Source organism: Diabrotica virgifera, chromosome 3 (genome assembly GCF_917563875.1).
Source record: "Diabrotica virgifera virgifera chromosome 3, PGI_DIABVI_V3a".
Classification (NCBI taxonomy): Eukaryota; Metazoa; Arthropoda; class Insecta; order Coleoptera; family Chrysomelidae; genus Diabrotica; species Diabrotica virgifera.
The window spans coordinates 251,911,446-252,029,004 of record NC_065445.1 but is presented as its reverse complement, the minus strand read 5'-3'; the positions used below and the strand labels follow the sequence as shown (position 1 = coordinate 252,029,004).

The following is a 117,559-nucleotide window of genomic DNA, read 5'->3' as shown; positions in this document are numbered from 1 at the left end:
TTCATTTGTTTATAACTATGTATATCACCAAAATCGGCTGCAAGAAACATATAGGTTATTATTATAGATGTCCATACTACTCAAAAAATTGGGTTTCGGCCTGGAGGTGGTTGTGTCACCAACAGGATATTTTTTTCCTTATTTCTCTGAACTAGTTGGGGACATGCGCAGAGAAACTTTCAGCTTTTATGAAATATGGAATGCCTGGCGGCCACGGGCTCTTGGGCTAGTAGCCTACAGACGCACTCGTTTTAATTTCAGTATTTTATAATTGCTAGAATATTGCAGGCTGTTGCGAATTTTGAGAAAAAAACAGTTTGATTGGTACGCCAAACATACATGGTGGTAATATATACAACGACAGTTATGTCTAACAACAATATTACAGCGATATTGTTAAAGAATAAGTCTACAACATATTTAAAAAATCGGACAACTGGTTTAGAAAATTCGAGACATCAAAAAGACTCATTTTTCCATTTTGAAGGTGGTGCGTTAATTTCTGGGAGAAGTGTACGTAGTTTAAATTTTTTTTGGTCTGCAACCTTTTTATGTCATTTTTAGTCATGTCATTGGCATGTTTTAAAACTGACAAAAACTACTGTCACATAATTATTTAAATATTTTTATTTATTTTACAATTTATCGATACGAAACAAATATTATCCAACTAAACTAACTCAAAATGTCCGACGAAAGTATTTCAAATAAGGAAGATACTGAAAACCTGTTATACATCGCCAGAAAATTACAAATTGGCGACGATTCTTATGGGGAAGGTCATCCTTATATGCGAGAGTCTGTGAACTCTGAAGGATCTGTATCTACGTCAGTAGAAAACCTCACAGCGTCTCAAGTGGAGCTATTGGACACTTTGGATCATAGTTTAGGACCACAGATATTTAATGATTCCAGAGTTATGGCCAAAACACAACCATTTGTAAATATGTTTACGTTCTTTCTTCTTATAGCCTTCTATCGTCCATGTTTGGACTCTCCCAACTCCTTCCACCGGTCTCTATCCTGAACAACATATTTCTAATAATCCATTGAAATGTTACATTTAGGGTCTTAGAGGAGTCAATTTTATTTTTTTTAATGTGTAGGGGGGTTCAGTAGAAGCTTAAGTTCAAGTTTTTGGGGTCGCCACCCTTGTGCCCCGGCCGCCATATTGGAAAAAGAGGTGCAAGGGGTTTCGCGCTGTATCTCCTAAACTAGCAATTCTACAGAAAATTTACTTACAGATAAAATGTAGCAAATTAAATTTTCTACAATTTTATATCTATTACTTTTTATCGTCAAGTGACCAGCAAAAAAGTTATAAACAAAAATAAGAGAAAATTTTGTAAGAAGTTTCCTTTTGGAGGTTATAACTTTTTTTCCGTTCATTTCACAATAAAATAACATCATAGCGATTTTGTAGAGGATTTTTCAATGAACAATTTTCACTATAAAGTTGTTTAATTTTATTTATTATCTAGGTTTTCCAGCGCTCCAAACTTGACCAGATTATTCGAGTTATTTACGATTGAAAATGTTTATTTTTTGACAAAAAATCACGTTTTCAGGCGATTTTTACAAATAACTCAAAAAGTAAGTATAAGATATAAAAAAAATTATAAAAATTGTGAACTCGTAAAGTCTATATACCCAGCAAAAGCAAAGTTGTAGCTCATGAAAAATACGTTCTTATTCATAAAATTTCAAATAAAATATTTCAACGTGAAATAACCAAGAAATGAAGAATTTTTCGGGAAAAACCAATTAAAACTGTTTTAATAAAGTTTTATTTTTATGTTTTATAAAAGTTTCTAGCATCAAAACTAAGCGAGTTATGCTCAAAATCAGGTGGCCTACTTTTTTTTATATAAAAAAAATCGTGAAAATCTCCCCCTACTTAGCACCCCAAATGAAATTATTCGTTACCGCTTTACAAACAATTTACTTTACTTATGTATTTTTTACATGATTGAAAGAGCCTGAACGAGTCACTAATCACGAGTGTATGCAAAATATGAATAGCCATATTTTAACGAATTTTTGTCTTACAGAAAAACAAAATGAATCTATCATATTTATAAAAGCAAAACCTACCTACTTTTTACTCCTTGAGATTTTTAGTATCCCTAATACTCTTTAAGTTATTTTGAAAAAAAAGGCATTTTCCAATAATTTTGGAAAATTTGTTTTTATTATAAAACCATTTTTTTTTTCAAAACTAAGCACTTTCAACCGGTGAACCTTACAGATCGTATAAACAATACACATAAAATAAATGGTAAAGCGATAACGATTAATTTTATTTACGCTGCTAAATAAGGGGAGATTTTTACGATTTTCTTTTACCAAAAGAGGAGCCAACTTTATTTTGAGCGTAACTCGCTTAGTTTTAATGCTAGAGACTTTTATATAAAACAAAATTAAAGATTTTTTAAACACTTTAAAAAATTTTAATAGGTTTTGCCCGAAAATTGCTTAATTTTTTGGTTATTTCAAGTTGAAAAATTCGATTTGGAATTTGACGAATAAGAACGAATTTTTGATGAGATACAACTTTGCTTTTACTGGTTTTATAGACTTTCTGAAGATACAATTTTTTTTTGCTTTTTAAGAGCTACATTTTTGCTAAGAATATTTTTTTCGATAAAATTACTCAAAAAGTATTAACTTAGTTTAAAGATTATATAGAACAAAAGTTTTTTAGATTTAGTCAGTTGATCCATTTTGTTACTTACTTTAAATGCGGGTTTTTTTTACTCCCAAGAAGGGATGAATGTCACCCCCAAGTAAAAGCAACCAACGGTACAAGTTCAACTTTGAAGTAGACAGTAAGAAGTAGAACCTAAAACCAGATTTTCATTCAATTCAATTCAGAGTTGACTCTGAAAATTACACTCCAACTAAACTGCCAAAACGGTCATTTACTGGGATATTGTTGTTTATTTGTCTCGATCTACAACCCTAAATCCCGATTTATTTTTGCTTATGTACCGATTAAAAACAAATCGGGCCTGGCAACATTACCCGCGAAGCTCCATTTAAGTTTAGCAAGTTTTGTTGTTATGTTTTTAATCTTACCCGCTCGTTTCTCTGTTTATCTGACAGTCGTATACCCATTGCTCTTTCTGTTGTGTCTAGTTTATTTAGTCCGTTCTTTAACGGTAAAATATTGCAAAACCTCTAAATTTTAAAGAACCGCGTGGATTGACATGAAATTTGGCATACACATAGCTAATAAGTCAAAGAAAAAAAGTGATATTGTGCCGATATGTGCTTTTGCCCTGGAGGTGGTTTTCACCCCCTTTTGGGGGTAAAAAAATATTCGTCCAAAGAAAGTCAGGAAATGGATAAACTGGCTAATTTTAAGTAACTTTTGTTCTATAGAGTTTTTTCAAGTCAATACTTTTCGAGTTATTTGGCAGTGAATATGTTCATTTTTTCAACAAAATAACCACGCTTGTAGACGGTTTTTTGCAAATAACTCAGATAGTAAGAATTTCGCCGAAAAAACATTCTTAGCAAAAATATAGCCTGTAAAAAATTTTAAAAAAATGGTGTATATATCTCGTCTCTACACCTAGTAGAAGTAGAGTTATAGCTAATGAAAAATAGGTTCATATTCGTCAAATTCCAAATGGAATACTTTAACGTGAAATAACCAAATATGAAGCACATTTCGGGGAAAACTCATTACAACTTATTTAAAGTGTTTAAAAAAAGCTTCATTTTTGTTTTATAAAAAAAATTTCTAGCATCAAAATTAAACAAGTTACGCTCAAAATAAAGTTAGTCCTTTTGGTTTTGGTAAAAAAATCGAGAAAATCACCCCCTAATTAGTATCTTAAATGAACTTAATCGTTACGACTTCACAAGTTTCTTGACTTGTGTATATATTGTTTATATGATCTGTAAGTTTCATCGGTTCAAAGTCCTTTTTATTGAAAGGGCTGTAGTTAAAAGGGGTTGAACGAGTCACTGATCACGAATGTATGCAAATTTAGAAACACCAAATCTTAATCAATTGTTGTCTAACAGAAAAACAAAAAAATACATTATGTTCAGAAAAGCAAATCTGACTTTTTTTATTTTTCGAGATTTTTGGTATCTCTAACAATTTTTAAGTTATTTTGAAAAAAAGCATATTTTTCAAAATTTAAATTTTTAAAAATTTTACTTTGAAACCAATTTTTTTCAAAAATAAGCACTTTGAATCGATGCAACTTACAAATCATATAAACACGACATAAGTAAAATAATTTGTGGAGCGGTAATGATTAATTTCATTTAAGTTGCTAATTAGGGGGTGGTCTTCCCGATTTTTTTTTGCAAAAACAAAAGGGACCAACTTTATTTTGAGCGTAACTTGCTTAAATTTAATGCTAGAAACTTTTTGTAAAAACACAAATAAAGCTTTTTTAAACAATTTAAATAAGATATAATGGGTTTTCCCCAAAAAGTGCTTACTTTTTTGGATACTTCACTTCGAATTATTCTATTTGAAATTTGGTAAATATGATTCTATTTTTCATTGGCTATAACTCTGGTTCTACGAGATCCAGAGACCTAACGCTTACACCTTTTTTTTTTACTTTGTTATAGGCTATATTTTTGCTAAGAACGTTTTTTTCGACAAAATACTTACTTTTTGAGTTATTTGCAAAAATCCGTCTAAAAATGTGGTTATTTTGTTGAAAAATGAACATATGCACTCGCAAATAACTCGAAAAGTGTTGACTTAGCGAAAAAGCTCTATAGAACAAAAGTTACTTAAAATTAGTCAGTTTATCCATTTCCGGACTTATTTTGGACATATATTTTTTCACCCCCAAGAGGGGGTGAAAGTCACCCCCAGGGCAAAAACACACATAGGCACAATATCACTTAATTTCTTTGACATGTAAGCTATAAGTATGCCAAATTTTATGTCAATCCAACCGGTTCTTTAAAATTTAGAGCAAAAACCGTGAAAGAATGGACTAATTCATATTTGCTTTGGTTAGGGTCCAGGGTTTGAAATCCATATGTCATGATAGGAAGGATGTACTGGTTGAACTCTTTGCTCCTCAAGTATTGGGGTATTTGCGGTTCTTAAGTATCCAAACCAGTTTTTCAAATTCTGCCCATGCTAGTCTTGCTCTTCTAGTAATTTCTGCACTTTGGTTCTCTTAGGTAGATATATTCCTAGACTTGTTCTGTCTCACTGCCATCATTTATAGTTATATACGTCTGGGCTCATCTGTGTTTGCCATTATTTTTGTTTTTCTCATATTCATTTTTACGCCGACATTAGGGATGGTCACAAGCTCGAGCTTAGCTCGGTTCGCCTCATTTGACGAGCCGAGCTTGGAGCCGAAACAATTTTTTTTCAAAACAAGCCGAGCTTTCCTTAACAAACTTGTTCTCGAACTCGGCTAGAAATTTCGAGCTGAGCTCAAGCTTGTCAACAGCTCGGCTCCAGTCCATTCCTTGCCGACGTATTGGGAACTGCCTGCGAGTTACTCCATCATAATTTGCAGTTCTTCGAATGCCTCTTTTTTCCTTTTTTTCTATTGCTGTTTTTATTTGTCCTTTCCACTATAATCTAAGATGTCCTCTTTTCCCCCTTCTACTTGGTTTTCATATTTTCGTTTCCAAGTTCTTAGCAGTATTCTCCTCTCATCCGTTCTCCGCATATGTCTACACCAGAATAATGTTCGTTTTTCTAGTTAATCATTTAGTATTTCCTTCACATGCATTAGTTCTCTAATTAGTTAATTTCTCACTTTTTCCATTATATTTTTAATTTGCAGCTTCTTAATCAAAACATTAAGAAGCGTTAAGAAAAGTTAAGACTTGTTCTATATAATCGAGTGTAATTGTCCAGTTACTTTTTTTTGTTGCTTATTTTCTTTTAAAATCCGTTGCTTTTTTCTCCTTCCATCCTAGCTTCATTTTTGGCGCATTTTGAAAATCTGTATCTGGTCTATTTTCTTACCACTTTTTATATAGTTTCCACGACCATGTCTTTGTATTCTCAAACTTCTTCTTGATGGTTTTTAAAGTATTTTAAAGATACCTTTAACATACCTACTCATTTTTCTACAATTTTTGTCCTCGACAGACTTTCTTCTTCACCTTTTATCACACACCATTTGATTTTTTTTTTGTTTCCCCCCGATATTATATCATTTTTCAGGAAATTATATGGTCTTTTGGAATGAACTGGAAAGTAAACATTGTTAATCTTACTAAAGAAGGCAGGAACGAAGTATTTTATAGCAGTTCCAATGTTCCAATAATATATAATTATTGTAATCAAACTTTGGTCCATTTAGGATGTCATGTAAGTATCTCTTCTTCTTAACGTGCTCTATCAAATCCCCTTGACGTTGGCGATTAGCATGGCGAAACTGTCTCTAGCTATTCTAAATAGTTGCTCGGCTTTCTTTATGCCTGTCCACTCCCTGATATTCTTCAACCAAGAGGCCTGTTTTTTACAAATTCCTCTGCGTCCTTCGATTTTACCCATCATAATAAGTTGAAGAATATTATATCGGTCTCCCCTTACTATGTGTCCAAAATAGGCTATATTTCTACGATATTAACAAGCAGCTCGCGAGCAGCATTTGCTCTCTTAAGTATTGCCACATTTGTCAGCATAGTCGTCCATGGTATTTTTAGTGTACGTCTGTGCAGCCACATTTCAAAGGCCTCCAAACGATTAATGGTGGATATTTTTAATATCCATGTCCATGCTTTGACATCGTATAAGAGGGCTGTCCAAATGTAACGTTTAATCATGCGCTTTCGAAGTTGAAGTTGCAAGTTATCATTACAGAAGAATGATCTCATTTCTAAAAATGTTTTGCGGGCTATCTCGATTCTACATTTTATCTCTTTATCTGGATCTAGTTGTTCAGTAATATGGCAATCAAGATATTTAAAAGTGGTACTCTTTGAATTATATGACCATCAACATATAACCGTGAATATTGATGTCCAAACGGCTAAACACCATGTGCTTTGTTTTTGAACAGTTTATGTTTAGGCCAAACTCTCTTCCCACTGTGTGAATGGCATTTCCCTTGGCAGCCGCTCAGTTCACCCACCCCTGGGGGCGGGCCTGATTGAGTCATCATAACAGAAAACATGCTGAAAAGCTATTATTTGCGAATCTGTTCTAAGAGTAATTTGTACTTCTAGCATAATTCAATAACGTACATATCAGCAGATGACCAAGGAAGATGGTTGGTAACAGCTGCTGCCAAAGAAGGTTTTGTGCATATCTGGGATTGGGAAAGGAAGATTGAAAATGAGAAACAGTAAGTATACATACGTCACTGCCAGGCTGGTATAAATCAACATTTATAACTTTATAAAGACACCTCTAACTTTTTTAAAGCAAAGTAAGATAAAAAAGACTAAGTTTTAAATCTAATGGCATATAAAACAACATAATGTTACTCTACCTCCCACCAGACTGAAAACAATGGGAACCTTCTCTGGTTACACCTCCGAGGCTTCTACAATTTGCAAGCCATAACGGATACTGAGGCTAAGGAAGATGAGGGAATTTGACAATTTATAATTCACGTCCCATCTGCTCAGCGCGGTAAACTTCCAACGAGAATGGTTCCCTTCGTACTCCAATCAGAGTAAACATGTAAATCAAAAATGAATAACCATTTTCAATTTAGTTGCAAAACGAAAATACAGCCGCACCATCTTCTAGTCCAATCAAAGAGTGCAGCAAGCACCTCTACCGGTTTCGAAACTTATTAGTCTCTCATCAGGAGGCACATATGCTGCTCTCTCTGATCCAACCAAAATAAACCCCGGCGTGCATTCACGGATTGCAACGAACGAAATGGCATAGATGCCCTAGCGGAAACTGCTAGCAAAAGACTAAGTTTTCAATCTAATGGCATATAAAACAACATAATGTTACTCTACATCCCACCAAACTGAAAACAATGGGAACCTTCTCTGGTTACACCTCCGAATCTTCTACAATTTGCAAGCCATAACGGATGCTGAGACTAAGGAAGATGAGAGAATTTTACAATTTATAATTCACGTGTGGGGTTCTGCTGTGAAATTATTTGATGGTGAGACGCGGCCTTTACAATTTGTACTTAGTACTTCCCACTCCACTGCGTTCGGTGAATTACTGGTTGCCTACACAGCTTAGCACAGCTAGCGCCAGAAGTTAGGCCACGGTTATATTGGACGCGTACTCTGACGACTAACGAGTCGGACGTACTCGTGCGTAGTCGGACGAATGGAACAAACACGGGCAGATAAGTAAGAACGGTTATATTGAATAAGTAATAGTCGTCAGTTAATGCACGTGTATGCACGACTAATTTTAAAATACAAACTTGTTTGTTTTTTCGTGCGGCAACGTGCGTCTGGACATTGAAAATGGTGGACATTGAAAAATTACTTTTGGGAGTATTCGAAAGACAGGCATTACGGGACCAAACAAATAAGGATTACCCAACCATTTCCTCATGAGTCTGATGCCGTACATGAAGAAAATAACCGAAGACCAAAAATTGTCAGTACAAATAAAAATACAACAATTTCTTTTGGACGCCCAGCCGCGTGCTCAGTCTGTCAGGACAAGAACTACTGCAGTGGACCAAGAAACCGATCAAAGCAGGTATCAAGTGGTACTGCCACCAGCTTCATCAGAAAACGAACTAGGATGTTCAGATGTGCGAAAAATGCAACAAGTCCTTTTGGAAGTCCAGCCACGTGCTCAGTCTGTCTGGACAAGAACTACTGCAGTGGATCAAGAAATGGATCAAAACGAAGCAGGATATTCAGGTGTTCGAGAATACTTACATAATTTTCAGTAGTGTAATGAAAGTAATTTATTAGTTTATTTTAGTTTTTATATACTTACTGCATAAAAAATTATTTCTTTTTTAAGTTTGTATAAAAAATATTTAAACTAAAAGGGAAGTTCCCTAGGTTGGCTGTATACCATATAGTTAAAAAACTCTAACAAGAAGTAAAACCACTTCTATGTAAATTAGTATATTTATTAAAACTTAAAAAATCCCAATGGATTGAATAAAATATGTCCAATTCAGAACGTTTTCAGACCTATCGGTCCATCATCAGTGAACCTACAATAAAATAAGTAATCCCACTATTAGAATTGAAAGATGGTTGAAATTTTTTAAAAAGCTAAAAAAAGTGTGGTTAGATTACTTACGTGCATACTTGCTAAATAGCCCCAGAACCAAACAATGGTTGAATTTAAAATTCAATTTACATTATTTAAAATTAATATTAAACAGGCTAAACGCCGATGTTAAAGGATATCGCATATGGGAACATGGTGAAACCCTACCAAAACCTCAATCAACCGTCTTAGGCCAACTTTGACTATAAAGTGTCACAAGTGTGTAAGGAACTGTTTGAAGTGACATTGACAGTAGAGAAAAAGGTAGTCGATTTTCAAAGTTAATTAACCAAAATTTGTTGTGGGTCATGACCTTTTGGTTAATTAACTTTGAAAATCGACTACCTTTTTCTCTACTGTCAATGTCACTTCAAACAGTTCCTTACACACTTGTGACACTTTATAGTCAAAGTTGGCCTAAGATGGTTGATTGAGGTTTTGGTAGGGTTTCACCATGTTCCCATAGGCGATATCCTTTAACATCGGCATTTAGCCTGTTTAATATTATTTTTAAATAATGTAAATTGAATTTTAAATTCAACCATTGTTTGGTTCTGGGGCTATTTAGCAAGTATGCACGTAAGTAATCTAACCACACTTTTTTTAGCTTTTTAAAAAAAATTTCAACCATCTTTCAATTCTAATAGTGGGATTACTAAATATACCAATTTACATAGAAGTGGTTTTACTTCTTGTTAGAGTTTTTTTAAAAAATATTTAGTTTAATAAATAACTTCTATAATAATAAGTAATGACTTACCTTAACGTTAATTCCAGTTTCTCTGCTGGTTGAATACACTTTCGAAAGTTCGACTGTTTTTCCAGTCTTCCGGAAATATGAGACAAAATATAATTAAACGTGTCAGGTAACATTCGAAAATATTCAAAAAACTTCTGTGGTTGGTGTAACAAATCATTTCATATTAAGTGAAACTCGCCATTTTCTTCTCTATTTCTATATAAATCATTTACCCATATTCTTGGGTTTTCTAACATCAAAAGGCGTAAAAAATTATTTTCTAATAAATATTCTTTATCTTCAGCCATGTTTTCTGAACGCAAAGTCGCAGTTATACGCATGCAATCCAACCACCTAGTCGCACTACGAAGGTCGTCCGTTTATGTCCGACTGATTGGTCTTCAGACTACGCATCCAGTATAACCGTGGCCTTAGTTACAATTCAACATTTCGGATAACTAACATCTACCAACATCTACCCACTGTTAAAAAAATCAAGTTTTTCGTCGTAAGTCGTAGAACAGTTTCTTTTACAACCATTAATAATTCTGGGTACCTATACCTTACCCGTTAAATATCACTTTCACTACAATTTTACACCAATTTAGTTCTATAATAGATATTACCCGATAACTCGAATTAAATATCGGAACATCTATTTTTGTGTTGTCCGGACAGTGACGTATCAATTTCTCCGATTGATAAAGATAAATAAAAGTAAAACCACGTAAAACCAAAGTAATGGCAGGATCACATGAACAACGGAATCTAAAGATTAAATTACAGGATGAAGAATTGGAGCAAGTGTCGCAGTATCGCTATTTGGGAGTAATTATACAAGAATCGGGCAAACATGATGTTGAAATAAATGACAGAATAGAGAAGGCGGCTCGGACATACCATGCCATGCATTAAATAAAGGATTTATAAGTAAAAGAGAAATATCAAAAGCCACAAAGATGTATGTATACAAAGTTATATTCAGACGAATTCTAACTTATATAGGTCTGAATCATGGGTCTTTAATGACAGAGAAAAAAGCAGAATACAAGCGATGGATATGAAATATTTACGTAAGGTCAAGGGAATAACTAGGAGAGATAGAATACGAAATGTAGATGTCAGAGCAGAATTAGAAATTCCGTCTGTGTTGAAGTTTGTAGAAAATAGACAATTAAGGTGGTGGGGACATTTACAGAGAATGAATAACAACCGACCAGTCAAACAAGTGTGGGAAGCAAGAATTCAACACAAACGTGGAAGAGGCCGATCAAGGAAAACATGGGATGACGTGATTGGAGACACACTTAAGAAGAGAAGAAAAATGTGGACGGAAGCAAAAATATTAGCAAGAGACAAAAAAGAGTGGGGAAAATTTGTACAAGAAATTTAATTGTAAACTCTTAGGGGTAACCCTGGGAGTAATTCTCGTACACCTTAGGGTAAAACGAGTAACTGATTATAAATAAATAAATTTCCATAAAATTCCATGAGACGACGTGCATACCGCATACCGGGCACCAGGTACCTCTTACAGCTTCGCCTACCCAATATTCGTGTTCAACAACCTCAAAAACCCTTAAGTATGAAAATTTAACTCATTAACCATGATTATTTTCCGAGTTATTATTGTTTGAATACTTTGAAATGCACTTTGGAAAATGCATTTTCCGCCTACAAGAATGCAATTTTCATTTCTGCCTCATGCCAAGTGTTCAAGAATTTTCCTGAAGCTCTCCCGAATCGAAGGCAAAAGATTTCATAACGATCCGTCTTACTTTAAAAAAGTCAGAGGTTTAGGCGATTTTAGTGCTTCATCTACAAAAACATCTAACATGAACTGAAAATATATGACAACTATAGAAAATAGTAAGTGGTTGAATGCTCGAATATATGAATTTTACTAACTAAAAGGCAGATATCGCGCAGTGAGTTTTATTTTTTAATCTTACCCAAGTACACATTCGCTCCTAGAGCATCCAAAAAAGAGCATAAAAAGTCCAATCACGTTTTAGACTTACTTCGTCAAAAAAAGAAAGGTATCCTCGAATGTCATTAATTTTTTTAACGTCTTTTTTTGACGAAGTAAGTGTAAAACGTTATTGAATTTATTATGCACATCATCTTAAATTTTTTTGTCGAAGTTTACCAACTTTTTCTTGCTTTACAATGGCGTTTTTTCTTGACTTATTTCAGATGCCCCTGAAGATGCTCTAGGAGCGAAAGTATACTTGGGCAAGATTAAATAATGCTCAGTGCTCGATATCTGCCTTTTATTTAGTAAAAAAACTAATAGAATTATAAGTTAGCTGATTATAAGTAAGTCTATTTTTATTTCTCTTACCTAAATATTAAACACCCTGTATATTTTAGAACGCCGGTATGGTCAATGTTCGCTGTCTATGGAAACCGTGGGGTAAATATGGCAAAGATAAGTCCAAGTGCCAGATATTTAATTACTATAGGGCCTATTAAAGAAGACACTTATTCGGTGGATATGTGGCTTTGGACGTTGGGGAACGATATTCCTGAAGGTAAGATAAGATACAAAAAATGTATTTTCATTAAACCTTTTGAGCTTTTTCAAAATCATCTCAAATAATAATACCAACGCAGAAAATACATAAAACTAGATTTGAAGCAAACCATGAATACAGAGCGTAGAAATAGAGAGAAATAGATGAAGATGCATGCAGTAGAATTAGGGCTGGATGAATGAAGTGGAAGGAAGCAAGTGGTGTTTTGTGTGACAGAAAAATTCCAATAAATAGAAGGGAAAACTCTATAGAACAGCCATAATACCGGCTTGATATACGGAACTGAATGTAGGGCAGTGAAAAAGAAAGAGGAACAACGAATGCATGTAGCGGAAATATTTTATGTATGAGTCCGGGTTGACATAATATCTAATTAATACAACTGGGTCAAACAGGTCAAAAATGCCACAAACTAATCTATCTTGTAGCATTGTCTCCAGGGTAGTTCCAAAACCACATGGTTTTGCCAATTTTCGCAATTCTTTTAGATAGGGGAGATATGCCTGGGATGGCATACTTTTTTTTAAATGTTTTGTAATCCATAATCGATAGAGTTAGACATGTAATAAAAATCAAAGTCAGTGCTAGGAACATTTACATAAATATAACATTATTTTTTAACAAGGTACATATTATGGTTTTTTTCTGAGAAAATAAATTGTAAAGTATTACATGTGCCATCTCACCCACATACATGTGGGTAAGATGGCATACCCTTGAAATAAAGGCACTAATCTCGACTCATAAGTCACAAATAATTTTTTTGTAGTCTTGGGTACACCGGCACATTCGGAATATGACCACCTGCCACACATTTGGCAAGGTTAGTCATTTGGCACATCTTAGTCAGGTTTTTCGAGAAAGAGATAATGAAAAGAGGCCCTTAAAAAATGCAAGCAGCATCTTCCTCGTCACTTGTATCAATATCGACGGAATCGATTTTGTCGGTTCGAATTCCTCTTAAAATGATCCATAACTGTAACGACAAACTTCAATCATATAACAAAATTAATGCAGTGTAAAAACGCATAAGGGTGAGATGGCATACCTATGCCATCTTATCCACCTGCTTACTATGCCATCTCAGGCAACATTGCAATCATACCGTTTTTTTAACCTAATTTTTCTTAAGCACATTTTTAAGATATAAATCGATACAGGCGTGATAGGCATAAGGTAAAGGAACAACACAAAATTTAAAAACTTAACTCAGGTGTAAAGACTCGCGAATTATAATGTGATACAAAAAAAGTCAATAAATATTTTGTCCTACTTAATTAACATTCCAAAGGCTACTGCTGTTAAAATAAAACTAACATGCATAAGTTCAACAATGTTGACAAATTTTAACTTGAGGAACTGAAAACTGTCACACCAGGCACCAAATTTGGAATAGTTTACGAAAAACGCGTGATATGCCATCTCAGCCAGTATGCCGTCTCAGACATACTTCCCCTATACAGAAATTGTTTCACCAGTCTGCTGATTTCGCCTATAAAATTTGAACCTGCAGACAATTTCAGACGTTTTTGGCGCAAAATGTTTTTTTTTTAACTCAGCAGTGATTTCTTCGTAGCTCGAATCACTAACTTTTGCTGGTGCAACCAAAGACCTTATAATTTCATAAGTATTTGCCCCACACAGACTCAGTAATGTGGCTCTTTTCTTCTCTGAGTCCGTAATATTATTGGTCAAAATGGCAAACAGGTGTATGTTTTCAAAAAACTTTTGATAGTGTGTAAAAAATATATTTTATATCAGCTAAGTACTTTCAACACATAACGTGCCATCATCAGAGCTTCGTCCTCTTAAAATACCTTCATAGAAGAGCAATTGCTTAACAACACATCAAAAAACATGAATACTGGGCAAAAGCCACAGATATAGGGTATAATAACCCTTTACAGTGAATAGAATCACATCTAAATTCTTTTATTCACGTGGGCTCAAAATGGTCTGACTCAGCCATGTTGTCTTTATAAATTAATAAAAGAATTTAGATGTGATTCTATTCACTGTAAAGGGTTATTATACCCTATATATGTGGCTTTTGCTCAGTATTCATGTTTTTTTTGTTGTTAAGCAATTGCTCTTCTATGAAGGTATTTTAAGAGGACGAAGCTCTGATGATGGCACGTTATGTGTTGAAAGTACTTAGCTGATATAAAATATATTTTTTACACACTATCAAAAGTTTTTTGAAAACATACACCTGTTTGCCGTTTTGACCTATTTAGAAGTGTGTACAAGTCTTACAGTCTTTTCCAATTCGTAATATTATTGGCTGAGAAGAAGAAATCCATTCGTTCCACGTAGGAATCCCAATTTTTTGGCTCACTAATATTAAATTTTTCTATGTTTTCGTCATCTTTACTAACCTTGTCTCATTATTTATCACCGGGATGAACAAAGAACAAAGCACTTAAATCCGATTTATCTTCGTCGCCAGTTTTTGAGTCCGGGTTGACATAATATCTAATTAATACAACAGTATTTTGTATATACTACTCGTTTATTTAGCTTAGGTACATAAGACGTAAAATAACTAATTACATGTTAACAATAATAGCGAGGATGGATATGCTAATCAGTGTTGCCAATCGCATTTCTCTAGATTATCCGATGATCGCTCGAAAAATATCCGATTTGTCACGAAAAGGTACGCTAGGTCAAAAATTATTCTCTTATTAAAATCAATGTTGATAATGTTATTCTTTTAGTCCCCTTAACAACCATCAAATAACAAAATCCGTTGTTCGTACGCCAATCAGTTGATTGTAATCAATTATCATTATGATAATTAACATAATTGATTGATTAATTAATTATTAATTATCAATTAACGTAACAATTATTAACATAATTGAGTAACTAATCAATTAATCTCATAATTGTAATCAATTATGTTTTCAACAACCCAATCAAAGTTGACATTGACAGTAGGTAATTAAATATTTGATAATGATCAGTTGATTCCATTTCTGATTAGCGTTAGAACAACCGGCCCTTTAATCTACTGGATTCTCTATTTGTCAGTTTAAAAATTTTTGTTTATAGATGAAAATCTCGTATCCTAGCTGATTATTACCTAATGTATGTAAATACTATTTACTTCTATTATTATATTATTCGTATTTTGTATTATCGTAAGTGTTTGATTTGGTCTAAAACAAATTTATTATTATATTTCAATATCCACACGTTAGTAAAAATTGTTACCCACCTTAACATTTTTTATTAACCATTTATCCATTATAAAAAAGTATTTTCAAAAACCAAAACTTATTTCAACAGACGAGACGTTTGCTTCAGCACTACATAAAATGAAAATAAAACTAAATCGTGCGTGGATTAGCTTTCATAAGTTTAAAGACTAAAAACTAAAAACTCATAAATAACATCGGACGGCAGACGGTTTTTGAAATTTGAATTGGATTAGTATGCCTTAAGTGGATGCACGTGTGCATTTAAATTCTAAACAAAAGAATCGGCACATGTCCCTTTTGTCAAAAGATGAAAAGTATCGGATGTCACTAACATTCATCCAGTATAGGCTATTTATAAAAATTTGGGTTGAACCAAACAAAATTAATGTGTTGTTGGTGTTGCGAATATATGGATGAGAAAGTTTAAGTCGATGGTAGATACATTGAAAAATATGTATCCGCAAATATCCGATTTATTTAAGGATACGAAGAAAATACTACAACTCTCAAAAAGGTACGCAAATCGGATAATTATCCGCTGATTGGCAACACTGAAAAGTAGTTCGCGCATGTGTGTAAATAATTCTTCGGCGCGCGCACTTCACGTTTCATCTCATGATTAATAGTCCGAGAGCTCGATACATCACAAAATAAGAATGCTTAGATGGATGAAAAAGATAAAAGAATAAAATTAAAAATGAGCATATTAGGGGAAATCTAGGTGTGGCACCAATTGATGCCAAAATGGGAGAGCATAGGTTAAGATTGTTTGGTCATGTTCAACGTCGAGACGTAATCACCCAATACGAAGAATTGCTGAAGTGACGATTCCTGGAAGGAGTAGAAAAGGAAGGGCAAAGAAAACCTGGGAGTAGATGCTTAGGCAGTACATGTTGGTAAAGGGGATTAATATTGATATGACCCGAGATAGAATTGTATGGAGAAATGCAATTAGGGAAGCCGACCCCGCATAGGGATAATGACAAAGTGAATGATGATGCTGATGATGAATACAGAGATTTTTGTATACCTAATTGGAACATATAACTCTCCCTCAATACCAAATAAAGTATAGGTAAAATATATCAATTAATCTAAAACTTTCGGAGATACGTTTACATCCTTAACTGTTGTTTTAGATTCGTATAAAGTTTCTAATGTTCATGGATCCCCCGTTCAAATTTGTTTTAATCCTAACATTGAAGAGCATATTATGGTTGTTTTTTCGAAGCAGATATTTTTATTACAGTGGGTATGTAATACACTTTTTACTAATATTCTTATCTTTATACAAAATTATATTCTTCTATCAAGTAATATTCTTAGTCTGGACTGATTATCGGAGAATAAGCCATTTTTGGGAAAAGTTATTTACCAGCAATTTTATTGCTGGAATCGAATTATAATATCTCATATATTAATAATATAGGTATGCAAAGTCCTCAGATAGTGTGCTACTTGTTTTATAAACAAAATGGCGCTCGAAAATAATGTTTTTTCAATTATTGCTCTAGAACTCCGAAGATTTTAACTTTACAACAAAAACACTCAAATAAAAATTCACCGTGATTAAATTCTGCATAGAGAAGTGTTTTTCCCGATCTGCTTTGACGAAAATTTTCCTCGGAAAATGCGGGTTTTCCCAACAAAATCTTTAATTTTCAAATAAAGTTTTAGATAAGTAATTATTTACCAATAATTAAATAATTTGGTGACTTAAAAGCCTTCTTGGTTTAGATTATAGTTCCAGAAGCTGGTGAAAATTAAACGAATATTTTAGCAACAATTCAATTGTTAATTAATAATTTACGGTCGCAATAATAACCATAATAATTATTATACACTGATCAAACTTTGAAATCTTATAAAGATGAGATGCCTATTTAATATTTTGTCGACAAAATATAAATTTTTTATTTTTTTGCATTATCTTTAAATGTTTAAAAAAATAGTTATAAACAAATTAACGTTTCTCAGAAAGTTTTTATTATATTATAATTTTAAAAAATAGCTAAAATGCGCATTTCAAATATCTTGAAAATTAATGCTTTAAATGTTTTTTGCAACTATTTGTAAAAAAGTTATGAAACAGCAAAGTAAAATTTTTTTTAATTCTTTCAAAGCGTAGAAGTGAGTTTAAAGTACAAGCTAATTATTTATAAAACAATATCGATTATCAGCTTAATGGTTATATTTTAATTAAAGATTATAAATATATTTTTTTGTAATTTACACGCGCGAAAGTAGAATAATACAGTACCTTAGCTACCCGCCCACATACACAACTCGCGCGAGTTTAAGCGTGTCAGTCGCTTCGAGTGAACATTTTATCTCCGGCTCTGTATCAAGCCTACTTTCGCGCTAAAAATTACAAAAAAAAGTATTTTTAATCTTTGATTAAAATATAACCATTGCACTAATTTTTGACATTCATTGTGAGTAATTAGATTGTACCATAGACTCACTTTTAAGCTTTGAAACAATTAAAACAAATTATAAACAGTGGAGATATCGTATATTTATTTTGCTGTTTCCTAACTTTTTTGCAAATGGTTGGAAAATTTTTTTAAAGCATTCATTTTCAAGACCTATGAAATACGCATTTTAAGTATTTTTTAAAATTAGAATATAATAAACAATTTCTAAGAAATGTTAATTTGTTTATAACAATTATTTTTAAACATTTAAAGATTATGCAAAAAAGTGAAAAATTTATATTTTGTCGACAAAATATTAAATAGGCATCACACCTTTATAATCTTTCTAAGTTTGATCAATGTCTCATGATTATTTTGGTTGTTATTGCGACTGTAAATTGTTAATTAACAATTGAATTGTTGCTAAAATATTCGTTTCATTTTAATCGGCTTCTGAATTTATAATCTATACCAAGAAAGCTTTTATTTCACCAAGCTATATAATTATTGATAAATAATTACTGGCCCAAAAAATTTATTTGAAAATTCGAGATTTTGTTGGGAAAACCCACATTTTCCGAGGAAAATTTTCGTCGGAGCAAATCGGGAAAACATGCCTCTATGCAGAATTAAATTGGGGTGAATTTTTATTTGAGTATTTTTGGTTTAAAGTTAAAATCTTCGGAGTTATAGAGCAATAATTGAAAAAATACGATGTGTCGGCGCCATTTTGTTTATAAAAAAAGTAGCACACTATCTGTGGACTTTGCATACCTATATTAATAATATATAGGATCTTATAATTCGACTAAAGCAATAAAATTGCTGGTAAATAACCTTTCTTTGTACTTTACTAATTAGACCAACGTATCATAACTATTTTTTTTTCAAAATTTAAAGATTATGCAAAAAAAAAGAAAAATTTATATTTTGTCGATAACATATTAAACAAGCATCTCATCTTTATGATCTTTATAAGTTTGATCAATGTATCATGATTATTTTGGTTAATATTGCGATCGTAAATTGTTAATTAACAATTGAATTGTTGCTAAAATATTCGTTTCATTTTCACCGGCTTCTGGAATTACAATCTATACCAAGAAATCTTTCATGTCACTAAGATATTTAATAAAATATTCACTAAATAAAATTCACTAAAATATTTAATTATTGATTAATAATTACTTACCTAAAACTTTATTTGAAAATTATAGTTTTTGTTAGGAAAACCCGCATTTTCCGAGGAAAATTTTCGTCGGAGCAAATCGTGAAAAACATATCTCTATGCAGAATTTAATTTCGGTGAATTTTTATTTGGGTGTTTTTGTTGTAAAGTTAAAATCTTCGGAGTTATAGAGCAATAATTGAAAAAAATACGATTTGTCGGCGCCATTTTGTTTATAAAAAAAGTAGCACACTATCTGCGAACTTTGCATACCTATATTATTAATATATAGGATCTTATAATTCGATTCCAGCAATAAAATTGCTGGTAAATAACTTTTCCATGAATTTTGCTAATTAGCCCAGAGTATCTGTTTAATCATTATTTTTCAATTCAAATTTTAATTTATTTTGATTCTATTCTCATGTACTTACCTATTCTTTGTTAACCCCACGTATTCATACCCCTCATATGCTAGCTTAACTATAACGACGAAGTTTATTTCTATATTGTTAGTTCTGATTTCCGTCAATCTTCCTCATGTACCGTGTCCTTTCAGAACGTTGGTTACCATCATAGCTATCTTAATTTTATTCACTGCCACCCTAAATAGCATGCTTGTATCAACATCATACCAATCTCGCAAGTTCTTCAACCATGAGGTTCTTCTTCGTCCTGGACTGAGTTTGCATGCTATTTTTCCTTGCATAATATATTGTAGCAACCTATATTTGGGACCTCTCATTGCATGTCCAAAGTATTCCAGCTTTTTCTTCTTGATGCTATTGATAATGTCAGTAGTCTTGCTGAGACGTTCTAGTATTGTGAAGTTTTGAGTCTTCTGTACGCAAGAAACTTTTAAAATTTTTGTATAGCATCACATTTCGAAAGCCTCAAAGCGATTTAGATGACTGTTATTCACAGTCCTAGACTCGACACCATAAAGTATGACTAAGAACACGTAGCAGCGAAGTAGGCGAATGCGCAATGCCAATTTTACGTCTCTGTTAAGTAATGTCTTGGACATCCTTCTAAAACTGGCTCTGGCCTGCTCAATTCTGGACTTAATTTCACCGTGACTATCTGCGTTACAATATATCTGATATCCAAGATAAACAATGTGATCAACTTGCTCAGGTTTGGTACTATTTAGATTCAGGCATCCGGGTTGACCCCTTTCTTTTGTTTGTAGGCATTTTCTGGTGTTTACTTATTAAGAGCAGTTTCGTTTTTAATTTGTACATGTACAGATCCAGACCTGCTTTTTTACAGCTCTCAACTACACTTTCAAGTAATGTTTGCAGATCTTCTTGAGTAGAAGCTAGGAGTACTTTGTCGTTCGGATATCGCAAATTATTGATGACTTCATCGTTCATAATTATTATTCCTTCTTGTCTGTAATGATTGCTTCAAAATAATAGAAAGGGGAAGTTTTTGGTATTGCTTTCATCTATTTAAAGTACAATTTTCGTTCCGAACCCCATTTCTACTGTTAAGTCTCTACTACATACTAGTGTAGAGCAAAATTAATAAAACGTCACTATAAAAGATTCGCTTTAAGGGGATGGGTACCTACGTATTTTCGGCTGCAATGCTATTCAAATGGGGATTCATTTTTTTCGAATCCTGAGAAAACTAAGTATTTAGTATTAGAAAAACAGTATTTTGAAAAATTTAAACGGAGAATAAAAGATTACGTTCTTACCGAGGGCCGAAAGTACCTGAAAACTTCTATAATATTTATTTTAATTAAAGGGGTAAAAAACTAAGAGAAAATGTAGTGTGATTTTTAATTTCAAATATCTCATTCCAGAGAAACTTTTGATTTATTATAAGGGAGTTTCGGCCCTCGATAATAATTTAGTCTTTCATTCTGCGTTAAAATTTTTTAAAAATATTTATTATTTATTTTCAGGATTCGAAAAAAATGGACACCATGTCCGTGGTGATATTTTCCAAATCGAACATTCGCTATCTTTGTCATACAACGCACTGAGTCAAATAGAATATGATGACAAGACAGTGACAGTTTTAAATATTTGACATGGCATCGGGAATATTTTGAGTTGTTGATTAAATAATAGAATAGTGTATTTGATAAATAATTGATTTAAAACGTGAAATTAATAAAAAGGTATTTATTGTTTATTATTTATGGAAGATCCAAGCAGAGAATACATCAGGATATATTCTGTCATCCAAGTATTTTTTTGTTAAAGATGTTCAAAATTAAAAGCGTTCTATAGTAACAATATATTATAAAAAAATCACTTTAACACTTTTCCTCTTTTCTCGATTGAGTATTAAGTAGTTTTTGTTGTATATATAAATTATTACAATCACTGAATACATAGTTAGTGAAAAAATTATGACATTTATTAACTGAATTAATAATTTTCAATTATACAAATAACAGTTATCCAAGAACATTCAAAAACCATCTCTTTAAAGTGAATGATGACTTTGTCAAGTAGAATGACATTCTAGTAATGTTTACATTACTAGAATTAAAGTGAATTAATGTGAATTTTACTACACGTAATTTGCCGTGTAAAGACAGAAAAAGTAGGGATACTCGTAAAATATTTGCGAATTATGTACCGAAGGCCTTAAAATAAAAGATCATTTAGTTACACTTACTACACTAAGTTATACTTACACTTTTAGGACATCGAAAAACAAAAATTCTCGTTTATAGTAACACCCACATTAATGCATAAGAATAAAATAGGATATTTGACAGGTGGAACTTATGCTGATTCTTGCCATGAATGTTATACCAGTAGTAATAAAGGCTGTATAACTATATTCCGCAATACCCTATACGCTAAACGATTCGAAGAAGGAGAATTGGACAATTCGAAGATATTCATTGGTTCCAGCAAAGTCTCTATGGTAGCACTTGAATGTTGTACGACTGTTGATGGGTAAGTCAATTGAACTAGATACTTTTATAGTTATTATATATTAAGATAGCGCGTGATAGAAGACCGATCATCATCGTCATCAGTGATATTGTAATGATATGATGCCCACAGCTGGCAATCGGCAGGTCAACCGTAGAGGATCGAAGGAGTATCCACGTTGGCGCATCCCCTCTACATACCACCACTAGGGGAAACCGAAGGAGAAATGGCATCGAGAGCGTATTTAAGACGAGTTCTTCTTGACGTACTGAATCAAGAAGAGCTCAATGGCAGAGATGTGACAGGTTGAGTCGGGACTTTGCCGAGGTGGGCTCCTCCGTATTGACGAGGCGTTTCGCCGTAACCGTATCCGCAGTGAGCGATAGAGGCCAGTGGCCACCTCCGATCGGGAGACGATGGATGGGCAACTGTGTATCGCTGTTTGGTTGTTATCGCATTGGATTGAAATGTGATAAGCTCCGAGTCTGAATGTGTAGATAGATTGATTCCGTCTAGCGTGATTGCTATTGTATATTTTGTGTTGTATTATTCTAATATTATTATTATATTGTGATGACCGTAATAAGTATAATGTTATTTATTCTTTGCAAAAGATATAATTATATTATTTGATTTATTTTGAACTGTATATAAATATCCTAAATATATTTACTTTGTTTTTAACCTGTGTTTTACTGAGTCTGTCGTCCTAAAAAGCTACCCGTCACAATATCATAGCTTATTATGAGCCAAAACTTTCTTTAGAACAATCCTCCACTCATATGTATCTCTAGCAAATCTTCTCCATGCTCTAACTCTAATAGATTTTAAATCGTTCTCTAAGTTGTCTTGATACCTAAGTCTATGTCTTTTGCTGGGCTGGTTGTCCAGCCAAGCTCTGTCCAGCCTTCGGTCAAAAACTTTTCTAACTATTTCAACTTCATTTTACCTGATCGCTTGCTCTATCCATCTAAGCCGTGATACCTTAATGAATTTTACAACGTCAAGTTCCTCAAAACGTCTATATAACTCAAATTTGCAACTCCTTGATTGTTCTTAGGATTTTTCTCTCGAAACATTTAAGCAGTTCTTGTTCCTTCTGCATTTTAATATATCTACAAGCTTTGTGTGTTGAACCTTATCAAATGCCTTTTCAAAGTCTACAAAACATAAGTACATATCCTGATCCCTAATTCATATCCATGCATCTCAGGGCCAGCACAATTTAATCCGAACAAAGCACCTCTTGTGCTCATACCATTTCTAAAGCCAAGTTGTGTGTCATTAATTTCATTTTCAAAAGTTTTAACAAGTCTGCTGTGTATTATTTTTAAAAATGTTTTAAGTGTGTGACTCATTAAAGTTATTGTTCTGTGATCTGAGCAGGTTGTTTCACTTGACGTTTTGGAAGTTGCTACAAAGATCGATCGCAGCCATTGTCTGGGGATTGTGGCAGTCTGATATATTAGATTGAAGAGTTCAACCATTACATCAATAACATCTTCATCAAATGAGTTTTAATAAATTCGATGGGAAGATCATCTGGTCCAGTAGCTTCACCCTCTTTTGGATTTTTGATGGTATATATGATTTCTTCTCTTAATATTGGTGATCCGGTATCCTGGTATCCTCTGTGATTTCTAATGGCAGTTCTTCTCTTTCATCATTAAATAGTTGTTGAGCGTAATTGGTCCAGTGACACAATCTCCCCTTCACATCAGTAATAATATACCCTTTATCATTTTTGAGGGTATTCGTTCTCGTTCTTTTTCTAGAACCTGTCATTTTTTTTATTTTATTGTGTAAATTAAATTAAATCATACCTTTTATCCAGATCTTCTATTTCTTTGCATCTGTCGGAGAGCCACTTCTCTTTTGCCTCTCGAATTTTCTTTCTGATGTATCTCTGAATTTCTTTGTATTTTTTCAGGTCTTTTGTTTATGCTTTCTTTGTTCTTCCATAAGCTCAAGATTACACAGTGTATGTAACATATCAATGATTATATTTTTAGGTTAATTGTGACTGGAAATGCAAGAGGAGAAATATATTTTTTTAATAAACGAGTCGAAATTCTGTACTGGCTGCGAGATTTCAACTTGGGAGCAATCGTTTCAATCAGCTTCAACTTGAATCCCAAATTAAAAATTCAAGATCTTAATAAATATTTTATAAGTTAGTATACTTTGCATATTTTGATACGTTTGATGTGCACAGGGCATCTATCTATTTGAAACCACATTTTTTCTTCACCTGGAGATACTTCTGCAAATCTCTGTAAAGGCACGTATCCATTTTGTAGGTGCTCCGCGCTACCTGCAACTTCTCCAATCGATACGGCATGCGCTCTTCTACATACAGGGTGTTTGGTAAAGAATGAGCCATAACTTAACCTTAGATTCCTGAGGTTAAAATAGGTAGATTTAAGCTTACTTACCTTAGTACAAAAGTTGATAATAACCGAAATACAGGGTGTCAAAGTTTAACTTTTATAATATTTATTTTTGAATATTTCCTGACAGGCATTTGACAACAACAACAACACGCAAGTTGGTAAGTGGTGCTGGTACTATATGCCCTACTAAATTATGTTAAACAAACGTTTCTGGCTACTACCAGAGGCGTACGACGGGGAAACGTGAATGGTTGACCCTTCCCAAATTCTACGCCACTGGGCGGAATTGCTATTTTAGTGCAATTTTTTGATTCTCCAATACTTTCTATGTAAATAACATACTCTTCATTCGTAACGATAAAGCCATTAGTTATCGAGATATTTGATGCTAAAAACGAAGGAGCATAATACATTAATCAAAATAAGTGTGCCTTTTCATTTTTAACTTCAAATATTTCGAAAACTAATGACTTTATCGTTACGAATGAAGAGTATATTATTTGCATAGAAAGTATTGGAGAACCTAAAAATTATGCTAAAATAGCAGTTTCATTAGTGGCGTATAATTTGGGAAGGGTCAACCATTCACTTTCCCCTGTCGTACGCCACTGGTATTAGCCAGAAACGATTATTTAACATAATTTAGTAGGATGTACAGTAGCTACACTTTCTGCCAAGTATCATAAGGATATGTCAAATAGTTTTATAGTACCGGGCACACATAGTTCTTAAAGGTTTAAATAAAGAATAAATTATTAAAAAAAAAGAATACTTTAAAATAATTTGACATATACATGTCATACTTGGCAAAAAGTGTAGGCACTGTACACGGTACTAAATTATGTTAAATACTCGTTTCTGGCTACTACCAGAGGCGTACGATAGGGGAAAGAGAATGGTTGACCCTTCCCAAATTCTACGCTACTGATGAAACTGCTATTTTAAAATAATTTTTAGATTCTCCAATAATTTATATGCAAATAATATACTCTTCATTCGTAACGATGAAGTCATTAGTTTTTGAGATATTTGAAGTTAAAAATGAAAAGGCACACTTATTTTGATTAATGTATTATGCTCCTTCGTTTTTAGCACCAAATATCTCGAAAACTAATGGCTTTATCGTTACGAATGAAGAGTATATTATACACATAGAAAGTATTGGAGAATCAAAAAATTGCACTAAAATAGCAATTCCGCCAGTGGCGTAGAATTTGGGAAGGGTCAACCATTCACGTTTCCCCGTCGTACGCCTCTGGTAGTAGCCAGAAACGTTTGTTTAACATAATTTAGTAGGGTATACAGTACCAACACCACTTACCAAATTGCGTGTTGTTGTCAAATGCCTGTCAGGAAATATTCAAAAATAAATAATATAAAAGTTTAACTTTGACACCCTGTATTTCGGTTTATCAACTTTTGTACTAAGGTAAGTTAGCTTAAATCTACCTATTTTAACCTCAGGAATCTAAGGTTAAGTTATGACTCATTCTTTACCAAACACCCTGCATAAACCGCCACCGATTGGAACGCCGAACGTATCCACTATGACACGTGGAGCAGTTGGAGGAGCGTGGAGCGCGACCATAATGGATACGTGCCTTAAAATCTCTTCTTGTAGCAAGTCCAAAAGATTTCCTGAATTTAAATTTTTCACATAGAAAATGGTTAAATATATTGTGTCTATTGGTATTGATTTCAATAATATTTTTTCAGGCTTTATTGTCGATGTGTGTGTATGTCCAGAAGATGTCTGTTTTTAATTTATTCACTTGTATGGTGTATTCTTCACTTGTATTGATTTTTATTAATATTAATTCTTTTCTCTCATTTTATTTTATTAATATACTAAAATTTATGAATATTATCTATTATTTTCCAGCACCTTCTAAAGAAGACGGTGGCATTTTTAACTGCGATTTTAACGATATGGCAGAAGAACTAGAACTTCTATTCGAACAAGAGTTACCAACAGATGCCTCCACGAAAAGGGAGCCATTTATTGTCAGAGACTTTTTTGTCGGTAAATCTATATCCCTGCTTTTTTATTAAATACATTACTTAATCCGTTCGCTACCAAGCGACACATATGTGAGCCACATCGATTTTTCCCATACACCAGCGTCTCACCTGTGAGCCGGGGATCGTACTACATATCATCATTCTCTTTTATCCCTATGCGGAGTCAACTTCCAGATCTTCTTTGGTCTTCCTCTCCTACTCTTTCCAGAACATAACCAAACCATCTTAACATAAGCTCTCTCATTTTGGCATCAATTGGTGCCACACCTAGACATCCCCTAATATAATCCTATCTAATTTTATCCTATTTTGTTACTGCACTTATCCATCTAAGCATTATCATTTCCGACACATGCATTCGTTGTTCCTCTTTCTTTTTCACTGTTTTATAGAATTTATCTGTTTTATAGAACTTTCCCTTCGGCTCCATTGAAATTTTTCTGTCACAAAACACACCACTCGCATCCTTTCACTTCATCCATCCAGCCCTAATTCTACTGCATACATATCCATCTATTTCTCCATTACTCTGTAATACCGATTCTAGGTACTTAAAACTATTGCTTTTCAGAATCATTTCACCATCCAAAAATATCATTTTATTTGTAATAATTCCATCTTTAAATGAACATTTCAAATACTCTGTTTTTGTCCTACTACGCCTTTTTCCTCTAGGGCTAGTCTCCATTGTTCCAGTTTTTGTTCTGTCTCTTTCACTATTTCCTATTAACACTACATCATCATCATTAAACACCATGGATGTTACCCTGTAGTTTCGCTGATATCTGGTCCAAAACTAATGAGAATAAATAAGGACTAAGCACCGAGAGATAAAGATAATCAAATGCAGAAAAAGAAATAGCAAGACTATAGATGGAGTATTTCACCGACTTGTTTAACCACAATGCGAATTCATTAGAAAATATTGAGAAAGAAGAAAACCCGGAACCGTTAGATGTTGATGTCTCCAACTTCAGCCGAGAGGAAATAATAGTGAGTATAAAACAACTCAAACAAGGAAAGGCAGCAGGTCCAGATGATATTGTAGGTGAGCTGTTTAAAGTAAACACTGAACAAATGACACATTTACTGTTTAAACTATTTGAAAATATTTGGAGTCAAGAGAAAATTCCAAAAGAATGGACAGAAAGCATTATAATCACTATCCCGAAAAAAGGCGACAGATGCCCTATGTTCCAGTGGGAACGAAGAGGATAAGTAACTAAGCACCGAGTCTTGGTGCAATCCTACTTTCACCTGAAATTTATCACTCTCTCCCACACCTGTCCTTACACTAGTCGTCACTTCCTCATAAATAGTCGAGGAAATGAAGCATTTTGGCTCGCAATTTTTTCGTCCAGCATGGATTTACTTGAAATTTTCACAGAAGGTAGGAAATAGTCCAAAGATCATTTTCTATATCATGCCGCTGTACGCTAAAACCTTGGGGGTGGTTGCCACCCCATCTCGGGGGCGGGAATTTTTTATTACATTCTAACCATGTAAATCCATGTAAAGAGTGGTTCTAAGAAAAAATATTTTTTACATTTTCTTCGTAAAACTAATATTTTTCGATTTATTCGCGCATGAAACTAACAGTTTTTCGATGAAAAAATCGACTTTTTTAGAGGGTTTTTTGAGAATACTCCGAAAAATGTGCATCTAATAAAAAAACTGTAGATATCAAAATTGTATCTTTTAGTAACACAAACCAAATTCTTTTTCTGTAATATCTTTAAGACCAATACAAACCGAGATACAGCATGTCAAAAGTTGGCTTTTTTTGTCAAATGCATAATTTGAAATATTCAAAGTAAAATAACGGAAAAACTTTTTCATTTTTCGAGGAAAACTTAAATAATATTTTTTCAAGTATGCAGTTAGGCCTTTCAAAAAAAATAATAAAAAGCTTTTAGCCTCAAAATTAAGCGACTTATGGTCAAAAAAACGTCGGTACCTGCTTTTTTCTATGAAAAAATTAGTGAAAACAACCCCCTAATTACTCCTAATTAAAAATTGGTTTTCACCTTTCTGCAATTCCTTTTATATTTGTATTATCAATACATCCAAGAAGTTTGACCTATTTAAAAGGCCTAATTTTAGAAAAATTGGGGTTTAAAGAAAAATTAATTTTTTGGAATTTCCCATTTTTCACCTTTTACTTCAAAACACCTTTGAAAATACTGGAGATACGAAAAAAATTATGGACTACTAAATTGTAGCTTTTTTAATAGTTAAAATTCCCTTAGGCATAAATTTTCATTACAGTGAACCGTTAGTGAGATATAGCTGTTTATAACCTCTATTTACGAGCAAACACCCCCTTATTGGAGCCCTTTAAACCCACTCTAATTAAAAACTAAGGGATCTTATGGAATTTACTTTACACAGTCTTATAACTCCTCAAAAATTCTCAAAGTCGTTTTTGAAAAAACTTTTTATCGCCAAAAATGAAGGAGCTATGTTCTATGTTTATAAAACGAATTTTTTTTTTTTCGAAAAATTCGGATAGTCCGCTTATGGATAATTTTCAATGTGTGTATAATACCACAGAACCGGTTCGTATACTAGAATATGACTAGGTTCGTAGGTTCGTATACTAGTTTTTGTAATTCTTTAATTCTACTTTTTTTTCTGTATAGATCTATTAAAATATCTACTTATAAAAACTGTAATGTTATTAAGGGTGGTTTTTAAGGGTTGAAATATTATGATATATCCTAAAGTATAAAACAATCATTATTTCACCAATCACAACCAAATTTTACCCATATTAAAGTTTACAATGTTTTTATATAATTTTTGACCATAAGGGATAATTTACACCCCTAAAAATAATCAACACCCATAAACATGATATAGAATATGAAGTAAAGGGTAAGATGATCCTAATCCCAAATTTTTAAGTAAATCGATGTAAGCCGAAATTATTCTTTTAGGATAAGTAAATTTTTTACATATAGCTCCAACAAGGGTGGTTTTAAGGGTTGAAATTTTATGGTAGTATATCTTAAAGCATAAAAGAATCATGATGTAACTAAGAAGAACCAAATGCTGACAATATTAAAGTTTAAAATGTTATTTTATAATTTTTTACAATTCGGGGTAGTTTTCACCCTTAAAAAACCAGAAGCGTACAACTTCTCAATATAGAAAATTAACTAGAGGGTGTAATGAGCCTAATCCCAAATTTTTGTACAAATCGATGCTGGACGAAAAAATTGCGAGGTTTTGCCATTTTTTCAGCTTCATTTCCTCGACTAAAATATCTCTCACAATCTTTACATATTCACCAGGGACTCCTTTCTTATTGAGTGCCCACCATATAATCTCTCGAGGATACTCTTATCATATGCTTTCTCAAGATCAATGAATATATACCATATGTTTTGTTTCTTTATTCCTATATTTTTCCATCAGCTGCCTTATAATCTGTTATTGATCTGCCCCGCAAGAAGCAAATTGATTATCGGATATTTCGGTTTCTTCACGTATCCGTCTATCAATTACTCTCTCCCAAATTTTCATGGTGTGTAAAGTAGTTTTAAAGTAGTATTATAATAGTTTTATATGTAGTCTGTACATTATTGTATATCTCCCTTGTTTTTGTAAATAGGCACTAATATACTGTTTCTCCATTCGTCTGGCATTTGTACAACTTCCATAATTGTACTTCCATAATTCCATAATTGAGATCGTACCTACTACACATAATGACAATTTAAAAAGCTGTGGTCTGTGAGGACCAAAACTTAAATACCCCCTTGGTAGCGGACGTGCTAATGTACAGTAGGCATTTACAGTATGGTTTATGATTTTACAACTTGTTAAGTAACATATGTTATTGTTAATATTAATAACATCATTTAATATTGTGTAGGGTACATTAATAGTGGTGCAACAACATATCGACATCAATCTACACGTATGTAAATAATAAGACGATATAACGAGTTCAAAATTATAACTAGGTATTTAGGGACAAACATTAATGAAACAAACGATTGTACCAAATAAATCAGAGTTAGAATAGAAAAAGCTAGAAGTGCATTCAATAATATGAAACAAATATTATGTAGTAGGGATCTCAGCGTAAATCTTAGAAAACGAGTATTAAAGTGTTGTGTATTTTCTGTTCTTTTGTATGGTGTGGAGACGTGGACTCCAAATAAACAATATCTCAATAAATTGGAAGCATTTGAAATGAGGACATATCGAAGAATGCTGAGAATCTCCTGGACAGATAGAATAATCAATGAAGAAGTGCTAAAAAGAATAGCGAACATCAGGTAGATACTGAATTCCATCAAAATAAGCAGAAAACTACAATATCCGGGTCATGTAACACTTGGTGACAGATATGAATTCCTAAAATTAGTATTAATACATAAGGCAGGAAAGGATTCAAGGAAGGCGCAGCATAGGTAGAAAAAAATGTCCTGGATGAGAAACCTCAGAGAATGGTTTGGATGCAGCTCAACTGAACTCTTTCGGGCTGTAGTATAAAAAGTTAGAATAGCAATGATAATTGCACACCTTCGTCGAGGAGATGGCACATAAAGAAATTAGCAAGGGGGAACTGGAAAAATAATGGTAGACCGATGAATAAAGAAACCAAAGACAGCATTTAATTAACAAAGAAAAAAATCAAAAACGCAAAAGCACTAAACCAGTGGAAACGTAAATGCCACGGTATGGGTATAGACTTCGGAGAGGTTTGTTTATATACCTTACAATTTGCTGATGACCAAGTCATCACAGCTAATGATAAAGACGACCTACGGTATATGGCACGAAAACTCAAGGAGGAATATGAACAGTGGGGCTTGGAAATTAATGTGGAAAAAACCAAATACCTACCCATATGAGCTGAGCTATCCAATATCGAACTAGAGGATAACGAACAAATCATATCCTGTAGTGAATACACGTACCTGGGAGTAATCTTCGATAGAACGGGAAAAGACGATGAGGAAATAAAGAAAAGGGTAACACAAGCTAGAAGAACAAGTGGCTGCCTAAATGGAATACTTTGGAGCTCCGAAATAGGAATACAGCGAAAATACAATATCTATGAAACACTTATTAAAAGCAGCCTACTTTACGGAGCAGAAACTTTGAGAATAACCGAGAACAACAGGAAAAAATTAGAAGCTGTAGAAATGGATGTGTTTAGAAGATCGTTAGGTATATCCCGTAGGGATGAGGAAGTAAGACGACGAATTGGAATACATTGTTACTTAACAACAGACATTGAGAGGAAACAGTTGATTTGGGAAACAGTCATGTTCAAAGAATGGAAGACCCAAGATTGCCTAAAAAGATCATGCAGTGGGTACCACCAAACCGCAAAAAACGAGGAAGACCCAAAAAGACATGGAAAGAAGGGGTAACCAAAGCAATGAGTACAAGGGATCTTAGAGATGGCCAATGGGATGATAGAAGGACGTGGAAGTTAGGCATCGGACAACGTCGAAAGACGTTCTAAAATCGATATATACATACAGAAAAAAATCAAAAAATGTATAAAAACTGTATTCGCAACCGCAATGCGACTAAAGTGGTAGAAGATATGTCTGTGATTAGGTATCTCGATACAGCATACAAGTATACAGTATATGGCTTATTCGCCTGTATAGATGCATATTTGCAGATGTGTTATTGTATATTATAGTAGTTATGAACTTATATAATTTTTTTTGTAGCAACGTCACAATCAAATATATATGCAATAGATGTAGTAAAACATACTTGTACTCCCATATTCCATACTGCTGGAGGATATGTAACAGCTATAGAAGTTCACGAAGAATCGTAAGTTCAAGTTTGTTTGTTTGTCAAATATACCAGAGTATGTAGAATAGAGTTTGAATACCTCATTTATTTAGTTTTTATTTTAATTTATTTACATTTATTTTACTTTAAATTTACACTAAAAATATAATTTATTACAAGTATGTATTACATTATGAATTATTACGTATTTTTTGTGGGAAATAAGCCACAATTTTACTAAAAAATGAATTTATTAACGTTTCGAAGCCCAAATCGGGTTTCGTTGTCAAAATACAAAATACTATTAAAATAAAACAAACATGTTGTTGCTAAGTAAAAAAATTCTTCTAATAATTTATTTAATCTGACTCATTTATATTGGCAATTCAGACGTATATTATACATTTTAAAGTAGAAGACTTTAAAATGATATCGCCAATATTTATGAGTTGCGTTCCTGGGACGACTTTACTAAAAGATAGTTCATTCGATTACATGAAATCAATCCCAACTCAAGAATATCCATACTGAAAGAGGAAGTCAATAGAAAGAAAATACCACGATTAGTAAGTCAATAACATATCGAGTTAGTACAAGTTTTATATTTTAGTATTACTTATTGTATATCTATGTAATATTAATATTATTTATAATTTAAACATATTAAAGTCAGAATTTGGTATTAGTTTTTTGAAGGTAGATTAAATGTAAGACCAAATACTTACGATGTCGGGATAGTATCACGAGGTTTTTTCCTGGTTTTCCCTCGTGATTTACTATGGAATCTCTAACGCGAGAATTTTACTGTCATCGTTGCATTTGGTTGTCTTTTTAAAGACAGGTCACATGCTATGATTTTTTTTTGCGACGGATATTCTTGAGTTGGGATTGATTTCATGTAATCGAATGAACTATCTTTTAGTAAAGTCGTCCCAGGAACGCAACTCATAAATATTGGCAATATCATTTTAAAGTCTTCTACTTTAAAATGTATAATATACGTCTGAATTGCCAATATAAATGAGTCAGATTAAATAAATTATTAGAAGAATTTTTTTACTTAGCAACAACATGTTTGTTTTATTTTAATAATATTTTGTATTTTGACAACGAAACCCGATTTGGGCTTCGAAACGTTAATAAATTCATTTTTTAGTAAAATTGTGGTTTATTTCCCATAAAAAATACGTAATTATAAAAATGCCACAAGGAAATAGCTTCAGAACAACATTATGAATTATCTCTTTAAATACTATGTTCCTGTCCTCTCGTCTTCACCAGAAGTTCCACGGACATTTGGAGTTACTAGTAACGATCGGCATTTGGTAGAAATTTCTCCATCCTATCCAGCAGTAAAAATTGGTTCCAAATGTATCGAGGCGAGGTTTTTTTAGGGCCTTATTAATAGACAGATAGCGTAACATTGCCCTTTCTTTAAGAGGTTGTTCCCCCTGGAACTTTGTCGGGATTGGTATTGGCACTTGGACCCTCTTTTACTCCCATCTGTGTTTGACTAAACTAATATTTTGCACTTTAAAAATCTGAACCTTTTCTGTTGTTGCTACAACGTATTGTGGAGTTTGAAGCATCAGCGACGTAAAGATATAGATGTTGGAATAGAAATATAATTTTTTATATCATCGTAATATTTTAATTTTATTCTAGAAACCACATAGTAATTGGTTATTCCACTAATAGAATACTTCTAATGGAATATGAGAAAAATATTGTCATAAGTGAATGTATACTGCCTAAATATGAAGAAGAGATCAATAGTGTTATATCGTGTATAAAATATAGTGTTAAATGTAAGTAGTTGTTCCTTTTCAATGCGCACAGTTAAAATACAAACCAAATGTCAAAAATATTCCAAGAAACAAGAAGTAATCTCAACCTTCCCAATAACATAATATACGTTTCTTAGAGACAATCAAAATTCAAACAACAACATAAAGTTTCTAATAGTTATTGGCTAAAGATAACAGCTATAGATAAAGATAGATATATATACAGAACATTTTAATTAGAATCTAGATATGTAGTTTGAAGCGTTTTAAATGTCTGCTCAGATGAGGTCAGGGATAAAACTAACTACATGGATACTGGGGTCGAAATGGGGCTAAAGAAGAAAAAGCAGACACTCAAACCTTCTTTTGCGAACGGCGCATCAGTTGGTTGTTCGGTGAGCTGGGTCATGGAATCGTTAAGCGTCGTTTAAACACAACGATAAGTCACAGCAACTAGTTGTGATGACAAGTTGAAACGCTGTTTAGACGCTGCGATTCAATGCGATACCACCTTCAACCCAACTCCAACTTTGATAAGTTGTGCGATGCACCGTTTACACACAATGATACGTTGCAACAACTCGATTGACCTTGATAAGTTGTTTGATTTATCGCTGTGTTTAAACGATCCTTTAGGGAGATGAGAGGGTTTTAAGAGGACTAACTACAAAAACAACCAATTATACATAGAATATTTCAAGGACTTCAACAAATTTTATAACAAAGAATTTCAAACGTAGCTTATACTATTTACTCAGGTGCGTACATACTACGTATAAAATAAATAGATTCGAGGAGCCATGTATACAGGGTGGGTTAACAAAATACAATGCAACGTATCAAATTTAAAATATACCAGAAATAAACTAAAATGAACTAGAACAATAGATATTTTTTGGAGATAGGATATAAATTTTATGTTGGGTTTTTTCAAACGTCACAAGTTGATATTGTAACCCTGCTTAGGATTACAAACAACTTGTTTCTTTGTCTCGAAGTGCTTACATACATAAAATATTTGCATTGTGAAATTATTGTTAGTGTTTTGAAAATGATCTAGGTTCATCGGAAGGGAAATAACCTCATAAATGAATTAAAATATGTCGTGACCAAGTTTTCGTTGGAATTATGCCACGCTGAACAGGCAGGAAGTGAGATGCAAATTATAGATCTCCCCTGGCCTTCTTTGATTTCAGCATTCGGTTGGTTTGTAAATAATAGAAACTATGAAGTGTTACCAGAAACTTGGTCGCAATGAAAGTTTTATTTTTAATACTATTTTTAATTTTATTAAAGTAAAACTTTGAATTGTTTTATTCAGATGTAGCCACGGCATCCATATCATATTATTTTGTTTTAAATCGATACTAGGAGCCGTAAACTTAGTCATTAAATTGTCTGCGCAAAAAATGGAAGCGAATCAATAAACTTAGTTTTTGTGCTCTTTTCAAATGTGCATACGGATTTTGAAAATTTCAATATACAGGGTGTTGTTTCAAGGTCAAAATTAATTTATTTTTTTTTAGTCCTGACCTGGATTTTTTTGTGATTAATAGTTGGTTGCATTGGGTTCTAAATGAGATATGAGTGTACCAAATATCAAAAATATATACAGGGTGGTTCTAAAGTTATGGGTTCAGAAATAAATGGGCAAAATTCCCTGTAACTCAGTTATAAAAATCGGTGAGGCAATGAATGTAGTATATCTAGAACCGCCTCAGGGACCTCTATTCACCATTCAAGTATTTCCGTTTCCTATTGAACCACCCTGTATAAGATAAGCTGTATTAACCCATTTTAAGTGTTTTATATTATAATGTTGATTAATGTTTCAGCATACCATTTAGTATGCGGCAAAACCAATGGTGAAGTTTGGATACTGGAGCCAATTTTGTTAACCCCTAGAGTAGTTGAACCATTTCAAGTTACAAAGAACAAAGTTGTAAAGATTAAATTCTCTGAAAATCCAATTCAGTTTGCGTATTACGTAAGCATGTTAAGATTTTTATATTATGTATTCTTCCATTGGTTCACTTTTTTAAGGAAGATAAGAGAAATATATACCTAGCTAATCTCGCTATCCCTATTTCTTGCTTTCTCCCTTTGGGAGCGTTCAAGTATTAGGTAACGCGATTTTTGAAGATTTCTGTCCCCTCCCTTCCCCCTACGTAACGCACTCTAATGGGCGCTTAACTATTGCGTAACGCAATTTTTGAAGATTTTTGACCTCCCCAACCTTACGTAATACTTTAACGGACCCTTTCTTTGAATTCGTTCTTTCTAATAGGGAACTTGCATAAAATTTTAAATTCGAAAAAATGTCATAAATCACATCAGAACATAATTAAAAACATGTATCAAAGATAAAAAAAGTTGTTTTTGTGTTCCGTTTGGCTCCTAAACACGATTCTAAATTCAAATTAAAGCAGCTAGCCCAAAACGCGTCGTGACGTCATATGATTATATGTTTACATTCTGCACCAACAAAGTAAAAAAAATTGTATTAAAAATATAAATTAGACATTATAAAATTAAATTAAATTAGACATTATAAACGTCAGTATAAAATACAGTTATGTGACGTCACAAGTGTTTTTGATCGTTTGAACTATTTTAAATACATAGAAAACTTGTACTTTTACAAAATGGCACTAAACAACACTTATAGTGTTTTCATTAGAACATTATTATGCAATAAAAAAATGTACAAGTTCCCTATTGGGTAGATAATGGATGCTTAAGCATTTTTAACCGAATCTGCGAGTTGGTTGATTGGCTCGGTCAGCGCATGCTTCGTTTATTCTGAGATTCCTTTGTCAAGAATTTTCCTTCTCTACAGGGTGATTGATTAGTGGGGTAAAGCTCAATAGCTCCGCTATAGTAATAGATAGCAATAAAAGTTAATAACAAAAATTTTAGCCACCTTTGAGATTCACATTACAAAATTAGTTAGAATGTTACAGCGTGTTTGATAAAACAGTGGCAGACCAAACTTATGTTTTTTTAAATGGAACACCCTATATTTTATTTTATATTCGAAATCCTGTTAACACATCACAAAAATATAAAGGTTTGTTATGTTATGCAGAGTATTTACAAAGTTATAAACAATTTTGTATGAAAATCGTAACAAGTTCAACTCCCTGTATAAATAAAAATAAGCAGAGCGGCAATGGTTTATTCATGCCATATTTTTTTATTTATTGTCAAAATTTTCAAGAATTGTTGACATTGCTAATTTTCTTTATATCAAATACAGGGTGAGCAAAATGCAAGTACATTATTTTCTCAGTAATGTTAAATGGAACACCCTGTATTTTGTATCATTATTGAAAAGTAACATTACCGTACTTTAATTTTTGTGTAACATTGCCTATGTCCAAATTTATTAGTTTTCGAGATATTTTCATTTTTCAGAGCAAATTGTTTTAGGTGTCTAAATTTATCTAAATTGGACTATCTTGAGACTTTGGTATTTTTTTGCGACGCCCCTCAACCCAACCCCCAATAAACTTTACCAATTTTAGTAAGTACTAGCCTAGTAACAGGTTATAGTTATAACAAACAAACTAGTTGAACATTTACATTTTTATTAGAATTTAAGAACAAAATCAAAACGTACAAAAATAAAAAGGGATATTTTTTTATCTAACTGGCTGGTTAACGTGAGGGATGTGCTTGCTTTATTGAGCACAGCTTATGAAACCGGGGCTCCAATTTTTAAATGGCCACTCTCATTTCTTTTTCTAAGTTTATGTTTAACCTGTACTTGTTTTTAATTACTGTTACTGCAGAAAATTCCATTTCGCACAAGTAAGAAGTCGCAAATGGTAATAAAATCTTTAATGTTGTAGTGCTGATGGCATTGTATTCAAGAGAAACTGAGCTCCAAAATTCAAACCGTGTGTCCTTGTCGTATTGAAACTTTAGACTGGAATCACAGGACAATTCTGTCAGTTGTTCTTCTTCCTCTGTTTAAAGTGTCGATAATGTGGATAACTGGCAAAAAGTTTTGACCAAGTCATATTACTCCAGATCTTCGGGAAAATATTTCTCAAAATGTTCGCTCAATGATAACAAGTGTTGTCATGGGCGCCCATATAAAAATTTTCAGGGGGGGGCCAAAAGTGAAGATTTTGCACATTACATTTTGTACACTATGGATAACAATATATAGTTTAAAGCACCCGAAAAGCTAGGGGGCCACGGCCCCCCTGCCCATGGGTGTGAGCGCCTATGAGTGTTGTATAAACATATTTTTTGAAGAGGGATCGAGGATTTCTATCCATTTTTGTTGTAGAATACCTTGTAAAGCAGGGAAACAGTCAATTTCTTGTTCTTCTAATTTTCTCTTCTATAAGAGCAACTTATTCTGAAACCCAGTAACTTTATCTGCCAATTGCAGGATATGAGTATTGTAATAAATATATAGGTATTTTCTGTATTAAAAGTCCGCTCTGACACGCGACGCCCCTGGGACAACTCGGCGACGCCCCTGGGTCAACTCGGCGACGCCCCAGGGCGTCGCGAGGCACAGTTTGGAAGCCCTGACATAAGGTGTTCAAAATTACCTCCTAACACATTTATGCACGCCTAAAAACGATCATTGAATGAGCTACTTACTCTACGAAGCATTTGTAAATGAACATATCGAAATACACTTAGTTTCATCTCATCCCTTGTCATGTTGTTGGAGGTATTTTATAAACTTCATTATTAACGTAACCCCAAAAAAATCAGTCCAGTTTATTATATTCTGGTGATTTGTGTGGCCACGCTACTGGTCCATTGAAAAATGAAAATATCTCGAAAACTAATAAATTTAGACATAGGGAATGTTATCCAAAAATTAAAGTACGGTAATGGTACTTTTCAATAGTGATATAAAATACAGGGTGTTCCGTTTAAAATTACTGAGAAAATAATGTAGTTGCGTTTTGACTCACCCCGTCTTTTATATAAAGAAAATTAGCAATATCAATCATTCTTGAAAATTTTGACAATACGTTAAAAAATATGGCATTAATAAACCATTGCTGTTTTGCTTATTTTTATTTATACAGGGAGTTGAACTTGTTACGATTTTCATATAAAATTGGTTATAACTTTGTAAATACCCTGTATAACATAATAAACCTTTATATTTTTGTGATGGAGAAGTTAACAGGATTTCTAACGTAAAATAAAATATAGGGTGTTCCATTTAAAAAAACATAAGTTTGGTCTGCCACTGTGGTATCGAACATCCTGTAATATTCTAACTAATTTTGTAATGTGAAGCTCAAAGGTGGCTAAAATTTTTGTTATTAACTTTTATTGCTTTCTATTACTATAGCGGTTCTATTGAGCTTTATCCCATTAATCAATCACCCTGTATGTCCAGCTCCTCTCTTCTCTTCTCTTCTCGTCTCTTCTCTTCTATTTTCCCAATCATAAACACATGTTTTTATATTTCTGTTGTTGCATTTCTTTTCCAGCTAGGACTCTCCATAATGTAGGTTGCTAGTCCTGAGGATCAGAACCTCACATTACACACTCTAAATGTACTCTATTTAGAGTCCGTAGTGTAAGGTTTTGATCCTCAGGATTAGCAACCCACAGTGAAGGAAGTCCTACGTTGGCTGATGTAAAATCAAGGAATAGTTTAAACATCATATATAGTATTTTTACTACAAAAACGTTATTACGTAGGTCAAAATTTTTGACGTAAGAGAACTGTCAAAACATTAGAATGTGACTTTTCATTATTGCTATGTTTATTATAAACACGGCAATATGAAAAGTCACATTCTAATGTTTTGACAGTTCTCTTACGTCAAAAATTTTGACCTACGTAATAACGTTTTTGTAGTAAAAATACTATATGTGACTTTTCTACTTCTACAATTTTATATAACATTTAAAGGATTTTCACCCATATATTTTAGAGGCTCAAGCATGTACATCTGTTATCACCACTGATGATGAACTCTTTAGTTCGAAAACGTCCTGTTGTATAGCCCGAAAAGGTCTTTTTTTAATATAAATATACCTTTTTTAATTTTTGTGATTAACGGTATAAATAGTCCTGTCGCCAGGGGGGGTACAACGGCCTTCTTAATTCAGATGGACTTACCCAAGTTTTTTTTATGTATTTTGACCCGTAGAACACGAATTTTTTGGGTAACAGTTGATCCGGATGTCGATAAGATTGTTATAAACAAAGAAGTTGAGGAATTACATAACAGCGATTTCTCGCAAAACAAAACATTTTTTTGTATTTTTTGGGTCATTTTAACCAAAAAATGTTCCTACAAGTTTTTTCGTAGGATGCATAGTTTTCGAGATAAACGCGGTTGAACTTTCAAAAAATGGAAAAATTGCAATTTTTTAACCCGAATAACGTTTGAATAAAAAATAAAATAGCAATTCTGCTTACCGCCTTTAAAAGTTTAAGTCAAATTATATCTGTTTTGAATATTTGCATTGCTAAAAATTTATTTTTTGATTGTTAAAAAAAGCTATAAACACATACTGTTTCCCGTGCCTAATACATGCGTTTTAATGCATGCTACTTAGAAATAGCCCCGCTTGCACTTTTACCTCCTCTACGTACTCGTTCGATTTTAAATGAGAAATCATTGAAACATCACTCAAGCACTAGGTGTTTATAGCTTTGTTTTATCAATAAAATAATACATTTTTGGCAATACAAATAATTAAAACCGATATAATTTGACTTGAACTTTCAAATGCGGTAAGCAGAATTGCTATTTTATTTTTCAATCAAAAGTTTTTCGGGTTCAAAAATTCCAATTTTTCGATTTTTTGAAAGTTCAACCGCGTATATCTCGAAAACTATGCATCCTACGAAAAAATTTGTAGGAACATTTTTCGGTTAAAATGGACCAAAAAATACAAAAAAATGTTTTGTTTTGCGAGAAATCGCTGTTATGTGATTCCTCAACTTCTTGGTTTATAACAATCTTATCGACATCCGGATCAACTGTTACCCAAAAAATTCGTGTTCTACAGGTCAAAATACATAAAAAAAACTTGGGTAAGTCCATCTGAATACAGGAGGCCGTTGTACCCCCCCTGGCGACAGGACTAAAAGCCAACAAGAAAATCTTTTTCTTTGTGGATTTTGTTAAGGAATTCCTTAAAAACAGTTTTAATAATTGTTTTCTGTTTTAGTAATGAAAAAGGGTGTTTTGTAATAAATAGGATTAATATGAATACTTCTTGTTTTAGGATGATAAAAGTACGGTATGTTTGTTTTCCTATAGCACTGAAAATAGTAAATGGAAATTTAGAGGAAAGATAAGAGCTCATTATCAAGAGATAACCGATATAATGTTTCTACCAAAGGCGCCTTCAAAACTATGCACCATTGCTAAAGATCGTCATTTGGTACAGTACAATAACAATGATGTTGAGTAAGTAATACAAAATATATCTTATGTACTCTATTTTGACCTTTAAATGGAATAAAATTGATAATCATAATTGGCAATACAACCCATGGTGGGTCTTGGCCTGTTCCAGAATCAGCTTCCATTTCTTCCTATCTCTTCCCTTGGTTTTCCAATTTCGCATTCCTAACACTCGCAAATCGTCTTCCACCTGGACTTTAACGCCCGGTTTCATAATCAACTTAAAGTGAACATTAACTAAAGTTCACTTTAAAGTTGACATTTACCCATATGAATTGCATTGATAAAGGTACCAACTTAAAATTTAAAGTCCACTTTAACTGATTATGAAACCGAGCGTAAATCATGGGAATAAAATTGATACCAAAATGAATTCTTTTGACAGATTGTACACATAATATTACATTACTTTTTAATCTTCTTTTTATCATATTTCAATACTTACTATCCTATTCCCGAAGACGACAAATCCAAAAACACAAAAATTACAATAAATATATTGACTAAAAACACCAATATATTTTTTCACACTTTATTTGCACTGACACAAACGTAACGTGAAAGACTTAGCAACGAACTTCATCTTGTCCTGGGCGCTTACTTTATCGCCCTGTCGTTTTTATAAAAATTCACTGAACATTTTTCCTAATTACACCTAAAGAAGAATAACTTCAAAAATTATTTTCTTATATTCTAGCACCGAAGACTTTAACATTGAAAGTACAAATAGAATAGAACAAACTGCAGTACCGATGTGTTTCATGTACTGGACTTCTGAATCTAATTCTAAGCATACTGGATACATTATCATTGCTGATAATAAGGTACCAGATGATTTAAACAGTTTGTTCTTTTACTAATACAATGTTTTAGCACAAACTCAAATTTCTATATCCGGATACTAAGGTTCCGAAATCACTAGTACTCGCTCCAGCTTTTGGATGTTTCAAAAATCAACTTATAAGGAAAATGAGTGTAAGGAATTAGTTTATATTATCATATAATCTCTATTAACAAATTTGAATATTTTTGTCATAAACCCAAAAAAACTGAAGTATCTTAATAAATATCCAGATGAAACATTAAGATGGAAGAGGGGTATGGTTTGAGTTTTTAATTTTTTTATTATTTTAAATGAAAGTGCATAACTTCAAAAATATTCTATGAAAATTTCAAATTGATCTGAGAAAAATTACCAGAGATACAGCATGTTGAACATCCCTACCTTCGACACACTTGAGTGTAGTGAGAAACGTTCAACAACTGTTCCCCTTCTCTTTTGTAAATCACTCCGCGATCCTAAAAAAAATCCGGTTTGCATCACTTTACGATTTAACAGACCCTTGCGATGTGCGATTTAACAGACAAATAAGAAGACAAAGACGAAGTTGTCAAAACTTTAAACGCGTCTTTCTCAAAACTGCTTTTTAAAGGCGGTGGACATTGTAACTGGTGGTAGAAAACCACCCAAATGTGTTAGCGTTAAGTTTATTGGACAATAGTCAACAAATTAGACGCCTTAAGCAAAAATTACCATTAGATTTACCATTCTTCAGTTAAGAAACATTGATTGTAATCATAATTTTAATATTCACGTAGAGTAAATATTTACTGAAATATCTTTCTTCGCGCCTATATTGTAAATTTCAAAATCCACCTGAAATTTTGTACAGATTTTGTTTAGACATTTCTTGAGGTAACGGTGGCGAGATATATTTGTTTTTATGCTTATTTTTTGTTTAGAAATAATAAATATGTTGATTTTTACCCATTTGTTACAAATAATTTCATTTTTTTTTACTTTCTGGTGATACCAAGAATTTTGGTTTACTTTGGATACTTTTTGAATTTTTTGTTTCACATAATTCAGTGACGAGTTCTGATGTACACCACAAAATCCATTTTTTTTTGAGGTGTGTGTAAAAATTTGCCACCGTTTTCTTAATTTTCAATATTTTTCCTGGAATTTTATTTTGAATATTCATCGAATTATACCTACTTAATGTGATTATTTAATTTAAAAATAAAATAAATGTACGTACCATAGTTAAAAAACAGTTACAAAAATGTGATTGAAATGTTGATTTCAAACCATACCCCTCCCCCCTTAATAACAAAAGCAAATTAATGAAATTGAAATGTGAAAGAATTTTATTATTTTCTTAATTTATTTTTTTAGTTAATCTATTTATTTATAACATTTTTTTTTCACTATGTTGGCGCTCCGCGTTCCACATAGTGGATACGTTGGTACTCCCGGACCGTGCAACAGTGTGCGCTCCGTCTCGGCGCTCCAATCGGTGGCGGTTTATATGTAGAGGAGCGCATACCGTATAAGATTGGAGCAGTTCCAGGGAGCGCGGAACGCCAATCTAGTGGATACGTGTCTTTAGATATGAAACCAGAAATAGTTGAAAATGAATCATAAATAGGTAGAGAACAATAACGACTAGATTTTTGAGCAGAGTGTAAAACGTTCTTAAACTGATTGCTATAATATGTACCTACTAATATACAAATTTATCCATTTGTTAAAGATATTACCCAATACACATTCAAGATACATGATATTCTGCACTGATAGACATTTTGGTATACAAATTCTGCCTCCAGATGGAAATCCTTATAAGTATATTGGCCACTTGGGACACCCTGAGAAGGTATGTTTAAATATTAGGGGCGGAGGGGGCACAGGGGACCGCTTAAGGAAATATCCTGTATATTTTCTAAAATAAAATCACCAAAAATCAGTAAACCTAACTATTTCTAGTACATACATGTAGACAAGGCGAAAAGGGCGGGTTCGTTGGAAAAAATATTCCCATAAAATTTTTTTGCATAATCATATTCGTGAGACATCCCAGAATAAGGTGCAAGAAGTCGCCCACGCGAAAAGTGGTCCAATTTTTTTTAATCAAATTGCAAAAATCAATATTAACGGCCCGGACAATTTTTTAGATTTTTCGGACCATTCCGGACAAAAAAGGTCTGTTGTAATTTTTCCCTAATGTTGATCGTATTCGAGTAATAAGCAATTTAAAATTTGAAAAATGCGAAAATGGCCATTTTTAAGACTTAATAACTCGCTTAAAAATTATTATTATGGAAGTCAGAAAGTGATTAACTCAAATTTATAGCCTCCCCTACATGATCTTGAAGAAATTTGTGTCATTAATTTATTACTAAGCTGTTATTTTTATTTATTAATAATGAGCTAAGATCCTATTGACGCGGCTGCAAATGTGAGTGCGAGTGAGATTCGCCACTGGACTGCCTGAATGGCATCTCTTTCGCACTCATCATGGACGGCCGCCTAAAACGTGCATGGCACTCATTATTATTACTTAATAATAACAACTTGGTAATCAAATAATGACAAAAATTCCTTCAGGATCTTGTAGGAGGGGCTTTAAAATTTGATTTCTTACTTTCATAGTAATAACTTTTAGCCGAGTTATTAAGCCTTGAATATCGCCATTTTTCGTTTTTTTTTTCAATTTTAAAATGCTTTTACCTCGAAAGCGATCAACTTTAGAGAAAAATTATAAGAGACCTTTTTTATCCAGAATGATCAAAAAAACGTAAAAAAAATGTCCAAGCCAAAAATATTAATTAAAATTATATATAATAGTCACAAAAAATTATAGCCATTTTTTTCATGCTTAACATTGGGCCTCCGTGCCTCTCAGTATTGGGGTACATAGGACCATGCTTCTAATAATTGATTTTGAAGTACTTTTGACAAAAGAAACTCAAAATAGTGTTTGTAAAAATGATATATTTTAGAAACTTTACAGTTAGAAAACAAATATTAATTTTTAATGTTTATTCTTCAAATGTTTTTTCCAAATTTCAAATTTTTATCATTTCCAATGCTTTTATCATAGTTTCTTCCGTTCACGAAGGTTCTGGTGTTTTCTTTATGTAGTTTCGTACCATCTAAAAACAAAAAACGTGTATGATATTATAAATAATTAAATAATAAATGAATAAAACAATTTTGAAGCACTCAAAACCACCTGTGGGGCACAGAGGACCACAAGAGGACCTTTGTGCCCCAACGTAACAAATGAATTTGAAATTGCCGCTACACGACTCAACGATTGTTTACATCTAGGATAATCAGCGTGTTTCATAAGCGTGTTTTGTTTGGTATAATGGAAGATAATAGTATATAAATAATTACAGAGTAATTACACCTGATTTAGACATAAAATGTTATATCACTCACCTTTAAAATCAATATTTTGTTCACACTACTACGACAATGTTGCAACTGAAATAGAATACGAAGTGCACGACTATCTTGCTATTTGTGGTCATATCCAAAAGGTGGAACTACTTGTAATGAAACAAAGTGAATGGACCTATGTGCCCCGCCGGTCCCCTGTGTCCCCTCCTCCCCTACCATAAATTGGGGGTGAATAACAATAGTATGGATGACTGACAACAAAACTTCAAAAACATTTCGAGAAACTGTAACTTCTGACATCTATCTATCAATCTAATTAGCCCTCTTCGGTTCATCTTTGGACATAGGCCTCCCAATCATTTCTCTGTCTTCTTATTCATGTCATTCATCTCTGTCTGCCGACTACCACGTGCTTCTTGCGTATCACCTGCCCATCTCATTTGGGGCCTTGACGGCCTTGTAACTTCGTAATTTTGTAACTTCTGATATCTTTGACAAAAGGCAATTTTTAAAACGTTTTTATATACTTCACTCTTACTTTTACTTGTTTATATACTTCATTTGTGACTCTTGACTTAGTCACAAATGAAGAGGTACACAGAAGAATGAAGAACAACCGAGAAGAGAACCTGCTGACCACCATCAAATCTCGAAAGTTACAATACTTCGGACCCATTGTGCGAAATGAAATTAGAATGTCCTCCTATACAAGCAAGAAGGAAAAATATTTGGAAAGCAGGGTCCAGGAAAAAGAAGAAAATCCTGGTTAAAGAACCTAAGAACCTGATTAAACACAACATTTGTGCAGCTTTTGCTCTCTGAAAATACGATAAGGATGGCCATGATGATGGATAACATTCGTCACGGATAGGCACATGAAAAAGAAGAAGACCCAAAAGGATAAGTCATACCTGAAATAACACGAAGCCAAAGCCGTCTTATATTTCAGTTCGTTTAGAGAGCGCAACAAGCACCCTTACCGAACGGTTTCAAAGCTCGTGAGTTTTTCATCAGAGAATGCATATGTTGCTAATCTCTAAACCAAACTGAAATAATCCAGATGACTAGCCTCGTATTGCAACTAACAAAATGCTAGTTGACATCTGCTAAATAATTTCACTTTCACCGTCTTTCATATAATGAAAAAATGGCTAAAATTTCGACTGATATTCAGATATTCAGCTCTTGTCTTTTTAGATTTAAATGTTTTAAAAATTTTTAGATTCAAGACTTTGCTGCCTCAAACGATGGAAAGTATGTATTTACCTTTGGCGTTAATGACCATTGTGTTTTTAAATGGAGCGTGAACATAAAGTAAGTTACTACCGAGTCGGTTCTAGATATACCACATTTATTGGACCCAACACTTTATCTTTTGGAACGGATCAACAAAAGAAGCTCAAAAAGTATTTATAGTATTATTAGTGCGATGAATCTTTATTCCTACAAACCGGAAAATAAACGCCAATCCGCTGTGTGGGTGTTTCACGATGAGGAAAACCCAACAAAAGTGATTCGTTCTTGAAGTGTGTCAAAAAAATGGTATCAACTTTTGTGTCAAAATCTGGTCATGTGGCAACAATTGCTTTCGAAGAACGGTTATTTCTGATTGGCATATAACCGTTGGTTTACCAGAAGTTATCGCGAAACTCCGATACAGCAACACTTAACGGCGAATCGTCCTACATCAGGACAATGCAAGTGCTCACAGTTCCTAAAAGACAATAGAGTTTTTGGAGCTTCAAAACATCGAATTATTAAACTATCCATCATATGTCCCGACCTAAGTCCCAACGGCTTCTTCACTTTCCCAAATATAGTAAAACCTGCCATATCCGGATCAATGTGGCGACAGACCGATCCGGATATGAAAAAATCCGGATATCAAGACCACTTCTTTTATAGTCTCTGAAACGTTTTCTCCTTCATACATTCCAGTAATCAACGCCATGAATAACTTTCGTCGATAGACACGTTTTATAGATTCTATAATACCTTAATACCTTGATCCATAGGCTGACAGAGTGATGTCACATTTGGGGGTAAAACAGATACTTTAGTTCGCCATCTTTTAGTTCTTTTGTGTCGGAATGAGAGGAGGGTGCGTTGTCCAACAGCAGGACTGCCTTTCTCGGTAGATGCGGGCTGCAGAACCGTCCGGATATAGGGAGGTCCGGATGTGGCAGGTTGTACTGTATCAAGAATTCAATGCATAGGCATCCAGTCGCCAGAAGAAGCCATCGATGCCTTCAAAACACCGATTTTGCAGGTGTCAACTGAAGACTCGAATAACTGTTTTACCAATTGGTTTGAACGTATGCAAGTAAAGGGGTATTGGTCTTGGTGGGACATATTTTGAAAAACAATAAAGTACTTTAAGTCTATATAATTTGGTTTTTATGTCTATATGCACAACTGAAAAGACAACCCTCGATAGATTTTTACATGCTCAATTCTAATGTTTTATTGTTTAGTGCTGTGGAAACTATGAAACATCTCGGGGGAAAAGAACTAGAACCATTCTACTGTCTTATAGAAGGAGGCTACCACGGATGGTTATTTCACGAAATAAAAGATCTGTTTTATTATATGCAAATTTTGCAACAAGAAAATATAGATTTACCACGGAGAGTAACAGATAGTATCCTGATTACTGAAATACCCGATCTGTTTAGAACTATTGGATATTATCCATCAGATTTTGAGGTAAGAAATGAGTTAATCATACATAACATTTATTAATATGCACGTCATCCTTTTTAAGCTTATTTTAATTCTAAACAAATTGATTTTGTCTACTATTAACGCACAAATTAATTTTAAACAATTCAATAATATTTCTCTCTATCTCCTATGGCCCTACAGCCCTGGCCTCCCAGCATCCGCCTTTGAGTATCTCTGAATCTGGCTGCTCTCCTCCAGTTGTCCATGTCACGGGCTACATGTCCTGCCCACTGCAGGCGGTTTCGCTTAACTATAGTGGTAATATCTTTTCCACCAAACGTATGCTTGTAGATATTCTGCAGTTCAAAGTTATATCTACGCCTCCATATTCCGTTCTCACAGACCACTCCGAATATCTTGCGTAGCACCTTTCTTTCAAAAATCGATAGAGCGGATTCATCTGTTTTATTTAGTGTCCATGCCTTTGGTCCATATGTGAGAACGGGGACTATCAATGTTCTGTGTGTATTTGTGTTTTATTGACACTGGTTTTAGCAACTGGCCAGTCAATTGGCCAATAACTGGCCAGTCAATTATCAATGTTCTATACAGCCTTATACGAGTTTATTGAGACAGATGTTTGTTTTGTTAGCTAAGTACTTTGATAGAATATGATAACACCTGTTTGCAATTATTATTCGTCTTTTTATTTCCCCCCATGTGTTATTATTGGGGTTAACCGATGTCCCTCCCTAATTGTATAATGTAGATACAGTGGAATCCCGATAAGTCGGCCCCCGATAACCCGGAACTCCGGCTAACCCGGACCGATTTTTATCAGACAAAAATTTCAACAATAAAGATGTATTGCTGTTACAAAATCTCGTGAACCTAATTCATTCATTTGGTGACGTCAATATACGAACGAAACGATTGAATCCGACATTACTGAAAATATCAGGGTGCAGATGGGACCCTGTCGCGCAATTCGCAGCAAATTAAATAGTCGTATGTTTTTGGCTTCATTTTATTTCAGTTATACATACGCATTTTCAAGGTTCACGAGGTTTTGTACCAACTCTATGTAATATAATATTTGAGAGATAATGGGTACTTGTGTAATTTGATCTACATATACCATTACAAAGACCATTAATATTCTTTTTTTAACAATGGTCTTAGTCATCACTGAACATAACATCAGATACGGTATTGTGTGTAGTAAAGTCGTATTATTCGCTTCCAATCGTTCGTAAATCTATACAGATTTTGTGTGCGTGTTTTTGTCTATAAGGGCAACAAAACGTAAAAATGTTGTAGTGACAATGGAAAAGAAACTAGAAGCATTAAGTAGAATTGATAAAGGTGAATCTTGAATCTTGCAGCATTATATGGTGTCGGTACATCTACAGTATCGGATTGGAAGAAAAATAGAACTAAAATCGAAGATTTTTTTTTTTCAAAATGATAACAAAAGACAGTTTGGACAATCGGTGCAAAGCTAATAAAGCTAAGAATGAGACTCTTGACGACGCTTTGTATGTGTGGTTTTGTGTGGAATGCGAACGTGGTTTACCAGTGTCTGTGTGACAATTATAACGGAGTTTATCTGTAAGCATACCATATTTTATTAATTTTTACCATTTTCTCCGGCTAACCCGGATTTTCGATAACCCGGATAGGCCGCGGTCCCAATTAATCCGAGTTAACGGGGTTCCACTGTATGTCAAATTCCTTTGAATCGTGTCATTCTACCGACAATTCACGGGAAAAAATAGAGTCATAAATATAGGGTTCGGTCAAAATAACAAATTTTGAGAGAAATATCGTTATTTCACGTTGCGTTGATTTCCGTCTTCAGTTTTTCTTTTTCTGCTACATTTTTCTATTTCGCAAAGTGTGCCTCAACACGCTCCATCGGAATTCTTTTTTATAATTTATTTATTATTTTACGTTTTAGCTAGAAAACATGATAATTGACGTAAAGTACAGGAATATGGACGAAACCAACAAAATGAATGAAGATATAAATTTCATAGACTTTGTAAAATTGTACTGTAACTATAAACCAGTATATGGTTACGCAAATGATGACATTGAAGCCGCTTTCAACTTGCTTGTTAAATATCTGAACCCGTATTATGCAAAGGCTCACTCCATTAGTAAGAATGATCTGATTGATCTTCTTACCTCCGGAGGTGAGTGTTCAGATGTTATATTCTTTATTCATGACCCTGTCCTCCCATCTCTTTTTGGGTCTTCCCCTTGGACTTTCAGTTTCTGGCATCCATCTGGTGACCTTCTTAATCAGTAGGTCGTTTTTCCTTCTCTCTATGTTTCCTAGCCATCCCAGTCTCTGCACTTTAATAAATGTAACTATATCTTCTCCATTCATTATGTCTCTTAATTAATGGCTGTGAGGCACATTGTCTCAGCTGCGTATGTAACTTCTGGTTTGATTGCAACTCTTTATATTTTCAGTTTTATATTTCTGGATAAGTTCTTGTCCTTCATTAGCCAATGATACTTCCAGTGCGTTTTGTTGCCTGCTAGTATTCGCTCCGTTACTTCTTCACTTCTCTTATTTTTGCCATTCACAATTACATACTTCCAAATATTTAAATTTTTAAACTTTTTCAAAAGTGTAGTTTTCTACCTTGATTTCTCTAGGCTTGTTGTCTTATCTTCTAGAGCAGAGTAGATATTTTGTTTTTTCTTCATTAATTTCTAGACCTCTTTCCCATGCTTCATTTGCCAGAGTTGTTACTGCTTCTTTTCAATCTTTTCTTCTGCTATGTTGATAGTGGGGTTGACAGGGAATCGCCTTATCGACTGTTACCCATACTTACTCCAATTTATCCATTCTTTTTTGCTTATTAATTTCAATTTAATATTTAATTTTTTTATCAAAAAACCTCACTTTTGTTGTTTTAGGAGAACCCTTTACTACTGGAAGCCTTTTGAAATGCTTTAAAACCTTAATGCGAGTAGATACCTTTGAAGAAGGGTTTGCATTTTTACCTGACGTAAGATTTAATCTTTAAATATTAATAATAAAACTGTAATTATACTAAAGGTTCGATTTACCAATATTTACCAATTGTACAATCATTATAGCACTGTATAAAATACAGCTTAGAGTAACACCCCGCAATAACAAACGGCCTCTTTATATAATCATCTTCAATTAGCCTATATTTGTCCACTGCTGAACGTAGGCCTCCCATAAAATTTTCCACCTGTCTCTGTCTTCAACTTCTTGCATCCAATTTGTGGTGATGCGCTTTATATCATCCGTCCATCTAGATATTGGTGGTCGTTCTCTTAGTCGAGGAAATGAAACTGAAAAAATGGCAAAACCTCGCAATTTTTTCGTCCATCATCGATTTGTATAAAAATTTGGGATTAGGCTCATTTCACCCTCTAGTTCATTTTCTATATTGAGCCGTTGTACGCTTTTGGTTTTTTAAGGGCGAAAACTACCCTTAATTGTAAAAAATTATAAAATATCATTTTAAACTTTAATATTGTCAAGATTTGGTTCTTATTAGTTACATAATGATTGTTTTATGCTTTAAGATATACTATCATAATATTTCAACCCTTAAAACCACCCGTGTTGGAGCTATATATATATAATGTTGTTTTTTGATGGAATGTGTCTAAAGATATTCAACCTCTCATCTTTACCGATGAGCCCAGGGAGGTTGAAGAGGGCGAAACACATTTCTGAGAACTGGTGTTTGGATCTTTGATTCTATTCAGAAAATTTTTCCCAGCCCGAAATAATGGATGTGTGAGTCATTCGTAAGGGGATTTTTCCACATTCTCTATTTCATTTGTTTGGGTATATATATATATATATATATATATATATATATATATATATATATATATATATATATATATATATATATATTACTTATCCTAAAAGAATAATTTCGGCTTGCATCGATTTACATAAAAATTTGGGATTAGGATCATCCCACCCTGTACTTAATATTCTATAACATGCTCAACGGCCTCGATTATTTTTAGGAGTGTAAACTACCTCTTATTGTCAAAAATTATATAAAACATTATAAACTTTATCTAATATTCGTAAAATTTGGTTTGGTTTTTTATTGGCTAAAAATAATGATTGTTTTATGCTTTAGAATATAATATCATAATATTTTAACCCTTAAAAACCACCCTTAAGAACATTACAATTTTTATAAGTAAATAATTTAATAGATTTATACAAAAAAAGTAGAATTAAAGAATTACAAAAACATTTATTTGCACAAAAATACGTAGAATTTACAAATATGTAGAAGTACAAATACAAATAGTTTTTAAGTCATCTTCCAGTATACATGCATTGCAAATGTTCCATAAGCGGACTATTCGAATATTTCGGAAAAAAATCGTTTTATAGCTCCTTCATTTTTGACGCTAAAAAGTTTTTTCAAAAATGATTTTGTTGGATTTTTGAAGAACTATAAGACTGTGTAAATTAAATTCCGTTAGATCCCTTACTTTTTAATTGGAGTGGGTTTAAAGGTCTCGAATAAGGGGGTGTTTGCTCGTAAATAGAGGTTTTAAACAGCTGAATTTCGCTAACTATTCACTGAAATGAAAATCTATGCACAATATAGTTTTAGTTATTAATTAAAAAAGCTAAAATTTAGTAGTCTATCATTTTTTTCGTATCTTCTGTATTTTCAGAGATATTTTGAAGTAAGGTGAAAAATACGAAATTGCAAAAAATCAATTTTTCTTTAAACTCCAATTTTTCTAAAATTAGGCCTTTTAAATAGGTCAACTTCTTGAGTGAATTGACAATATAAATATACAAGAAATTACAGAAAGGTGAAGACCAATTTTTAATTAGGAGGGTAGTTAGGGGGTTATTTTCACTGATTTTTTCATAGAGAAAAGCAGGTACCGACCTTTTTCGCTCTATTTTCATGTTAGAAATTTTTTATTATCATTCTTTGAAAGGTTTAATTGTATACTTGAAAAAAAATAATTAAAGTTTTCCTCGAAAAATGCAAAGTTTTCCAGTTATTTAGCTTTGAATACATATTTCAAATTATGCATTTGACGAGAAAAGCTAACCTTTAACATGCCGTATCTCGGTTTGTTTTGGTCTTAAAAATATTAAAGAAAAAGAATTTAGTTTGTGTTACTAAAAGATACAATTTTGTTATCTACAGTTTTTTCCATTAAATGCATATTTTTCGAGGTATTCTTAAAAAACCCTCAAAAAAGTCGATTTTTTCGACGAAAAACTGTTACTTTCAAGCGCGAATAACTCAAAAAATAGTAGATTTACGAAAAAAATGTAAAAAACATTTGCTTCTTTACATCGATTTACATGGTTAAAATGTAATAAAAAATTCCCGCCCCCGAGATGGGGTGGTAACCACCCCCAAAGTTTTAGCGTACAGCGGCATGATATAGAACATGATCCTTGGACTATTCCCTACCTTCTATGAAAATGTCAAGTAAATCCATGCTGGACGAAAAAATTGCGAGCCAAAATGCTTTATTTCCTCGAATATCTGCTTTGATACGTATCTTGTCTTGGTTGCCATTCCAGAACCTTTCTGGTCCATCTATCATCCGTCAGACTGGCAACATCTCGGCCCAAGCCTATTTAGCTATGGCTATTCTTTCAACTGCATCCGCGACTCCTGTTTTTCTTATTTCTATGTTTGGTACTTTATCTATGATGGTAATACGTAACATTAATCTTTTCACAGCATGTTGTGTAACTCTTATTTTATTTATTGTTCCTTTTGGCATGAGTTAGTTGTTCCGCACCATATGTAAGAACCGGTAAAACACATTGGTCAAAGACCTTCCTTTTCAAACAAACTGGAATTTTAGACTTAAAAAATATTATTCAATCTGCCAAAGGCAGTGAGATCTATCCTATTTCAATTGTCTGATTATCTCTGCCTAAGCGACTCGCAAGCCCTAGATATTTGTAAGCTATTTACTTGGTCGACGATATAGCTACCAATTTGAATTTTATCGCTGACTAAAAGGTTGGTCATTTAAGGTGTTAATTTTAACACCAGTTGTTTTTGACGCTTCATAGAGCGTTTCCAGCATTTTTATAGCTTTATCAATTCTATCAAATATTAAAACGATGTTATCGGCAAATCTTAGATGGTCCAGATCCTCTCTATTTACTTATATTATTTCTCATATTATCCTCTTGTTCAATTCGCTCGAACATATATTCGACTACAGCTGTAAATAATTTCGAAGATATAGTATCACCCTGTCTAATTCTACGTTCTATTCGGAACTGTTTGATATCTTCATGAAGTCGGACACAAGCTGCATTAGTTTCTTTCTACTTTCTATTTTTAGGACATAAACTTTCAAACATTCTTTGAAGATATTCTTGGCATTGATATGCACCGAGAAGGAATCATGGACATAGAAAGCTCTGACGAGGAAGAAGTAGCTATTACAAAGAATGCTACCATAACGGTGCCACTTAATGAATAAAATAAAGGAATTAATAAATATTTTATTTTTAATAATTTGCGTTTTAATTATAGTAGGTAGGTACAGAGAATCACGGTTTTGCTTCAAATTTTGAAGAATCGTTTGGATTGAAATGAAAGGCATACGCATAGGTATCATGTCAAGGAAGAAAAGAGATATTATCTGCTTTTGCCCTGGTGGTGAGTTTTACCTACCCCTTCTCGAGGTTGAAAAAATATACGTTCAAAATAAGTCCGGAAACGGATAAACTGACTAATTCTAAGGAACTTTTGTTCTATAGCATTATTTCACTAAGCTACTACTTTTCGAGTTCTTTGCGAGTAAATATGTTCATTTTTCAACAAAAAACACGTTTTTAGGCGGTTTTTGCAAATAACTCAAAAAGTAGATAAGTATTTTATCGAAAAAAATTTCTTATCAAAAATGTAGCTTCTAAAAAACTGAAAAAAAATGGTGTCTCTCTAGATCTAGTAGAAACAAACTTGTAGCTAAAGTGGTCCCTTTTTTTTGTTAAAAAAGGGCATCTTAAATCTAATTAGCATCTTAAATCAAATTCATCGTTACCGCTTCACAAGTTACTTTACTTATGGTTCAAATGGGTTTATTTTTTTTTAATTAGTATAAAGTATTTTTTTTCTATTTTTAATTTTAAATATTTTCAAAGTAACTTAAATTTATTAGTAATATCAAAAATCACAAAGATTTAAAAAAATGTAGTTTTTGCTTTTCTGAATTGTTTGGATTTTTTGTTTTTTCTGTAATAGTACGTTCTCTCACGGTTTTTGCTGTAAATTTAAAAGAACCGCTTGGATTGACATGAAATTTGGCATACCCATAGGTAACATGTCAAAGAAAAAAAGTGATATGGTGCCGATGTGTGCTTTTACCCTGGGGGTGAGTTTCACCCCATCTCGGGGGTGAAAAAATATATGTCCAAAGTAAGTCAAGAAATGGATAAACTGACTAATTTTAAGCAACTTTTGTTCTATAGAGTTTTTTCACCAAATAAATACTTTTCCGAGTTATTTGCAAGTGAATATGTTCATTTTCGACAAAATAACCACGTTTTTAGACGGTTTTTCGCAAATAACTCAAAACGTAAGCATTCTGTCGAAAAAAATATTCTTAGCAAAATTATAGCCTACAAAAAAGTGAAAAAACGGTGTATATATTAGGTCTAGTACCTAGCAAAAGCAGAGTTATAGCCAATGAAAAATAGTTTCATATTCTAAAAATTGCAAATAGAATAATTCAACGTGAAATATCCAAATAATGAGGCATTCTTGGGGAAAACACATTACAACTTTTTTAAAGTGTTTTAAAAAAGCTTTATTTCTGTTTTTGTAAAAAAATTTCTAGCATCCAATGTGAGCAAGTTATGCTCAAAATAAAGTTGATCCCTTTTGTTTTGGCAAAAAAAAAAATCAGGAAGATCACCCCCCAATTAGCAACTTAAATAAAATTAGTTAACGCTTCACAAGTTACTTTACTTATGCTGTGTTTATATGATCTGTAAGTTTCATCGATTCAATGTGCTTATTTTTGAAAAAATTGGTTTTAAAGTAAAATTTTCATTTTGAAAAAAAAGGTTTTTTTTTCAAAATAACTTAAAAATTGTTAGAGATATCAAAAATCTTAAACAATAAAAAAATGTCGGCTTTACTTTTCTGAATATTTTGTATTTTTTTGTTTTTCTGTAAGACAAAAATTGGTTAAGATTTGTTGTTTCTAAATTTGCATACACTCGTGATAAGTGATTCGTTCAAGCCCTTTTAACTACATCTCTTTCAAAAATACGGACTTTGAACCGATGAAACTTACAGATCATATGACCAATACATACGCGAATAAAAAACTTATAAAGTGGTAACAATTAAGTTCATTTGAAATGCTAATTTTAGGGGGTGATTTTCCTGATTTCTTACCAAAAAAAGGGACCAACTTCAGTTTGAGCGTAACTTGTTTACTTTTGATGCTAAAATTTTTTTTAACAAAAATAAGCACTTTAAAAAAGTTAAAATGAGTTTTCCCCAAAAAAGTGCTTCGTTTTTTGGTTATGGCTCGTTAAAATATTCCATTTTGAATTTGACGAATATGAACCTATTTTTCATTAGCTATAACTCTGTTTCTAGTAGGTATAATGACCTAATATATACACCATGTTTTTCACTTTTTTACGTCCTATATTTTTGATAAGAATTTTTTTCGACCAAATACTTACATTTTGAATTATTTGCGAAAAACCGTCTGAAAACGTGGTTATTTTGTAGAAAAATTAAAATATTCACTCGCAAATAACTCGAAAACTATTAACTTGGTGAAAAAACTTTATAGAACAAAAGTTACTTGGAATTAGTCATTTTATCCATTTCCGGACTTATTTCGAACATATATTTTTCACCCCCAAGAGGGGGTGAAAATCACCCTTAGGGCAAAAGCACACATCGGCACAATATCACTTTTTTTCTTTGACTTGTTAGCTATGTGTATGCCAAATTTCATGTCAATCCAAGCGGACAATACACACACGAGAAAAGCAACTTGTAAAGTGGTAATGATTAATTTCATTTGGGATGGTTATTGGGGGGTGATTTTCACGATTTTTTTACTAAAAAAACAGGGACCAACTTTATTTTGAACGTAACTTACTTAGTTTTAATGCTAAAAACTTAAAAAAATAAAGCTTTTTTAATCACTCAAAAACAAGTTGTAATGAGTTTTCCCCAAGAAGTGATTCATTTTGTGGTTAGTCCACGTTGAAATATTCGATTTGGAATTTGACAAATAAGAGCCTCCGACCATAAAATTAAGTAAAAAAAAACCGATCACGCCTGGACTAAGTGAAAACATGACAAAAATGATAAAAATAGAAACATGGACTGTTTTTTATAAAACTAATTTATTAAATATAAAACTAATTACATTTAAGGAATTAAGTGGTAACATCAGTCAGTCTATGTATCACACTGAAAATTTGATAAAAACCTCCATCAACTAACCTAAATACAATACATACATATTTTGAGCAATCTCCCAAACATCAAGTTAAACGGTAAAATATTATCAACTTTCCAACACCGAACAGTTGTTACTCGAGTTTTCTATGACCAACTTTGGTCTTGGCGTTCTCTACCAAGTCGGTGAATATTTTTGACGAAACGGCCGATACTTTGGTCAGGAAGCCATTGTGCGCCATTCCGGGAAGCAATGTCAAGCCTAAGGCGACAATGTAGGCTAAGAATAGGTTGTTGATGGTTCCTCCGATCCAAATGAGGATCGACAATCCGATAATTGTGAGACTGAAATACTAAAAATTTCAATGCATTAGCATATTAGTTAAAATAATTATTATTAGTACAAGTGTACAGAAATATCTGAAATAGCGAAGGTCACTCAGGTAGCGAATCAAAGAGAGGGGACTTCAGTTGAACGGGTTGCATATTTACAAATGCTCCTATACTACGGCACCAGAGAGCTGAAAACGGTTAGCCTTTGAAATACTGAAATACACTATTACGCTACAAACCCTCATTGATTTCGGCACCCATTAAATTATAAGGCATCTATTAAATTATCGTGCCTAAGTTTTTATTGGGATTAATATTATTATAAGTATTTTATATTTCAATTTATTGTATTTAAATAGAAATGTCGAAACTGCAATAAACCTAGCATACTTAAGAATATGTTTTTGACCCTAACCTGAGAACAAGTAAAACAAAAATTAAAAAATTTAAAAAAAACGCCAATGAATAAATAACAAATAAATATTTTTATTTTTTATTTATTTATAAGTACAGATATAATTACTCCATTACAGTGCGTCCATTAAGTAACGCATAAATTCATTATTAACTACAGTTGAGTCCGCGACTCTTTACCCGTGCGTCATTAATACCTGGCGAGATAAAACACATACTTTTTATCTAGCATCATTCTCTTCCACGCATGAAACTCATGACAAACCAGCTGCCGTTTGTTATTAAGTAAACACACATGTTATTTTTATGAATCATCTAGACTCAGTGCGTTGAAAAGAGATAGGTACAAAAAAGACGATTCGGTATGTTTTCATATTTTAAGCACAATTTGTTTGACGTTTCTGCTTTGTTTACTTTTGTGACTATCAGTCAGTTGAATTTTTTGCGGTTTTTGTCGAATTTTTGCGTTAAGTTTCTTTATATTACACAAAAAGTTGTTTTCACAACTAATTTTATATTGGGCTTTGAACTTTTAAGGTAAATAATTATATTTTGGCAATTAATATTTAAAACATACAAAGCTAACGTCATTTACACAGTAAAGAAATTATTGTGTTTAGGTTTCCGTCAAAGTGAATAAAATAACAAAAATAAAATGTGTAATTGAATTTTTTTATAAATTGTTTATTTATTTATTACTCAATAATAATAAAAAAAATTATTAAGCTACTTCAAATGTAGCCGTAATTCTGCACAAAAATTGTGAAGCAAAACTTACATTTGATATTCTATATATTTGATAACGTCAAATTTTATAATAAAACCCGTAATCGGAACAGCAGCCACTTTCTGTCACTTGTTGTTGCGTGAAATAGATTTCCGACTTATTTCGTATGCTTTAACTTTAAATGATGACGCACGGGTAAAGACTCGCGGACTCAACTGTAAATAAACAACATTATTAGAAATTACCGAAAGCGGTCGATTTTTGATTTTAATTTATGATTTTTTGGCATATATATTATACTAGTGACGTCATTCGTCTGGACGTGATGACGTAATCGATGATTTTTTCAATAAGAATAGGGCTCATTTGAAAGGCAATTCAATTCTCCATTCAGTAATATAAACATTAACATAATTATTTATACAGGGCGTCCAAAAACAATTTTTTAATTCAATTAATTGACACAAAAAGAAGACTTTGCGTAGTTTGTTTAATTCAAAATACATTTTACTGCTGTCAGAAAACAGAAATATAATGTTTATTTCAAATATAAACATTACTTTTTGATTAAATTCAATGTTTAAGCTGCCACCCACCTGCCTCTTAACAGTTTGAACATTTAATATAAGCGAAAAGCAATGTTTATTTGTCAAATCAAAATTCTATTTCTGTTTTATGACAGCAGTAAAATGTATTTTAAACTAAATAAATTACGCAGATTCGTCTTTTTGTGTCAATTAATTTAATGTAAAAAAAATTGGACACCCAAAGTCGACCTGTTTCGGTCATTTGTAATAATGTTGTTTATTTAGCTAATAATTAATTTATGCAATACTTTATGGACGCACTGTATAAGAGTAATTATATCTGTACTTATAAATAAATAAAAATAAAAAATATTTATTTCTTTTTTATTCAATTGCGTTTTTTTATAATTTTTGCTTCATTTGTTTCTCGGGTTAGGGTCAAAAAACACATTCTAAAGTATGCTAGGTTTATTGCTGTTTAGACATTTCTATTAAAAATTTCGACATTTCTATAAAAAAAATATAAAAGTAAAGCAACAAAATGCACTTATGTATCTATAAAAATAATATTGTAGTACGTATGTTATGAAATAAGAAATTTATACTATGAATCTGCAATCAATCACAAACAAGTCTGGCTAATTGGCTCTGCGAAAGACATTTTTCAGAAAAGACAAGACATTTCTATTCCTTTTTTTCAAGCAATAAATTGAAATATAAATATACAATCCTTACAATAATATTAATTGCAATAAAAACTTAGACACCATAATTTAAAAGATGTCTTATAATTTAATAGGTGCCGAAATCAATGAGGGTTTGTAGCGTAATAGTGTATATCAAAGGCTAATCGATTTAGGCACTCTGGTGCCGTTGTATAGGAGCATTTGTAAATATGCGAACGGGTTGGTGCAACCAGTGGTGAACGAAATCAGTGGATTTGCAACTTTACAAGATAAAATTTTCATATACTTGTTTTTGTAGAATACATTTAATATTGTGTTAATATGTATGTATGTTATGGCGAGCACGCCACTGCAGCTCTGTGTGCGTTTTTATTCCCATATCTAGAATGATTTCGAGGTGTCAATGATATGTGCCAGGACTGTGAAAGGTTTTAAGAAATTTTGTATTTATTTATTTATTTTGAATTCAGTATCGTTTTGTACTCTGAGCTGTTAACATCTAAATAAAAATTGTGCATTTCCTTCAATAGTTTCGTTAATTAATTCTCCAATGAACACTCATCATTTTATAAAGAATAAAACTGGCGCAGTCAGTAGGATGTTTTCCAATTAGAAAAAGTAAAGCCTTTTTTAATCGATTTTAATCGTTAATTGGGAAATTGGAGAATTAGTGACTTAATAGTTGGAACCCTTAAGCAACTTTGAAGAATTCCAAGTGTAAGGCCACTTGTTGTGTAAAGCCACAAAGTAATTCGGAAGTTCTGGGCACGCGCAATCAGCAACTTCGGGAAATCTTCTCAACCAGCTTCAGTGAAAAGCCACTCGAACCTAGAAACGGTGAAGCATTTCCACAGAAGAAGCAACACACCGGCTACATACAATTTAGAATTTCGACCAGTTCCAGTGTAAGGCCACTTGATCTGGAAGGTACAAAACGTGCTCACACCCGTTCTCTGCCCGTTCCAGTGTAAGACCACTTGATCTGGGAAATTGCAACGTTCTCCACCCGTTCCAGTGTAAAGCGACTAGATCTGGGAAGCTGCAACATTTTCGACCCGTTCCGGTGTAAAGCCACGTTCTCACGGAAGTACTTGAGGTTAGTCGAATTATATTCATTTTGTATTTGTTTTCATTTTTTTATTTACTCTGTTTCGCTATTTTCAAACTTCTAAGATATCATATCTAGTATTTGCATTTTTTTATTTGTTTACTAACGACGTTTACTTACATAATATAATGGCAACTAACGACGTAACAGCAACTACGTCCATAATTTCCGCCAGCACTTCTAATAATTATATTAATTGTGATAAAGCTATCAAGCTTATAAAAGTTTTTCATGGGTCTTCTTCAAAATTACACTTTATAGATTCTGTTGATTTCATTTTTGCAAAATTTGACCCAGCGGATTTACAAATTGATCCTTTTATTGTAAAAAGCAGGTTAGAGGAAAAAGCTCTTGATTTCATTGGCTTGGAAGAATTTTTGACGTGGCAAGAGATACAAAATGCTCTCCTTTCTCAGTTTGGTGAAAATTTGGATTTGTAGTGTCTAAATTTTGAGTGATGTCATTTTAAGCAACGTTCTAATGAAAAACCTGTAAATTTCGTTGATATAATTGAAAAACAATTAATAAGAATCAATAAAGCTATCAAATACGATTCAAATTTGAACAATGTCGAGAAAAAAATGTTTAACTAATTTTCACAGTAAGACTGCAATTCTGACCGCTATTACAGGCATAAAAGAACCTTTGCGTCAAATGCTTCGCTCTTTAAATCCTAGTTCGTTAATTCAAATTAAGCAAATTTTAAACGATTATGAAAATCAACAATATTTCAAACAAACGAATGACAATTTTTCTAAATTAAATATAAATAATGACAATAAAATTTCTTCAAGTACTGCAGGTACGCAAAAAACATTTTCTGCTTCCGTTTCAACATCAGTGCCTGGAAAATTTTAATATTTACACCTTGTCCTTTTTGATAAACAAAAAAATATTCTCACTGTTATAAGCTTTATTTTAACTGATAAAATTCTAAATACTAAATAATCAGTATTAAACACAGGACCGTATGTTATTCATTCTTGAAGTTAATGAAAGCAATAAAAGTCTAACATTTAAGTTGGATAACGAGATTATTCGCAAATTTCATTTTAATGTAAAACAATTTTATGATGCGATTACTTAAACGAGGTTGAAGTGTAACACGGCAAGTAGTAGATATGAGCTTTCATTATACATATTATAAAGAGATTTTAATCAATAACTACAACATATAATTCGATTACCTTGTGGTACACTTCATCTACGGCCTTCTCACAACAAAAATAAACTGAATTATTGCCGGTTGGTTTCTTTGTTTCATGTGGCCCTACCTGCCCTGTGCGGAGCATGTCCAGAGAGGCTCTACACTACAAGCCAAAACTTTGAAGCTGCAAAAGAAGCCCTTCTTGGACACCCCAGCTTCGGTCTTCAGAAGGGAGGTGTTATGGCGAGCACGCCACTGCAGCACTGTGTGCGTTTTTATTCCCATATCTAGACTAGAGCGGAGATAAGAAACACCCACGCTGATGATTTCGAGGTGTCAATGGTATGTGCCAGGACTGCGAGAGGTTTTAAGAAATTTTGTATTTATTAATTTGGAATTCAGTATCGTTTTGTACTCTGAGCTGTTAACATCTAAATAAAACTTGTGCATTTCCTTCAATAGTTTCATTAATTAATTCTTCAACGAACACTCATCATTTTATAAAGAATAAAACTTGTATAAGCGGGGTCCTACAGCTTCCGCCGCTTCCTGCATTTTGATCGCCATCTTTTTCTATCTCTCCAAGTGTCATCATCAATGGCTCTGTCTTTCATGGTCTCCATAACACCTTGTATCCAAGACTTGGCTGGTCTTCCTCGTTTCATTCTATGCCTTGGACTATATTCCATAGCTCTTTTTGGCCATCTGTTGTCGTCCATCCTCTGCACGTGTCCATTCCATATTAACCGTCTAGTTTCTATTCTTTCCGTAGTTTTATGTACTCTATCTATCTGTTTTTCTTCTAATTTCAGTATGAGGTATACGTTCTGCTCTTGATATATGACCAATTCTTCTCAGTAGTGCATTTCAACCATCTCAACCTTTTTCTTTCCTTTTGCTGTCAGTTGCCAACATTCTGCTCCATATGTAAGAGAGAGCTCTATAATTACTTTGTAGATTGTCATTTTAGTTTTCAAAGTAGGTCTGTTGGACCAAAGTATTGAATTCAGAATTTGAACACTCTTCCTGCTTTGTTGCACTCTATAATCGATATCTTGTTCCGTTGCTCCTTTACTGCAGATAATTCCAAATATTTGTATTCGCAGTACCTTTTCATTTGTCTAATTTCCAAATCTGGGTCTTCATTTTCACTGCCTATTCGATTCTGTTTTTGACATATTCATACTCATCCCCTATTTTTCGTATTCATGTTTGAGTTTTCTAAGCATATAATCTGCATCTTCTTCACACCTTGCAATTAGTACTTGATCATCTGCAAAGAACAGCGTTGTCAGATAATGGTTAAGCTAAGGCTACGGCCAGACAAGCGACAATTTACGTCGCCGTAAGAGCAGTAAAATGAAGGGCGAAAATGGGTACCACAGTGAGTGTAGTGAATGACCAGATTGGGTTGTAAAATATCGCGCAGCAACATCAAATGGGCCCATCTTCGGCGTCGTGTCGCAAACGAATGGACCTGGGTCCAAAGGGTACCCCCCGTTAAGATAGGCAAAATGCCCTCACTCCCAGAATTGAATTTTTTTAATTTTTTTACGTTCTATGCAATTAAAAAATGAGATAACGCGGATTTTTAGCTCGCCACCCCCTTTCCCCTCTCCCCACAGCCAAAAAAGTAGATTTTTAGATTTAATTTTTTTTAGTTGGGTTGCAATTGATTTAAAAATTTCAAAAAATTCACACATATATCTGAGACATCTACAAAACATGTCCATTTATTTTTTATGGACCTGTGGGTCAAGTGTACATAACTTCAAAAATTTTTTTAATTTTTTTAAAGCTTATAACTTTTTCTTGGAGGGGGCTGCAGGTCCAATTTTTTTTTGCATTTCGTGTGTATTTTATCAAAAGCTATCTCTATGATTTTTTTTTAGATTTTTCCGTCACCTGCGCCATCTTGAAAAATCCGGAAAACTGTTTATTTAGGGGGTTTTTGGGGATTTTCTCCATTTTATAGACTGCAATATAGATCAACTCAAAATTTTGTTAATAGATTATGCATAATTTGGAATAACTGAGTATTTTAGGACTATCAAAAATTGGGCGAAACACTTTTAAACCCCCAAAACCATGTTTTTTTTTTAAGTTATATAAGGGTTTTTGCGGGCTTAATGATATTTTTTGAGATCGATACAACCTTAATATTTTTTTTTCATTTTTTTTTACGTTATATGCGATTAAAAAATACGACTGATCGCATTTTTAGCCCACCACTTCCTCTCCCTGTCCCTACAAAAACGTCAATTCTTTTATTTTTTTATTTAGTTAAAGTTTTGTAAGGGTTTTTGCGGGTCTAATCATATTTTTTGAGGTCGATACAGCCTGAATATTTTTTTTTTATTTTTTTACGTTCTATGTGATTAAGAAATTAGGACTTACCGCAATTTTAGCCCATTTCCCCTATTACCCCTCCCCCACAGCCAAAAACGTAAATTTTGCGATTTTATTTTTTTTTAAGTTGGCTTTGCAATTAAATCGCAAATGTTGTTCTAAAGCTATTTCTTTGTGGCATTTTTGTAATTAACTATTCTAAATGGGAAATAAGCCACACTTTAACTAAAAATGATTTTATTTTCCATCTGTAATGCGTTAGAGAGAATTCGATAATGAGTGACGCACTGAAAAAAGGGTTTGGGGCGATCTATATAAATAAGTCCGATTAAATTAAATTATTAGATATTTTTAAGATAAGATTTTTTTACCAAGCAACATTTTTGTTTAATTTATTAATATTTTGTATTTTGACAAAGACGTCCGTGGTGGACGTCGAAACGTTAATAACATCATGTTTTAGTTAAATTGTGGCTTATTGCCCATTTAGAATAGTTAATAATTATTAAATTATAAATTACGAAATGTACATTTTAATATACCATACTTCTTGTAGTTTTGTGAATCAAAACATTTTGTTCTTTGTTCATTAGTTGGACCTGCTTGTATTTAGTAGGTACCCTAATATTACCTTACATTATACATACTCTAATTATTCAAACATGTGCGTGTACCATCTACATAACCTATATGTATCTCTCTGTCATTTTGCTTCACGTTTACTGCCACATAAAACACCATAAAAAGAATGAAAATATTACCAAAGAATATATAGCTCCGTATAGGTATATTCATAGAGTATTCGGAGAGTTACATTCGTTGGTATTACACTTAACAGTTCTAAAGTCTTCATCGCTGTCTTCGTCTATTACAGGTATAACATCTGTATTGTCAAAGAGTTTTGCAAGATATTCTGCTGGCTTGATGATTTTTGTAGAATATCTTCCATGCCATAAATATTATATTATGGCAGCTACATGCGAACAACAGAACAGCCTATGATTATGTTGCCGTTTGCGCAACACGCATCTACAAGATATATACAAGACATAGATATCTATCGTTTAATGTTTTCCAAACCATCTACATTTGGCTCATAATGCAAATAGTTCACGATGTATGCTTGTCCCCGTTAAGTAAATTATTCCGATTCGTTTTTTTGCACAAACTTACTCAAAAACAGGTCTTTTAAACAAATTCACAAGGTGCCGCTATACCGCGGTCGGAAAACTGTTTAAACAATTTTTTAAACCAATTCAAAAAATCAATTTTTTCACTTCGGACAAATCTGTTTTAGATTCTCTGGATCAACATGATCAAAAAAGGTATCTTGTGATCTTGCTCTAAAATTGACTGTTGTCGAGTTACACGCGATTTAAAATTTGAAAAACACGAAAATGGCCATTTTCAAGGCTTAATAACTCGATTAAAAATTATTATTAGGAAAATCAGAAAGTGACCAAATCAAATTTAAAGCCCCCCTACAAGAGCCTGAAGAAATTGTTGCCATTATTTTATTACTGACTATTAATTTTAATAATTAAAAATGAGCGCTAAGCACGTATTGAGGCGGCCGTCCGCGAGAGAGATGTACAATTCATTGGACGTTTTAAAAAAATATCGATAAAACAAGTATCGATCGAAGTCAAAAATACGTTTTAAAAAAATAAAAAAGGAATTTTGAGGTATTATGTGTACACTTGACCTACGGGTCTATAAAAATAGATATGTTTTGTAGAAGCCTCATAAAAATTTTAAATTAATTGCAACTTAAATAAATAAAAAAAAATAGAAGAATTGACGTTTTTGTGGAGGCAGGGGGAGAGGGTGGTGGGCTAAAAATGCGATGAGTCTTATTTTTTAATCACATATAAAGTAAAAAAATGAAAAAAATATTTAGGCTGTATCGATCTCAAAAAATATCACTAAGCCGGCAAAAACCCTTATATAACTTTAAAAAAACATGGTTTTTGTGGGGTTTAATCGTGTTTTGCCCAATTTTTGATAGTCCTAAAATACTCAGTTATTTCAAATTATACATAATCTATTAACAAAACCTTGAGTTGATCTATGTTGCAGTCTATAAAATGGAGAAAATCCCCAAAAAACCCCTTAAAAAACAGTTTTCCGGATTTTTCAAGATGGCGCAGGTGACGGAAAAATCTAAAAAAAATCATAGAGATAGCTTTTGATAAAATACACACGAAATGCAAAAAAAATTGGACCTGCAGCCCCCTCCAAGAAAAAAGTTATAAGCTTTCAAAAAGTTACAAAAAAATTGAGGTTATGTACACTCAACCTACGGGTTCATAAAAAATGGACATGTTTTGTAAAAGTCTTAGATACATGAATGAATTTTTTGAAATTTTTAAATCAATTGCAACCCAACTAAAAAAAATTAAATCTAAAAATCTACCTTTTTGGCTGTGGGGGGAGGGGTAAGGGGGGGTGGCGAGCTAAAAATCCGCGTTATCTCATTTTTTAATTGCATAGAACGTAAAAAAATTAAATTCTGGGAGTGAGGGCATTTTGCCTATCTTAACGGGGGTACCCTTTGTAGCTCATCTAGCCACAACAACGACCAAAACACTGTATTTACATCTCGCGACACGCCGTAATTTACATCCCCGCCTGGCCATGCTTTTTACTGCAGCTACGGCCGCTTCATTTTGCTGCCCTTACTGCTCTTACATCACCGTAAATTACCGCTCGTCCGGCTGTAGCCTCAGCCCCATTCACACACATTTTTGTCTCCACTGGTGCAGTGCTTCTTGGATATATATTTTGAATAGGGTAGGGAAAAGACGGCATCCTTGTCCCCAACCTTTAGTTACTGTAAATATCCTTAAGAAAGTATTTCCTGTTTTTACCATGCTTTTATTGCGAATTAATCTCTACAGAGCCACTAATATGCAGCTATATTATTAATTTAAACGATAACTCAGTATCTCAGACAGCGAATATTTTCAATCAAATTCTGATAGCGACTCCAATGATGACGATATTATTTAAAACAAAATAAGTACTTCGTTAAAATCTTATTACAAATACAATTAAAATCAATTTATTAATTAATTATGTATGCAAGAAATTTAGATTTCTATAACAGGCGTTTGTTGGTCATTAACAAATAATTATTATTCCTTATTTGTATTTAACTGACAATTGACAACAGGAATTTCACTAATATACACTGTTACTTATTATGTCTAACATTTAGATTCATAATAAATGTAGGGATTCTTTAAAGACAATCGTAATAAAAGTCCGTGTGATGTTTAACAGTTTTTATTAATAAAATAGATAACTAAATTATTGATACTATTAAATTGACGAAATGTAAAAGTGTTTGTGTAATTGCGACTAAAATTTTACGTGTTCCTATTCTTACAAAAAAGAAATGTATTTATAGATAATTTGCGTCGAATCAATATAATACCCGTTTTAATTCGTCTTTTTCTAAGTATTATCCCACAGAACACATCCGTCGTGTTTATGATGTTAAAATCGACTAACTGTATTCCTTCTCACACAACCAAAATTCTCTTACCTACTGCTAATCTTTCCCTTTTCATGGTTTAATTCGCTTGCGAGGCAACTAGCCTATTAAAATTGGTTCAAAGTATGTACCGACCTGCCGACCTTTTCCAATAAACTAAAACTATAAAAATTAGTCAAGCTAGCTACTTGTTTATCTTACTGATTGAAAATAAACACAACCTTTTCACTAAAACTACCCATCGATTCGATACGCCCACACAGCTGTCCCTAAGGGACGGCCGCTCGTTTTCGTGTTTCTACTAATAATTAAGAAAAATATATACAGGAGTCTACAAAAATTAAAGTAAAATATTTACAATTCTACATAAATATGTAAAAGCTTTATAGAATTGATATCAATTTTCTTGTGAAATAGGCAACAAATAAAAAACGAAAATCCTTTGAAACCCAATTGATCTGACAATGTAGTGTAACCAAAGTTCTTGATCGGTCTGACTTTGACAGTTTCAGATATTTCTGTCAACCTGTATAGGGGATTAAGCCACAATTTATTTAGTCTTTTCTTACTGCAAACTGTAAAAAACTTACCATTTTTGGATTCGTTACCCTCAATCTATAGTAAGAACTAACCAGCAATTCAGATTTGGTTTTATATAGAATGATATTCGTGCAGATCTCCTCATACTCTTTCTGCTTATAAGTATTCCAAGTTTCTTGCTTGTACATTGTAGATACTACTGATGGTAAAACGTAATCTCCAACGGTAATCATCAACCCAATTACTGAGATAATGGTCAATAAGTTTGGTTCACATAACCAAAGCAGCATAAATATCGTGGTACAGCCTAAAAACATACATGTATCACTAAAATTGCATAAACCAATATGGGAAATTGGGAGTAAGAGCCTAAGAGTTAGTACCTTAACCCTTTCAGTCATGTTGGGTACCCCTGTACCCATTAATTTGAATGCTTATATTATTTACATGATTCTGTAACTTAAACCAGTTTAAAGAAATTTATATTCTTTAACCGGTACTAGAATGCCTTTTTGTGGCTAAAGGTTCTAAACCAAGCCCAAAAAACAAAGCAAAAAAGTGCTATACTTCTGCGTTTTATAACCAGATAGCGCATGGATCGTTTTATTCTAAAAGAAAATTAATGTCAAAAGCAATATGGCGGCAAAAGCATTGTTGATAAGAGGTAAGTGTACTTGTTTCTTCAAATATCAGTTTGAATAAAAGTCAATCACGGTTTATAATTCAGTGCAATGTTGAAAATAGTGTTACTTCTTACTAATTGTGAATATATTTTATTGAAATCTTAGTTTTTCAAATAGAGAAGTGAACCTCAAATTCAATGGGCACACTTGTACCTAAAATGACCAAGTGTTATTTTTATTTTCAGAGTAAAATGCCTCCAAAAAATATTTAACAGACAATGAAATGCTAGAATAGCTAGAAAAACTGTCCGACATAGAAGGATGTGTTAGTGATGACAGTGACTGTGAAGAAGAAATACCAGTAATATAGAGAAGTGGGAATTCCACAAAAAGATATCATGGACTTTCTACACTTTAGCATAAAAGTTGGTGAAGCCCTCATAAAAGTTAATTCTTTCAATAACCTAAAACAGGGAATACCTTCAAGCAGTACATCTAGTCCAGTAGTAGCTGCAAAACGCCAAAACATTGAAATTAGACTTCTTACTGAGGTGCAATTTGATAATATTGGACATTTTTCACAGCTTTACCTTTAAGCAGCAAAAATCCTGGTTGTAAAGGAAAATCAAGATGGAAATGCCAGAAGTGCAATGTCCATTTGTGCCTTCAATAGGAACGAAATTGTTTTCTTCTTTCATATGAACTAGTTTTTTTAGATTTGTTAAGTACTTTTGGGTACAAATGAAAATAAAATTTTTTATTTATACATGCTATATTTTTAAGGTAAAAAAGTGTTAATAAAATTCTTTGTTTGAACAGAAGTTGATTTAAAGATCGTAAATATGTATAAGAACTTCAGTTGATTCAGTTGCCCAAACATCAAAGAAACATTGATCACAAAAATGCAAAAAAAGTCTCAAAAGAAACAACTAAATGTATATAAAATTAAATAGGGCTGTAGGCATTTCAGAATAGTACAATACTTAGACTGTGCGGGAAAAAAGTTGTGATTTGTGCGAGAACTCTCTAGTACTGAGAGAGTAGAATACAAGCTGAGTGGAATACCCAGTCTCTCCTGAGTAGAATACTGCTCCTAAGTACCACCTACAAACATCCTGCTAGAAAGAACCAAAACATACACAAAAGAAAATGTTGGGGATTTTCAATGTGGATTTAGAACACAGATTATTCACAAAAGATACAAAAAAAAGTCTCAAAAGAAACAATTAAATGTATACAAAATTAAATAGAGCTGTAGGCATTTCAGAATAGTACAATACTTAGACTGTGCAGGAAAAAAAGTTGTGATTTGTGCGAGAACTCTCTAGTACTGAGAGAGTGGAATACAAGCTGAGTGGAATACCCAGTCTCTCCTGAGTAGAATACTGCTCCTAAGTACCACCTACAAACATCCTGTTAGAAAGAACCAAAACATACACAAAAGAAAATGTTGGGGATTTTCAATGTGGATTTAGAACACAGATTATTCTCAAAAGATACAAAAAAAAGTCTCAAAATAAAAATTAAATGTGTATAAAATTAAATAGAGCTGTAGGCATTTCAGAATAGTACAATACTTAGACTGTGCAGGAAAAAAAGTTGTGATTTGTGCGAGAACTCTCTAGTACTGAGAGAGTGGAATACAAGCTGAGTGGAATACCCAGTCTCTCCTGAGTAGAATACTGCTCCTAAGTACCACCTACAAACATCCTGCTAGAAAGAACCAAAATATACACAGAAGAAAATGTTGGGGATTTTCAATGTGGATTTAGAACACAGATTATTCTCAAAAGATACAAAAAAAAGTCTCAAAATAAAAATTAAATGTGTATAAAATTAAATAGAGCTGTAGGCATTTCAGAATAGTACAATACTTAGACTGTGCGGAAAAAAGTTCTGATTTGTGCAAGAACTCTCCAAGCAGGACAAGCTGAGTAGAATACCCAGTCTCTCTTGGGTGGAATACTGCTCCTAAATACCACCTACAAACATCCTGCTAGAAAGAACCAAAACATACACAGAAGAAAATGTTGGGGATTTTCAATGTGGATTTAGACAGGGCAGCTCTATTAATGACCAGATATTTACAACAATAAATAGAGCAAGAGCAATAAGAATAAACACAAGAAACAACATACTATTTACTATTAACAACATGCAGATTGAAAATGTGGAAAATTTTACATATCTTGGAAATATTATAACAGAATGCGAAGGACAAAAAACGATATTTATATGAGGATACAAAAAGCTCAACAAGCTTTCAGCATGCTCAACTCTGTTTGGAGGTATGGTCAGTATATTACAAAGACAAAGATCCAAATATTCCAGTCAAATGTCGTGTCTGTTCTACTCTATGGATGAGAAACCTGGAAAGTGATAAAAACCCTTACAGGTAAACTTCAGGTCTTTGTTAATAAATGCCTAGGAGGAATTGTTCATATCTTCTGCTAGTTCTGCTACACCTAACTGAATAAGAGGGTAGAAAATGAAATGAAGTCCAGAAAGTGCAGTAGGATCGGTCACAAACTCTGAAAAAATAGCTCCAGTATTGCACAGACTGCCCTTCAGTGGAATCTCCAAGGAAAAAAAAAGAGGTGGCCCAGCAAAACTTGGAGAAGATCCATCATGGAAGAGATAAGAGATTAAGTAAAGTCTTGGAAGGAGGTGAAGTCCTTAGCACAAAATAGAACTTTATTTTATGTTTTCACTGAAGCTCTATTCTCCACTTGGGGCACAAGAACCATATTAATGTCATTGCAGAACAGACAGATAGAAATAAAAACTGTATAATGGATTTAAAATATTTTCAAATGTTCTAATCAACGAACTGTCAACACTGATGGAATGGCCCCTTCCCATTCAAACAGTGAAGCGAGATTGCCTGCAACATACAAGAGAGAGGTCCGAGAGAGACAGAGAATTTTTCAGGTAAAATTTTCTACAACTACCACCAGAGTTGCCAGATGTGATTTTATAAATCCCCTACTTAGAAACTAAAACTCCCTTAAATTGAAGCTCAAATCACCCAAATTTAAATGTTTGCCGCATTTTAATAAATTAGTAGTCAAATGTAGAGAACAGTAAACAAAAATTATACTACTTATCAACAGAGGGTGCTGGAAATAATTCATAGGTCCTATCTTCTTCGATTATATGAGAGTATAATATACAGTTTCTATGTACATTCGCAAATTTAATTTCCCATGACCCCTTAAAATCTTCCAAATTTTCACCCCAAAAAATCTCCCAACCATTTCTGCTTAGAGAAGTTCCCCTATACGCTTTAAAATTACCCCAAAATTGTGGGAAAATACCCCAATCTGGCAACCCTGACGTACCTGACTAGCACTGTCAATTTGTTTGTTTACAAAAGATGGTGATTATCTTCCCTCCTTTACCTGATATCTTCTATCTCATCCTGAAGTCATTAAATTCGCTTCATGGCGATTCCATCAGTGTTGACAGTTCCTTGGTTGTGATTCACTTTGGCAAAGGTTCACTACAGGACACATATACATCGTAATGCACTCAACTTAAGTTTATAAATATCTCTAAACGCAGCCAAGGTATTAATGAGCATATTTATCAATACCAGCAAACACTATTCAATATCTATCAACATTGATTAGTTATCATAATTATTAATCTCGAAGATAAATAACCTTCACAATAACTTTTTTTTTTCTCTGATTCTGGCTTTGGTTTAGAACTAGAACCTTTAGCCACGTAATTGTATAACTTATCACTAAGTCAGGGGAGTAATGTGTAGTGTGTGTGTGTTGAGTAAGTGTCTTGTTACTTTGAAAGTCGACGTCATTGTCTTTGCAAAGAGACGCTAATTGTTTCCGAACGTCTGCGGTCCCTCCGGTGAGTACCGATCCACAATAAAATTCCACACAAAATATTTGTAACTAGTTTTGTGCTCCAATACACAAAAATTACTAAGAAATACAAATAATAATGAATTTACCTGCCGTTAATGCTGTTGGGTGCCACTGTTTTTCCCATAGTAAAATACTATTTAAATTAAGGATCAGCTCTCTATACGTTTCAATATTTAATTTGAGCCTCCTGATTTGTGATTCCTAAAAAGAAACATCTAATGAATTTCACATATTTATTAAAGCATTTGTATACCATTGTAGGGGCATAGGGGATCTTTATCTGGATAGGATCAGGTAGGGTATGGGACTCTTCATAAGTTTTGATAAAGTTTGTATGAGGAGTTTCCCCCATAATACTACTACCTCTATAATCAAAGTGTCTAGGGGGCGAATGGTGTATTTCTATATCCTACAAATTTTAATTGGGGTAATTATATAAAAAGAGGTACAAATTACTTCCTACTTACCGTTTCAGACATGTTGACCGCAATGCAACTCTCGAAATTTCAATTTTTTTACCTTTTGGACGTTAAAAATAAAAATTCCAGCCTTTGTTTTGGTTACCCCCGCAGCAGTGCCACTTTGGCGGGAATTTCCGTTCCAATGCAGAAAGTCAACTTGATAGGAAATATTTAAATCCAATTTATGGACGTCTAGAGAAATTTTAGCAAGTAATACTTTAAAACAAAGAAAACACCTTACAATGGTATTACGTGTTATCAAATGATTAAAAATACAGCTAATTATACCAAAAACGCAAAATAGATAATTAAGAATGTTGTGATATTTGGCAACGTAGCAATAGTTTATTATGATCTATCCTAGGCAGTTTTTCGAAATTACATCACGTGCACATTAATTATTCAGCCACATTTTATATATCTTTTTACTAAATATTATTATTCAATTAACATATTGAATCAAATTTTAGTTACTTTTCGCTTTACTATAATAGTGATTTATTTTATTACTTGTCTTGTTAGTTATTAAATAACAAGATACAAATTTTGTATTAACTCAAGGTTCAGCTCAGTGGCGTAGCCCCACAGGAGCCCCGTATCAAAACTTACCGCGGAGCCCTTTTCCACGACTGATATGGGATAGTGCTAAAAAAAATGTTCAACAAAAGAAGCAAAAATGCTTGTATTGAACAAAATATTTAATAAATATCGTTATAAAGTACAAATATAATAACAGACACAAAAATGCCCCTACAAACCATCGCGATGGAGGATGTAATTGGGATAACGTATTTTGATGTATAATAATTAATATTGTTATTTATGTAATTTATAAATAAATCATTCCTTGAACACACCCGACCAGCATCTAACTGACGTTGATACATAGGTTAATGGATGATTTGTTTACAATTTTAGCCCAATTCCTCTAGTCCCAAATAAACGGCACCACCCTCGCTTGATTTGCAAATAATTTAAAAATGAACTTTTCTCGCCCTTTGTTCAGCAAACTTATTACTTATTTATTAAAGTATTCATAGGTTGTGCTGAAGAAGATTTAAATTTCTCTTGATTTTCTATAGACAACAACGACAAGTCTGATAGTCGTTCTTGTCCCATAGAAGTCCTGAAGTAGTTTTTAATCAATTTTAATTATGAAAAACTTTTAGATACGGCAGTAGTTAGCGGAAGGGTTTTAATAACAGAAAACATGGCTGTTATTACTACGGAGAAACTGGCAAAATGCAAGGTTATTTTATCATTAGCAGCGGCGGCTCGTGGGTCAATCTTCAGGGGGGTCATTTTGGTTTGAAAACTTCAAACTGTTGATTTTTTAAAGTATTTAAAAGATCTTTTAGCATTTATATTTTAGATAAAAAATACAGACTTAGATAAAACTCAATACTATTTACCCTAGTTTTCCGAAAATTAAATTTGTCTTTTTTTAGAGTAAATCTTTTAAAAAATATAGGAAAAATGGTATGAACAGGTTATTGACTGATATATAGATAGGAATATTTATAGTATAATAAATTGTAAATTTATTAAAACGAAACTTACTTTAAATATTTTTATATTTTAAGTCAATTCTTCTATCCTTTAGTTCTGCAAAATAGTCTATGACCTTCTCATTGAAATTTGGAATGCTCTTGACAAGCGTTTTCTCGATGCTCAGCATAGACAAGGCACTAAGTCTAGGTTGTCCCATCGTATTACGCAGGAATGTTTTTACTCTTTTTAAAGTAGAAAAACATCTCTCACTTTCCACGGTTGTCATAGGGAGTGTGCACAAAATATTTAATAACTTCACTGCTTCAGAAAATGTTTCAGACAAATTCATGTTAATAAAAAACTGAAGTATGGCTACTGCACCAGCACTATTGCGAAAATCCTCACGACAATATAAGACTTCAAGTTCCGATTTTAGTTTGGAAATATTCACTGTGGGATAATTAGCCGTCACCATTTTTAAAATATTTTGCGGAAAGTTGGTAGTGTATGCTTCAAATTTCTCTATGTAGAATAACTGTGAAATCATGAGATGATCATTGAAACTAAACCTGTGATTTATTTCAGATATAATAATATCACAAATTTCAAGTGCAGTTCGTCGCTTTGGATCCTCTGCAGTAGTTTTTCTTTTTTTTGCTGTTGATGTGCTTGGTACTTCTGATTCCAAAATAGTATTTCTAATTATTTGGATATTGTTGTTAAAAGACAGGATACAATTTTTGACAGATATAACATCAATGTCTCGCATTTGCAATTGTTTAAACAATATATCAACATGGGGCATTATTTTATGGAAAAAATTTAACCAAAATAAAAAATGCTCATCTTCCAAATGTCTTTTTAAACCAGTTGCTTGATTTATATTGTTACCATCTTGCTCCTCATCAATAATTTCCTCTAAGCAAGATTTTAAATCATCTTTATAAGTGTATACAATTTCAACACATTTTGTATTGAAAGCCCATCGAGTAGGCGCAGCTTTAGGTAGCCTTACTTTAACCACTCTATCCAGAACCATCGTACGTTTTGGAGATCGGCCGAAAAAGGACGAAAATCCGTGTAAATTTGCAAAAAATATTTTTATCGGTTTGTGTTGACTCGCCGCTTTTTGGAGGATAAGATTAAATTGATGGGCATAGCAGTGAATGAAGTGTGCATTTGGGTATATTTCTTTAATTTTTGTTTGTACTCCTCCCAGTTTACCGCTCATGACTGATGCACCATCGTAACTTTGGGCAATCAATTTTTCAGGTGCTTCATTAATTTTTAATAATTGAAGTTCTTCCAATATTACATTAGTTAAATGTTGTGCTGTAGTACCTAGGGGGTTAACAAATTTCCAAAATCTTTCATGTACAATACCAGTTAATACATATCGCAATATGATAATCATCTGCGTTTTATTGGAGCTGTCTGTGGTCTCATCTACTTGAATGGCCACAAAATTTGTCTGGCCAATCTCCTTCATGATATGAGTATGCACAATGGCTAACATTGATTCTAAAATATCGTTCTGAATTGTTTTCGATGTTCCTTTAAATACTGTACTTTTTTCAATGTGTTCTTTAAACATTAAATCCAGTTCAGAAACAAAATCGATAAGGCCCAGAAAAATTCCACGATTATTGGAGCTGTCACTTTCGTCATGACCGCGCAATGCAATTTCGAAAACTCCACAAAATTTTACACAGTCGATTAGTTTGTTTAAAATATACCTATTTTTAGATACCAATTCATTAAAGTCATGCACAGATTTACGATATACACTATCAAGTTGCTGTCTTATGTTAACACGTCCTAAACTTGCGTAACTCATTGATGAATTTATATGAGTAGTTGAAGAGGCATGTTTTGTAATTTTCACTTTTAAATGCTTAATGTCAGTTACTCCATTTTTCGCCCATACAGCGTCATTCGAAAACAGTAAACACGGATAGCAAAAAAATGCATTTCTCACACTGCAGCCACAAATCCAATCACACAAATTGTACATTGATTCTTTAAAATATCTTTGAATGTCCTTACCCCTATCCTTTGTTGTTTGTTTTAAATTCATGTTTGGTTTTGGTCGACCACTTTCTTTTTTCTCAAGCCGCCGTTCATAATTTAGTGTTCCAGCAGATTTTAAGGCAATTATTTCGTCAACAACACTCATCTTGTTTTTGTTACAATCACAAAAAAATCCAACAAAACAAAATAAATTACGCAAATACGCCGCGATCGATATAGACCTGCCGTGAAGTGCGGTCAGCAGACGGTAACTAACTAAACGTGAGGCCGTCGACTCTACTAGAGGTATACGACGGAAAGGTCACTCCCACTCTCGCCCACGAAATTGCTATCTGCCGTCTCTTTTCTATTTTACATGCATTTGTCCATAAGCCATAAGAACTGTATATAGACAATTTAAAATACGGCCCAGCCACGGGCTTGTGTATAGCGCGAGGCGCGACGTTATTATATCTATTATATTTGTTTTGCCAATGCAGACTGCTGAGAGAGAATTTTATATTTCAGAGTGAAGTTTTAGATAAAAGATATTTTTAATAAAATTGGTATTTTTATGAGATTATTTTAGGGGGGTCATTGACCAATTGACCCTAAGGAGGAGCCGCGCTTGATCATTAGTAATTCTGTAACGCACGGTTTCATAATCAACTTGAAAATTAGGTAACTAAAGTTCACTTTCAAGTTTACATTTACCCATATGAATTGCATTGATAAAGGTACCAACTTAAAATTTAAAGTCCACTTTAACTGTTTATGAAACTGACCGTAAGTTATTTAACAGATTTACGCTCGGTTTCATAATCAGTTAAAGTGGACTTTAAATTTTAAGTTGGTAGCTTTATCAATGCAATTCATACGGGTAAATGTCAACTTTAAAGTGAACTTTAGTTAATGCTCACTTTAGGTGATTTTACGCTCTGAGCTTCGCTGGTGTTGCTCCTAGCGGCCTACTAATTCAACTTTCACCGGTAATTTTTAAATTTATTATTTAATTGTTATCGCTTAATATTTACAACGCTAAAAAGTAATTAAATTGTAATAGATTTTTTTAAGATTTTGCTAATCACCTTGACGTTCTATTGATAAAATATGAATTTCTTACTTCGGATACTTTCACAATTATCGTGTAGATGGCGCTAAGATTAATAGATTAATTTATAATTACATATTACGGAACATAAGTATATTTAAGTTAAAAATATATACCACAGCTTTGACCAACTAATATTTTTTATAATAAATGTTTTTAATTTTAATTTTAAATTAATCACTTTGACATTTATGTCAAATTTCCGGTAAAGGTTTACAGACTTGTCACTACTGGCGCTCGCGAATTTGTAAATATCCCCTCTACGTACGAGCTAACAGCGTCGTTTTGTTACTATTTGTCTTCATCTTCTTTTTCTTTTGCCATCATAACCCTGGATGGGTCTTTGCCTGTCTGGCTATGTCCTTCCATTCAGATCTCTCTGGGACCCTTCTCCTCCATTGTCTTATTTTCATGCCTTTCAGGTCGTCTTCCACGTCATCCAACCATCTCGTCCTGGGCCTTCCTTTTTTCCGCCTTCCTACCGGCCTCCACTGTAACATCTTCTTTGTCGTTTTCATGTCTTCTTGTCGCTGAACATGTCCCAGCCATGACAGTCTTTGACTTTTCACAAATCTTACAATGTCATACCCTTCGTTCAGTTCATTAACCTCGTCGTTTCTCCAGATTCTCCATGTGCTGTCTTCCTCTTGCACCGGGCCATATACTTTTCTCAGTATCTTTCTCTCGAATGTCCTGAGTTGGGCTTCATCTTTTTTTGTCATTACCCAGGTTTCACAACCATAGGTTACTATGGGTCTAATCAAAGTTCTGTAGATATTTTGGTTTTTTTGTCTAATAATTTCGATGTCATCAATCTTTTATTAGCATAGTATGTACGATTTTCACTGGAAATACGTGCATTAATTTCGCTACTTACGGAATTCTTCTGATTGATTTCTGTGCCCAGATATGTGAAAGCAACCACCCGTTCAATAGTATAGTTGTCTATTGTTAAATTATTTTCATTCTCAGGTGTTCTTTTGATAGTCATGTACTTAGTTTTTGTTTCGTTTATTTTAAGCCATCTTTTTTGTGTTTCAGGATCAATTTCCTTAACATAATATGTTGATTCCCATATGGGTTGAACCCCATATGTTGATTTCAAACAGGGGAGACAGTTCTCCATCTACTCTAACTGCGGCTTTTGAACCCTACAACGTCATTTTTATGAGGCTGATATATTTTTTTGGTATATGTACCTAGATTTCGGAGGTCTTCCAGCATTTTGTCTCTTTTCACACTATCAAAAGCTCGTTTAAAGTCTGTATACATATTATATAGTTCTATGTCGTATTCATAAGCTTTCTTTTGTATTGTTCTAAGTATGAATATGTTGTCTATATTGGCTCTATTTGGCCTGAATCCATTTTGATAATCACCAATTATATTTTCGGAGTATTCTGACAATTTAGTGTAGATAATGTCAGAAAGGATTTTGTATATTACATTTAGCAATGTAATTGGTCTGTAATTCTGGTATTCCCTCTTATCTCCTTTTTTATGTATTGACCAACTGCCCATTCATCCGGCATTTGCTCCTTGGTCCATACCAACTTTATCAGGTAATGGATTCTTCTCCAGAGTTCGGGTCCTCCATATTTCAACAATTCTGCCGAAACTTCATCCGTTTCTGGCGTTTTACTGTTTTTTAATTGCTTTATTATTTGAACTACTTCTTCATAACTCGGATTTTCAATGTGCTGCTCCGCCGTAAAATATATTGTCTCGTTTTGATCATTTCCATTGTCTGCATTTAGGTTTCCCTTAAAGTATTCTTTCCATCTCATTATAATTTTTTGTTTCTCTGTTAGTAGTTCTTCGTCCTTGTCTTATTGTCAATTTTGGTCTAAATTACATGTGTGCTTTCTTTTATTCTTTTCTGCTCTCGTGTCTGTTGTTATGTTCTAGGATTTCTTGTACTTGTTTTTTCAAAGCCTCTCCTTTTTTCTTCTGCATATTCTAGTAGCTTGTATTCTCTATTCGTTATAAATTTCTCGGCTATTTCTTGTGCTTCTTTGAAGTTGGTTAAGCTTAGCTTGCCTTTTTTCCTTTACTTCAGTTCTGCATTCATCATCATACCATTCCGCATTTCTTTGCCTTTTGGCTTTTCCGACAGTTTCCTCTGCAGATTCAGTTATTATTGTTTTTAATTGTCTTCATTCTTCCTCTGCAGTATCTTCCTCTCTGATTCCGTTGAGTTTTATTTGGAGAGTATTTTGATATTCTTGTGTCTCTATTACTTTTAATTTTTCAATAGGTTTTTAGACTCTTTCATCAAATCATGAAATGAATTTTGATTTCCTTTATCTTTCAGCCTATTTAAAAGATTACGTAGTAGTAAAGGAATACCAGAGAGTAAATTTTTTGTATAGACCTGGTAATAATATTGTGAAAATAATATTCTATAATCTTACAATGCAATAATGAATACAAATATGTGGTGGATTTTACAAATGGGGTGCACAAATTTCACTATTATTTTTTAAAGATGTTCCTGCCATAAGAAAGCCATATGTCCATTTTCAATATAAAATCTCTAACAGATTTCGATAAATTACAAAAAATTGATTTTCATTTTGTAACTTCAAAGAGCTGTAGCGTTTTTTATGTGTACTTTTGTGCTAAGGTAAATTAGGTCAATAGGTCCAATCGAGCCATTTTGCTCCCAGAAGATGTGAAAGAATACACGAAAATACCCACTGTTACACGATACAGAAACACTACCCACTGTTTCAAAACAACCTAATAGTGAAATTGTAGAACATTTTGTTCAATTTTTTTAAATGGAACTTTTGTTCTGACATACAGGGACCCCGCCGCGCCGCACCGTATCCAGCCGTATCATAAATTGATTAAAGGCTGAGGCTGAAATGGCGCTAGCTACGCCTCTGGACCAGTTGTTGTTACTAACTTCATATTAGTTTTGACGTAATTGGAGTACGCGCTGTCATTGGTCCACAAAATTTCAAAATGTTTCTGACTGCTCCATAACGCCAAGTTAAAAGTTGTTATGGCGTTATTTTAATGTGTTCGTGCTTTTAGTTGTTAGGATTTTTTGTTAAAGAATTGTGATATTTTATACAATGGCTTCTGCTGGAACAGTGAGTATCGAAATATTAATGCTAAACGATATATTTATTAAAAATTTCGTTTCAGATGTCAAATAATGTTGAGAACCTCTCCCCACAAATAATAAGAGGGGTTGTAAGAGAAATGCAGGATCTAGTCAATAACCCTCCAGAGGGAATCAAAGTTCAAATTAACGAGGAAGATGTAACAGATATACAAGCTTTTATTGATGGCCCCGCAGGTAATGCACTAGGTTGCAGACACTTTGTTTTTTTACTAACACAAACATGGCTTATCAAAGTATGTAGATTAAAAAACGGATTTTTCAGTCTGATTAATTCTTGATAACCGTAAGATTCAATCTAGTTTAAGCAGATTTTCCCAATCATGAATTTTGCCATTTAAGGTCCTTTTTTGTTATGTTTATGAACAAAAAAATCTTGCTCTAAAACCACTACTTTTTGCTGTCTATTTATAACAAGGGTGTTTTTTTGGGAGAAATATAGTATTGTTATTCTAAATAACAGTTTTATACTCTGCAAACTTCTTAATATTTTAATAAATTATAATACACAAAGTAGAGTTTTAATAAATTAAATTTTTTTATTTGAGATTGACTTATATTTGGGAATATTTGGGAAGTCTTTTATGTGTAGTAGTATACAGTCCCTGACCAAATTATTAGACGCCATATATCTATAGCCACTTCTCTTTTCATTAACTTCCAAACATTTTCAACAGGGTTCACATTGGGGCTATTACCCGGCCAATCCAACACAGGGATGTCTTGTTCTGCTAAAAAAGCTGTAACAGACCATGCTGTATGGCAAGGAACTCCATTAGGCAACCCGTCTTGGAGCTGCAAAATCAACAGCCTTTGCAAGACATCTTTACACTGACTGGTCTTGCTGTATCATTCCTTTTACCACATACAGATGTCTAGTACCCTTGCTGCTAATGACTGACCAAATCATCACTTTTGTATGGTACTTTACAGCAATTTTTGTTGACAGGTCTGTTTCATTGTTGAAAGCACATTTGAAATTCTTCAGAACAAGGCTTAGTTTGTCTGTCGTCGTAGAGAAAAGTTTCACCCTGACTGTGCTATTCAGACTGTTAAGCACCCTACAATAGTGATGATTTGGTCAGCATTAGCGGCAAGGGTACTGGACGTCTGTATGTGGTAAAAGTAAAAGGAATGATGCAGCAAGACCACTACAAAGATGTCTTGCAAATACGGTTGATTCCTCAGCAGCAAGACTGGTTTCTAAATGGGGAACCATTCATTTGTATACAAGATGGAGCTCCCTGCGATACAGCACAGTGTGTTTGGTAGAACAAAACGCCCCTTTGTTGGAATAGCTCATTAATAGTCCCCATATGAACCACATTGAAAAGGTTTGGAAGTTAATGAAAAGAGAATTGGCTAAAGATTTATTTATTTATATGATCACAAACAAAACACAGCTCTTAGAAAGAAAACTTGTGGAATTATCATCCTCAAATGCAGGAAACAGTACAGGTTAGCATTGATAGTATGCTACGCAGAATTAAAGCTCTAATAGCGGCTAAAGGTGCCTCAATAAAATATTAACATTTAATTGTCGTTATTTCTGTTTTCCTTCAAGAGTCAATAAATACATATTTGTTCATTAATAATGATGTTTTAGTTGTGATAAAATATAGACAATTAATTGGACAACCAAACAACATACATTGTATCTGGTACATTTAGTATCACCTCAGAATTAACATTTTTATAGACTCTTATAGTGCGTCTAATAATTTGGCCAGGGACTGTAGTTTGATAGCGATTGGACTTAAATTATTACTTAGCAGAGATAAAAAGTTAAAACAAATATAAACAAACATAAAGTTTAAAATCATTTGAGCACATCTAATAGCTTTGCAGAGCTCACTAATACAACCTGTAGTTTATTTTTTAACCAGGAGGAGTAAACTAAAAAGACAGATTCACACCCATGAAAGTCACTAAAATAATAACCAAATACATCTTTTTTGGTTGATCTAGTTGGCCCTCAACGGTATCCATAAATATTATATTAAATTAATACGTTGCTAAAGAGTTCCAAAAACAACTGCTTTTTATATAAAAGAAGACTACCAATCTAAAAATTAAAGGAATAACACAGAAAACACAAAAATCACCGATATAACTTAATTAACCTATGAAATGTCACTAGTGTCAAAATTTGATAAATGTCATTAGTGTCAAAATTTTATAACAGTGGAGTAAACTTGTCTGCGGTTGGACCAATTACAAACAAGCAATACAGTGCGGTAAATTTGAATCACTCCTCTTGGTTAAAAAACAAACCATAGTTTAAAATGTTTTCCAAATAAAATGTTACAAAATCAGATAGCCGTAAAGTCAAGGTATCATTAACTTCATATTAATTTTTTTACCATGACTTTAATTTCAGAAATTTTAAAATTCAGGTCTACGAGTTTATAGGGAGGGGAATTAACCCTCAAAATACTAACATATTTTCATAGTAACAACTTAAAAATAATATCAAAGAAATAAAAAAAAAAACAAATTATTGTAAACAATGGTTATTGAGGTAAATGAAGACAATTTTCTAACAAATGTATTTCTCCAAAGCAGTAGTTTTTAATCTTTTTGATTCATGTACCACCTACAGTTCCTTTTATTATTTTTGGTACCACCTATATTTTTAGATTGTCTTATCAAGACTTACTAAGTACTACAATTTTAATTTTTTTTGTGTTTTGTTTTCCACCAGTGGTACATGTACCATACATTGAGAACCGCTGCCCTAAAGTAAACCTAACAGAAATGGCATTCTGATCTCTTCGAGTAACCCTATCAAAGTCACATGAAGTAATATCCTTACTTTCAAACAAAGGATATAGGTATTTAAAAACTCTCAATTATGGACACAGACATTTCAAGGAAAACATGGGACAGATTTGTTCAAATCAGGTATTATAAAGGCAAATGAGAAAAGCTAATCCCTGACATTCCTTGTAAAAGTATAGGTTTTGAAATATTGTCAAAATTTGAGGGGTACACTAAGATAGCTGAACTTTATTTAATGCAACTTACCTGCGGTTGAGTCCCTGAATCTTTACCCGTGCGTCATAATTTAAAGCATACGAAATAAGTCGATGATAAGTCAGAAATTGAAATTTACTAAACGCAACAGCAAGTGATAGTAAGTGACTTGCTGTTGCGTTTAGTTAATTTCAATTTCTGACTTATCATTGACTTATTTCGTATGCTTTAAATGATGATGCACAGGTAAAGATTCAGGGGCTCAACTGTATGTCTATGGTTGATATGGTAATTTTTATAGACACTTGGCTTAATTAGAGCTTTTATGACTCTGAATTGGGTTCTCAAGTTAGAAAGTTAGTCTTAAAACTAGTACTTACCTAAAAACTCAAACTAGTTCTCAAGAGTCGTGCTAGCAAATATATTGAGTGTGGATAGAATATCAAATAAATATTTTTATTAGTGCACTTTGGTAATGATCTGTCAAATTATAATTGGATCTGTCTACACCCCCCTGTAGGAAAATATAAGCAACTCGATACATCTGTATTAAATTTCCAAAAAAAGATGAAGGGTATTGCCACAGTATAAAGAGGGACAGTAGAACCACTCTTCGAAAAATTGAAAGTAAAATCTGTAGTCGCGCATGGCGACCGCGCAATGTTGGCAGTCGCTTTTGCCCCACTCTCGCATTGCTATTAGCATAGAAACATACGGCTTTTAACAGGGAAAACCCACATCCACCACTGGTGAATTACCAATTGCGTACTGCCGGTATTACTTCCTGAGATCAAAGCGCTGACAGAAGAGTGATTTTACTGTGGAATGTCTATATACTGTGGTATTGCTTTATATTAAGCAAATTATTAATATTTTATTGTCTCCTATAAATTTTACAAAATCACACAACTCCTTATTGCAGTCTTCAATTATAATTGTCTTCAATTGACATATATATTGCGATGATATTGACTTGCAAATTTTATTGCATATTGACTTACATTAACTATACTGTTTTTATTTAAGCAATTAAAAGTTTAACATATCTGCTTCATTACATTTATTTTTTATGTACATCTCATTAGGGGTATCAGTAAGTTCCAGTTCGCTTTGTTTCAGGTTCTTTTCAAGTAGAATGTCAACACTAAATCAAACACAGATTTCACATATTTTTAATAAGTAAAACTATTGTTGAAAGGCAATTTTAAATAATCATTTTGCTGTATATCCTGTCTCTTAAGTTGTACATTGATACTTCAGCTGTATCAATATAAATTCATTGCCTGATGTGGCTAGCTGACTAAGTCTATGCTTATACAGTTGAGTCTGCGAGTCTTTACCCGTGCGTCATTAATACCTGGCGAGATAAAACACATACTTTTTATCTAGCATCATTCTCTTCCATGCATGAAACACATGACAAACCAGCTGCCGTTTGTTATTAAGTAAAAACACATGTTATTTTTATGAACCATCTAGACTCAGTGCATTGAAAAGAGATAGGTACAAAAAAAGACGATTCGGTATGTTTTCATATTTAAGCACAATTTGTTTGACGTTTCTGCTTTGTTTACTTTTGTGGCTGTCAGTCAGTTGAATTTTTTGCGGTTTTTGTCGAATTTTTGCGTTTGAAGTTTCTTTATATTACACAAACAGTTGTTTTCACAACTAATTTTATATTGGGCTTTGAAATTTTAAGGTAAATAATTATATTTTGACAATTAATATTTAAAACATACAAAGCTAACGCCATTCACACAGTAAAGAAATGATTGTGTTTAGATTTCCGTCAAAGTGAATAAAATAACAAAAATAAAATATGTTATTGAATTTTTTTATAAATTGTTTATTTATTTATTAATCAATAATAATAAAATAATTTATTAAGCTACTTCAAATGTAGCTGTAATTCTGCACAAAAATTTTGAAGAAAAACTTACATTTGACATTCTATATATTTGATAACGTCAAATTTTATAATAAAAGCCGCAATCGGAACAGTAGCCACTTTCTGTCACTTGTTGTTGCCTGAAATAGATTTCCGACTTATTTCGTATGCTTTAAATGATGACGCACGGGTAAAGACTCGCGGACTCAACTGTAAGTTCTGTACAAGGAATGATGAAAATTTGAGAATAGGTAGTTGAAATTGTCTATTATTATATAAGAAAAAGTTTACAATTCTACATTTTACAAAGCATTTTACAAAAATGGAGGAGAATACCCCCTCTTGAAGGTTAAAAATATACATTCAAAATAAGTCCGGAATTGGATAAAATGACTAATTCTAAGGAACTTTTGTTCTATAGAGTTTTTTCCTTAAGTAAATACTTTTTGAGTTATTTGCGAGTGAATATGTTCATTTTTAACAGCAAAAAACATGTTTTGGGACGGTTTTTCGGAGATAACTCAAAAGTAAGTATTTGAGCAAAAAAATATTCTTAGCAAAAATATAGCCTATAAAAAACTGAAAAAATGGTGTATGCTTGAGGTCTGTAGACCCAGTAGAAGCAGAGTCGTAGCTAATGAAAAGTAGGTTCTTCTTCATCAAATTCCAAATCGAATATTTCAATGCGAAATAACCCAAAAATGGAGCACTTTTCGGAGAAAATTCATTTCAACTTTTTTAAAGTGTTTAAAAAAAGGTTTAAGTATTTTTGTTTTAAAAAAAAACTTGTAACATTACAAGTAAGTGAGTTACGCTCAAAATATTGTTGGTTCCTTTTATTTTTTGGTAAAAAAATCGCGAAAATCGCCCCCTAATGAGCATCACAAATAAATTTTATCATTACCACTTCACAAGTTACTTTGCTTACAGTCGGAAAAATGAAAGAATACCCATGAACGAACATATAAACACGCTGTATTTTCCTGTCACCGTGTCACACAAAAAATTGGCCAGCGCAAGTACATGTAATAATTATTGTTACATGTACTTGCAGTTGACAATTTTCTTTGTGACACGGTGACAGGAAAATACAGCGTGTTTTATATGTTCGTTCATGGGTATTCTTTCATTTTTCCGACTGTATGTATTATTTATATGATCTGTAACTTTCATCGGTTCAAATCAAAGTGCTTATTTTTGAAAAAGCTGTAGTTAAAATGGCTTGAACGAGTAACTGATCACGAGTTTAGGCAAATTTTGAACACCCATAGCATAACCAATTTTTGTCTAACAAGAAAACAAAAAAGCAAAAATATTCAGAAAAGCAAAACATACATTTTATTACTCTTTAAGATTTTTGGTATTACTAATAATTTTTAAGTTAATTCCATGAACAATTCCATTTTTTTTCAAAACTAAAAAAAAATGTTTTATTTTAAACCCAATTTTTTTCAAAAATGAGCACTTTGAACCAATGAAACTTATAGATAATATAAACAATACATAAGTAAAGTAACTTGTGAAGCGGTAACGATTAATTTTATTTGGGAAGGCAATTAGGGGGTGATTTTCGCGATTTTTGTACCAAAAAATAAAAGGGACCAACAATATTTTGAGCGTAACTCACTTATTTTTAATGTTAAAGTTTTTTTAAAAAACAAAAATAAACTTTTTTTTAAACACTAAAAAAATTGTAATGAATTTTCCCCGAAAAGTGCTCTGTTTTTTGGTTATTTCACATTGAAATATTCGATTTGGAATTTGACGAAGAAGAACCTACTTTTCATTAGCTATAACTCTGCTTCTACTGGGTCTGCAAACCTCACACATACACCATTTTTTTTTTTCAATTTTTTATAAGCTATACTTCTAAGAATATTTTTTCACTAGAATACATACTTACTTTTTGAGTTATCTGCGAAAAACCGTCCAGAAACATGTTTTTTTTTGTTAAAAATGAACATATTCACTTGCAAATAACTCAAAAAGTATTAACTTGTGAAAAAACTCTATAGAACAAAAGTTGCTTAGAATTAGTCATTTTATCCCATTCTGGGCCTAGTTTGAACATATATTTTTCACCCCGTATTTCCCAATTTTTGTAAAATGGAGGGGATGTAGAATTGTAAACTTTTTCTTATATAATAATAGACAATTTCAACTACCTATTCCCAAATTTTCATCCTTCCTTTATTTTTTTGGAGGTTTTCGTAAAATTTTGTGTTCCCTGATGGGCTACTTTGGCTAGGAGCATAATTAGTAATTTTTGCTTAGTAATTTAAATAGTTGTATTTTCAAATTCTGAAAAGATGGCGTGAAAGAGTGAATCCCATTTTTGATTGAGTGGTGAGTTTTTTCATCTCGGTAATATGCCAGCACATTCATTAGATCTTGTGCAATAGTTTTTGGCAAAACACAAAGATCACAACTTTGCCAATCTCTGTACAATCCCGATATAACATCATGTGACTTTTTCATGTTTCCAAATTGAAAGTACCTATTAAAAGGGCAAAGTTTCGATCCCACAGAGATGAGTCAAATGGATTAGACGATGCCACTGAAGGCCATTACAAAAACTGACTTTCTGAACTCATTCAATGACTTTATTCACATATGGTAGCATGCTATTAGTTGCAATGATGATTATTTTTGAAGGATGCCACTAGTTGGATAACAAAAATGCATTGTGAGGTTTTGAATGAAGGTCAGATACTTTTGGGGCACACCTCCTATTTAGTGATGAGCAAAACAAGAACAAGACCAAGACCAGGCTAATCTTGGTCTTGGTCTTGTTCTTGCAAGCTTGGTCTTGGTCTTGCAGCTAAAAGGCAGTCTTGGTCTTGGTCTTGCACTAGCCGGTCTTTTTCTTGGTCTTGGTCTTGCTGCAAGAGTCTTGCTGGTCTTGCTTTTTTGGTAGTAATAATTTGAACCAAACACTTTCGAATAAAATGTACATTGAAATAAATAAAGATGTGAAGAATGAAACTATATTTTTTGCTTTAAAATTTTAACAGAATGTAGAATGTAGTTTCAAACGGATACCAATTTTAACATTATACATTCACCTAATGACCTAATTATTTCTCTCTATATAAAGAGATTAGAGTATATTTTTATAATGGTAATGTTATCAGTAGGAAAAACCTGCATTTACAACCCTTGTTGCAATTGCCGGCCTTCGGTTGTGTCACGTTGTGTTTTGCATGCTGTCGATACCTGCCACCTGCCTTCAGACCACGTCTTGAGTCTGGATTACTATTTATTGCCCCTGTATTTTAATAAAATGTTAAAGAAAACGAGCTTCTTAAAGGTGCCACAAATGGTCGGGGACCTTCAATTCACAGATTTTACGAAAAGGGATAAACGGTTTATAGTTGTTAACAGATAATGATCTGCCCCTTTGACTCGAACACTGTAGTATTTATCCTACGAGGGTCAAATTTAAGAACATAAATTAAATTTTTTTAAGAGAACACAAAAATCAAATATTTTTTACTCTATTTAATCATTATTTAATATAATTAACTTTTTTTATAAACTAACTAAAACATATTTTTTAGTAAATACTTACATAGTTACCATACCTATTTATAGACCTAATACTATAACATAATAACTAAACCTAATGGGGAGTTATAAACGCTTAATTCTGTAATTTGTTATCTTGCAGTTCTTTAATTTTATTTAAACTACATTGCTCTCGTAACACGAGTTATTCGCACTTTTTGTTTTCACATATTTTTGGATTGAATACCCATTATGACATTTAAAAAGTTGAAAATATTCGGATGTGGGTAGTAAAAACTAGAATTTAAAACACACTGAAATTATGCGCATGCATTTCAAGTGTGGTACATACTATTTGTAGTACTGGCCCTTTCTGGGGAAAACCTATATTCTTCCAAATAGTTTTCAACTATGAAATCAGTAAAATTCTTTACGCGTTTGTCATCCGGGATTTTCACAAATAATTCAACTTCTAACTTTCGTTGATTGTAAAAAATTAATCCAAAAAATAATTTTAAAAATTTTCCAGTATCGGAATTTTTGTCATTATATTTAGAAACTGAACCTAAGCTTTGGATTTTGCGATACCAAGCTTGACACATTACAATCGACAACCAGTTATATTTTATTCAGGCCACAATGCTTTCACAGCATTGTGAATCCCTTTTCAAAATCTATTATGATATTTTTTGTATTAATTTTAAATTTAACGACCTACATTTTTCCTCGATTATGCGAAAAGAATTGAAATAAGTGTCAGTATTTTTATTAGACAAAAAAGCGAAAACTACTGGTACATAAAAACCGTTTTTAATTGCATTTTTTTAATGGATTACCCTATCTATAATTACATTTTTTTGTCTTACAAGTAATTTCAATTGTCTTTGAACTGTCGCCGTTTGAAAACTTGCCTTCTGGACACTTTGAAGGTTGAGAAAATGCAAACAGTTTGACTTAATCAAAACGACTTAAAAATATAACCAAAATATTATGTATTTTAAAAATTCGATATTGTTTAAGGTTTCGTACAATGTCAGTATATATTATTGAACTAAAAAAATAAAGTTAAATAATAAAAACCAATTTTTCTCAAAAAGTGCAAGAGTCTTGCAGCTTGGTCTTGGTCTTGCGTGGTCTTGCAAGGTTCGGTCTTGGTCTTGGTCTTGCTCTTGGTCTTGTTGCAAGACCAAGACCAAGACCGCAAGACCAAGACCAGTCTCGCTCATCACTACTCCTATTATAGATGATTTTCTGTTAGTTTATTTTAATGTTGATACGTTTGCTTTAGGTACCCCATATTGTGGAGGCGTGTTCAAAGTAAAACTAACACTCGGTAAAGGTTTTCCACAGGAACCTCCCAAAGCTCATTTTTTGACAAAGATTTTCCATCCGAATGTAGCTCCAAATGGGGAAATTTGTGTCAATACTCTCAAAAAGGACTGGAAATCAGACCTCGGAATTAAACATATACTATTGGTAGGTTTATGTCATGGTTTTCTATATTTAAATTAGCAAATATATATTTTCTTGCATATTTTGTAATCAATCTCCTTTTTAGACTGTGAAGTGTCTTCTAATTGTACCAAATGCCGAGTCTGCCCTTAATGAAGAAGCAGGCAAACTCCTTTTAGAACATTATGATGATTATTCTCAAAGGGCAAAGATGATGACAGAAATTCATGCACAGGTAAGTAACTCGTAATATATGGTCCCTGTCCGCCACCCCTTTCTCCCACGTTCCTGTCCCACGGATTTGTCCGCCCTGGAGATTTTGTTTAGTTACGTCATGACTTAATTATTCCCAAATTTTGGTGCACTATGTTGATCACTAACGCCACAAAAAAAAAACAATAAAAACCGCTACTTTTACCCCTTATAACTACCCTCGTTCCCCGCTCAGCTGTCCGCACGTGTGGGAAAGTCATGTACATGACTAATCCAATATATCCCCTCCATAACTCCAACTAGGTAATAGTGTAGCAAATTTTTCAGATTTTCATTTTCTTGTATTAATTCATTCCTTTGTAGTTTATATTCAATATTCTCCTTCCCGATCTCCTGTGTTTCCTTAACTATATTTCTTATTATATTTTTTATATCCTCAAGTTCTTTATTTTTCCTTTTGTTGTCATCTACTAGTTTTCTCATTAATTCCATCATCCGTGATTATAGTACATACATTCTTTCACGGTTTTTGCTGTAAATGTTAAAGAACAGCTTGGAATTTGGGAATAGGTAGTTGAAATTGTCTATTATTATATAAGAAAAAGTTTACAATTCTACATCCCCTCCATTTTACAAAAATTGGGAAATACGGGGTGAAAAAATATATGTCCAAGATAAGTCCCGAAATGGATAAACTGATTAATTTTAAGCAACTTTTGTTCTATAGAGTTTTTTCACCAAATCAATACTTTTCGAGTTATTTGCAAGTGAATATAATCATTTTTCAACAAAATATCCACGTTTTTAGACGGTTTTTCGCAAATAACTCAAAGCGTAGTCATTTTGTCGAAAAAATAATATTACCAAAACTATAGCCTATAAAAAAGTGAAAAAAACGGTGTATATATTAGGTCTCTATACCTAGCAAAAGCAAATATCCAAATAATGAAGCATTCTTGGGGAAAACACATTACAACTTTTTTTATTTTTAAAAAAGTTTTATTTCTGATTTTATAAAAAAAATTCTATTATCACATGTAACCAAGTTACGCTCAAAATAAAGTTGGTCCCTTTTGTTTTGGCAAAAAAAATCAGGACGATCACAACCCAATTAGCAACTTAAATCGTTACCACTTCACAAGTTACTTTACTTATGTTGTGTTTATTCGAGGTGTGCAAGTACTTGGAGGAATACGAGAAACGATCGTGCGCGAATAGCGGAGGAATATTGCAACTTTCTTAAATAATTCATATTGTCAATTGAAAATGTCAAATTGACCTATATTTCATACCTACTGTCATTGAAGAAGAAAAATTATATATTGCTCCACAATATTGATATGATATGCAATTATTATATTATAAAGGTAAATTTAATTAATTGTATTTTGCTTGCAGTACTGCATGTTAATAATAACTAATTTTATTTACTACATACAATTGTTTAAGTTTTAATAACATAACCTGAAACTGACTTTTTCTTCTTATTATTTTTTTGGTATGGCCTTGACAATTATCCAGTAACCAGGACTAATATAATTGGATAATATAATTAAAAGTGCGAAAAATGTTGCTGAGCGTAGAAACCAGTTATCGCTTTGCCGAACTTTCAGTTCCATCGATTCCCTTTGTAAGTTTCATCGATTCAAAGTGCTTATTTTTGAAAAAAAAAATAGTTTTAAAGTAAAATTAAAAATTTTAATTTTGAAAAAATGCTTTTTTTCAAAATAACTTAAAAATTGTTAGAGATACCAAAAATCTTAAACAATAAAAAAAGTCGGCTTTACTTTTCTGAATATTTTGTATTTTCTTGTTTTTCTGTAAGACAAAAATTGGTTAAGATTCGGTGTTTCTAAATTTGCGTACACTCGTGATAAGTTCAAGCCCTTTTAACTACAGCTCTTTCAAAAATAAGGACTTTGAACCGATGAAACTTACAGATCATATGATCAATACATATGCGAGTAAAAAACTTGTGAAATGGTAACAATTAAGTTCATTTGAAATGTTAATTAGGGGGTGATTTTCCCGATTTCTTACCAAAAAAAGGGACCAACTTTATTTTGAGCGTAACTTGTTTACTTTTACTGCTAAATTTTTTTTTAAAAAACAAAAATAAGCGTATTATTTTTTAAACACTTTAAAAAAGTTAAAATGAGTTTTGCCCAAAAAAGTGCTTCGTTTTTTTTGGTTATGGCACGTTAAAATATTCGATTTGGAATTTGACGAATATGAACCTATTTTTTATTAGCTATAACTCTGCTTCTACTAGGTATAGTGACCTAATATATACACCATGTTTTTCACTTTTTTACGTGCTATATTTTTGATACGAGTTTTTTTTTGACCAAATACTTACTTTTTGAGTTATTTGCGAAAAACCGTCTAAAAACGTGGTTATTTTGTAAAAAAATTAACATATTCACTCGCAAATAACTCGAAAAGTATTAACTTGGTGAAAAAACTGTATAGAACAAAAGTTGCTTAGAATTTGTCATTTTATCCATTTCCGGACTTACTTGGAACATATATTTATTTTTCACCCCCAGAAGGGGGTGAAACTTACCCCTAGGGCAAAAGTACACATCGTCACAATATCACTTTTTTTCTTTGACTTGTTAGCTATGCGTATGCCAAATTTCATGTCAATCCAATCGGTTCTTTAAAATTTAGAGGTTTGGAATATTTTACTTTTAAAGAACGTACTATTATTTTATATTTATTAATACTTTATTAATAATTTATTAATAATATTATTTTTCAGCAACACAAAAGCAAAGGTATAGCAGGAGATGGCCCCCTAGCGAAGAAACATGCCGGTGACAAAAAACTAACAGCCGAAAAGAAAAAAATACTTAAAGACAAAAAGAGAACTTTAAAGCGTTTATGAGGTTATGTGGAGTTGACTGTATGATTTGAATCGTTTAAGATTTGTTCAGTTCATTTATATTTTTGAAATATTTTAATTTTTTACAGTTAGTGCTATTTTAAAACTTCGACGTATTGATTTACATCTTATATTTGCGCATACCTAAGTAGATTTTGATGTTAATACTGAAGATCTACGATATCTTGTATACCTATACTTGATAAACCTAGGTTTCTTGAAGTTTTCTTCATACGTTTCTATCCTGCCCTTATTCGATCAGTTTACTTTTACACGTAATATAATCATCTTTTTGTCAGTTTACCTTCATTTTTATAATCTTTTTTGATTAGCAACTCATTTTATAAATCTTTTTTGATTAAAAACGTTGTGTGTTGCTTCGTTCATTATTTAGTTTCGGCTATTCGCTTTAAGATGTACCTCATAATTTTTCTTCGTTTTATTGATGTCTCTCCTTAATCCAAAGATAGCACTTACTCTAAGTTTCTCTGTTCTATCTTTGTAGTAGAGTTTGGTTCAAACGTGTTCAGTGATTTACGTGTTCACACACAAATCGAGTATATTTGTAGTGTTTGTTCCTAATTAAGTCAAATAAAACCAATCGTTTAAGGCGTGGTTTCATACGAGGCTTCGTCAGCGGAAACCGAAGGCACTTAATTTCGGTTCAAATTCAGTGTGACTGCTTATATGGTGGCAGTCTCTTGAGTTCCGCTGCGGTTAGCAGCAGAAAATTCCATTGACTTTTCGGTTTGCGTTGTCGATCATGATCAGTCACAGGTATATTTCGACGAAATCAGAATTGGTGTTCAATATCACAAACAGTGCGTGCGTTTGTCCAAGCTTGAAGAAGAATGAGTTAAATTTGTTCACCTATAGACTTGTTGGATTGATGACAGTTGGTTCTGGCCAATTGGTTCAAACCAAGGTCATACATCTAAACACACACATGACAGTAATTCATTGACTTTGTCAAACAAAAACCTGTTCTTTATAACGCAAATTAAACAAATACAAATATACAGGGTGTTTCATTAATAATTGTCCATATAGTAACTGGAGAAACCTTAGCACAAAATACAAAGATTTAACCTAAAGCACTTAAATAAAATGTGGTTCCGTACTGAGTTACAGGGTGTTTTATTTAAAAATTTAAAAACTATTTTTGCTCAGCATTTTAAAACTATTCGACGTATCATTTTCATACTTGGCAGGAAGTATAGGTACTGTACAAACTACTAAATTATGTTAAACAAACGTTTCTGTCTATTACCAGAGGCGTACGACGGGGGAAAGTGAATGGTTGACCCTTTAGAAATTCTACGGCACTGGCGGAATTGCTATTTTAGTTCAGTTTTTGGATTCTCCAATACTTTTTATGAAAATAATATACTCTTCATTCGTAACGATAAAATCATTAGTTTTCGAGATCTTTGAAGTTAAAAATGAAACGACACAGTTATTTTGATTAATGTATTGTGTCGCGTCATTTTTAATTTCAAATATCTCGAAAACTAATCATTTTATCGTTACGAATGAACACTATATTATTTATATAAAAAGTATTGAAAAATTAAAAAATTACACTAAAATACTATCCCCTGTCGTACGCCTCTGGTAGTAGCTAGAAACGTTTATTTATCTTAATTTAGTAGGGTGTACAGTACCTGCACTTTCTGCCAAGTATCAAGTCAAGTCAAGTCAAATTTATTCATCACATGCGACATTATACAAAGTACATGTATGAGACAAGTCAAAGATACAGACATACATCTTAAAAGTATATAAATTAATAAATACGACAAAACATACTTAAAAGTTATTTTTAGAATATGGCTCTAGCTCACAAATGTATTGATGTACACACCTCCGAAAGTTTGGCTGATGTAAATTCATTCGTATATCTATTGGCAATTTGTTAAAGAAACTTATGGCTGCATAATGTGTGCTACCTTCCAACAAAAAGAACGATGTTGTGGAAGCATAAAGTGATAAGAATACGCCAAAAACTTTTAAAGTACTGGGTACAAATAACTTTTAAATTTTAATCATATGAATCATATCATAAATTAATTAAAATAACTGTGCCGTTTCATATTTAACTTCAAATATCTCGAAAACTAATGACTTTATCGTTACCAATGAGCTATTATTTACGTAGAAAGTATTGGAGAATCTAAAAATGACAAGGGTCAACCAGTCACTATCCCCTGTCGTACGCCTCTGATAGTAGCTAGAAACGTTTGTTTATCATAATTTAGTAAGGTGTATAATAGTCGCACTTTCTGCCAAGTATGAAAATGATACGTCGAATAGTTTTAAAATGCTGAGCAAAAATAGTTTTTAAATTTTTAGATAAATCACCCTGTAACTCAGTAAGGAACCACATTTTATTTAAGTGTTTTAGGTTAAATCTTTGTATTTTGTGCTAAGGTTTCTCCAGTTAGTATATGGACAATTATTAATGAAACACCCTGTATCTAAAAAAAACACGGGAATGTCCGGGAACATTCCGGATGAAACCGGAATGTCTTGTCTGTCTGTCTTTCGCGGATATACGTGTATAAGTCACTGTTTACGTTTTAAACTAGTTCACAAGGAGAAAGAGCGTTTGTTTATTACGAGGGCGGAATCATAGAGCTTTGCGCTACTGTTTTTGTTGAGCTAGTCATCACTGAGAGAGGAGAACAGCATGTGTGAGAATCAAAATAAAAGAGATTCGCGTCTGCTCACTTCGAAAGAAGACAGCAGAGAGAGTCGTTGTATTTTCGCGGGGTAACTAGTGGTTATTACTAATAGAGTAGAGAACAGTGTCTTCCCTTCGAGAGGCAAAACCAGAGATAGTTTTTCGTTTGTATTGTTCAAAAATTTCTAAAGGACTGGTGTAGAGTCAGTAGTAGTAATTATTAATAAGGGATGGATTAAGTAATAATTATTTAGGATTTGATACAGTGAAAAATATATTATTTTTCGCATGTGAACAATATAACACCTACCTTTAGTGTACCACTTTTATCAGCATGAATTAATATACACTCCGCCAAAAAAGTATCGCATCACCTTAAAATTGGGACATTTTTAATGTCTCATATTTCCTAAACCTATTGTTCGATTTGAGTGATATTTTTAATATGTTATAGCTTTATTCTTCACGAATATCGATGTAATAATATTGTTGCTAAACAGATAAGTGTCATTGTATACCGGGTGTAACAATGATAGTGTGTTTTTTTCTCAAAGTTTGGAACATCCTGTGGAATATTCTAGCGTATATAAAATATTGAAATTAAAACTAAACTGTAACCTTAGGCCATCTAAACATTTTGCTTTTTGATTCATTCGCTTATGTTGGATAATAAAAAAGTTAGGTACTTTAACAACTAGAAATGCTCTTCATCAATACAGGGTGTTTCTAAATAAGTGCGACAAACTTTAAGGGGTAATTCTACATGAAAAAATAATGACCGTTTACTTTATAAACATGTGTCCGCAAATGCTTCGTTTCCGAATTACGTGATGTTGAATTTTTTCTTACAAACTGACGATTTATTTATTGCTCTAAAATCGGTTGAGATATGCAAATGAAATTTGGTAGGTTTTAAGAGGTAGTTATTGCGCATTTTTTGACGTACAATTAAGAATTTTATATTCACCATTGGCATATTACCCGGTCATATTACCCGTATGCACGCCAATGGTGAATATAAAATTCTCAATTGTATGCCAAGAAATGCGCAATAACTACCTCTTAAAACCTACCAAATTTAATTTGCATATCTCAACCGGTTTTAGAGCAATAAATAAATCGTCAGTTTGTAAGAAAAAATTCAGCATCCCGTATCTCGGAAATGAAGCTTTTGCGGACATATGTGTATAAAGCAAACTGTCATTATTTTTTCATGCAGAATTACCCCTTAAAGTTTGTCGCACTTATTTAGAAAACCCTGTATTGGAACGTTGCTAGTTGTTAAAGTACCTAACTTTTTTATTATCCAACATAAGCGAATGAATCAAAAAGCAAAATGTTTAGATGGCCTAAGGTTACAGTTGAGTTTTAATTTCAATATTTTATATACGCTAGAATATTCCACAGGGTGTTCCAAACTTTGAGGAAAAAACACATTATCATTGTTACACCCGGTATACAATGACACTTATCTGTTTAGCAACAATATTATTACATCGATATTCTTGAAGAATAAAGCTATAACATATTAAAAAAATCACTAAATTTTTAGGAAAATATGAGACATTAAAAATGTCCCATTTTTAAGGTGATGCGATACTTTTTTGGCGGAGTGTACATAATCAGTTATATTTTAATAAATAATGCGTTATTCTTCCAAACCTTCTGACAATTATTGAAATTTTGAATGTATATATTTAGACTAGTAACCTCAAAATGATCTTCCTCAAAACAATGATACTATCCTCCTAAACAATTAATGATGTAGAACAAAATCTACTTTGGTATGTGTTCGATACAATTTACTGATTTGTAATAAAAATTACTTGAAAATGGACAAATATGTTTCATATTGATTTTCTTGCATTTTAGCAATATATAATTTCATTTTGTATATCTACTTGTAATATTTTTATACAGTTAATTTTAGTGTTTTAGGTAATTCAATATGTTCTTTATATTGTTTTTATATTACAATTTTAACTTACATGCAGGGTTTGTCAAAATCGTTGAAATAGTGACAAAGTGTGAATATGCCATATGAGTATGACGTCATGCCATTTTAGGTTTATTGTTTTATATTTCTATTTTGCAGCAGTTAATTGTAAACTCTCAAACATTTCGGATTAGGTATTTCGTTAATTTTGGAACTTTTACTATTACTAGAACTTTTAATCTGAGGTCTTTATATATTTTAAGTTAACGTTCTGTAAAGAACTGAACTTTTTACTAAGACATACGCATTCAAATGCCTCTTAGAAATCGAAAAAGCATATGAAAACATCCTTTTTTTGGTCGTAACACTTCTGTAACATTGTATTCATGGGCCATACATTCTTGAAGAAGAATTGGCAGATGACACGGGATATTTTCATGCATAGACATATAATATCTAGGGTACATTCCATGTCAAATCAGTCAGGCAAAAAATTTTGGATCTCCGATTTGTCTGAAAATTGGTATATAGCTTCTGCGGGACGTAAAAATAAGATATTTAAGGTCAAAAAATCTTCTTCTTTTTTTTTCTCAAAATGTTATTTTATGCGATTTTACAGTGATTTGGTGTTTATTTAAACAAATTTGCATTTTCTGTCGTAAAGTATCAATGAAAAATATAAAATTTTAATAGAAAAGACTCAAAAATGTCATTATATGGCATTATAACAAGTTATTTTGAATCAAAGCAAGTTTTTGATCAAATTTTATAGTGTAAAAAACGTTAAAATACCGTTTTTTACATTTTCCTCCATTCCTAAAATACATCATCATCGATTTGGCTGAAAATTTGCCAACAGATAGCCAAAAGATAGGACTTTAAGTGGTTAGAAGGATTTGACTTATAACACCAAAAAAGTTACATGCACTAATATCAGACTCAAAAGTATATATTAGTCCAGTCGGGATAGCATTTGACCTTGAATGCCGAGCTGCCCAAAATTTTATTTTTCTGATCTTTAGGGGAGTCAATAGTAGCCTAAATTTAAAATCACGAATGAATTCCTCCGTTACGTTAGCCGCTATCTTGATTTTAAAGGAGAACCTGTTTTGCTCAATATCTCCGCCATTTTTAACTTTTCGACAAAAATGGTAGGAACTGAAATTGTTCCAAATAAATCGTATTTACAATTATTACAATTTCTTTTTAACAATTTTTGTCGTGAGGTCGATATTTTCGACTTACAGTAGACGCCTATATTTTTGACTATAATATTGCATGTAACTTTTTTGGTATTTTAGAAAGAATAGCAATTAGCAGAAGCTATATACCAATTTTCTGACAAATCGGAGGTCCAAAATTTTTTTGCTCCAAAATTGAGTGATTTGAAATGGAATGACCACTAGACTGCGCGCTGCAATCTGAAATTGTTCCTCCAGTGCGACAAAGAAAAATGTTTGGCACGTGGTAGATAGACTCTGCCTATTGGCCGATAGAAAGAGATGCTTACCTTGTTTACAAACAGTTTTCTCTGTCTCACTGAGGGAATAGTTTCAAATTGCAGCGCGCAGTCAAGGCATTATTTATATATCTATGTTTTCATGTTGATTTCAGAGCGGGTATATTTAAAAAGGGCGTGGTTCTTTTGTTATTGGCACAGAACATTTTTCCATGCTCAACCGTCAAAATCTGTGCCAAATGCCTGTAATTAACGGCAAAAATAAAAGCAGATCCGTACTCAACAAAATAATTTTTTGCTTTTATTTGGTTTCACATTTGCTAAAAAATAATATTCTAAAAAGGCTGATGTGGCATAATATTACTTTTTTTGTATGAAGGCTTTTTTTACTTATTGTACTACATTTTGATTTTAAAAATTGTTAATTCATAGCACAATTTTTACGAACGTTTCGGCAATGGCCATCCTCAGTGCCACATATTTTTTAAAATAATAAATCGTGGTAAAAATAAATAGTTCTTAAAACAAGTATGGATTCAGTTAGCTCCATTTTCTCTTTTTGAAAAGTATGTTATCTATTACAAAAAAGGATGTTTATTATTATTTTGTACAAAAATCCAACTGTAGATCTGTTATCGAAATATTTGAGAAAAATACTGTTTTGAATTAACAAAAAACACGGACAAACCAAGGTCTTTAACCTACGGTTACTGCTATATTATGATTTTATAACATGATTTCATTAAAAAGTTTAGTTAAAGGTGCATTTTTGTTTGGTTTGACAAACCTTTTGTGAATAAACTAGGGTGAGCGTATTCAAATTATGTTTTTTTAAATCTTTTATGCGTGTCATGGATGTATAGTTTATTAAGAATATATTACTTGATCACATACAATGCGTGTGCCTATTGGTACCCATATAATACATATAATAGATGGTGCCCATAAATCTGTTGCATCGACGATTTTTTTTAAATGAAATTTAAATTTGGACCTTTCGTGTTTTGAATCCCAACCTTGATTGAACCTTGAATGGAAATTAAGAAGATCAAACTCACCTATTTGTGACAGTTTTTCCGAGATTTGTTAACTTCAGATGGAGTAAGATATTCCCCATAAGGCATTTCGCTCATTATCAGGATATTTATTGTTAAAGACAAGAAAAAATACACAATTACCTTGCAGTCTCGTGGGTTAGTCCAGTCGAACCCGCTTATTGGAATAGCCTTCGTGACAAGCAAAATGATTCCTATAACCAGAATATTCTAATAACCGATCATTTGTGGCTAGTAGAAAGGTTTCGGGATCTGAAATTTCTATTCCTTAAACCGGGATATTCCGGTATTCTAATAAGCAGGTTCGACTGTACAACGTAAGCAACCGTGGATTTCATTCCAACTCACGAGTTAGTTTGACATGCCTGAAATATGTCTTCATCTATGTATGATGATTAAATTACTAACTAAAGTTAGTCTCCTGAAATATGTCTTCATCTGTGATGAGTAAATCACTAACAGGTGGCAAACGTTTTGATTTGTTTTTTGGCAGGTTTGCCATCTGCCAAAATGAATCAATTTTTTTTAAATTTATAAAACACAAATACTCTTTCTAGATACATTTAAAATTCTAATAGCAAATCAGACCAATTGAGAGATGCTGAGGCGTACATGATAGCTTTAAATAGCATAGATACTCGAGCAAGGTCATCACTGATCAACCGGAGTGATAGGATATTGGACTTACACTAGTTCCAGCAATATAATGACGGCTGCAGTTGTAGACAAAACGTCAGGAAGAAACTGAATTGTAGACTACGTCTATAATCCCTAATTTAATGCAAAATTTTAAAAAATCCACAAGGAAAAAGTTTTTCTGTAGTTGGCTGTATACCATGTAATACAAAAAAAGTAAAATCCTGTATAAAAGGTATATTTAAAATCTCTCAAAAGGGCCACATCAAAATCACATAACTAGTTTTCGACTGGTTTACCAGTCATCAGTGCTTACCTAAAATGAATATCACCTGATAAAATAATGCAAAGATATTGACATTTTGACTACGGTTAAAAAATTATCGGTTATACTCACGTGGAATGTACATGCTAACCACCAAGATATTATTTAAGAAAAATATGTGGCATGTGGGTCAAAGCCCAGTAAAAGTAGTCCGTCAAGGATACATTGGTTTAAAATGTTTCATTAAGCGTGGTTATTTAAAATATTTTGCTAATCTGCCCCAGGTAACATCTGAGCTGTGGATTTGACTTGTTCACATGTTGAAAGTATGACTGCAAGTGACAATGAAATGGATAGAGAGCTCCGAACGATGACAAGACAGAAATGACAGTTCCACAGGAAGTTGAAAATTAACCTGTCATATTTAAAGACTATGGTGTACAGCTTGTTAAAATTAGAAGTGATGTAACAACACACTCCATTGTGAAAGTTATCATTTAAAATTCATTAAACTAGTTGTTATAGTTAAAAATGTACAGTAAAACCTCCGTTAACCAAAATAATTGGGGGGTAGGCCGTTTCAGATAACAAAAATTTCGGTTAAAAATAACATTGTTTTTTGTATTCTTGGTCAAAGGTATTCTTGGTCAAAGTTGGTGTTAAAAAATACTATGAGGTGATTTCATAATGTGTTGCATATTTAATTGCGTTCTTTAGTTGTATAAAAGCAATGTTGACGATGTTGACAAATTAACATCATATTGTTTCCGTTCTACGATAAAAATTTTCTTTTATTGCCGAAAAACTGTCAGCCGTTTAGGTTAAACGATGTTTCGGTTAAAAAAGTTTGGGTTAACGGAGGTTTTACTGTATTCACGTAAACTGTAAGTGGAGTTATTTAGGCAAACCACATTACACAAAAGTTTTGTATTCGAGAACTAAATTCAGTAATCAAATTTGCCTTTTTAAATCTTAGATCTCTTGATAATAAGATTTGTTTACTGAATTTAGTTCTCGAATACAAAACTTTTGTGTAATGTAGTTTGCCCAACTAACTCCACTTACAGTTTACGTGAATACATTTTTAACTATAACAACTAGTTTAATGAATTTTAAATGATAATTTTCACAATGGAGTGTGTTGTTACATCATTTCTAATTTTAACAAGCTGTACACCATAGTCTTTAAATATGACAGGTAAATTTTCAACTTCCTGTGGAACTGTCATTTCTGTCTTGTCATCATTCGGAGGTCTCTATCCATTTCATTGTCACTTGCCGTCATACTTTCAACACGTGAACAAGTCAAATCCATAGCTCAGATTAGCAAATATTTTAAACATCCACGCTTAATGTAGCATTTTAAACCAATGTTTCCTTGACGGACTACTTTTACTGGGCTTACCGTAGTCAAAATTTCAATATCTTTGCATTATTTTATCAGGTTATATTCATTTTAGGTAAGCACTGATGATGACTGGTAAACCAGTCGAAAACTAGTTATGTGATTTTGATGTGGCCTTTTTGAGGGATTTGAAATATACCTTTTATACAGGATTTTACTGTTTTTTTTTAATTTTAAAACATCTTTCTACACGAAATGCTTATTTTATGCTTTATATCTAAATTGAAACATAATTATAATTCTTTACAAAAATAAATTAATTAAATCTTCACAAATTTTCACACGTTAAAACAGCAATTTACTCTAAATAAATATCCTTCACCTAAAAATCACATATAAAGAAACGACTGTGCATTCATGACTAAAAAGTAATGGTACCGACAGTTCTGTCTTTAATAAGAAATAAACTACCTGAGTTAATGATATTATTCCACAATTTTAATTACCTACCACAATAACCTCACCTACAATAATATACAATAGACAAGTATAGTTGTGTAATGCACTTTGGTATATCTTCGCGAAGACTTTACGGAGTTTTCAGAATGTGTCAGTTTTTTATATAAAATATGTAATGTGAAGATTAACTTAAGAACCATAAAAATGTATAAACATGTATGATCAAGTACTATATTTAAATATAGACAATTTTCTGGAAATTAAGTGGTCTCTAAAACACGACTTCGACTACTTTTTTTATCTAAAATGTAAATAATTATATAATTTGTTGTAAAATATAGGTATATTCATTATCAGCGTGTAAGAATAATGTCCTTAGGAAAAACCGTTTATGTATAGTTTAAAATTTGGAGGGAAATGACAAGAGCTATGCTGTATTAATCACTTTTGCGCATGGCTTATTCTCATCACTAATTTATCTATCATAGTTGTTCTTGATTTCTAAGACGTAATAGCTATTTGTATAACAAGGGAGGAAAGTGCTACTTTTCCTCCCGAGAATGAAGTTTACTGCCCGACGCGTAGCGGCGAATGAAGTTTACTGTCAAATATAAGTCAAATTAATAATGTAAACATTGTTAAATCAAAATAACAATTTACTGTTTTTTACCATTCTGCAAAATACAGAGTGTTTTATAAATAAACGTTAAAATGTACAGAAACTTACGTAATAGAAAATAGATATTGTACAGGGCGTCAATAAGTTACATTTCATGAATGAAATACCATGACGTCACTTTTACTTTTCCTCCCTAGGGAGGAAAAGTACAACTTTGCTCCCTACAATCAGGTCCGGAAAAGTATACTTTCGGTAGAGGTAGGAAAAATACTTTTCCGTACGTCCATAGTCCATCCTCAAATGAACTCGTCGGAGATCTCGGCGTTTAGCCACAGTTTTTAACTGTGGTCTGGCCAATGGATACTCACATATTAGCCTCGCCATATGTATTAATTCGCTCACTAGTCGCTGTTCTAAGCCTTGCTGTTGTAGGTGACAATTTAATATGGCCTTGTACTACTTCTGGACGTGCGCTAGTTGTTGTTGCACCTGTATCCACCAAAAAGATCTACATCTATTATTGATACGATACTCGATGTATAAGTTATGCATTCCACCGGAAGACGTAATGTTAACGGTTACTATGAGGGCTCTAGTTCTCGAAGTCGACAGTTGCCCCTTGGTGTCGGCCCGCTCTAGTTTTCCGACTGTTGTACGATCTTAATTATACATATTGGCAATAGTCAATGGATTTTGTGAAAATGCTAAAACAGGTCATTTTTTATTTCAAAGGATTTGTTCCGGAACCATTAGTTCCGTGTATGTAGGCTCACTCAGAGAGCGATATGATATAATATAATAGACATATATTATAGTATAGCTCTCCGTGCATGACAGCTTTAAAATCAGCTGTAGACGCAGTACTACCATACCGATGTAACGTGACACAGGGTAGCAAACAAAATTTCAACCAATCACGTGCTGAATTACATACAATTTTCGGTAAAAGAACTTGCATAGTGTCATACATAGCACAAATGTGCGTGCAAGAAACGATACAAGAAAATGTATATAACTTTCTAATATCAGAAACGATATAAAAATGATACAAGAAAATGCATAGTGTCATATGGCCTTTAGGTTGTGAATCAAGCATGTTAAAATGCACCCAATTAGTCAACGACAACTGAATGTTTTAAACTTTTTGACAGCTGGTCATATTTGCTTATTGTCTGAATTAATAAAATTAGTTTAATTTATGTGGAATTAAAATATTAAAATACAACAAAATATAGAGTAAGAAAATAATATGTTAGATGAAGATTGGTAAAATTTTGTTGGAAATCAAATTGTGTAAATCGAAACACTACCTACTACATTTTGCATTTTCCAAATAGGTATATAGTTTTTTATTACATACAATACTAAAAGATTTACAGTTAAGTACCTGTTGCTTTTAAAAACTATTTAAAAAGTCTGTACAATTATAAACTTACTTTTGTCTCTGTTCTCACAACAATAGAAACTAAAACAACATTTGTTTACCCACAGCCGCCATATTGAATAATTTTTGACAGGTCATTGGAATGCCCAATCAGAGCAAACGTATAACGTATCCGCTGTCATTCATCTGCGCGTAGGGCTAAAAATTTTTGATGAATTCGTGCACATTTACTCGCGCCTAAAGAACTATAGCTTCAAAAATGTGTTGTCTTTTCTAAGTTTTTTATCTGTTTTTAAGTGTACAGATTTATTAAACCGAAGTTGTGATTATTAATTGTGACATATATCGTTTCACTCCTTCTACAGAGATATTTTTAAGGCTGATATTACAGTTTTCTGAGAAAAGAGATCACTTGTATTTTGTTGGTGAGATAAACACAAAAATGAAATTTTTTGAGTTAATACACTTCTGAACAGGATGTGCGATTTGTGGAAGTGTTTCGAAAAGATAAAATTTTTGAAATTCTCACTTTTCTCTGCATTTCCCATATTAAAAAAAAATGTTTGGAATAATATTAAGTTTCAAAAAACTCATACAGAAGTAAAAACTTCAAGTTGTATATTGGTATAAAATCGTTTATTAAAAAACTTCATAAAATGCCATCTAAATGGATTGCAAAACGTTTTCGTTCTAATTCAGAACATCTTCAGTGCATTCTGCTGAGTAATTGGAACTAGCACACTATTTAAAGTGGTAACTTCATAACCTTCATTTTATGAAGTTTTTTAATAAACGATTTTATACCAATATACAACTTGAAGTTTTGACTTCTGTATGAGTTTTTTAAACTATGGTATACAGCCAACTATTGGGATTTTCCCATTGATTTCAATATTAAGTTTAGTTATTAACGATAATTAAAATATTGTTAAAAGTAGTCGAGTTTTAGGGGCCACTGTACAAAGAATGTAACTGAGACTTGTACATAATAATAATATTATTTATGATTAATTTTCTTTAGGTGTAGCACGAGGCACCACAGTGCAATCTATCGTTTTATTTATTTCACGGTTTTTATCAACTTTAGAATGTGTTTTTGTGTAGTTTGTGAAGTTATTTATTAATAAATTTATTACTCTGTCGAATGTAAGCAGTTATTTCTTTAGTATTAGTCAGGTATGGTATTGTGAAAACCAAACATAATATGTGTATTAACAGGAAAAAGAGACGAGATAGAATAGGGCAAAATGTTACAATAGACCCATATAACTTTAAAAGAGTGGATAATTTTATATATCTCGTAGCAACAATCACCGGAGCTAACGATATCACGAAAGAGATAAAAGGGAGAATTCAAGCAGCAAACAGATTATGTATGTATGTCTAGCATCCACAACACTATTAAATATAAGAGCCTAACACGAATATAAACAAAGAGCCGTAAACAAAGAAAACCAAACTACCGACAGACGAGTAAGAATGGGATGGGCTGGGCTGCATTCGGAAAACTCTCATATACAGGGTGCGCCAAACCTCTGGTTTTATATGAAAATGAAAAGTTGGTTAGGTGTAACTTATTTGTTTATTACACAAATTATCTGCTGAATGGTAAGTCGTATCATTTATTGAGTTTTACCTGTAGGTAGAGCGTAAAAAGCTGAGAATTTTGGTATACTTAACTCAATATTTTAAAATTTGTCATTTATCTGGTTTTCGCAGCATACCGACGAAATATTACCATTTTTCTCAATAAAAATGTAGATATTTCGAAAATTATTAACTTTAGGCCTATAAGACCTTATACAAATTTTTGATATTTTTAAAAAATATATTCAAAAATGATTTAATATATGGGGTGGTGTTCCATTTAAAAAAATACAATTTTGGTTCATACCGTCGTTCTGACTCACCCTGTATAATCGAAAATATTTTTAAATTATAGACGTCTTAGATACACATTAGTTTTGTTATTAACATTTTTTTGTATATCTCATAGTTTAGCCGTAATCAAAGAAAACCAGAGGTTTGGCGCACCCTGTATACTGAAAGACAAAAAGATACCACAAAACCTTCGAACCAAAGTGTTCGGTTTTTGTATCCTTCCCGTTCTTACTTACGGAGCTCAAACCTGGACATTCACAAAAATGACAAGATTAGAAAAACTCTTAAAGAGTCATGGAACGACAGATGCGTGGTATCTCACTCATGGTTAGACAAACATACAAAGCAACCCGGAACAAAACAAAAGTAAGGGACATGCGCTGAAGCGACATCAAAAGAATCACAGGAGAAATGGGAGAGTCCTTTATTCGACAATTCTAATAGAAAAGGCTGTAAAAAAACGAACATAAAAATCAGGATATATAAAATAGTGATTAGACCGATGCTCATGTTTGGGTGTAAGACGTGGACGCTGATAAAAGCAATGTAAAGAAAAAACATGTTTTGAGAGAAAAATCCTTAGAAGAATCTTTGAACCTTATTACGACCCAAATCATGTCCCTACTCTCCTCAAAAATCAATGAATTCCAACAAGACAGAAAGAAAACCTTTCTTTAGGCAATGATAATATATGATACATGCTTTGTTGACTACCAGAAGGCATTCGATCAGGTCAGCTGGATAAATGTGATCCATTTTAATAGAGATACGTGCACCGATGCATTTGGTGACACTTATTTTAACCATTTGTACCAGTCTAATATGGCAACAGTACTACTAGATCAGAAGTTCTTAAGCCGATTTAGAGCAAAGAGAGGGCTTAACAAGGGCAAGTATGTCACCGGACTTATTCAATATTTCTGGTGAACATGTCATGAGAATGGCTTTAGAAGGATGGGTCGATGAGAGTAACGGTGGCTGGTAAAAAAATCTCCAGATTTGCTGATATTACACTTATAGCAGCAATTAAATAAGATGAAGAAAGTGAAAAAAGTATATTAAAGTGTGTAAATATATCGTCGGCTTACAAGCGAAACACACTAAGTCAAAAAACATAGTTTCGAGATAATCGTGTTTTAAATTTTTTTAAAAACAATTTGATAAATTTTCACATTTAAAACTTTTATTCGTTGTTTTTTAATTATACGAATGTTTTCATAAAGTATTAATAATGATTACTGACTAGGAGAAGTAAATTATATAATATCAAATTACTAATTTTTGTTAAATTTTAGATTTGAATACGTTGACTTAATGTTTTTTACATGTAACATTTAAGTTAGTGTGTTTTGCTTGTTTAATTTTGCTGTGAAATTATGACTTACGTATATTTTTTTATTTACTTACTGTCGTACGATTATTACAGGCTTCGATCACATTGTAAATAATACATTAATTTTTGCTTATATAAGTAATTTATTTTTGTCATGTAAATTTTCAAATTTACAAAATAAAATAAAATAAAATTTACAAAAAACAGGTTTAACAAAACAAAACGTGTATGCTTTTCAAAACAGGGAAGCTTTCAATGTGTTCCTCTCGTTTCTTAGCTCTTATTCTCGTTTCCTCTGAAGTTTTATTGCCAGGAATCTTACGGCCCCTTCTATCTATTCCACTATATTCGCTGCTTTCATTCTGCTGTTTAAAGGCGTTAATTATAGGTATATTGGAAATAGACAATGTTTTACAAAAAATAATTTCTGACACACTTGAATTTTCTTTCCCATTCTTGTAAAAAAGTAGGATTTTGCGTTGGATCGCATTTTGCTATTTTCTCCTTTTCTCGGCCTGCGACTCTTTACTTCATTTGAAAGCACATTCAATATTGTAAAATCTTTCTGTCTTTGAAATGACAACATCGCATAAGTTTGGCAAAGCAACTTACGGTTCTCCTCAGAAAAGTTATTTTGGCACTTAAATCGACATTTAGAGCAATCAAGCGTCTTCGGAATTTTAGGAGCTTGCATTCTACCAGTGGTACTTTTTTAGGGTTTTCCTTCAATTAGTTTGCCTTTTTCAACATGTCTTTTCCACACAGATGGTCTTGGGGTATTCCATCGGCTTCTTTTAGGTCCTACTTGACTATTTTCGTTTAAATTTGTTTTTTCATCGGCTGCTGTAAACTTATCTTCACTGGTATCTGAATTATCACTTTCATTATCTGAAGAAATATAGTCTGTATCCTCCATACATTCATCAGAATCCTGGTCACTTATTTGAGGAGGATCCGACTGACTATCTTGACGAAAATTATCAGAATTTAGGCTGACGTCTTTGTCTACCGCTGTATCTAGTTTGACAGAAAATGACGTCAAAGTTGGCTCAGGTTGGATTGGTTGATATATGTCTGTAACAAAATGTATCCAGTGAGTACAATTAATTCATTAGCTATTTGATTAAGTATAGTAAAAATCAGAAGAAATCAAAAGACGAGTTGACTGGTATGGGCGGCATTTGGCAAACTAAGCTACATCCTTAAAAACAAAAGATATACACAACATCTTAAGACCAAGATATACAATCAATGCGTACTCCCTGTTGTCACTTACGGTTCCCAAACGTGGACGTTTACGAAAGCAAACATGGACAAGATCATAAAAACGCAAAGAGCAATGGAAAAGGCAAATGTTGCACATACGACTAATGGATAAAAAGAGAAACGAGTAGATAAGAGAGAAATCCAAAGTTAGGTATGCTAGACAAGAAGTTGCAAAATTGAAATGGAGATTTGTCGGACAAACTAAGGCAAAAAGAAGACCGATGGAACAAAATTCTCATAAATTGGAGACCGTGGGAATATAAACGAAGCAGAGGAAGGCCACAAATCAGATGGGCAGATTATGTCAGAAGCACGCGGGCTCTAGGTGGATAACTGTAGCGACGGACAGAGAAGAGTGGAAAAGGATTGGGGAGGCCTATGTCCAAAGATGGACCGAAGAAGACTAATTAGATAGATAGGTAAAAATCATTAATAATAATAAAGATCTATAAAAACCGTTATAGCTTTTTGGTTCAAATTATATTCCTTGTACTTTATCATAAAATTGGTTGGTATTCAAATACACAGTAACTACATTAATTGCTTACCTGAAATCTTTCTCTCGACAACTGGAGTCAAAGTTGCATAGATCTTCTCCTCTGTGGCGGCAACAATGAATTATATTGGAAACCCTGAGGATCCCTCTTTTTCTAAAATAGAAACAGAGGTTTTACCGTTTGTAAAGTTCTTAAAAACTGGGTGTATAATGTTAAGTTACATGCACTATTTTTTATAAAAAAAACTTTTGACTGAAAACATATTATTAATAGATTAATAAGTAGGTCTAAATAATTCTAACCTTGTCCAATTACACTCTCTATAAAAGATGATCCCAATTTTGTATTGGTCGTGTTACTCAGTGGAGATCGAGACATTGGATCTGTCACATATTCTAAAAAAAAAATAAAATAATTTGTTGATATAATTAATAACAAAATAAAAGTATACAAGTCCTACTAAGTTATGACATACGATTTATTTTATAAATTGTAAATGACTTGTAAAAATCCATTCATAACTAACCCAATTTTGCAATGGAAAAGTTAAATATTTGATTTAACAAAACGATAACAAAAGAATTAGATATTGATAAACTCTAGACTCTAGCTAGACTGTAGATAATTCAATAAACATTTTAAACATTATACTGTTAGTATAAATATTACTTACCCTTTTTTAGCATGTTCAGTATTTTATCAGCACGTCTCATTTCTCTTACAGGAATAATTAATAAATACACACAAATTGTCAAAACCGTTAACGAACTAATCACGCGAAACACTAAATAAAACTGACAAAACGTATGCAATATACCCAAACAAATAATTAATCTGTTACAAGATTGGACAAGTCGTTCTGCGTAAGTCAGTCGGCAGGTTCATTCGTAGTCAAGTGAAATACATTAAGTCACTTAATGTGTTTTTCCTGAATCATATATAATTTTCGTGACTTAGTGAGAAACATAAAAATAATAAAAATAACAGTTTTTGTTATTGTACGACTTAGTGCGTTTAACCAGTCTAAAGAGTAAAAAAATACAATAAAATGCTGCATATAACCCAAAAGTGAAAAAATTGACTTAGTGTGTTTCGCTTGTAAGCCGACGATATTTAATTTCAATTTAAAAATCTTTTAGTAATATTTTTAATATTTTCAATATTAATTTTGCTATTAGGATTGAAAACAACTTCATCTTTCAACTGCCAGATGACGCTAGTCACCTAGTAACTTCACTTCAGTTGCAATGGGTGGGAAAAGCTCTCGGTGCTGGTCAGTTGGGGTATGGAGAACAGTGCCTACGTTCTCTCCGATGAGGGTCCAATAAGAGCCGAAAATCGCGATTCAGAGGACTGGACTGCGCTCCGTATTCTAATTGAACAGTAAGATTATTTTGCCTTCGCATTGCAACTGAATAAAAATGGTATACATTTTTATTATATTTAATTTCCTTAGCTAAGCACTTTCGACATATATGTCATCTTCAGAGCTAATGGTCAACCTATAAAAAAGTACCACTACTTTGAGTTGTAGGTGTGTGCATCGTATAAAGAAAGTTGGTCTGTTGTGCAACTCCGGATGATGAAAGATTATTTGAATTATAATTAAAAATTGTAAAACAGTAAAAACAACCACTTAGACGTTACAAACATATAAAATTTGGTCATGGTAAGGTATCACCCAACCATTTTTAAGTGATGCGAGCAGTTGACTGACACTGACAGTCAAAATTTATCAGTCTTTCAACTAATTAAATAAGAAATGCTAGATTTTCAGCGAAGAGCCGAGTTAAAAAGCCTTGAAGATGGTGTCAAACTTATTCAGCTTCCCTAATAGCACAAGGACGTCCAATGGACGTCCATTGGACGTCCTTCACGGACTTTAGGGACGTCCTTTGGACGTCCGTTTTCGTCCGAGGAACGTCCTTTATACGTCCTATTTTGGTCCAAATGTCGCGCTACCGAACGTCCATTGGACGTCCATCTAAGGTCCGAGGGGACGTATATTGGAACTTAATCGGACGTAAATTGGACCTTAATCGGACGTCCTAGGAGACGTAAATTGGACCTTAATCGGACGTAAATTGGACCTTAATCGGACATAAATTGGACCTTAATCGGACGTCCTAGGGGACGTAAATTGGACCTTAATCGGACGTAAATTGGACCTTAATCGGACATAAATTGGACCTTAATAGGACGTAAATTGGACCTTAATCGGACGTAAATTGGACCTTAGGCGGACGTAAATTGTACCTTAATCGGACGTAAATTGGACCTTAATCGGACGTCCTAGGGGACGTGAATTGGACCTTAACAGGACGTCCAATTTTGGTCCAAAGGCCAAGTTGCCAAACGTCCAATGGAGGTCCACCTAACGTCGGAGGGGACGTTGGGTGGACGTCATTTTTGCATTCATAGGATGTCCCAGTTTGGTCCAATGTCTTGCTGCTGAACATCCATCTAACGTCCTGGAAGGTCATTCGGTGGACGTCTAGCGACGATATTTAGAACTGTGGAGAATGTATTGTGGGAAATAAACAATATATTTTTTAAGGAACTTATATTTCATCTTATATCAAATTACAATTATTGGATATTACATTATTTACATTAAATTACAATACACTTCTCCAAGAAATTAACGCACCACCTTAAATATGGGGTATATTTGATGTCTCGTATTTCCTAAACCTGTTGTCCCATCTAAGTGATGTTTTTATAATATTATAGCCTAGGCTATAGGTTACCTCCTTAAGCTTGTCATGCACAGGGAGCTATGCTGTAATATATGTATATTATATCATATCGCTCTCTATAGTAATGTGATATAATATATATTACAGTATAGCTCCCTGTGCATGACAAGCATAAGGAGGTAACATATTCTAGGGCCTAGGCTAGAATATTATAAAAAAAATCACTTAGATGCAACAACAGGTTTAGGAAATTCGAGACATCAAAAATGCCCAATTTTTAAGGTGGTGCGTAATGGGCTGTATATACAGGGTGTAACAAAAATACAGGTCATAAATTAAATCACATATTCTGGGACCAAAAATAGTTCAAATGAACCTAACTTACCTTGTACAAATATTCACATAAAAAAAAGTTGCAGCCCTTTGAAATTACAAAATGAAAATCAATTTTTTCGATTATATCGAAAACTATTAGCGATTTTTTATTGAAAATGGACATGTGACATGTGGCATTATTATGGCAGGAATATCTTAAAGAAAAATTATGGTGAAATTTGTGCACCCCATAAAAATTTTATGAGGGTTTTGATCCCTTAAATCCTCACAAACTTTTGTGTATGTTCCAATTCAATTTTATTATTGTGGTACCATTAGTTAAATTCAATATTTTTGTTTCTTAGTATTTTTCAGATAAGGCAGTTTTTATCGAGTTGCGACTTCTTTTTTAATATGTCCACGTAAAAATTTTATGGGGGTTTTGTTCCTTTAAACCCCCCAAATGTTTGTGTATGTTCCAATTAAACTATTACTGAGGTACCATTAGTTAAACAGAGTGTTTTCAAAACTTTTTTGCCTCTTTGTATTTTTTCGATAAGGCACGTTTTATCGAGTCTGGCTTCTTTTTTAATATGGTTCAAAATATACCTAAAAATGTAAAGCATAAATAAGTTTGCATATTATTACCAAGTCTCCATAATCGTACTTAACCATATACAAATATGTGGTGGATTTGACAAATATTCAAAATATTTCGATAAAAATTGACTTTTCGAAAGAGCAATAAGAGGCAAAAAAGTTTTTAAAACGTTGTTTAAATGGTAGGTACTACAATAATAATTAAATTGAAACGTGCACAAAAGCACATTGTTTTCAATACATTGGAAAAAATCACTTTTCATTTTGTAACTTCAAATGAGTGATAAAGGCACAGAGACTTAGATCACGAGGTCACATTGAAAGGATGCCAAAAACGAGGACTCTGAAAAGGGTACTAAACTACACTATAGCTTCAAGAAAGAGAAGAGGAAGACCGGAAAATAGATGGAAGCAAGAGGTCGAAAAAGATTTGGAAAGAATGGTGTTACAGGGTCAGAAAAGAAAAATGAATAAGAGGAAGGAATGGAGAAAAATCACATATCAAGCCAGAGAAGATCTCAGTACATAAAGAAATGTGAAAATGAAGAAAAAAACAAACTTTTCAAGCCATGGGCCTCTAAGGCCCTTGGTGCTATTAATATATAACTTCAAAGGGCTGTAACTTTTCTTTTGTGCACATTTGTACTAAGGTAAGTTAGGTCCAATCAAACTATTTTTGGTCCCAGGATATGTGATTAAATTTATGACCTGTATTTTTGTTACACCCTGTATATATATATATATATATATATATATATATATATATATATATATATATATATATAAAGGTTATATTTGGTTCTTGGGACATCAAAGTATATTTTTTAGACATTCCCTGGATATAGTCACTGATGTGACATACCTCCGATTTGTTTTTTCATGAGTTTTGTAAGAGAGACTAAAAACTTTTTTTATGGTCACCTCCTGTTTTCATATATTTTTTGACATGTTTTGTAGTAAATTCAACTATCTATTTACTACAAGACATGTCAAAATTTACATGTGAAAGCAGGAGATGATCCTAAAAATGGTTTTTCGTCTCCTACAAAATTCATGAAAAATCAGATAGGAGAATTTGTACATTACAATTCTCTGATGTTTGGGAAAAAGGGCTTAAGTCAGAAATGCACATCGATAATGTTTTGATGATTTCTGGACCAGAAAAATCGGCTCTTTTTATTGGTACATACAGTTTACGTCTACAACAGTTTTTTGCTGGTCCAGAAATCATCAAAACATTAGCAATGTGCAATTCTGACTTACGCCCTTTTTGCCAAACATAAAAAAAAAACAATCTGGTCATAACTGACCAATGAGCAATTTTAATTTAACCTAAATTACTACTGTTTCTTAAGCTTCTATTGATCCAACAACCCAACCGAGAATAAGAAGAATTGTATAACCATCCAGAGTAGGTATAGTAAACATAATAAAGGCAGAAAGATTAAAAATGTGTTAGCCATGTCAATGGACAAGCTCAGTGATTGTAATTTTTTCAGATGGGAAAATGTAAAAATCTTTTTGTTAGCAATTCTCTTTTACCGTTTTGTTACAAAATACCATTTGTATCCAAAGAGAAATGGTAAAAAATGTGGCGTATTACAGTCGTCAGTTCAAAGATTGGATCATAAACTATATAAACATCCTGTTACCTTGGTTTGGAAGGGTCGGTGTAACAGAATGCTTTCAGTATTAGCTGATCTTATGCAATTTTCAGTTGCCCATAACCTAACCTTCTCCATTCATTGCATATGACAAAACCTCTAGAGATAATACGCCAGTCAATGGGAACAAGAATAGGATATTACCTCCGAATTCTATCCTACTGCATGGATTTTAATGAAATTTTGGGCCTAGCCTCTACTTATCTCCTAATTCAAAGTCTACCCTATGCCGATGTGTGCTTTTATCTTGGGGGTGGTTCCCACCCCTTCGGAGGGGTGGAAAATTTTTTGGTTAAAATTACCACGGAATTCGCTAGAGAACCTAATTCTAAGCAAAAACTGTATAATTTTTTTGTTGAAAACTCGATACTTTTTGAGATATTCATGGTTGAAAATTGGTCATTATTCATTGAAACATAATACCTTTTCGAACGATTTTTTACGAATACCTTAAAAACTATGCATCTAACTAAAAAAACTATATTAAACATTTTTGTAGGTTATAAAAAAACAGACACTTGCCTTCATAAATCTTCTAGTTATAATTTATAGACCACAGGGCCTCCCAGGTCGTAACCCAGCGAAACCCCTGTGACAGAACTGGAAAAGTGTCTCTAAAAACAGCAGAGTTGAT

The 117,559-nt window shown here is 32.8% G+C and overlaps 3 protein-coding genes across 3 annotated transcripts; 2 read left to right on the top strand and 1 right to left on the bottom strand.

The window, feature by feature from the left end:
- Positions 1–612: 612 nt before the first annotated feature.
- LOC126881699 (cilia- and flagella-associated protein 251-like) lies at positions 613–54,941 on the top strand. The gene is made up of 20 exons (XM_050646110.1): positions 613–940; positions 6,176–6,322; positions 7,183–7,301; positions 12,288–12,448; positions 16,797–16,909; positions 21,910–22,169; positions 24,161–24,321; positions 26,424–26,564; positions 32,269–32,377; positions 34,004–34,146; positions 35,961–36,112; positions 41,359–41,543; positions 42,238–42,364; positions 42,414–42,515; positions 44,078–44,200; positions 46,955–47,046; positions 48,207–48,438; positions 50,357–50,594; positions 51,331–51,422; positions 54,766–54,941. The coding sequence occupies exons 1-20, from the start codon at positions 686–688 to the stop codon at positions 54,904–54,906; spliced, it is 3,093 nt and encodes a 1,030-aa protein (XP_050502067.1). The 5' UTR covers positions 613–685; the 3' UTR covers positions 54,907–54,941.
- Positions 54,942–57,786: 2,845 nt separating this feature from the next.
- On the bottom strand, positions 57,787–74,585 carry LOC126881698 (ADP-ribosylation factor-like protein 6-interacting protein 1). Its single transcript, XM_050646109.1, has 5 exons — positions 74,168–74,585; positions 73,954–74,109; positions 73,787–73,901; positions 69,241–69,497; positions 57,787–58,213 (listed from the first exon to the last, which is right to left on the bottom strand). The coding sequence occupies exons 1-5, from the start codon at positions 74,177–74,179 to the stop codon at positions 57,995–57,997; spliced, it is 759 nt and encodes a 252-aa protein (XP_050502066.1). The 5' UTR covers positions 74,180–74,585; the 3' UTR covers positions 57,787–57,994.
- A 7,128-nt stretch (positions 74,586–81,713) lies between these two features.
- Positions 81,714–107,815, top strand: LOC126881697 (ubiquitin-conjugating enzyme E2 S). The gene is made up of 5 exons (XM_050646108.1): positions 81,714–81,874; positions 81,930–82,083; positions 91,566–91,753; positions 91,836–91,964; positions 94,707–107,815. Exons 1-5 carry the CDS (start codon positions 81,857–81,859, stop codon positions 94,830–94,832), a joined length of 615 nt encoding a protein of 204 aa, XP_050502065.1. The 5' UTR covers positions 81,714–81,856; the 3' UTR covers positions 94,833–107,815.
- The last annotated feature ends 9,744 nt before the right edge of the window (positions 107,816–117,559 follow it).

Excerpts from the sequence above, each read along its gene's own strand:
- LOC126881698 (XM_050646109.1), bottom strand. Across the intron at positions 69,498-73,786 it reads CCCAACAGCATTAACGGCAG|GCTGTACCACGATATTTATG; the intron begins GTAAATTCATTA and ends GTATGTTTTTAG. Across the intron at positions 58,214-69,240 it reads GGGTAACGAATCCAAAAATG|TATTTCAGTCTCACAATTAT; the intron begins GTAAGTTTTTTA and ends TGAAATTTTTAG.
- LOC126881697 (XM_050646108.1), top strand. Across the intron at positions 82,084-91,565 it reads TTTTATTGATGGCCCCGCAG|GTACCCCATATTGTGGAGGC; the intron begins GTAATGCACTAG and ends CGTTTGCTTTAG. Across the intron at positions 91,754-91,835 it reads GAATTAAACATATACTATTG|ACTGTGAAGTGTCTTCTAAT; the intron begins GTAGGTTTATGT and ends TCTCCTTTTTAG.
- LOC126881699 (XM_050646110.1), top strand. The coding sequence starts at position 686 with ATGTCCGACGAAAGTATTTCAAATAAGGAAGATACTGAAAACCTGTTA. Across the intron at positions 16,910-21,909 it reads AGATATTTTTATTACAGTGG|GACATCGAAAAACAAAAATT; the intron begins GTATGTAATACA and ends TTACACTTTTAG. Across the intron at positions 34,147-35,960 it reads TATAAAATATAGTGTTAAAT|CATACCATTTAGTATGCGGC; the intron begins GTAAGTAGTTGT and ends TTAATGTTTCAG.